General features: G+C 35.1%; 9 protein-coding genes, 1 non-coding gene and 2 pseudogenes across 12 annotated transcripts; 9 read left to right on the top strand and 3 right to left on the bottom strand.

The window, feature by feature from the left end:
• Positions 1-14418: 14418 nt before the first annotated feature.
• On the top strand, positions 14419-18568 carry LOC143618021 (uncharacterized). The gene is made up of 3 exons (XM_077090373.1): positions 14419-15233; positions 16361-16528; positions 16778-18568. Exons 1-3 carry the CDS (start codon positions 14682-14684, stop codon positions 18458-18460), a joined length of 2403 nt encoding a protein of 800 aa, XP_076946488.1. The 5' UTR covers positions 14419-14681; the 3' UTR covers positions 18461-18568.
• A 19377-nt stretch (positions 18569-37945) lies between these two features.
• Positions 37946-42621, top strand: LOC143618015 (uncharacterized). The gene is made up of 11 exons (XM_077090370.1): positions 37946-38076; positions 38312-38396; positions 39335-39528; positions 39642-39724; positions 39825-39870; positions 40385-40441; positions 40512-40566; positions 40644-40744; positions 40836-40899; positions 41162-41295; positions 42235-42621. The coding sequence occupies exons 1-11, from the start codon at positions 37996-37998 to the stop codon at positions 42403-42405; spliced, it is 1071 nt and encodes a 356-aa protein (XP_076946485.1). The 5' UTR covers positions 37946-37995; the 3' UTR covers positions 42406-42621.
• Positions 42622-43978: 1357 nt separating this feature from the next.
• Positions 43979-44052, top strand: TRNAD-AUC (transfer RNA aspartic acid (anticodon AUC)). The gene has a single exon. It is a non-coding gene; the product is annotated as a tRNA-Asp (tRNA).
• Positions 44053-47916: 3864 nt separating this feature from the next.
• On the top strand, positions 47917-49670 carry LOC143617999 (glycine-rich RNA-binding protein 4, mitochondrial-like). 2 transcript variants are annotated; one of them, XM_077090368.1, is made up of 5 exons: positions 47917-47955; positions 48254-48391; positions 48949-49017; positions 49284-49390; positions 49472-49670. In XM_077090368.1, exons 2-5 carry the CDS (start codon positions 48298-48300, stop codon positions 49517-49519), a joined length of 318 nt encoding a protein of 105 aa, XP_076946483.1. In that variant the 5' UTR covers positions 47917-47955; positions 48254-48297; the 3' UTR covers positions 49520-49670. The 2 variants fall into 2 exon arrangements, with proteins under 2 accessions (XP_076946483.1, XP_076946478.1); XM_077090363.1 differs by lacking the exon at positions 47917-47955 and having other exon boundaries at positions 48199-48391.
• A 1560-nt stretch (positions 49671-51230) lies between these two features.
• On the bottom strand, positions 51231-51663 carry LOC143617987 (histone H2B-like). The gene has a single exon (XM_077090357.1). It carries the CDS (start codon positions 51661-51663, stop codon positions 51253-51255), a length of 411 nt encoding a protein of 136 aa, XP_076946472.1. The 3' UTR covers positions 51231-51252.
• An 11354-nt stretch (positions 51664-63017) lies between these two features.
• Positions 63018-63576, top strand: LOC143617977 (histone H2B-like). The gene has a single exon (XM_077090353.1). The coding sequence runs from the start codon at positions 63018-63020 to the stop codon at positions 63426-63428; it is 411 nt and encodes a 136-aa protein (XP_076946468.1). The 3' UTR covers positions 63429-63576.
• Positions 63577-65826: 2250 nt separating this feature from the next.
• LOC143617967 (small ribosomal subunit protein uS8-like) lies at positions 65827-68083 on the top strand. Its single transcript, XM_077090345.1, has 4 exons — positions 65827-65853; positions 66453-66603; positions 66680-66840; positions 67882-68083. Exons 2-4 carry the CDS (start codon positions 66471-66473, stop codon positions 67978-67980), a joined length of 393 nt encoding a protein of 130 aa, XP_076946460.1. The 5' UTR covers positions 65827-65853; positions 66453-66470; the 3' UTR covers positions 67981-68083.
• Positions 68084-70955: 2872 nt separating this feature from the next.
• LOC143617958 (methyl-CpG-binding domain-containing protein 7-like) lies at positions 70956-76961 on the top strand. The gene is made up of 8 exons (XM_077090342.1): positions 70956-71088; positions 71288-71371; positions 72098-72301; positions 72934-73113; positions 74091-74255; positions 74332-74540; positions 75319-75383; positions 76731-76961. Exons 1-6 carry the CDS (start codon positions 70972-70974, stop codon positions 74533-74535), a joined length of 954 nt encoding a protein of 317 aa, XP_076946457.1. The 5' UTR covers positions 70956-70971; the 3' UTR covers positions 74536-74540; positions 75319-75383; positions 76731-76961.
• An 8669-nt stretch (positions 76962-85630) lies between these two features.
• Positions 85631-87162, bottom strand: LOC143617950 (protein SOSEKI 5-like; annotated as a pseudogene). The gene is made up of 3 exons (XR_013150925.1): positions 86917-87162; positions 86666-86735; positions 85631-86307 (listed from the first exon to the last, which is right to left on the bottom strand). The product of XR_013150925.1 is annotated as a protein SOSEKI 5-like (transcript).
• A 20755-nt stretch (positions 87163-107917) lies between these two features.
• LOC143617939 (F-box/FBD/LRR-repeat protein At1g13570-like) lies at positions 107918-109568 on the top strand (annotated as a pseudogene).
• A 5560-nt stretch (positions 109569-115128) lies between these two features.
• On the top strand, positions 115129-118066 carry LOC143617927 (transcription factor MYB59-like). Its single transcript, XM_077090323.1, has 3 exons — positions 115129-115453; positions 115872-116001; positions 117384-118066. Exons 1-3 carry the CDS (start codon positions 115324-115326, stop codon positions 117907-117909), a joined length of 786 nt encoding a protein of 261 aa, XP_076946438.1. The 5' UTR covers positions 115129-115323; the 3' UTR covers positions 117910-118066.
• Positions 118067-131932: 13866 nt separating this feature from the next.
• Positions 131933-133364, bottom strand: LOC143618660 (uncharacterized). Its single transcript, XM_077090775.1, has 3 exons — positions 133014-133364; positions 132207-132383; positions 131933-132124 (listed from the first exon to the last, which is right to left on the bottom strand). The coding sequence occupies exons 1-3, from the start codon at positions 133362-133364 to the stop codon at positions 131933-131935; spliced, it is 720 nt and encodes a 239-aa protein (XP_076946890.1).
• Positions 133365-144179: the final 10815 nt, after the last annotated feature.

Below are 144179 nucleotides of genomic sequence, written 5' to 3'. Positions count from 1 at the left end.
ATGTGAATATGACCAACATATACGGCGATCGTTGCAATCTAAAACCTATAATGGTTTCATGTTGTTTGAGATATTTTGTTGCTTTAAAAAAGTGAATTTTTTTTATATTTAAGATAATGTTTTTTATGTTTTAAAGCACTTTTTTTTTCAATTTTTGTGGATTAGCCTTGCCCCAGTGACCAGGAACATGATGGATGAACCGGATGTCCCGGGTTCGAATCCTGATTCTGACCGGATTTTACCAGAGCATTAAAACATGTCGTGCCTTCGGGCGGGGTGAGTCAACTGGGTTTTACCGGGAACGCCAAGCCAAACTCGGATGCCAGCGTGGATCCCGATCATGTCAACATAGTTGGCCTGAGTGTGGTGGCGGGGCGCGACATGTTTGCGCAGTGAGATAGCTTAACTGTGAAAGTCACTGTTCGAAAAAAAAACATTGTTTTAAACACTTAGTACCCGGTATTTTGCTTACTCAATTTCAGAATAGTTCTCACATGATCCTAATCATATATATGAACGTTAAACACAAATATTAATCTATATTACTTTATAATATATTTATTTAAACTTTGTTTATTGTTTATTTAAGTATGTGTATGACTTGTATCAATATTTTTTTAAACACTATTCTTCTTAAAAATATAAATCCATGTATCAAATTAATATTATTATTAAATGATTTATTAATCGTGTGTTACTAGTAAAAAAAAGTTAAATAAATTTTACACATTATATATAAGGAAAGTTTTTAATGATTTATGTCGACTTTCTAGATTTGAACTAAAGATGAAGTCAATCTTCTTATATTCAACGAATAGAGTAATTACAAATGTTGTATATGAAGAAATTTTTAGAGATTACTGAAAATTTATCATCTAATTTTCTTTTTCTTTTTTATTTTACAAAAAAGTTAATTTTTTCAACGCTGTAATACGTATTCATATTCATTCATCTAATTCTAATACCAAATTAATATAAGTATTTCACATTATTTTGTTCTTTTGTTAATATAGTTTACCCATCCCATGTATACACGGGTATTTAACCTAGTTACTATATATATAGACATAATTGGCTTGTTGAGACTTCTCATGTCTTATTAAGACATTTTCGTGTCTCATTAAGACATGTATTATTGGTGATGCGTAGACATAAAGTGACCCATATATTATGTCTGGTTAAGACTTATTAAGAAGTATTATGACTCTTTTAAAATATGTAATTACCCAATATGGCTCATTTGGTCCACCATGCATGCAGTGCCGGCTCAACGTCCTTGGGGGCCTACAACTAACTGAAATGTTGAGGCTTTTTTTTTCCTTTTCTTTATGCGTATAGCGCTAGAGAGTATACAACAATTGTAGAATGTGAAATGATATGCCGTGATAATGGATATGAAGCAATTATCCTTAGCTTGTGGCTCATTATTGAGTTACTAATTCTATAAGAACTCCATTTCAAAATCTCATAATACATAACTCATATTTAAGCTGGAGGCCCTATAAATCTGGAGGCCTAAAGCCATTGCCTCATTTAGCTTACCCACGAGGCGAACATGCATGCATGGACAATTATGGTCATGTATTGATTAGTTATGGGCATTAGAAGTTACGCATTGGACGGAGGTGATCCTTGTGATTGCTAAAACTTATTACAACGTCCTAAGATGGCCAACTATTACTTGCAATGGATCATAACAGGCACAAATGAATTGTTTTTGGTTGTAATGGTCACGACGGGTATAGCACGATATGCTTTGGTTTTAACATACCATTTTCTTTATTGTAATGGTTTATCATGTTTATACATGATCACATTTGGGTATAGTCCTTTATATTGAGTTTATATTTTGGTTGGAGCGTATTATATATGATCATATCTAAGTTGTAACGAGTCATGTTGTGGAGTCTATGCTCATACAGAGTAATTGTAGCTTGCAATTACTTATAGCTGGCATGAGTAGATTAACTTCATAATTTGTAATTCTATATACAACATTTGAATGAGGAACAATGGAGCTAGAATTAAAAAATTATTTAGAAAGAATTGAGAAATAACAAGAAAGAGAAGTACTCGCCACAATAAAGAAACAAAAGATTATAGGAAAGAAGCCACTCAATGAACGAATTAAATCTACTAGCTGTATAACATATTCGAAGAAATTTAATGAATTGAGAAATTGTTTTCTTCGTACTTTTGGACAAGGGTTATTATGGCATCCATCAAACTTTTGATCTAAAGATTTAAGTATTATGGTTTCTTTCATATTCTTCTTTTTATCAATGCATTAAATTAACACAATATCAAAATTGATTCAAAACCAGGATTTAAGCGCAACGTCTCAATTTACGAATGTAAAAAATGATATGATGCAGATAAAGTGTTAGAACAAAACTGAATCGGAGATGAAGATGACAAGTTAAAAAGAGATGAGACCAGGAATGAAACGAAATGGGCGTTAAAGGAAAAATGTGTGCCATTGTGGAATAGGTAGACAACATAGCAAGAGGGCCATCTAAGCCTAGAAGAATGAATGTCTAAACATGTCAAGTTGTTTAAACATATTTATTTTAATTTGTATTTCATGTTAAGATCGTCATCGAACTGACTTTATATGACATTTTTAGTTTTGTTTGTATCTAATATCGGGACCGTTAAATTTATTTAGCTTTGTTTTATGCTTTTAGTTTCATTTTTGAAGTTTATTTAGATAACTTTTTGAGATATTTTTAATATTATTTGATTAGAAAATATGATCAGCCAATTTATAATATGGTGGTTAAAAAATATATTGAGTTTATTGAAGAGGAAAAATAATAGTAGTAGTTCTAAGTTTGGTGAAGAAAAAAAAACAAGAAATGAGTTCTAAAATGTTATTTAAAGACAAAAGAACAAGAAATTAAAAAACCTATTTTAAGTCGCCGTTCTAACAAAAATATTATCATCTATTTTGACAAATAATTTATCCTTCAAACTCTCCATGAATAACTCCTACTTTTTGATTCATTGCAAAACTTTTAGGTTCCCACTAATATATAAATCTTAGTGGATAGATTGGAGTTATCAAATCTTAACCCTGTCTAATTCATTGGTCGTTTGGATCGTCCTTTTAAAGTATAGTTATCTTCATGAACATGAAAAATATCTAAGATATAATTAATACCACAGTTAAAAATACCAAACTTAAAATGGAATGACTTTCACGTACTACTTTAATGACGCTATGAGCAATGATATATCACAAAGAGAAAAACTAAAGTTAAAAAATGGGCGAAGATGGAACATGAAAAAGCATTTTAATATTATATTTAGATAAATATGAACCACTAGTTTTTTAAACAATAGTTAAATAAAAAATAGCACAGAGAATGATTCGTCCTACAAACTATATAGAAGTATTTCAAGCAAAGCTACCTAGCTGCTAGGTAGCTTTGCTTGAAATACTTCTATATAGCAGGAACCTTTTCTCTGAAAATCGGTCACTTATTATTTAAAGTAATTTTTTTTATATAATTACTAAACAATGTAACGCACGTATAGGATTTCTTTAGTTTTTAAAAACTATCAAACTATCTTCTTCACATGTTTTGAAATTTAACTGTTCGATCACTACACATGTATATACGTAATGTGATTTGTTCCTTTTTTTTTTAATTTAAGAAGAGAAGAATAAATATTGTATTTCTCTAATTTTCTTTTATTTTCAAAAAATCTTTAAACTGAAAATGAAAGTTTATTTTGTTTAGTATTTTGCTTATGCCTCTTCCCATTTATTCTATCGTGTAAAGGATGGATGCATTTTGGTACTTGATATGAGTGTATCAATATGGCTTGTGTACATAGGTTATTTTTCTAGTAATTTGACACGTCAGATTAGAACATAAGATGATAAAAATAGGTACGCTAGAATTTATTTTATAAATATTGATGATACACTTATGGAATCGTATATTTATTTTATTAGGATTACTGTTGAGTTATACACTATAAAAAGAAATATCCTAATGTAAGTTATTTATATGGCGAACAACTGATTATAAATCAATAAATGATTTCTCTTCATAACGTACAATTTTAAAGAAACCGACACACAAATTTTCTAAATTAATTCTTATTCTTTTCAATATCACATATGTTATGTTGCATATTTTCTTTACAAAATTTGACGACGTGAATAATAAAGTATTCATTTACCGTATATTTCGTATGTAAAACAACAATGCCAAGCTGTGAAAACACATTTTGTAATTTTTTTATTTTAAGAGTTTTACAAGTTTAAAAAAAAATAAATTTAAATACAAATTTCAAAAAAGACATATTAATAAATTTTTGATTTTAAAATTTTATAAATTTTTATTTGTATAATACAACACTTAATACATTTACTTTATAAGTAATAAAAACTTTTTGAAAGGATAAAACGAGTTTTTTCCCAAACTAGTGTTGGTGGAAAAAATATTTACCAAATAGATGTCATCTAGTAAATATTTACCAATATAGTGTTTTGACAAGCTTTTTGTTTCTTACTCCTAATTTTATTGGATAAACCTAAAATGGGCCATGACATTTCTTTCTTATCTTTTTATTTTAAAACAATAATGCTAATTAAACACTAAAATAATTAAATTATTTTATACAATTGTTTATTTTTATAAAAATATATTATTTAAAAGGTGCGATGAATAGATTAATTGAATGTTAACAAATAATTATGAAAAACAATGACTAGTTATATAATATTTAGAGTTTTATTAACTAAAATTTCGTATTCAACCTTGAACATTACTACTCAAAATGGCATATTTGTTTTAATTATATTTATAAGTACATACAAAAGCTTGAAATGCTTTTTAGAAATCATCTTGAAATATAATAATGTATTTGAGTTTAAATATATAAGAAACACTTAAGAATGTATAAGTGTTTTAATTTCTTTTATATTCTTCAACCTAAGTAAAAGCAAGATTTTTTTTTCCTTATAAATTAAAAGCGTTTCTCAAAAATATCAATTTGAAATCGAATTTTCTTTTTGAGAGTTTTTTTAACTGAAAATAGGTTTTCGATCTACTAAATAAAATCTTATTTTATTTCAAAAAATTGTTTTCTCTGAACACAGAAAAAAAATACGATTTTCTCTTTTAAGAAAAAAACATTTGTGAAGAAACACTAGGCGACCCGGTACAGATTATAGATAATCTGGGGGTTAAGTAATGTTTCCCACGGATGAGGTCTAGCTGAGAAGGCTGTTCTTCAGGAGACCTGCAAAACAAACACCGTAAGCTTGTCACTGAGAAGGGGGGGGGTTCCTCCTTGTGACCACCCTCCGGCGTGAGAATCAGACTAGGTTGCTCTGAATATAAGTGTATATTAAGAGATTGCTAGATAACTGGATAGCAGATGATCTTACCATTCCGAGATGTTGGAGTATTTATAGCCGAAGGTAGGTTTCCAAGCAGGTACAGCCGGCTGAATAGTATTCCTGTTCTACCAACAGTGGACTATGCACAGGCCATACTGGTTGGTGGGTAGGTTACGGCCAACAGTGACAAAGTCGGCTGCACTATTCCACCAACTGTAGATTATGCACGTCCCACCTACTGTGGATTGTACGCAGGCCATGCTGGTTGGTGAAAAGGTTACGGCCAATAGTAACACTATTCCACCAACTGTAGGCTGCGCATGTCCCACAGTAAGGGTTGGTGAGTAGGCAGCGGCTAATAGTGACAAACAGTACTAGAGGGTGCTCCTCCTCGCACTGTTGTCGGTGAGCTGTCACCCTGTGATTGGCTCATGGGTTGTTCTGGTCAGATTGTCTGTCCTATCCATACCTTGGTAAGTATAGTACAAAAGATCTTTCAGAATCATACAGACTGGCTCATTTAGGCGGGATTGTTCCTGCCTTGCTCATTCCTTCATGTGACTACTGAAGTATCTATTGTCTTGTGCGTGTAGCCCTGCTGTCTGCGGGTAGCCTTCCCTGATGGCTTGTATCCGCAACTGCGGGAACAGGCGGGGTACTTCACCATTGGGAGGCTTTCCCTGCGTGTACAGCTTGCGTACTGCGCGTAAGGTTCTATGAGCATGGTGGGTCCTGCGGGAGCAGATGGTCTTTGCGCCGACGTCCCTGTTCAAGGTGAGTCTTGCGGGACCAACTGGGCTCTGCTGGGACCTACCTCTTCAATTTGTCTTATATTTAAACATTTTGAAGCCATTCTTTAACCAGCTAAAGGTTTTATAAATAGACATAAGAAAACTATTAAATATTTTTAATGGTAAAAATGGTTTCCATCGAGAACAAAATTTAACATAAACTTTTTATTTATGAAATATTTTTTGAAATAGATACAAAAACTATTGAAACAGTTCCTTTCAATTGTCTTTTCTTTTAAAAAAAATAATTACTTTTTTGCTTTATGTTTTAAAAAACCTTTTAGCTGTTTTGAATATAATATTTTTTAAAACATTGAAAAAATCTTTACAGAATGTATTAATTTTTTTTATTTACCTTTCTCTAGAAAACATTTGTTAAAATCAAAGTAACTTTTTTTTCTAGTGAGATTAGGAGTGAGAAACAAAAAGTTTGTCAAAACACTATATTGGTAAATATTTTCTAGATGACACCTATTTGGTAAATATTTTTTACATCAACACCAGTTTGGGAAAAAACTCGATAAAACTATCTTTTTTTTTGAACGACCAAACAAGTAACGCCGGGTACTCCGTACGCGCCGCCCATTGGCTCAAGGTTGCACGAGCCGGCCACTAGTCCGGACGGACGGAGCCCCTAGCGGTCCACCTATTGAGGGAATCACCGGATAAAACCCGACCCCCACGCCCGTCAAATGGCACGACAGCGAGGAGCAGGTAAAACCGGGTGAGATCATGACTCGAACCCTGGCAAGCCAAGGTCATCCCTCATATCTCTCATATAAGTTGGTGGTAGTGAGGTTTGATCCCTCTACCTCTCACTTGTAAAGTAAGTACTCTACCATTGAGCCACAACCAACTTATCAATAAAACTATCTTTTGCATATTTGATTAGCATTCATTATTTATTAATGTATATTTAATTCATTATATTAAGTACATATAATAATGCTCACTTAATAATAATATTTATTATTATATAAATAATAACAATACTCAAATATAATCCGTGTTTTTTAACAAATCGGGTTAGATTTAAGTGTTATGAACCCACTATGAAACGCATACCACCCTTTAAATCATGTGCCAAATAGTTAAGAAAATAGAATAAACTGTCATTTTTGTTCATGTAATTTGTCTAAATCTATGTTTTAGTCCAATAGCTTCAAATTTACGATTTTCGTCATTATGGTTTTATTTCACTTGCAACTAAACCCGAACTCATTAACCTCGTTAAGTCTGTTCGTTAAACCCATCAGCGTGCCCCTCACATGAGGTGCGATTTTGTCCTTTTTCTCTATAAATAAACCACAGTCATAATTCGCAAGCCCCATCACGTGAGAGGCTGGGATGTATTTGGGGGAAAAAAAGACAAACTGCCCCTCACGTGAATGGCACGCTGATTGGTTTAATGACAAGAATTAATGGGGTTAATGAATTCGGGTTCAGTTGCAGTTGATATGAAACCATATGAACGAAAATCGTAAATCTAAAACTATTGAATTAAAATCGTAGATTTAGACAAATCATGGATGAAAACTGCACTTCACACAAAAAAAAAAATATTATGAGACAGGTAACAAATTTGTCGGTGGTTCTGCTTCTTTTAATTTGATGACAAATAAACTTTTCATGTTATTAAATGGTAAATTAATTTGTTTTAAATATTGAACTTATGCTTTCGTTTTAGACTCAACATTGAACTTAATGTTTAGTGTTTCGAATCTTTTACTGCTTTTAAGTGAATAAACAATTAAAGAATCATTCTCCCCTTTACTTAGTAAAGCAGAAAAAATATATGATTTGCGCTTTGAAATATTTCAAAAGATTATTGATTTTTACAAGATTTAAATATTTAACCTTTTAGTTTAGAAATCTTATATTTTATATAAAAAAAAGATCTAAAATCTATCATGTCATGTGCTTGATATCAGGATGGACGTATATATGTAGTGTTTACATTAGGTTGTTTAAAATCAAAAATCCAGAGTTTCTGATACCAGGACATTTCAGATAGTAGATTTTACTATTTGAATATGGATTCGAAATTTCAAATATCTATTTGGATAGTGAAATGGATATCCAAAATCCTAAATTAAGAAATTAATCTTTCCCAAAGTTCACCTTCAATGTTCCAACAAAAATGCTAGTATGTTAGCCAAATTATTCAATTGACCACAACCCAAAATCTATCTTAGAACAAATGTTACTTAAATCGATTGTTCCTTCAAATTTGAGAGCCTGGAATGACCCAACAAATTAGTTGGGAGGGCCGGCGAGGGTCGATAAGCACCGCATATTAGGGTTTCAAACATCCAATCAAGCACCACATATATGGATGAAGTCGATCCTAGATGGTAGATATGAATGAAGTTGAAGTCAACGATTAGAACGTGAAGCAGCTGCGTGAAATATGAATACATGAATAGCCTTGTTACGGGTTTTTATATAAATATTTAAGTTTAATAAATAATTAAACAATAACTAAATTTAATATTTCGGATAGTTCAGATAATCTGAATATCTAAAAACAATGATTGAGCTTGGAGTCCTTGGACGATCCATTTTGGTGTTATGACCAGTTAGTGATTGTTGAATTATACATTATTTGTATAAGTTTAATTCACCAACTAATATTGTTTATTTCTGGTTTGTTCAAAAAATTTTGAGGCAATTTAGTGATCTAACTTAAAATGTGAGGTAGTGTGTTCTTCACAAAAATGATAAGCATTGTAGTTTTTAAAATTTTTTTGTTTAGTGTTTTGTGTTATAGGATACTCGAAACCCGATTAACCTAATCCGAAAAAACCCGAACCCGAATTACCCAAACCTTAAAAACCCGTGAGAGATTCGGGTTGGGTTTCGGGTCAAAATTTAAAACTTTGAAACCCGAAGAACCCGACCCGGAAAACCGGAAACCCGAAAACGAACCCAAAGAACACCCATAACTGCCAGTGCATCATGACATCATCCTGGTAAGTATTGTTATTAACAATCATTATCCTTTCACCTTTGATTTGGTCTTGCAGGTAACGGTCAACAGTTAATGTCTAGCTGAATACTTGGTCAAAGATTGAAGATTATGGACGTTGGAGGAAGTTACGACACGTTTATGATAAAGATATGCAAACCGCAACCGATCCAGGATCCTATCTAGAGCAACTAATGCTCATTATTGCTAGCAATTATCAGTTATCCATCCTGTAACTATATATAGACGTTGTTTTGATCGTATAGGAATCATGCTCACACCCGTATAAACTCTTGTGTACTCATAGCAGCAATCAAACACTTCCAACACTTGTAATCACCACTTACTTATTATTTTGAGGCAGCGAGATAGTGAACCCCTCTCAAGGTTTTTTGTCGGAGATCCTTTAAAGATCAAGGGTTTTTCCTCGCTAAATCGATGTGTCACTCGTACCTTTTACTTATTTTTTTGATTACATATTCAAACATCCTACCTCACATACAATGTTTGGTTACTTGATTATCCTTTTGAAATTTTTGACCAAAACACATTCAAACCCTAATATTTTCTTATACCTCATCGATTATCAATTAATGCAATGGAAATCTTTTGAGTTTAATGTTCTTCTGTCATTTACTATTTTAGTAACTTACTATTATAGTTGATTCCGTCGATATATAGTTAGGGGTCTACATAATTTCGGTTGTGTGTGTGTTTGTTCATGTCCGATATTGTCTGAATCACAAAACTATGGTCCTGATAAGTGGTATCAGAGCTGGTTTCGCTCACTGAAGACCAATTGAGCTACTAAAAGAGTATTATGACACTAGATCTATGAAATTTGAGCTGAAATGATTGACGATGGAAGTTGATGACGTTAGCTAAGCATTGTTCCATTGGTTGATGACATCACTCACTATTTTTGTTTATTATCTTCAGATCTGCAATTGTTGAAGGTTGAAAAGTATTCTTATACTAGATCCACCCTAGTTTTTATCATTATTTTATCTATATCTTGGTTTGAATCCATTTTAAAGCTTTATTTGGCTCAAATACGACTGATTTAGTCAGATCTACAAGTTTTGAACAGTTTTCAGGACCGTAGATTGTTTAGTAAGATTTTTAAGTACAAGTCGAGAACTGATTATAAACGAGAGCTAGAGTATAATATTGAGTACAGTGAGTGTGTAGATTGTGTTCTATTTGTTTACATCAACCTCTTATAAATAGGGAAATACAACTAATATCCCGAAAATAAACCTATTTACAAGGTATTCACTTGAGCTACAGCCATATGACTGTTGTATACTCCTTCTTTTGATCTTCACGTGTTAATTGACAAGTTTGTCGACTTCTAAGCATGGCAGAGTCTTCTAGACTTTTGGTTATGTAACCTGCAAGTTAACATAAGTATTTAGTGCTAGGGCTAAGTTAATACATGTGTGGTTGATCTCAGACGATTCGTTTAGGTGTTATGAACCATTAGTGATTGTTGAATTATACATTATTTCTAAAATGGTAAAAAGAATAGGGGTCGTGAAACTCATCTCAATCCTTGTACATGTATAATGAATGTGGCAAGATATGAGCTCGTTATCGTATAAGTTCAAACGTCAAGAATATCCTAACCAAGTAACTTAACATAAGTGTTTGGTGCTAGGGTTAAGTTAATACATGTGTGATTGAGCTCAGACGATCCGTTTAGGTGTTATGACCCATTATTGATTGATGAATTATACATTATTTGTATAAGTTGAATTCACCCGTTAATATTGTTCATTTTGTTCTAACTTTGTCATCTTATTTATTCTCTCGTACACGTGTGTGTACATATATTATGTAACTAAATTACCGTTAGTATCTATAATAGCTTAGTCGATATTAAATATGAGTTACGACTTACGACTAACACCCAGTTTTCAACTAGAAATGTTACAAATATAATAGTAATATTAGTCACATTCATTGACAAAGCCTCATACTGGTCCTATAATTTGTTAAAAAAAACAACTTTGTCCTTTTTATTCTCATTTAACATCAACAAAACATATACTCATAGTTATAGTTTTTGAGCATTCGTTTGTTGACAATTTGTTCGTAACAATTTTTTATTTATTCAAGTGAGTCTCTGATTAATATTAATACTATATGTCACATTTTAATCACGATAATAAAATTAACAATAAAAACGATAAAATTTACATGTGTTGTCACTTAAATGTATGATGATGATATTTAATATTTATCGTCGTGTATGCTTAAGGCTGAGGGGTGTGGGGGGCTCTAATGGGGGCGTGAGTGGGGGCTCCAGCCAATAATATTATGACGTGTGGCAGAGAGAGAAACTGGATAAGGGGGTGTTGGAGCCCCCGGTGGAGCCCCTGGCCCTGGTGTGGAGGGGCTCCAGCAGGGGCTCCAGCGGATTTTTTTTTTATTTTTTTATAAATATATTCAAAAAACGTATTATTAAAAAAACTCATAAATTATTTAAAAAAACACACATTAATGAAAAAACACATTAATATCTAAAAATAAAATAAAAATAAAAGTACTAAAAAAAACATTATTCTTATTCTTCGGCTTGGTCTTCTTCGATCAACCTCTTTCGGATACGTTCCTTTTGCTTTTCCATTAGCATTTGATCGACCGGATTTAGGTTACTGAAGTCTCTAGTAAGGAAGTCCAAATCTCTCATTCGACTTTTTTCCTTTTTGTCATTAGAGACCACCTCCATGGTTTTGTTGAATTTATTGAGGGATTCAACAAGATTGGCGATGTTTACGGCTTCCCCCTCAGCCGGTTTTTTCCCCTTGGCGTCCCGCCCAATGGCCGCCTCCTCGGCGGTGAAGACGTTTCCTCCCCCGCAATGTTTAGGTCGAATCCAACGCGGCAATCCGACCCGATTGAAGTGCTATACGCTCCGGACGAACTTGTTTTAGTCCGTTTTGGCCGTACTTCCGCATCAACGTCCGGCGCCACCAGCTCAACCCACTTGGAACACCTTTTCAACATCTCCCACAACTTTACATCGTCCCACGTCTTCACCGTCCCATACCTCCGCAAACACTCCTGCTTCCACTATTCGACAGTGAAATTGTAAACCGCCAAATCATCACTGCCACTTGGTCTCATACGACCGCTGTTCCTGTTGAAAAGATTAGTAAACAAGCCGACAAATTTTCTGATTTCGGACCACCGACCCGAAATCATATCGGGGTTCCGCTCTGTACTCCCAACGAGCGTATAGAACGTCTCCCTAACCTTTGTCCAAAAAATCTTGCTCTTTTGGTAGTCGGCTGCAAAATGAATAAATAAATTTGTAAGTCATTTAACTTTTTTATTTAACTTTTTTATTAAAAATCATTTTTAAAAACGTTAAAACAATTACCGCAACGCCGATCCTTAGAAATGACTATCCAAGCCCGACACAAGGCTTCCTTCTCATCCGATGACCACGGAGTGGTTTTCCGTTTCGTCCTCGGAGTCGAAGCCGGTCCCGACCCGTCCGTTGCAACTTGTTTTTTCCGGTGGGCGCGTCTTCTTTGTCCCGTAGCTTCACCGTGTGATTCTTGTGTCTCCGGAACAACAAAGTTAGGAGACGGTTGTATGTTGGATGGTTGAAAGCCGGATGATTGTTGCGGCTCTGAATAAAACATCGGTTGGTGCGGTGACGACCATAAATCGTCATCAATATAATCTGAATTTAGGTTTGGGTACCAATTTCCAGCCATGTTTTTAAAAAAAAGTTTAGAAGATGGGTTGATTTTGGGTTTTTTTTTGAAGTTGTGGTAATTGTTTTATGTGAAATGGGTTATATATAGAAAGAAAATTTTTTTTTATTATTAAATAAGAGCCCAGAGGCTCATTTTAAACTATACTCATAGTTATAGTTTTTGAGCATTCGTTTGTTGACAATTTGTTCGTAACAATTTTTTATTTATTCAAGTGAGTCTCTGATTGATATTAATACTATATGTCACATTTTAATCACGATAATAAAATTAACAATAAAAACGATAGAATTTACATGTGTTGTCACTTAAATGTATGATGATGATATTTAATATTTATCGTCGTGTATGCTTAATAAATTGTTAAATAATACAAATAATATTGACGAGGTCTGCAATGTTGACACTAATAATTATTATTATATTAAGGTCTCGTATATAAATATAAGAATTTTATCAACTAACTGTTAATGTTCGTTCGTTAATTACTCAGTCATCGTAAATCATTATTATTAACATATAAGTACATCGTTGGTCGGGTCGAATCATTAAAGCTCGGTTCGCTTGTAACGTACGTGTTTAGTTTATTTTAAAGGAATAAATAAATATTTATTGAATAATTTAAGTGTGTTGTTGGGAAAATAATGATTTAAATTTTTATCAACCTTAATGTTTGATAATGGCTTAGTTAAGACATTGTGACATAAAATAGTTTTAGTTCAACATTGATAACTATATGTCGCACACATGTCCCTTAACATTTGATTAAACCCATTAGTCACAATTAAAACAACACAAGACTTAAACAAGACTACTAACATCCAAAATCAAGATTATCATGTTCATGTCTACTAAGGGCGCTAGAAAGAACTGGATTTAGAATCTGAACACTCCAATAGAAATTGGAATTGGAATTGAAATCTACTTCCATTCTTGATATGCTCGTTTGACAAATTAATTGTAATCTATCACCACAAATGAATTGTGTGTTGATCAATTAAATGATTATTTGATATGTGCTTACTTGTTTATTTGTTTAATTCTAGCATTCAAAGAGGTCCATCATTTATTCTGGCATACTCATTGATTTTGTCACAGTAGCCATACCCGGATTCGCAAGGCAATGGTCAACTGACACCACTTACTTGTTTATTGTTTAGTTGTTGATACTCACAATATTGGTTTACTTATTATTATTGTTGTATATTATATCTATTGCATTAAAAATCTGATGATTACTTACTCAACATGTGTTGTTGACAAACTTATTTTTGTTATGTTAATTTGCATACGCACTGCACGACTTGATAAGTTGTATGAGTACGACTGTCAATAACATCAACCCAACGCAACGCGCCGAAAATCTTCCTACTTGGATATAAGAAGTAAATACCATAATTAGACGGATTATACAAGTGAACTAAAAAAGGGAGCTAAGAGCCGAACCAAGTCGAGCCAACTCTAGCTTGCGATAGGATCATTTACAAACCAAACCATGTTTGATTTCAAAGGAGCTTTTTCAAAAATGTCTTAAAACAAGTTTCGAGTAACCACAATTTACACCACCAATTTACAAAATCATAGTAAATATTGTAATATGGTGAACCGAAACTAACATTTTTCTTTTATTGTTTTACATATTAAACAAATACTTTAAGTTGCATTGTGTAATAATCCAATACTTTCATATTAAATTCTAATCCACTATTTCCACTTGATAGGGTCCACCATTAATTAATCGTCATGTATAAATTCGTGGATGCAATCTCTCGCAATCACATTTCTCATTCATTTCTTACACTAATCCTCATTAACTCAACCCACTAATCACAATGCTAACCTCTATGCTTAAACTTAATCCCCAATCCCGGTCCTTATGGCTCTCATGCCTAGCCGCCTCATTCCGGACCGCCACCGCGTGCGCCATCGTGGCCGCGGCCACCCTCTTTGACCCCTCGTCCCTCCGTCGCCAAGTCGCCTTCCCCGCCTTCTCTTACGTCACGGTTATTTTAATAATAACCGGGGCGTCACTAGGTGACACACTTCGCGGGTGCTGGGACGCGATTTGTGCCACCTTGTTAACGGTTATTCCCGCGATACTTGGGCTTTGGGCGATAGGGACGGGGCAGCTGACGACGGCGCTAACGTCAGTTGTGGTGGGTATAGCGGCGTTCGTGGTGATGTTGCCGGACCATAAGACTCATTTGGTGTCCAAGAGAATTGCGTTGGGGCAGATTGTGATTATCTACGTGGTGGCGTATGATATGGGTGGTGAAACTGATCCGGTCATGCATCCGGTGCACGTGGCGGCGAGCACCGGAGTTGGGGTTTTGGCTTGTGTCATCGCCTTGTTGCTTCCATATCCTGGTCTCGCTACATGTCAGGTAACGGCTGAATATATGATGTGTGTATATATATAACAAGCTCTTAAACTAAAATGGCTATTATTATACTCGCTATAAAACATTTTCAAGGATACAAGTATTTATTTGTGAGTATGGTGTTTTTTACATGAACATGCATGTATTATGTATATGAAACACCTTCAAGCTAATTTAAATTTATATATATATATATTTTCAATAACTTACACATGTGTTGGTGATATAATCAAACCATGTTATAATAAGGACAAATCAGAATAATTTATTTATATATATGTTTAATTAGAAAGATTTTTTAAATTAAAACTAACAACCTCAAGATTTGTTTAGTTTTACGTGTTTTTATAATATTTTATAACCCCTCTTAATTTGAAAACTTGTGAAAATCATTTTTAAACACCGATTCTTTTTTACTTTTTATATATATTATTAATCATTTAATCTTTAAAAAAATAATAAAAAGAAGTATATATATATGTAGATTGTGAAGGTACAAATATGTAGATTGCGAGCTACATGTATGTACTTTCATCAGCTACTGATATTTTTTTATTTCTTTTTATTTTTAGTAAAAAATTAATATATAATATATAAAATAAATGTAAAAGTAAATTTCTAATAAATTAGTGTTTAAAAGTGATTTTTCATAAGTTTTTAAGTATTCTAGCGCATCTATTTGAAATATATGTATATATTAAACACAATTAATACTCTTAACAATATTGATTTAAGTTTAAAGGGTTTATGATTTATATCGGTACAACCGTACAAATGTGGGTGCATGTGTACTTTGCTTATTTTCAAGCTAGACTCATTTCTTGACTTCCACTTCCAACAAAATATAGTGGTGTCATGCATATGCATAGAGTTTGAATAATTGAAAAATTATTTATATTTACGAAAATACCCCAATGGGAAATATTATTATCCAGCGACTTAAGCATGTTGCTTGATAACAGTATAAAATAACAAAAACAGTCAATACACCATATACATCCATATATCATAAATATCATATACGTGTATCCATACCATATATACATGTATCATATACATGCATATGCATGCAGCTTTATAGTTTAATAATTTAATTAATAACATCATGTTATTTTTTTTAATTTATTTAGGTGAAAAAGAAATGCAAGCTTTATGCAGATAATGCTTCAGAGATGGTTAAACTGTGTGTAAAGGCATTTTGTGAGAAAGATGACACAAGTGCACAAGCATTTGTTTCACAAGCCCAGTCACTAACCACTAAAGGACGCAAACTCCTAAACGCCATCAAGTCTAAGAAAGTAAGTTCCATTTCCATTTTCTATATATGAATATTTTTTATATTTTTTAAAACCAAGTAGGCATTATGTCCAAAATAAGTTAGATCTATTAGTACGTGTTACTGATGTCTTTTCTATTTACTTTGCCTATTAACTGGATTCCGTCAGTAAACGCCGACGGATTCAGTCATCGGTGATACTCGTTTGTGTAGCAGCGAAAAGTTATTAAAAAAAACTAGTTCTTATGAAAATATTTAATTTCATGTGCAGGAAAGCATGAAATGGGAGACAATTCCAATAAATTTCTTGAAGCTGTACTGCATGACCACAGCCGAAAAGTTGCAAGAAACAGAGATGCCAATACAAGGAATGCTAACAGCTTTGCATAATATTAAATCATTTCCACCACAAATTCTTGATCAAGATCTAAAAGATCACTTAAATACGCTTCAAGAAAGTATAACCCAAACCTTTGATCAGTTAAAGTCTTGCATGCCTTTTGATTTAGCAACTTTTCCTGAATCAAATCTTGAAAATCTAATGCTTTCCCAGCTCCATTCTTTCCCTCAAACCCACAAAGATTTGCCCTCCTTTTTCTTCTTATTTTGTTCCAAATTACTTCACAAAAAAATGACAAACAATTCACTAGCAAGCCCACCCTCAACAAGCGATATTCAACCAAATAAAAAGAATCAAAAAGAGGGTCTTTTCGAATGGATTAGCGCCTTTGTGATGCACAGAAGGTTCACCCTAGCATTGAAATGTTCATTATCAGTAGGTTTTGCTGTTCTATTTGGACTAATATACAGTAAACAAAATGGGATATGGTCTGGACTGCCTGTAGCAATAAGTTTCGCAGCCTCAAGAGAAGCTACATTTAGGGTATCAAATCTCAAAGCTCAAGGAACTGTGTTAGGAACTGTATATGGAGTATTGGGCTGCTTTGTTCTTGAAAAATATGTTAAAGTAAGGTTCTTGATTCTTCTTCCATGGTTCACATTCTGCAGCCTAATCAGGCGAAGCCGTATGTATGGTCCAGCTGGCGGGGTGTCAGCCGTAATTGGGGCTGTGCTAATTCTTGGTAGGGAGCATTTTGGGTCACCGACAGAATTCGCTATCATCAGAATTGTCGAAGCGTTCATTGGATTATCGTGCTCAATCGTTGTTGAGCTCATGTTTCGACCCACAAGGGCTTCTACTCTAGCCAAGATCCAACTTTCCAAGAGCCTCCAAGTTTTGCATGAGTGCATATGGATGGTGAGCCATTGCAGTCAAAAAGAGTGTCTTGGAGGTGGTCTAAAGAAGCTTAAAGCTAATGTGAATGAGCTAAGAAAGTTCATTGAGGAGGCTGAAATGGAACCCAACTTTTGGTTTTTGCCCTTTAATGGTGTTTGTTACAATAAGTTATTAAAGACTTTGTCAAACATGGAGGGTCTTTTAGTCTTTTTGAACCATGCAAATGCCTCTTTACAACTTGAAAACTTGAGTTTGGATAAACTTGAAGGTGAGGTTGAGCTTTTTAAAGAAATGATTCAACCTTCAATAAAGTGTTTTGAAAGGGTTGTTTTGGTCAAATCACTAAACAAACTTGAGAAGGAACTTCAAAAGAGTAATGCTTGTGACACATCTAGTGATCTTGAGTTAGGGAAGTTACCAATTAGCCAATATAAGTTAAATATGCATGGACCAAATGGTGAAGACAAGATAGACAATATCATAGATTCATATCTAAAAACATCATATGAACTTGTTTTTGGTGAGGGGTGTGAGAAGGAGAACGGCCATGAGGTGGTATTGAGTTCAAGTGCTTTTGCCTTTTGCTTGAGAAGTTTAGTAAGGGAAACTAGGGAGATTGAGAAGGGAGTTATGGAACTTTTGCAATGGGAGAATCCTTTAAGTCATGTAAATTTGTATGAAATTTCTTGTAAGATAGATGCTTTATGCAATATTTGATTTGAAATTGTTTGGAAAATAAATGAAAATAATGGATTAATTGTTTCCTATATATACGTTTTTCATTTCATATTCTTACTCTTCTTGGTGTGCATAGTCGTAAATATATGAATTGCATGTCTATATACATATTATTAAATATAATTACCAATTAATATATTATATGATTACTAATCATAATTAATCGCCCTGAACCCGATGAGTCTCGAAAGTTTGGTTTACACATGCATTTAGTTATTAAACTTCAAATTAAACATAAACATAACGGAAGTCTGACAAAATCTAACAAAACTAAAACTTGCCTGAGAACATAACATGTGGTGGCAGTTGTGTCGGATTGTCAGCTTGAAGTTAATAAATGTAAAACGGCTCATATATTTATTCGTATCAAATACATCAACTCTAACGCAACAAATTCAAATCGAGTAGTCCAAACATGACTTATGTAGAACATTTAGCTAAACAAGCTAAATAGGTTGTTCACTTATAAATTGGTTGACGATTGTATTACATATTACTTCGTAAAGGACTAAAGGGTTAACAATTTGCAAATGAGTTAGACGTATTTTAAACATGTTTTTGGTTGAACTCATTAAATATTTATTTTTCATTTGTTATTCTAGTTTTAAGCGGCTTGCTCAAAATGTTTTGTTTTGATACAACCTGAATAAGACCTGTTTAATTAAATAGGTTACTCAAGAGAAGATAACCAAAAGTGCGACTATATACATTTCGTGTTTCGAGTCATGTTAATTAGTAACTGTATTATGTACATAAGACAGTGTAGGGCTTATTGTTAAATGTAAATTGAGTCAACATGATTGAGAAGTAGATGCAATTTATTTTATAAACAATCTAAAAAACTACTAATTGTGATTTAAAGATAGATCCTAATTAAGGGTGCATCAAATGCCAAAGTCGACTATATTATAGATTAATGTCCATAGCATTTGCTGGTTTGATTGTACATTTGTACTTGCTAATTTTTGTACTTAATTAATTGTGTTAATACTATACTGCAGTTGAAGTACTAAACATAATTAGCTTGTTTTACCAACCGAAGAGACATTGTTTTAAATATGTTAGGTGTTAACTAATTAGTTGTTTTGTCTGAGTTCGTAACGAACCTACTAACCAAATTTGTAACGAACCTAACCGATAACAATATAATCTGCGTCACTTATTATTTACTGCAACGTGACGGGTTGTTACCTAGTTATGATCCATTTACCGATTTATGTAACTTTAGTAAAATGGTTATTCCAGTTTTCGTACATATTATTTTCCCTGAATTTGAATGTATGTTGTGTTATATATTTTAAATTTAACTAATTTTCATCTTCAAAATCAATATAACTTTATGTTTTTTTTGTTAACATTTCTAAATATCAATTTAAACAACATTAGTCTCTCATGTTACTAATATATATATTCATTCTTCACAAATACAAGCCACCCCCTCCTACCACCCCAACCTTCCGGCCACGGCCGCGTTGCATCCGGAAACCTAAATCTCCACACATCAACCTCCAACTTATCCAACCACAATTCCACCTCTCCATTACCATTACCATTTCCCTCCCTAACAACAACTTTCGTCACACCCGGGTAAATATTCACCGCATGAGCCCTCACCGCGCCCCTAAACCCATTATTTGCAATATTAGCAGTGAATCTAAAACAGTCAGACCTATCTTCAATGATAACATCCGCGTGTGATCGAAGAGGAAGCTCGAGAACTTGGCCAAAAACATGTGGTAGCCTCCGAAGCTTTGTTTGTGGATTTTTGGGCATCATGCATGCAAGTGAATTAGATATTGCAATTAATAATGTAATGATGAACTGAGAGAGGGTTGATCGGTTGAGGTGATTGTAGGGATTGGAAGAATAACTGAATAGATTTTGAGGAATCAATATCTTGAAAACGTTGGGTTGAATGCAGAAGGAGAAGAGAACCATTGATATTGATCACTCGAAGTTGGTCTCTACAAGATTCTTTCAAACCCTACACCTATATCATGTAGCAGCTTCTATCGATTATGACCATACAAATTAGTTTAAGTATTTTCATTTAAGTTGTAAATTGTAGGAAAAACTGTTGATCTCAATAGTGATGGATGGGCGGGTTGCGAGTTGACGTGTTGAATTATTCGACCTGAACACGTCTCATATTTTGTTGTACGTGTGCACATACTTGAAATCTTGTGATCGGAGCATGGCTCTTTTAAAAAATTTATCTGATCAACATATCAAACGGGCTAATGGATAGTAATCAAGTTGTTAACGTGCTGTAAAAATATGGGTTAAATGGTTAATAAAGAGGTTAACAGATCGATATATTTAATTAAACGGGTTAAATGTGTGAACCTGAGCATGGCTCATTTATTGACAGCTTAAGATCTAACTGTTTTTGTGTGTGTGTTTCAAGTAATCGAAATTTACCATCAATTATTAAAAAATATATTTATATGTAGAATAAGAAAATTAATTGTCATAAGTTCATAACAACAATAGGAAGACTAAATCTAGTTTATTATTTTCCATCAACTGGTTAAACCAACATGGGTTAAAGATACAGTTAATCGAGTTACAATATAAAAGTTTAATTAAACAAAAAATTAGTGATGAAAAAGAAAAATAGATAACTACTAGGTTGCTTGGGTTGGGTTGGGTCAAACCAAAAGCTATTTTTTGGGCTGTTGTGCCCTTGTGCTTGTTTGCTGTTTCGGTTTCACATGCTGCGCTGGGTCAGTGGGTGGATTCTTTTCTTTTTAGCCTAAATCAAATAGTGATATACTCGGAACAATTAATAAAGCAACAACCAATAGATATTAATCTATTTATTTATATTTATATACATACAATTTCAGGAAGAGTTTGGCATTTAGGTATTGTACATTGTGCTCTTCATGTTGTATTTATAACCAGGCTTTACAATGTTATAAAGTTAGTTTTGTTTGTTGTTTTGTTTCCGTCAACTTGGTTGTGATACACGTGTTTGGGTCGAATGACACTTGTTTTCTGTATCTTTATAGATGGTTCGCTTGTTTGATTCGCTTGTTTGAATCGCTTGTTTGTTTGATTCTTGTGCTCAAACCAAGTTTTACTCCGTTATATATATTCGATAGTTAATAAACTTGGACACCTTATTAGTTTTTATATTAAAGTTCATAAATATTTAAAACCTTAATTAGATTTTAAGTTTTGATAAAAGGAACAAATAATATTTTATGTTTGTATGTGAACCCAAAATCATTATACAATTATACAATATAATTAAACATTCCACCAGCATGAGTGTTTGATTATAATTGATACTTCTATCAAGCAACCCACACACTAAGATCCGAACGACGTGAGCTTGGAGTAGCGGGTTGGCTCTAATCACCAAACTACGTGTAGTTAGACATCAGATAGAGTGGATGTCCAAATGTGTGACGTCTAGTACTGATACAAACCGTTTAGATATAAAAAATCATTGCACCATAACTGTTAAATGATCATAAGCTAGAATTGAATCAACAATATACTTTAGTGTTTGAATTAGTTTCTAAATATTTGAATTCACATTTTTATAATGAATTTGCTTTCGTTAATTTTAAGATTAAATCAACTCCCCCCCCCCCCCCTTTAAATTAAGCGTAAATGCATTAAGACAGTTTTGGTATAATAAAGTTAATATGTATCCCTGACGACACGAACATTGTTTACATTCACGTCATCATTTATGTGACAAGTAGGTTTATTTTATTTGTTGGATTCGACATCCATCAAGATTTCCCATGAGGTCACTCATCCTAGTACTACTATCACCTGGGCGTGATTAACTATGGAGTTTTCATATATTCTACAACCAATTAAGCTAAAACATGTTGATGATTTAGGAGGCATGGCATTCATCTCATGTCAATGGCCGATGTGAGATTTTCCTAGAATGTTACAATGGGTCATGTTAATCTTCTTTGTATCGTTACACCCCCCCACCCCACCCCCCACCCCACAAGACTCATCGTCCTCGATAAGGTTTGTCTCACAATCCCGTATGGATGAAGAGTAGCTCTTATATCATTTGTAGCATCCGGCCCCTTATACCCTCAATATTGTCGATGGATTGCCCAACCAAGAATCACAACTTTATTTTTTGTTATTGTCACACCCCGACCAAAGGCGGAACATGCCGGGGCGTAACGTATTGATTGGACAGTAGCTCGAAAGACACTAATTAAAGTGACAATAATTATTTAATTCATTAATATCAAAACAAGTAAACAAATTCAATAAACAGAACAACAATTACATCGTGTCTTGTATTTTGAATAATATCCTAAGGTAAAAACTAAATTCTTCGATCTTGAAAATGTAAATTACTTGTACCTGTAGCATGTATAAAAATAGAGTTTGTCAACACGAATGTTGGTGAGAATACATAAGTTTTAGTTGAGATACATATATAGATAAAAACCACAATTCATATGTAAATGATGAGTATTACTATTTCTATGAAAATGTAAACAACTAAATAGATGTGGACCCGTTCTTATTGATACGAAATCAATGTACTTGGGTAATGTATGATCATACTAGATGAGGATAGATGAGGATGAGATACCAACCACCAAACATAAAATAAACAATTAAGCACATAGAGCATTATCATAGAGCATGCAATAGTCACACATAAACATATATCGAATTGTGTTTTGAATAAATGCGGAAATAAAAATGTGTAATGTAAATATGGTATACATGCCACCCCCAAAACGTAAAAGAGGAAAAAAGGGGATATGTAAACTCACCGTATAGCGTAGGGTAAACGAGGACGAGATAATAAAAGAAAAGGCTAGGATGGAAAATGATCAAGCTCCTCGAGGTTCACCGACAAATATTCCTAGTTAATATTAACATCATTAATTAAGATTAAAGAAATAATAACAAGACGTATGACGGATATGGGATTTGATAGGGTTTTTTAGTCTTAGTGTCAAATTTATTATGGTTGTTGTGATTATTATCATTTACGTCATTATCATTATAATTATTATTATTCTTATTCTTATTATTAGTATTGTTGTTGTTGTTGATTTTAATAGATAAAATAAATATTATATACAATAAGATATTGACGCAAAGATACGAGATAATTTAGTTTGGGCGTTAATAGAATAACAATACGTCTCATTTAAGCGATTAATAAAAAGAAAAGAAATTATTGTTATTATCTTTGTTATATCTACGACATATATATACATATATATGTATATTACAAAACGAAACATTAAATCCGGAGTTCGTTTTATGAAGGAAATGCGTATTTAAGTATATATGCATGTATTAATATCAAAATCTTTGATTAAAAGTAAATAGAAATAATAATAACAATTAAAAATATCAAAAACGGGCCTGGGGGATTCGAACCCGCGCCCCAGGTCGGTTTGGATTTCAGAGTAACATGCACTGGCCTGATGGCCAACGCCTAACTTGTTTACAAAACTGAAGCGCGTTATATATAACAGATTTAATCAGTTCATCATCTTCCCCACCAAGCCCTAAGATCCCAAATTGATTATGGGTTTATGTTTGTTAAAATTGAAATAGGGTTTATGTTATTAGATTGAAAACGAATCGAAAGCATGTAATAATTACCTAAAACAATAGATGATTGAGGGTGATCGGCCAATTAGGGTTACGGCTCAAAGTTTGATATCAACTCCGAACTTAACGAACAGTTATGATGAAAATATGTTAGGGTTATGGTTCGCGAGGTCGAGGTGAGTGTGTGTGTACGATTAATTGGAAAATAACCGAGTTTATATAGGGTATTGAGGATTTGTTAGCCGCGGTTCGTTTTTTGGTAAATTGGTTGTCAATAGTTAATCGTTTACCATGATTAAAGTGTCGGTAGACGCGTTTTAGGTTGATAGATAATTTGGTAAGATCATTTTGGATTAATTATGGCCGAAAATTGAGATCCAAGAAAAGGGGGGGGGGTATGGCGTCGGTGGAAGAGAAAGAGGAGGGAAAAGTTTATTTTTTTTTTGTTAATTTGCAATTAGGTCGTTTATCTTTAGTTGGGGGTACAAGAGTTAATCGAAGTTGGCTAAGGGTTGTTTTTGTACAACCTTACACCTATAATCAAATAAATAAATAAAATTAAACGAGTCGGGTTTTCGGGTCTGAAAATTGACGAGTGTTACAGTTATACATGTAGAGACTTCCTAGGAGGTCACCATTCCGGTAATACTCCCATATGAGCACACTTAGCAATGGAGTTTTCCTGTGATCTACAACCAAGTGACCAACTAAGCCCAAAATGTGTTGATGATTTAAGAGGTATGTCATTTTTATGAACAATAAATCTCTCATGTCCATAACTGATTTAGAATTGCTTAAGGTGTTACAACGGGTCATGTTAATCATCGTTACAAAAATATTTTTCTTTTAAGTTCTTTTCAAACGAAGCTAATTGACCCCGGTGGGCGTCTTTTCCTTTTTATTTTATTTTTATCAAGCACTCACATGGATGCAATCTTCATGATTTTTTTTTGTTGTATAATCTCACATTTAGCATGTTGATTACTATAGCATATGAACATAATTTTCATTAGCATTGGTTGCATCATTCTCACCTAACCCTTATAAGTGCTATATATCAAACTATTAAAGATGTGACCATAAATGAGTTGGATGTAAATGTGTTCCATTATCAAGTTAGTTTTTATTGATTTAATGGCTAATAGGTTATAGGTAAAGATGTGACCAAAAATCTTTAATGATTCATACTATTACATGAATTAATTATTTGAAATAAGGATTAAAAAAAAACCTTGTTTTTTTATATAGAAGTTACTATTTTCAAGAACTCAAGGTTTTTTTTGCAAAATAGAAATTTGATTTCATATAGCTTATAAGCTACAACAGGCTAATTATCATGTATTTTATTTAGCAACTCTTCAGTTAATGAAAAAAAAAACATCAATCTCAACCGATATAAAATAGTTAAAACTTTGTCTAGAAAATTATAAAATATTATTATTAATAGTAAAAATCAAAATAATAGTCCAACTTTGTCAATAATAGAATGTTACTAATATTAATGTTTACAAAATCTAGTATAGAAATTATGCTCTTCAAGAGAAAATTAAGCTATAATTTAACAATGACAAGCACACGTATTTCTATAAAATACAACAATACTCATCGCAAACTAAAACAAAACAAAATACGGTTAGAAGTCTATTACAAGAGGCATCCTTGTGATAAGGTGTCCTCCTTTGTAATAGAGGCTAAAAATTCAAATTAACCCTGCAAAGTGCAACAAGTACAAGTGGTTTATAAAAGAATATTAGAAGTCGTTAAAAATGTAACTTTCAGTTTATAAATAGTAAAGAACATGTTAAAATTCGTAAAATTAACTCAAAAAGTTAATGAATCTAGGTATACTATTTAATATCTACGTCCCTTAAATTATATATTTTCTGCCACGTCATATCTGCGCGAGGCCACGACCACCACAGCCATCATTATCATCTACCATTGTGATCGGGGATGTCGGTGTTAAAACCGAACAAGTTTTAATATTTGAGGAGGGGGTGATTTTAGGTTGATCAGATGTGGCCGTTGGATTAACACTTGAGCTTAATTAAGATAGGTTTATAAGTTTTGCTAAACATTAAATGAGTTGTATGTAAATGTGTTTTCTTTTCTTAGTTTAATGGCTATTAGGCAAAGATATGAACATTACGTAGATGCGTGACTAAAGAGAAAATCTTTAATGACTTCATGCTATTAAAGGAAATTAAGTACTAGACATGAGGATTTATGTGTCATGCATGACTAAAAAAACTTTATTAAAGGAAATTAAGTATTAGACATGAGGATTTTTGTCGTAATAGAACGTCTCATGTATAAAGCTTTTGTGTTCGAGAATTAAAATTTCTTTGATTATGGTATAACAAAGTTATGATAAAGGACTTCAAGTTATTGTAAATACTTCTAAGCTATAATTTGGTTGTTATCATGTATTTGGTTTGTCATCTATCTCACTTGATATAATTTAAAAGTTTTATTTGAAAAAGTAAAAAGAATATTTGGTGCGGGTGAGCCAAGAAACAAAATCGATAGTCACGAACAAACACGAAGAACACAAGTAATTTTTCAATAATTAAAACATGTATTCATGATAATTTTCATGTCTGTAAATAGTTAAAACTAGTGATTTACTCGCGCGTTGCGCGGTAAAATCGGCCGGTAAAAGTCGGGTGTCGTAAAGGGGAGTCGACGCAAATTTAGTCAATATTAGCTACGTTCGTTACGGTATTGAAACTAAAACAAATTGAAAATAACAAATAAATATAAAAATTGAGGTATGCCAATGGGGTAGCGTCGGTTGGTCCAGGACGACAACAGCGAGTCAACGCGAATCTAGTCAATAATTGCTACATTCGTTATGATATTGGAACTAAAACAAAATGAAAACAACAAATAAAGATAGAGGTGAGCCACTAGGGTGGCGTCAGTTAGGCCCATACGCTGAGATAATGACTCAACAACACTTGTATAACATATTATAATTTTTTTGTTAACAAATTTAAAACAATGTTTATTCGGTCGGTAAATCCGGTCGTTATACAAAAACATAAATAACACAATTAAAAAAAATTTAACAGTCTTTTGCTGCTTTGAGGAGTTGAACCTACGCCCAAAACCGGCACAAACGGTCGGTAAACCCGGTCGTTACACAAAAAACATAAATAACACAATTAAAAAATTGTAACAATCTTTTGCTGCTTTAAAGATTCGAACTTGCGCCCAAAACCGGCACAAACATCTTCCCATGCCAACATAACCACCCAGCCAACTACAATACTTGTATCTTCTTTCAAAACCATTAATACTTATATAAAAACAGAAAGTAACCATTTTATGACACCAACTTTCTCTTTTACTCTATATAGATAATTTTGAGATAAACCTAAATAGAATATATAATTCAAAAACAAGAGACAAACAAGAAAAAAGAAAGAAAGAAAGAGAATAAATAAAGAGATTATCATAGGCTCCTGCATCACTATTACTATAACATCAAGATTGTTACTTTTCTATAATCATAAATAAATTGGAACTAAAACAAAAAATAAAGATAGAGGTGAGCCACTAGGGTGGCGTCAGTCAGGCCCATACACTGAGATAATGACTCAACAACACTCGTATAACATATTATAATTTTTTTGTTAACAAATTTAAAACAATGTTTATTCGGTCGGTAAATCCGGTCGTTATACAAAAACATAAATAACACAATTAAAAAAAATTTAACAGTCTTTTGCTGCTTTGAGGAGTTGAACCTGCGCCCAAAACCGGCACAAACGGTCGGTAAACCCAGTCGTTACACAAAAACATAAATAACACAATTAAAAAATTGTAACAATCTTTTGCTGCTTTAAAGATCCGAACTTGCGCCCAAAACCGGCACAAACATCTTCCCATGCCAACATAACCACCCAGCCAACTACAATACTTGTATCTTCTTTCAAAACCATTAATACTTATATAAAAACAGAAAGTAACCATTTTGTGACACCAACTTTTTCTTTTACTCTATATAGATAATTTTGAGATAAACCTAAATAGAATATATAATTCAAAAACAAGAGACAAACAAGAAAAAAGAAAGAAAGAAAGAGAATAAATAAAGAGATTATCATAGGCTCCTGCATCAGTATTACTATAACATCAAGATTGTTACTCTTCTATAATCATAAATAAATTGGAACTAAAACAAAAAATAAAGATAGAGGTGAGCCACTAGGGTGGCGTCAGTCAGGCCCATACGCTGAGATAATGACTCAACAACACTCGTATAACATATTATAATTTTTTTGTTAACAAATTTAAAACAATGTTTATTCGGTCGGTAAATCCGGTCGTTATACAAAAACATAAATAACACAATTAAAAAAAATTTAACAGTCTTTTGCTGCTTTGAGGAGTTGAACCTGCGCCCAAAACCGGCACAAACGGTCGGTAAACCCAGTCGTTACACAAAAACATAAATAACACAATTAAAAAATTGTAACAATCTTTTGCTGCTTTAAAGATCCGAACTTGCGCCCAAAACCGGCACAAGCATCTTCCCATGCCAACATAACCACCCAGCCAACTACAATACTTGTATCTTCTTTCAAAACCATTAATACTTATATAAAAACAGAAAGTAACCATTTTGTGACACCAACTTTCTCTTTTACTCTATATAGATAATTTTGAGATAAACCTAAATAGAATATATAATTCAAAAACAAGAGACAAACAAGAAAAAAGAAAGAAAGAAAGAGAATAAATAAAGAGATTATCATAGGCTCCTGCATCAGTATTACTATAACATCAAGATTGTTACTCTTCTATAATCATAAATAAATGATCTGATCATAACAAATTCAAACTACTTAAACTTGAAATTTTGTCAAGGATTCGATAAAAGAGAAACCAATTTGTCAAGTATTCGGTACGATGAATAACTTGTGAATTTGTCATGTAGTCGATACAAGAATTCAATAAAAGAAAACACACAATGTAAATAATAATTTCTAATGTATTGACTGCAAGAATTGTTCACTGTTGGATCCATATTTTGTGGTTTGTACTTAGTTCTATGCTTGATGGGCTGGGCTACGGGTTATCTATGTAAACCGAGAACACACTTGTGTTCTCGGTGGGCTTTGGGCTTTGATTAGGCTAGTGTTTTGGTTTCCCTATAAATAGATATTATTGTATAGGGTTTAGTGGTTGGTTCACATTAAGAGAGTTGGTGAGCAGAAACTTGAGGGTTGTTCATTCTCATTATTATCAAGTATTGTAAGTGTTTAAGCACCTGACGTATTCAAAATATACGTGTGTTTTGAAGCAATTCCGTGTTAGTTTACTTGTTACTATTCGTGTTCTTGAATCACCGAGGATTGGTATTCCGCACCAATACTCGTCTGGTTGATATCATATTGTAGTGATCCAGATTCGGGACTTACAATTGGTATCAGAGCCTTGGACGAATTCAGGCTCGTTATTGTGATATCAACAGATTCAAGAATAGTGTTCTTGGTGATTTGATTATTTTTACGGTGATTAAAGTGACCGGAGAAGAAACAGTAAGGTTTTGGGAAGGAGTTGATTTTAGTTTGGAAATAAATCAAAATCCCTTAATTCTCGAGAGTTTGTTACTGAATTTGTTTGAATTTTGGGGATTTCGGTCAAAGATACCAAATAGCTGGTCAAATAGTCATTGTTTTCGGCCATTTTTAAAGGATCTCGGCCAAAATTATAGTTCTCAGTCAATCATAAAGGGTATTCGGTTAGAAACTGAGTTCTCGGTCAAAATATCAGGTTCTCGGTCAAACTCTTGACTTCTCGGTCAAGGTCTTGAGTTCTCGGTCAAAAGGAAGGGTTCTCGGTCAACCATTGTTCTCGGTCAAGAGGAGTTCTCGATCAAGGAGTTAAAAAAAAGTATTTTGGCGGGAAAAAATTTTTTGAACGAAATTTTTCCAGATTACTCCTTATTAGTAAAAATCCATCATTGAAAATTTTGGCGAAAACATTTTTTTTCGGGAGATTTTCGGTGAAATTTTGACGGGAAATTCGGTTTTTCCTAGACACTTCTCTTGACTGGGACATTCTTCTTGAGAATTTTGGCGATCATATTTTTTTCGAGCAGTTTTGGCGGGAGAATCAGTTTAATCTGATTAATTACTCAATGGATTATTCACAACTCGTTTTTAAACCATGTTCTTTAAATTGTGGTGAGAAAATAGAAATATATAAACTTTATAATGACAGTCTAAGTAGAGATATGGAAAGAATAAAATCAGAGAGTTTCAAACTTAAGAAAAATGAAAAGGGATTTTTAGACAAAATTGAATCTCTTAACAAGGACATTAAGAAACTTAAGTCTGATTTTAGCATAAAGAGCTGTCACCATCTAGATGCAAAACAAGAAATTGCTGAGTTAACTGCAAAACTGGAAGCCTCCAAGTTAGAGATCTTGAATATAACTAGTAAGTTTGAAAAGGCTGAACTTGATTTTAAAAAATTCGATGGTTCCAGTAAAGTAGTTAACTCGATGATTGAAAACCAATTGTGGTGGAAGGAAAATGAAGGTGAGGGAATAGGATACAGTCAAGTTCCCCCACCCTACAACCACAATTATGTCCCTACCCTTGTCACCAAAGATCAGGAGGAAAAGATAAAGGACATGAAGTATGGTGAACATGTTCAATCTGAAACTATTGGATCAGGATCCCTAGAGGAAATCAAGCATGTTTTTAAATGTGTGAACAATTTTGATGCTTCTACTTCATGTGCAGATATAGTAAATGATGTTGCTTCTGATAGTAAAGGGGTTCAGACTAGTGAAAATGAATCTCATTCTAACGTGTCATCAAACTCAGATGACACCACAACTCAAAATTGTACTAATAATAATACACAGAGTTGTAACATCCCGAAATTTCTAAAAATAATATTTAATATATTATTTATTTATGATGGAAAAATTTACTTGAGTTAGTAGAGAATTAATAAAATAATAAGGATGGAAGGATAAGTAGGCTAATTAGATGGAGTTAATTATGGACCAAAAAGGAAAGATGAGTCTTAGGTCCATGGGCTTAAGGGAGTATAAATACCCCTTAAAACCCTAATCCTTTCCATTTTCATACATCTCTACACCATAGCCTCCACTATCAAAACACACACTTAACTCAATTCTCGTCTTTGAGAAAACCACCCACAATGACACAAAGATTCCCGGAGATCTAGCCGTCGAATCAGTCCCAAATTTTAACTGAGTATTCACGGTACATAAATGAATATTCCCACCGATTAGATCTTCGATCAGAGGTCGGGAAGTATGGTTTTTATCAGCAAAACCGTAGCAGCTCAAAACATGAAGATTCCGGCCACTGTTCAGATTTCCGGCGACTGTGGCGGCGGTTTCCAGCGAAGGTGAGCTGATGGGTTTGTAGATCAGGACGAGACGGTTCTGTGTCCGCTTAAATCACTCAAATCGGAGTTCGTTTGATATGGTTTTGAGCATCTTGAGTGATTTCAAACAAAAACCTCAAATGTACGTTTTTGTTAAAAAGGTTTACTTTTCATGAACGGATTTACATGAAAATTGGTAGGATGATAGATCGGGTCTAGACATCGTAAAGTTGCAAACTTGAAGATTAAAATGGACTTAACGAACTCATGGTTATGAACGACTCGTCTAAAATAAACCTTAGATCTAGTTTTGAACGTTTTAAGCCTAAAGGTCCAAACTTTATGGTTCCCGGGTTAAGACTTATCCGGAAATGGATGTGGGAACGTTTACGAGAATGGTTAGCATCATATCAAGGTTTGAATGTTGTTAAAACCAAACCCGTAGCTGCTGCACGTTAAGTTCGCTTGCTGAATAAGTTCGCCTACTGGTTAAGTTCGCCTGCTGGTTAAGTTCGCCACATATAAGTTCGCCTGATAACAAGTTCGCTTATATATACAAGTTCGCTTATATCTAAGTTCGCTTATATACAAGTTCACTTATATCTAAGTTCGCTTATATCTAAGTTCGCTTATATTGAGACCCGGATATCTGGCGACTTGTAAATGTTTACATATACGTGTATACACTTGATGGTATGCATCGTAAGGACCTAAGGAGATAAAACACATGAATGTTAAAATAAAGGAAAAACCGTAATAATACAAAGTAGAAGTAAGCTAATACTAGGTCGCTAGATTAGACCAGACGAGCATTGATATGTGTAACTTATATACAGTTAGCCGAGCTCCATTAAAGAAGGGATCAACAATTAACGGAGAAAGAAACAGAGCCCAGGTGAGTTTCTAGCCCCGTTTCCTTGTTATGTTTTCGGGGCTGTGTGCATACTCGATGTGAAGTGTGAATACACTTACCTTAAGTGGTAAGTGTATGCTATAGATGTTATACAAGTAGCTATTATATAATGCTTGTCGGTGCGTGAACGATCTTCGGATATTGCACGTATCGTCAAGGGTAGTGACTGTCAAGTGGTTAATAGTGTTTATGATTGCTATGATGTGACTTGCTTATTGTGTAAATAATGTGCTGATAGGAAGTGGGTTATAGACAAGTAGAAGTAGAGAGTGATAGAAGTGGATAGGGGTCTAGTAAGGTTGTAAGTGGCATGACGATAGTACGTGGTAGGGTAAGCCTATGCGTGACTTCGTTATTAAAGTGGCAAAGTGGCATAACGTTATTCGTTATTAAAGTGGCATAACGATATTCATTATTAAAGTGACATAAAGTGGCATAAGTGGCTAAGCTGTAGGGGTAATTAAGAGGCTAAGCTGTAGGGGTAATTAAGTGGTTAAGAAGTAGCAGGTTAGACAGTGGATTATGTATCTTCGGATACGTATATGATGTATGTAGTGGTTGTATGATAAGTTGCTTGATTAACTAGAACTCACTCAGCGTAGCTGACTTTTAGTATGCACGCAGGTGAGCAAACTAAAGAGCCGGCATGAGGATGGCACATGGCATGGATTGAACGGCTGGCATCTGAAGATGGAAGAAACGATGTTTTAAATATGATATTTTATGTTATGGTTTTAAAGAAAAGATTAAATGTTTTGTAATAAGCGTTTAAGTTTTATATTCCGCGAAAGTTTTAATTAACTCTTATTTGTAAGAACTGTGTTTATGAGTAAATTCGACGCTAAAGTAGGGCACCGGGATCGGGGCCTTACAAGAGTTGTGGCTACAAATGGAAGGCACGTAAGAAATCAACACAACAAGGACAGTCTCGTCCTCATAGATCCTCCGGATCTCCATGTGTTGATAAATCAATGGGTGCCATTTATGTTAAGAGACAAACATGTTACCACTGTGGCACGCCAGGACATATAGCCAGAAATTGTGTTCATCGTCTATATGTTCCATACTACAAGCAAAATCAGAAGACTGTGCCAAGGGGCAAGAAGAATAGAAAAACCTTTCATAAGAAGGAATTCCAACAAGAGGCAAGTGTTTCCGTTGACATTAGAAGAAGGATGAAAGCGTGTTTTGTCTGCGGGAACGACGGGCATTTGGCAAAGGAGTGTCACTACCGTGCTGTTAATAGACAAGCTCTTCAGGTGAAAGGTAACAAGTTTCAACCGAATCCAGTGGTTAAACAAAATGCTTATTTTAGAAAACCACGTGTATCTGTACAACGGGTCACTGATACTCAAGGATTCAAAGTTAATATGACAAGTTTACACTCAAATGATTTAGAAACTGTTAAAAGAAAATTAAATTTTCAGAAATCAAAGAGTGTTGAGAGTTCTAAGAATTATAATTCGAATTGCTCCACTCCAAAGTCTGTTCTTTCAAATTTCACTAAACCAAGACAGACTTGGAAACTTAAAACTCAGCAAATAGATTCTGTAATGACAAATGATTCTGTTAAAGATGGGAAGGATATGAGTTGGCAAGAGGTCACATATGTTGATGCTCAAGGGAACCCCAAGACATTTATGACTTGGGTTCATATGTCCAACTGATCCCGCTATGCGTGTAGGAACAACCACAAAATCATTGTTATTATATGGGTTGTTCCAGGCACATGACAGGGCAAATATCCATTGTTTTTAAATCTTTAAACCATGAAATGGATTATTTGTTGCCTGGACGGGATGATTTTAGGGTGATAGAACGTTTTTAATCTGCTCTCTAAGTGTGTGGGAACAAATCAGGGAATACATTGCATATTAAAATGTTTGTTCCAGACATTCAACTCGCAAGGATGCAAAATCTCAAAACAAGCTTATTCCTAGGGGGAGATTCTCACAAATGAAAAATAATGTCTTGAAGATAAAAGGTAACCGTATCACTTTGGTATGAAAGATTGATCAGTCAAAAAGATTTTAAAATTTTAAATTTTTATAAAAAAAATATGTTCACGTTTAGTTTTTCAAGTATAGTGTATTTTGTTTCCCAAAAATGAGAAAATGACTTGAACGTGCATGAGAAATGATAATACATCAGTTGGCTGACTATCACACTTCATAAAAGTTTTTATTAAATACCTCGTTTCGACGATTGAGTCTTTTTGAGGTTAAATTTGTACATAAATGTTTTTGCACAAATTCAAGGGGGGGAAATTTAAAAATTTTCAAAAAGAGTGTGTGTGTGTGTTTAATAAAAATTAAAAAATGTCTTTCAAACTTCACACTCGCTTAAAATTATGTCGGATGCTCAAGTTTAAAGAACATATACTTGTATATGTTTGGTCCGATGATCTACTTGTAGATTCACAGGATAGCCATTCACCTAAAGACTGAAAGCATCTGGGGCGATTGTGATGTGTTTTTGTGTTTTGAATTCTTTCACTTAAAATTATGTCGGTAATTCCAAGTTGAAGGGACACGTATTTTCATATGTGTTTTGGTCATGTTAACCACTAGTGGTCATACGGGATAGCCATTTATCTGAAAACTGATGAGTGACCGGGGTGACTGAGTTCTTAACATGTGTGTCTTCTGTAACTTTCTGGGAAATGATATTACTATTCAGTTAACAGCTTTTCAAAAGCTTCAAAACATTTTCAAATAAAAATTGATCCAACCTTTGAAAAGTGATAGATAAATTGTTTTTGTGTGCCTAACGGGTGAAGTTATTAAGCTTAAAAGGCTCTAGAACAGTCATTGATATTGTATGGTAGCTTTCCATGATGCGTAAAAGTTGAAGTGATATAAACTAAATTTGCTAAACTTAATGTGGAGAGTCATTTTGAAGACATGTGCATGTCTCCAGATACATCTCTCCGAATGATAGGCAAAAAAGCAATTACCCAGTCATACACGAGTCCGTTAGTGTCTTGATCACAAAAAATATTGTGCTATTATGTATTATGTTTATTATTATAACAATAAAGGAAAAAGATGAAAAAAAAGGAAAAGATGAAAAAAAAGGATAAAAAAAAGGATGAAAAAAAACTAATTATGAGTATGTATATAATTTGTGTTGTTAAAAACTTGGTATTTCAAAAGCTTAAAGGGTCAAACTAGAACTACAGAGATGGGGGCACACAAGTAAGTCCTGTCATGTCTCGAATGAAAGGCTTGTCAGTTTACTGGCACTAAGTCCAACGTTCAACCTTAAAGCTTAAATTTGCTTTTATATAAAAATCTTTTGATCAAGCACTAGGGGGTAGGAGTCAAATTGGGGTGATCTTGAGAAAGCCAAATACGCTTTGAGAAGAGATAGGAGGCACCACAGGTCCATGAGTGATGTCCATCTAAGCTTTATGCCGAACTGAACCCTAATCATATCACTGATGCAATGAAAATCATGCTAAATATGTTATACCTGCTATCAACCTGTCTTTTTATGTCATAATAACGCTGAACATGAATCTTTGTGACAGCCGCTTAAACGATATGATTCCATGTTCGGATCTTTTCATAAAAGGCGGCATTTTTTGCTTCAAAAACTGAAATTTGATCCCAATTTTTGCTAAATTACAAGAAGACCGGATGATTAAATTTGTTTTATTTGTTGTTTTTGTTTTTTTTTATTTCATTTATTTTAATTTTTACTTCTTGATTACTCTTGTCAAAACAAATGTGTTAAGAAATCGTTTTAAAATTTGTTTTCAGCTAATGGAATATGATTTCGGTTATTGTGTTATAGTTGGTTTAGCTGGTATGATCTCATTTCAAGTCTTTTCAAGAAAATTAAAAAAAACAGAAAAATAAAAATTACAAAAATATGTTTGTCTTATTTCGTTTTATTTAAATTGTTTTCAAAAAAAATTTTGGTTGATATTTCTATCAAAGTTGATTGTTCCTTCAAGACTGATTTCTTGCAACAGAAGCATATGAAGTATCTGAGATTCAAATAGGATGATGCTATCAAAAAGGGGGAAATGGTAGAATATTGGAAGCAGATGCTGAAGTTGCTGATCATGTTCAAGGGGAGATGGTAGAGTATTGGATGCAGATGCTGAAGTTGCTGATCATTGAAGTTGCTGATTATGTTCTAGTAAAGATTCTGAAGATATTGAAAGCATCAGTCTAAGGGCAAGATTGTTGGGTCATAATTTGGTTAGACTGACGCATATCAAAAGTTCACGACATGATCAATACTAAAGTGATGTAAACGAAGACGAGTTGAAGAATTGCATTGGTGTAATACCGAAATTCTTATGGATTTTGATTAGGCTAGTCTGAAGTGAAATAAACAAGAACGAAGCTACAAACCAAGGAGGAGATTGTTGGGTCCATATTTTGTGGTTTGTACTTAGTTTTATGCTTGTTGGGCTGGGCTACGGGTTATCTATGTAAACCGAGAACACACTTGTGTTCTCGGTGGGCTTTGGGCTTTGATTGGGCTAGTGTTTTGGTTTACCTATAAATAGATATTATTGTATAGGGTTTAGTGGTTGGTTCACATTAAGAGAGTTGGTGAGCAGAAACTTGAGGGTTGTTCATTCTCATTATTATCAAGTATTGTAAGTGTTTAAGCACCCGACGTATTCAATATATACGTGTGTTTTGAAGCAATTCCGTGTTAGTTTACTTGTTACTATTCGTGTTCTTGAATCACCGAGGATTGGTATTCCGCACCAATACTCGTCTGGTTGATATCATATTGTAGTGATCCAGATTCGGGACTTACATTCACGCAAAAAAATCAATACATTGAAAGAAGCGTGAAAACAATTATACGAAACACTATTTATAAACCCTATCAATACACCTGAAATACACTAGGCAAGCACAAAAATTAACAGCCATTTGTTTCATCTATACCTTCCATTCTTCATATGTAATATTGAAATTTCTGTATCTCCTTACGTTCTTTATCCGGATCTTCTACCTTTTTCATCCAAACCTTTTGATCTTAGTTAAAAGTATCACATCTCGAACATTCACTTTATCTTGATTAACCAAACATCTATATCCAACATTAATCATTCAATCAATGTAAACATCCGAATCAACATTTATATCATCCAAACATGTCTCCATCATAAGGTAGAATACATCTTACACAAATAAAATTAGGTGCAATATATGTTATTATACCTTATATGCTATGCACACTAGTCTATCTCAAAAACACTTTCTATATATAAACCACATAAACCAAGTTAAAATCCAAGTTCATTCATACAATTAAAACACAAAAGGTTATAATAAAAATCAATCGATGTACACCATTTAAACTCCACGCCCCCTAATAATAATATTATTATTATTATCAACCCACCAAATCCTATATATATTAATCGTCAACGGTGTCGCTTTTCCGCCACACCACATCCCCACGACGCCACCTCCACAACCACCACCACCGTCGTCGTCGACCGTGGGTGTCGGTGTTAAAACCAACCAAATTTTCCTTATTTTCCATCTGGGTCAGGTATATATATTTATATATAAGCAATTATTAATTACTCAATTGATAATTGGACCTATAAAGGGATAACATTTGATATTGATTTTATAAAGGTTTTGGAATCAAATGATCGATCGGAAGAATGCCGTCGTTTGCCGTAACTCCCAGAAGCTCTGCTTATTTCTCTGCTCTCACGCAAGAGATCGACAAAAAGCTTCAAAAGGTTTCTCTAATTTCTGTCTCAATTTCAATTTTTTATCATCATTTCGTTAAGTAATTATGTATTGCTTGATGGGTTTCTGTAATTCTTTAATTTCATGTTCATTTCCGTTGTAATTTGAATTGTTGATGATGATTTCGTTGCTTAATTGAGTATTGCTTGATGGGTTTGTGTAATTCTTTAATATCATGTTGAATTTGGTTGATGGATTCATGTGAATTGGGTGTTTTTGTTTCAGGCGATTGCTTCACCGAATCAGAGACGCGATTTATTGCAGGCGTTGTTTGCTGATATTGCTTTGGAAGTTGATGATCGAGCTAGAGGTAATAATATAATTTAATAACTTATAGAAGAACACTGCATGAAAATTTGTAAGAAAACTGAGTATTGATTATTGAAACATCATATACAAAATACAAAAAAGAAGCTTTATGAACTCCTCGGAACCTTCCAGGCTCTATTTTGAATTTAGCCATTCATAAGCAATGATCTATGGTGTTGAAAATTGACTAGAATGGTAAAAATTTGAATCAGTTGCAGGGTATGACATCGTTAGTGTTATAAATAGATATGCTATTAAACGTACCGATCCTGTTAAATACTTGAACTACACGTGTATTACTGCTAGAATCATATTTTTATTGGATAAGACTAAAAATGATATGGTGGTTATCATTTTGTGTAGAACAGTGGCCTTACATGGAAAGCGTTATTATAATTTGTAACGTATTCATATCAAATGCATTCCAAACATAAATTGATGTTAATGTGGATCTACAATAAAAACAGATATATGATGTTTGGACAACTCCTAATCTTATGATTAGAATTAGTCATGTGGCTGATCCATGTGGCTTCACTGGCTTACATTGTTTTTCGAAATTACATGTTTAGTCAATAGGTTTCACGTTCCATGGGTCAGATGGCCGTTATCTTTTTTCTGTTATATTTTTAAAAATGACTAAAATACCCTCATGGTATCGAACAGTGGCCTTACATGGAATGCAAGATTAGAATCTATAGCATATTCGTACCGAATATATTTCAAATATTAATCGATGTGAATGTGGCTTTGCAATAACCGCTACCTTGTGAGATTCCTATATGTGACCACATTTAACAGCCTTATTTATCAATTGACTTTAAATTATATATTTATTTGTTAAATGCTTGTTATCGATCATCCAAAAGTGGTAAATAGTATCAATTATATTATCCTGATAAATGCTTGACTAAGATTCCTGCAATGGTTTTGGAACAGACATAATTCTTGGGAGAGAAGATGCAGCTTCTGCCTCAATAGTTGAAGTAAAGATTCCCATATGCTTTTATGATGTTCTTGCTGATCATTTTTCCTTGGAACCCGAACACGGGAAACCGATTCTTGTTTTGATTGTTCAACTCTGGAGTCAACCGTTTGCTTCTCATATTTTTGCGCTTCTTTTTCACAAATGGGTATGTGATCTTTGCTAAATGACCTTGTATGTGTTTTCTTGATTTATTCAACAATTCATAGGAGTTATAAATTTTAAAAAGCTTGATTAATCTTGAGTACCTCTGTCTCGCAGTTATTTGAAGTGGAACTTGATAACGCAGACGTCCTCCTTCGTTACTCATCGGCTCTTGTGCAAGGTGCTACAAACGTCTTCTGGTATGCGCTTCGCATCAAATCTTGTTTGGTTTATTTATTGTGTCTTGTTGAATACATCTGCTTATGTTTAATTTTTATACATTTTAAATTTTATTTGTAGGATTGATATTCAAACAAACACGACACACTTCCAGAGTCTTTTTTTGGTGAGAGGACCTCTAGTTTGTACTATTGTCATAGGTGTCGGTTTGGGCAGTGTTGCGCTCAAACCAAAATTCAGTTTTGAGCTTCAGAAAACAATTCGGTTTCAGTTTTTTGGTTTTTCGGTATGAGCTTGGTTTCGGTTTTACTGTTTGGGCTTAAACTTTTTGAGCCAAAAAAAGTTGGCCCGAAATAATGAAATTGGACCTAAATCTTTTTGTTAGTTACTGTAATAACTAACTGACTATTATACATTTGGGCTAATATATATTAAATTTAAATTCTTATTAAATTTAATTAAAATTCAAGTAAAATTTGAAAAATACATAAATTCGGTTCGGTTCACTTTTTTTTTTATTATTCTAGTTACATACAAAATTGAAACCGAACCAAAAGGTTGGTTTTTAAGAAAAAAGAAAACACATCGTTGGTTTTTGTATGTGTTTGGTTTTTTCGGTATTGATTATTTCATGGCTCAACAAGATCTCTTGAGTGACACATTCTTATGATTGTTTGTAGTATCTTCTTGATGATGTGGCATTGGCGCCTAATAGGTTGAAGAAAATCCCTTTGCAGGTAAATAACTGAGCCTACATCTTTTAATATTGACAATTGACAAATATGAGTTTATTGTTGTGATTTACAGACACAAAGAGATTTATTTCTTCTTCATTCAAGATTCATATTCCTTTATAGTCAAGGTACTAGTTTATTTCAATACATGGTGCAATTAAATTATGCATCAAATTGTATTGTTTATTCGTTTGTCCTTTTACAGTTGACAAGATTGAAAGCTTCTTAAAGAACTTTCCGGAGTTCCCAAATGCTTTCTTAGTCGGTGGTCCCGCAGATATGTTTGTTATCGAACTAACTGATCAGGTAAAATCCAAGAAACTACCCTTTTTTATTAACTTATGTTGCTTAATGCGGTGAAAAAAATAATATGTATCAAATATTGCTCATTGGCCAGCTACAAAAACTGAAAGTGGAACCAGTGCTGTTACATTATCTCTCCCACATTAAAGTTCTCCAAGGTAAGTAACCTTTGTTTTCTGGTGTTTCCGTAGCTTTGTGTATGTAGATAGCAACTTCAAACCGCCTGATTTCAAATGGGTTCAGTCGGGTTGTGTTTTATCTCATATGGGTTAAACAAAAATTTAGCTATTTTGGTGATCATGAGTAATGTATTAATTTTATATAAAAGTTGGGAAAATGGCAATAAGTATTTACGGGTCAATCCTGGTCAACTCTTTTTGACCGCTTATGATATAAAGATGATGATGGTTGACTTTTTAGGTTTGGAACTGAGGATGACTACAAGCACTAGACTTAAAACATGCTTGTACAGCTTCACGTCTCCTGGTGGTCCGATGTATCCAACGAGAGCTGTTCGTCATGCAGCCTGGAATGCTCTGGATTTTCTTTTCCCTGTGAGTATTTTATCTCAACTTTTTTATTTATTATAAAATATTATTAATTTTGTTAGGCACCAAGTTATTTTCTTATGTTGGGGCTAGGGGTGGCAATTTCAACCCATGTGCTAATGAACGGGTCGATTTTGGTTATTCTATAATGTATAGGTAATATAAAAGTAGTTAAAATGGGAACAGGCCAAGTTTTGCCATTATCTGGTTATAAATTTAGATTATTATTATTGTAAGTGTAAATTACACAGATGGACTGTAAAAACCGATCTGTAACCAGAAAAACCAAACCGAAATAACCGAGCCCAAACTAAACGACGGTTTGGGTTTATGTTTTCATAAAAACCAAAATTTTTGGTTCAGTTCCGGTTTTGCGTGTAATCAAAACTGAACAGGACCGAATTTATGGATTTTCATTTTTTATTTTGAAATTTAAGTAATTTATAAGAATTTAATAAATAGTGTAATCTAAATGTGTAATAATAAATTAATTATTAGTTAACAAAAAAGATTTAGGCCCAAAATTTTAGGTCATTATTTTGGGCCAATTATTTTTTTGTCCAAAAATTTCAAGCCCAAATATATAAACCAAAAGGACCGAACCGTTTACAAAAACTCGACAACCGAGTATTCGGCATTTGGTTCGGACCTATCCATGCACACCCCTAATTTTGGTCTCTTGGATGCATGTTTGTTTAAAATTTCTGTTAAGATCATTAAAAATACCTTTTTACCCTTTTCATTAAAAAAAGTAAAAATTTCAAAGAAAAAATCCTTTGATCAAAACCCTTTCTTCTTCTTCTCTCTCCAGTAATAATATAGGTTGTGTAATCATATTGAACACATATATTGTATACAAAAATAGTAATGAATATTATCTGTTATACTTCTTTTTGATAATCGTAGACGGTTTGTAACGACATAATTATTATGCATTTTGGTCAGGTGGGGCGATACCCTCGACACATCATCAGTCTCTTTTTCCGGTTAATGTATCCATGGTACTGGCCGTCTTCATGTTGGAACTTTGTCTTGTCATGTATACAAGCAATACTGTTTTCAATCTTGAGTCGCATCTTTCCTAGCCGAATGTCAAGGAACCCGAAACAGTCTTAGCTGTGGTTAACAGGTTCTGCACCCTCTGTAAAGCTGATAGCAAATTACTCTTTGTGGCTCAATATAACCGGCAAACATGTATTTTGGTTCATGTGAGCTGATGTTGGGTGGTTGTATTTTGAGAAGGGTTTATGTACATGCTTAAATTCGAATCTTATGTTCTGTTTTGTTTTGTGTGTTCTAGAAGTTTGCATGGTTTTAAGAATGCACCAATGTGGTCAAAATGTATAAGTTGAATCATATATACTTATATGTTTTTTTTTTTATTTTTATATGATATTCTGTCATGTTCATTATATGAAAGTGACATTTTTTAATAGGCGTATACCTCTGTATGTGTATAGCATCATGCCTGGTGCCTTATACTGGTGTATAACATACCATACAAGGCTCAATACGCCAGTGTAACGTGCCATACAGCTGTAACAGCCATGCAGGGCATTTATATGAGCGTATAGTGTAACATGCAATGCGTTGTATGAGCGTATACCGTAACATACATTGCCCTATATGCCTATGGGCCTATACCAACAAATCGTGCACCCTATATGGTTGTATAACATCAAATCAATCGGGGTTGATTAGTAATGCAGGTGTTGTGCGTATAGCCTCTTGTTTTTGTAATTAGAGTTATGATAACACTAGAATCATGACAAGATTTAGATGTCTGTTGGACATTATATATTTACTTGTCTTTTTTTTTATAGTATAAAGGTTAAAACTTATGTTAACGTTGATATAAAATCCGATTTTGTGCAGCGAATAGACGTTCATCACATGTAGGATTATCCGTCCATGCATTAAATGTTACATAGTATTTCATTCTTGACTATGGAATCCCAAAATCTTGATATGATCGGATCCTTCTAAACTCGGTGAATCAAACAAAGCGTTGACCTTTTGAAACCCGAAACGAAAGATCAAATGGGCTAACTGACTAAATTTTAAAGCGTTGTCGATATCAACACTTTGAAATCAAAATCTTTAACGACTTAATTTAATGATCTTTAACACAAAAGGAAACTGATAAAAATGATCTTAAAAATGATTTTGATCTTAACAATGTCCAGATTATAACGTAACATGGTTTGAAACTGAAAAAATAATCATAGACCTTGTAACATTGTTCAACTGATGTTTAAAGATGATGTCACAAGCAAGTTCATAACACATGATTGTTGTGTACTCAGACGGTTGGCCAAAGCAATTGACTTTGTGACGACATGATAAAAAGAGAATTGAAGCCAAATAATACTCTGGCTGCTGAAGTTCAATTTGGCCCTATGTTTATATATGTAAGAATGTTTGATTCATATTTGTTGGTGTTATTTCCTACTTGTTTTGGTTATCTACCATTGATGACTTATAAGTGTTCTTTTGCATATTATATGCACATATAGTTTAGTTAACAACTTGTTATACTTATTTAAATGCTTTGATTACTTTTGTGTTTGTAATAGGCATGTACGGATTTGAAAGAGACTGATAACTAAAAGTGATAAGATAATGCAAGTAATGCATTTGATATTGTTCCTGTTCATAAGAATATTTTATATTGTTGGATAAATAAAATGGTTTCGTGGTGTAGTTGGTTATCACGTCAGTCTATCACACTGAAGGTCTCCGGTTCGAACCCGGGCCAAGCCATATTTTTTTTCTTTTTTTTTATTGTTTTTTAAAACCGCTGTTTAAACTAACTATTAAATAATCAGCTCATCATCATTCGATTTGCTTTATAACGCACGTTCTTCACTGAGTTTTAAAAACCTTTCTTTTCATGGTTCATTACTATCTAGCTTTTAGTTTTTAAGACTAAAAACGAGCTATTTGGATTGTTTCTTTATTTGATTATACCATCTTTTGAAAGCTTGAAATTCTAAAGAAACAACAACTTCATGTTTATCAATGGATGTAAATGTGTCCAAAGAAAACATAAGAATATTTGCTTTGAAATCACATAATTCCAACATATCATTATATGAAGTAAACATATTGTACACCAGGTGTTGGTTAAAGCTAAACCCATCACTAAAAATATTCGGCCAACCATTGTACATACCCAATTTAACACTTAAAACAAAGTTTTTTTAAAAACCAAATCTACCGATAATATACTCCAATCAAAAGAAAAAAAGAATCTCAATATTAATAATGCAACTTTTAAAAGTATTAAAATGTATAAAAAGTAATTTTTGTTTAAAAAATAATGAAAGTAGATAAAAGTTAACAAATGGGGTTTTTTCTCACATTAACTCTACTAGACCGGAATATAGGTAGTCATGTCTCATCTCATTTGATGTCATCTGATTTTTACTTGATTCTCTTTTAATTATTTATTGTGTTATGATCAAATACAAACGGTTCTTTTTGTAAAAAATATAGGGTGTCAATAGTGTCGGGTTGGTGGATTAACGGGTTGATGGGTTTCGGGTTGGTGGGTTAACGTGTTAAGATTCTTCAACCCTAACCCAACTCATATTTTTATTCGTGTTGGGTCATGTCAACCCATTTAAATTCGTGTCGTGTTCGGGTTGTGTTTCAAGTCAACCCATTTTACATGCATATGAGTAATATCCATTTAGTAATAAATTAAACAATATATTACTTTTATTTATATAAAACTTGTTAATAATTTATGATAAATCTAATTGTTTCTGTGTATCTCTCTCATTCTCAATTAACAAACTTAGTCTCACATGTTTAGCTCAGGATAAGAACAACGAATGAGATAACCAGAGAACATACAGTTATAACTAATAAAATAAAATTATTAGAAGTAAAAAAGTAGTGTAAAAAGAATTTAGTTTTACTTTTAAAAGTTAATTGATATATAAAAAATTAATAAACTAAGCATTTAACCATAAAATTTAAAACATCTTATCTTTAAGATAAAACTATTAACTTCTCTAAAATTGTTAAGCGGGTTAACAGGTCAACACATTTTTTAACGGGTCGGGTTCGGGTTGACCTGTTTAAGAAAATGGGTCGTTTCAACCAACCCAAAGCCTATATTTTTGTGCCAGATTTGTGTTGAGTTTCATGTCATTTTTGGAATTCACACCCTTAATAAAACGTATAGATAAACAGAGTAATTATATTATATACTAGTTGGGTGCCCGCGCGATGCTGCGGCGTCAGCAATTTGCAACGCTATACTCGTTTATGTTGATTTATCAATCATCTCGTGATATTTTGTATAATACTTTTGTTAGTTTTGTTATTCGTGCAATATGATACAACAGTTCATAATATTATTTGTTTTTATTAGTTATTAAAGTTTTTAAGTTAATAGCATGAATGTGCTATGTCTATTTCATAAGCATTACATGGCTGTCATATAAAAAAGTTTTAAATGGTCCACCACTCCTGCATTATATATAGTCTAGCTATGTAAATTTACAAATATCTAAAAAAAATTGTCCTATTTGAAAAATCAAAGATCATCGAGCGCAAAGATTTCAAATTAAATAAGTCATTCCTACTTTGATTGAGTGGTAAAGTGTTTAATATGTGTAATATAAGGTAAATGATTCAAACCCTATATAATGCAATATTTTCAAACAAATTAAAATATCAACTTAAATAAAGATGAAATTATTATGGTAATTGTAGTTTTGGTGGTAAAGGAATGACATATTTGTATTGGGATAACACATTTATTATAAGCATTTTTTGTGATTTAAGTATTTAATAAAATTTTAATTTTTCCTCCTTCATCATTCAACTATTTTCTCTCTTTATTTATACAATAACCTATTAACATTACAACATAATCTATAACAAATCATAGATAGTTTGGGCTCATAGTAGTCAACTAATTTATAATGAATTTGCGGTTCAACACGAAAAAAAATTACAATGAATTTAAAACTAAAAAAAAATACTTATAACTTCAATTTGGCTATGATACAATTCGAGCTAGCTAAAATGGATTTGATATGCTACCTTTTTAAAACAGATTTAAGTGAGACACTTCACTCTTTTATATTATATGACTTAATACAGTAACTCTACATGAAATGCACATTACGTTATGGCTACTTACTTCACCAATGTTTATTCTTTCCCTTGTGACCATTACATAAGAGAATAAGATGTAGTTTAACGTAAAGTTATGTAACATGTGATTTTATAGTGGTCATACATTACGCTATGCCATTTTATAAAATTTTAATAATTTTGTTCAAAGTTAGCACGTGAACTTATCTCTGTTAAAAGTTGTTATATGACTTTTACGTGTTAAGTTTTCAACGTTGTTTTTAGATGTTCTTTTCACTCATTTTGTCATCATAACTTCCCATTTTATGTTTGTTAAAGATCAGCATACAAAGTAAAACTTAATATAAGTGGCATGCTTTTTAACATCTTTTTAAGTAACCATAATAAAGTGGCACGTTATATATTTTGAGCTCGATTTTCTTAATATCTCTAAGTTTGAGCTTAACTTTTTTATGTTCGAACTTGAGTTAAGACTCGTCTAAGACAAACTTGAGCCATGTTCGAGTTCAGTTCAGTTCCTTGATAGAAGCTTAACATGTTACAATAGTTACAAACTTATATAAGATTAATGTTAATATTTCTTGATATAATCTAATGAAAATTGGTTTCAATTGATGTTAAAACATATTATAAGTTCATGGGATGTATAGTAATTACGAAAAAAAAGATTTTATGTTATTAATTTTGATCATGCAATAATAAAGTCAATAATTTGTTTCAAGCTTATGTTATAATAATTGCATTAAATGTCATGTTAAAAATGAAATATTAACAAAATCAATTTACATTTATTATGTGATTTATTTATTATAAGGGTTAATGACATATAATTATTAAGTTAAGGCACTAAATTTTGTAATTTGAAATTTTGGTAAAATTGGAAGGACTGGTTTTGTAATTGTATATTTGAGGTAAAGTAAAAGGAGAACATGGGTTGTACGTGTAACATGTTATAGGTTCATTATTGCATCATTTGCTTGTACACTAATGCTCTATTAACTTGTACATTATAGATTACACATAGGTATTGAAACTTTTTTATATCAAAACGTAGACAAAAATAAACGCATCACAACGGTAAATTCGGTTTTTTTCTATATATAATATATTTGAAGATATAAAAGAAATAAAAATTATAAATAAACTTGTCAAATAAATGGTTAAAGATAAAAGGTTTTATACTACAAAATTAACATAATTTGATTGAAGTAAAAGGACCATATTTGTAACTATATTTGAATGGAATAATGTTAACCGTTCATGAAGTTACAAAAGACCACATTACCCCTAAAACTTCATAATCTTATGCATTGTATGTTGTACAATTACCAACAAATCTTATACCTCTTAAAATTTAAGAGGTCCTTGACACCTCCATTCCATTATATATAGTAGAGATTTAATTTAATTGAGAACAAAGAGAGAAGAAAGTGGGCCGTGTTGGGTAAACAAGTGTCGGGTCGGGTCGGGGACTGTAAAGAAAAGAGGAAGAAGAAGAAAGGGGATTTACTTAGTGCTTGTAAATTGGAGCAACAGAGAATTGCATCGATGGTAAGATCACTCCTTCACGAATAGTATTATCATTAGCCTTTGCACTTTCAAAGCTACTTCCCTTAATTATTAATTCATCTAAAATCAAATTGGAGTATAAGATTATCAAACTAGATAGATTGTATTTATTATCAAACAGGTTGTACCATCATACTGAACAATTTACTTCACAATGTTATTATTATTATTATTATTTTATATATTTGTTGTTTCAAACGTCTTTGTGATAAAAAAGATGTTGGATTTGTAACTGCAAAAACAAAAATCAACTTGACTAATACTAACTTGAGTTTATTAGGTTTCTTTGCTCTTTGTTTTGAATTGAAAACAAACAGGCGAATAATGTTGGCTGTGAATGGTGTTTATCGGTTTTATTCGCCGCCTTTATTCAGGTGGATGACGTGGCGCCAATCTTCCAGCAAACTGTTTGTTGGAGGTACCTCATCCCTCTCTCTAATATTGTGATTATCTTGGTATTAAAAAGCACGCCTCGCGCCTCATGCACATTTGGGTAAAATTTTGGTTAAAGTTAAGTTTGTAGGAAGCTGATTAATAAAAACAGCCAAACAAATGAAGAAGTTATGAACGGTTTGCTTAATAAAAATGTTTAGTAAACCGTTTGATGGGAAGTTGGTTTATGTCCGTTTAACTAATAAATTAACGAACATGGACAATCTATTTTGTTCATTTAGTTCAACGAATAAAAACGAGCACATGCCTTGCTCGTTCATTTATGTTTGTGGACGTTCGTTTGCGTTTGTTCATTTTCGTTCGTTTTTATATTCACTTAATTTTTAGACCCGTTATAATTTCGTCTGGTTTATGAAGTCAAAATATTGCCCATTATAGTTTAGTCAAGTATTATTATTTTTTTAAGGCTCGGTAGATTGATTTTTAGTTTACAAGCCTATTCGGGATTGTTAGATTTATTCTTGAACATCATCTAGCTTGTTGTCATTTCTTATATTCATGATAGTGTATGTATGTTCACAGGGCTTTCTTATGATACAAATGAACCCGTGCTGAAAGAGGCGTTTGAGCAGCATGGAGAAATTATTGAAGGTATGTTGTATTTTTAACGTGTTAAACACTTCAAAAAAAATAATTAAAAAGGGAATGGGTCAAAGTGTTTAAAGTTTCCAACAGTGTGTTTTCAATGCAGATAATCTTTTTATTCAAAAAATTAGAACTTTTATTAAAGTCGTATTAGTTTCATGCTAATTGTTTAACAAAATTAAAAATTTGTTTGGAGAAAGTGTGTTGGCCCACCACCCAAATCGCTCATTTTTAAATAAACGAGTTGCATAATAATGTGAGCATGTTTGCAGTAAAAGTTATATGTGATCACAAGAGTGGCAAATCAAAAGGGTATGGGTTTGTGCATTTTGTTTCTGAGGATTCAGCCAGCAAAGCCTTAGCAGAAATGGATGATCAGGTAAAATTGGGTTTATCATTTATATAAAATACATTTTCTTGCTATTGTTATAATAATTATGTTGTTATGTCTTCTTTTTAGGTACTTGATGGTAGAAATATACGGATCGAGTATGCACACAAGAAATGACCACAAGAAATAAATGCATCTTAGAAGCCAGTTCTTTTTTTTGTAATTTTCAATAGTGTAGTTTCTTATGTCAGGCTCTGTTTAGTTATTTTGATTTTTGTTTCTTTGGGTATGTTTATTTACCTGCCACTTTTAGTGGGTATGTTTACTTTTGGCGGATGTTTTAGAAACTGTATAAAAACATACACTGGGCAAGAAAATGATGTATTTGGGTTGTTTTGTGTAATGTGTCATGTAAACAACATTTTGCTTATAGTTTCAAACATATATATGTTTGGATATGCTGAAGTTTAACCAAATACATGTTTAAAAGAGAGTTGGTTTGAAACCACATAGTATTACAATTTTGTGGCATCAACATAATTCTCTGTCAATATTCTGGCCCATTGTATAATATGCAATTTATCAGTGGCTAGTTATAACTTTTAATAAAGAGACATGGTAAAAAAAATCTAAGTTCGATCGAGAAACGATAAACACTAAAAATTTTACAAGGTATGTATGTAAGAGCTGCAAATTCATATATGAACTGAACACGAACACAACAAGAAAGAATGTAGGTTTTTAGTTAGTTAACACAACCATATTTATAAAACAGATCAATCCAAACACGAAACATTTAATATATGGGTTACATTTTAAACTGGAAGAACCAAAAACCTTTAACACTCCCTCCCAATACCAACAGCTCTCATTCCCATCCTCGAACACATTACGTACAACTTGATTCACGGCAGCCCCTTAGCACATCAGCAATCTGTGACTCAGTATCAGCATACACCAGATCAACCTCTCCTTATAAGTTTAAACACCTTCTCACGAACGAAATGAAAATGAGCCTCCACGTGTTTCGTTCAACCGTGAAAGGTTTAGCAAGATGGATTGCCAACCAGTTATCGCATAACAATTTTACCTTGTAGTCAATAACATGTTTTAAATCTTCCATCAACCTCACCAGCCACACAGGTTCTTGAGTTGAAACAGCCGAAGCTCAGTACTCAACCTCAAGTGTTGATGACACAATTGGTTGCCTCTTGCTACACCATGACACTGCGCTATTTCCAATCATAAACTCATACCCCGTAGGTGATCTTCATGTACTTGGACCTCCTGTGTAGTCAGCATTTCAACGTTTCAGCTCAACTTCACTCTCTTAGTTAAAACTCTACTCCACACCCAACCGTTCCCTTTATATAACTTCGTATTCAACGAACTTTAAACAGGCGCTGTGGCCTATTCAAGATTTGCATATACCTGCTTATAACAGTGAGAACACCAACTGTGAACACAGAGCAGTGTCAAGTTACATGAAGGACAAATTACCAATGTTTTTTACGCACTCAGTCTTGTTCACAAGCTCTCTTCCTTCGTCTTGATACAAGTTATTCACAACATTACGATTTAGTTATTGTAAGATACTTATACACATCAGATAGTCCTGCCTAACACTAGGATATACCAATTTAAAACTAGAAATTAGTGAACATATGATATATAAACCAGTTTTTAGATAGGTTTCAGATAATGGAAAACCTAATTTTCAACTTTTAACAATCTAACATCATGAAATCCAAACCACAGCAAAGTATACCAGTTTAAAAAACAGATAAAAACAAAAACATTAATTTCATAAGGCTTCCATTGAACAAACTGGATCAACAACATCCAAATTTACAGTATCATAACATCATCAAACCAAACAAGTAACAACCCTGTTCCTTCAACACAATTTTTTAAGAACTGGTAAACTTGGTGACGGCCTTGGTGCCTTCAGAGACAGCGTGCTTGGCCAACTCACCGGGCAGGACAAGCCTGACGGCGGTCTGGATCTCCCTGGAGGTAATGGTGGGCTTCTTGTTATACCTGGCGAGCCTGGAACTCTCCTGGGCAAGCTTCTCAAAGATATCATTGATGAAGCTGTTCATGATCCCCATGGCCTTGCTGGAGATACCGATGTCCGGGTGCACCTGCTTCAGCACCTTGAAGATGTAGATCTTGTACGTCTCCACGCTCTTCTTCGACCGCTTCTTCTTCTTATCAACGGCTCCAGCACCGGCTTCCTTGGGTAGTTTCTTACCGGCCTTTGGCTTCTTCTCGGCCGCTGGCTTCTTCTCGGCGGGCTTCTTTTCGGCCTTTGGTGCCATTGGGAATTCTAGGGTTTGGGATTTGGGGGAAATTATTGAATTGGATGGAATGGGGATACGGAAAGTGGTTATATATGGGATTGTGGTGTCTCTTGATTGGTGTTTTGGTTGATATGCGGATCGGTGACGTGTCGTGATAATGGACGGCTATGATGAATTTAGCCATCTCTTTGTTTGAAGATTGATGCCGAAGGCGTTTGAAGTATTTTCATTTTTGGGTTTTCCCACCAATACATAAATCTCAATTTGAAGCCCTTTTTTTTTCTTTTTGAGGTGTGATGTAAAGAACTAAAGAAGTATGTATTAAAGTAGATTTTTTTATTTATTATTTTTAACTAATCTGATATAGTTTTTTAAATATATTTTTAGTTAACCTTTTATTCTTTTTACTTCTTTCTATAAACTCGTTATAGGTTTTTTTTAGTTTTTAATTAATTAAAAAAGAGAATTTTTATTATTATTTTCTACTTACAATTAGAGGTGTTATTCAGGTTGTACATTTAGGTTTCAGTTCCTCAAGTTGGGTTCCTTGGCTTTGAGAGATATATTTCTACTACTTATACACGAGTCTAATATCCCGCATGTTCTTAGAGTTCAAGTTTTATGAATATAAGATAATCGGGTTTCAAGTATTTAATCTAATAAATTAAAAATATACATGTATACCAAAAGTCAAGAAAAATATATCATCTTCAAATGTTAATATACATAATCAAATAACAACCACATAATCCAATATCATAATCCTTAAACAAGTGAAAATAAAAACACCAATAATAAAAAAATGATCGATTGAATTAAATAGATAGCCACATGTTTTGAGTAATCGATGAGATCAAATTAGATTGTAGTAATAATCGATTTGATGGGAGTTGGAATGTTGGATTCAAAGTAGAATACTACCAATGATATAATAACATTTGTTACGATCAACTAGGTCAAATGGGGTTATTCGAGTTTACCCGAAACTTATTAAAATGTAATTGGTGGTCGACTCGAATTAGTATGGGTAGGGTTCAGGTTTGTTACGTTTAAGCTCGAATTTCATAACTATGGGATACTTTCGGGTTCGAGTTAATAGTTATTCGGGTGGTGAATATTTTGTTAGTGTCAATACTTTCGGTCAAAAAAGAGTTTCCTTTTTTTTTTAATTAATTTGCTTCATATTATGGTAGTAAGTAGTAACATATCACAAAACTTAGAAAATAATAAATTTCTTAATAAGAGTGAAGATGATAAAAGATCTTACCATTTAGATCAAAGGGACATGGCCTAGAGGTGTACAAATCAGATATTAGAAAAACCCGGGTTCAGATATAGAACCGAGTTCGGATATTAGCAATACCCGGGTCGGCTCCGGGTATTGCCTCTAAGAACCGTGTCCTATGTATCGGGTTCGGGTCGGGTATAGAACCGGGTATTTGAATACCATATTTCTAGGTATTGAAAAAAGCATATGTTCGGGTTTTTTTTCGGGTATAGATTGGAATTTTTAAGGGGTTACACTTTTTAGGGGTATATTTCGGGTATTTTTCAGTTATTTTCAGGTACCATTCGGGTATTTGAAAAACCCGGTTTGGGTTTTCGGGTATTACCGGGTACAAATCGGGTCCGGTTCGGGTACAGGTTTTGGTAATAAATTGCATACCCTATCCGTACCCTACGGGTAGGGTTAGGTACGGGTTCGGGGTACTAAAAACCCAGGTATAAAAAAACGGTTCCGAGTTTTGTTTTCGGGTTCGGTTCCAGGTTCAGGTTTTTTGTGCACCTCTACATGGACCTACCACTGTTAATATATGTATAAAATTTTATCTTTATAAGATTGTGGATTTAAGTCTCGTGATTACAAATAAATCTGTAATTAAGAGTAGAATAGAGATGCTTATCACAATGTCGTTCGTCACAATTGAAGTAAATTGAAAAAAATAAACGAACTTTTCTATGAGTTGTAAAAAATGTAAATTGAAGGAAAAGTAACTATTAGTTCGTCATAATGTTGTTCGAGATATTGGAAATACACAGATGCTTATCAGGTTGTAAACGAGTCAGCTCATCCAAATTAGGCACGAGCTCAGCTCGTCTACAAACATAGTGATCACTTTTTTCACAACATTCCAACAAATGATGAACCTCTCACTAACTAATCACTAAAACAACACTCGATGAACTCGCAATATTACAAGAATGAATAAAAGATCTTTTTGAGCTTGTTCCTTTTTTTATCTCTCTTCTAAATGATACATGATACATGAAGGAATCAAGAAAGATAGGTTATAGATATGTATGTTAAACGAGACGATATTTAAGGGCGGTTCGGTAAATCTCATGGGGTGGCTTGGAGGAGATTTAAATAATAATTCGTTTATTATATATTAATAAGTTAGTGTTATTTAATTAAGTTAGTCTTATCCTAAATCATATTTGAGTTGGATTCAAATTGTGTATTTGAGTTCGAGTAGGACTAGGCCAAATAATATCTATATAAGCCTTTGGTATTTTGATGTATTATTAAGTTTTTTAGTTCGTCTTTTCTTAATAATAAAAAGTTTGAAGTTTGTTTGTCAATAGGTGGCTCTGCATTCTCCTGTTGGTTCCTTTGTTTGTTATTGTAAGTCAAATAATAAACAAGAGTCTTGGTGGGGTTGAAGCAAATTATTGTGAGGTCAAGGAAATTGCTTGAAACCAAAAGCAATATGTTTACTTTCTGTTCGTACAGCAAAGGGTATTAAAAGTGTAATATTGGTCCTCTGTTTCTTTTCTTTTTATTTGACTAAAGCAACAGTAAGCAAACTTGGCTTTCTCGTTCTACAAATTAATCAAGATTAGTTCTTGAGTACATCAGCTTGTTGTCGGCTCCACTTAGATTCAACAATGTATGTGTATTTGTTAGAACAAAAAAAGGGTAAAGGTAAGTGTTGAACAAGACATCCTTTTATAGGCCAAAACACAAACCAAGAGGAGTGCAAAGTGCCATCCCGACAGTTGATACCCAACGAATGTGAACACCCAATTCACATTTCCTTGTGTTTTGAGCGTTACGTGAGTCTTGTTCAATTTTGAAGCTCTGTTTCCAAACATGTTGAACCATGTGTTGCAAGTTAGGGTAAACTTTATTTGACCCTTTCATTTATCATAAGATGTTCACCAAAATGTGGTTGTTACTTTTGTTTTTACAAAAGTAATCAAGATGTTTTTAACTTAAGTTTTGTCTTATACCTCGTTTAAGTGTTGAGTTTTTAACATCCTTTTTGTTTAACCTTTTACTTATCATAGGAGTTTTCACCAAAATAGATTTGTTACTTTTGTTTTTACAAAAGTAATCAAGATGTTTTCCACTGAAGTTTTGTTTACACAAAAGGATATTTCATTATTACTGAACAAAAGAATCCAATTACAACAGAGAGGCAGACAACAAGCTGTGTCGTCATTCCCCTTTTGACTGACAAAACTGATCCTATAGAAAACAAAGTTATAGTTCTTTAGCGTTGATAAGATACTATACACGACCCGCTGAACTCTTTTTAGAAACGTAACAGCTTCTGGGGCAAGGGACCCAAATGTATTAAAAGCAAAAGGAATGAAGACGTGTTAATTCTCAACACATGTTTTCTCGTGCTTAACAATTTTTCCAGATTCCGTCTTCAATACGACATGCCTAGCAACAAACCTGGTGTACTTAGGCCCGATAGGGGGGGGTAATCTTGTAAGGTCTACACAAGCGTGCTTCTCCTGCCCTTCCAAATACAAGAATGTCCGCATGCCGGAGAGTAGACCTCCATTGTAAAATTGTGTGGAATACTTAATAAAAGAGGTGTTGGGGTTTTTAACATGCCTTTAACAATCATTTTAAGCAACATAAGCAACTTATAGCATGTGTAGTTTTAAAGGTTTAAATTTTTAAAACAAAAACCCAAAGCCAAGTTTCTTGAAATAAAACACCCATGGTTTGGTTTAAAATAATAACCTTTGAAAATTAGAGGGTGAAGAAGGATGATCAAAGCTTCAACGAGAATATGTAAGTTAGGATTATAACTACTTGAAGGATAAACTCAAATTACCAATAGTTAGTAATTTTGAGAATGTTCTTCCTTTTCAAACGCACGGCTTATAAAGGCCTCTCATAAACTGGCTGTGAACTTCAAGTTCCCGGATTCAAGTGTATGAGAGCATGTAGGAATTAAAATGGCTTCAAGAGCAACTTCAAACTATAAGGAATTTTCAAGATTTCTTGATCTATTTTGCAACCTTGCTCTTCCTATTTCTCTTGTTCATGCATTATGTCTTTGAGCCTTTTAAGATCCAAGCTTCAAGTGTTTTTCAAGTAATAAAAGTCTATTCTCTTTTATACACACACAATAGCTAGGATATAGACTTTTTCATGCATCTGGTACCATTTCCATGTCAAAAGTAAGAAATGTAATCCACTTTATTCTACTTTTGTAAATCGGGGTTTACCCATGCATAGAAACCGATTGCTTTTCTTGTTTGAGATCACATGGGTGTTTAGGGAAACATGAACGGATGAACCATTAGACATTAGATGTAAATGGCAATCTTCATAAAATAACCCTGAAAGCATTCAAGAATCCTCTAGTTGTTTAATATCTTTGAACCTCTATGGTAAAATTAATAGAGATGTGTGTGTTTGTATGCGCATCACGAAGCTTTAAGGATCCAAACCATCCTATCAAAGTCTATAAGCATGATGAAGCTCTTTATGGATTGCACCAAGCACCAAGAACCTTGTATGACACTCTCTCAACATATCTATTGGAATACAACTTCAAGAGAAAAGATATTGCTAAGATCGACCTTATTCGTCAAGAGGGTAAAGAAGATATCTTGTTAAAAAATTTACATAGATGACATCATTTTTGGATGCACTCGGGAAAATCTTTATAATGACTGAGAAGTTAATGCATCAAAAGTATGAAACGAGCTCTTAGAGAGGGATTAACTTCTTTGTCATTTTCAAAGGTCGCATATCTCTATACGAGTGTTACCATCACGCTCGGTGCCCTATAAGGTCGTATGGTGTACCGTACAATGCAATGATGCATACATATACATAATATACACACAATAACGTAGGTGGTGTGCGTATAGCTTTGATCTTTTTCCCTTTGTCATTAGAATCAAGATAAAACTAGAATCGTGACAAAATTTAGATATTCGCAGGAAATTGTTTATATAGTGTCAAAAATGATAAACAGAAAAGAGTAACTACTGATCTTTATTATATGTAACCAACAAAAACACGCCAATCCAGTGAAAGATTACAAGATCTTGATTACTTACAAAATCATCAACACAAAGATTTTAATTCCGGACGTTTAAAGATCTAACAAGCTATGATCTCGAACAACTCGAACAGAAATCAAACCCTAGATCTATCTGCTCATCTAACAACTTGAAAGTGAGAATACAAAATACGTCTGGTAAAAATAAATCCCGTTTTTAAGTCTTTATATAAACTTGGACAGCAACACTTCAAGCCCAACTGCTTCAGCCCACTTTGGCTCATTAGCTTCCAGCCACTTAAAACAAAGCCCACATGTATCCAGCCCAATATTATCCAGATTTTACCTCACAAATAAAACATTGAATTGATATTAAAAACGAGTATAAATTTTATTCTTTCAACACCCACCCACAATTCAATGGCTAAATACATCAAACAAACACAACTTATTACACAGTTCTGTATGTTGACTAATTAGCAGACCCTTGGTAAATACATCAGCAATTTGGTTTTTCAGATTTAACTGAAATAGTTTTTATTGTACCTTTTGAAATTTTATCTCTTAAGAAAAATAAATCTAATTCAAAATGTTTTGTTCTCTCATGGAAAACAGGGTTGGCTGCAATAGATATTGCAGCCATATTATCGCAGAACAGATTAACAGAAACACTAACCTTGATTTGAAGTTCGGACAACAAGTTGATTAACCACATTATCTCGGATGTTGCAGCACACATTGCACGGTATTCTGATTCAGCAGAAGACCTGGAAATGGTTAACTGCTTTTTGCTTTTCCATGCTACTAAACACTTTCCCAAAATTACACAATAACCGGTGACAGATTTTCTTGTCTCCAGGCATTTAGCCCAATCAGAGTCCGAATATGCCTTTAAATCCAGAGTATCACTTTTACCAAACAAGATGCCCTTTCCAGGAGCACCCTTCAAGTACCGTAACACTCTCAATGCAATTTGTAAGTGTGTATTAGTGGGCTTATGCATATATTGACTCAGATAGTGAACAGAATATGCAATATCTGGCCTAGTATGTGACAGATAAATCAATTTCCCCACAAGTTTTTGATAACCAGATATATTGGTTAAAGCAACATTGTCCTTTTTACATATATTGGTTATCACAAAGTGCTGTTCTAGAGGACAACTAACTGGTCTGCACCCTGTCATTCCATACTCAGCTAGAAGATCTAAACAATACTTTCTTTGTGACAAACAAATTCCTTTGTCAATTTTAAGAACTTCAATGCCAAGAAAGTATTTAAGATCACCAAGATCCTTTATCAAAAATTTAGTTTTAAGAAATTCTTTAATTTTAATTATTTCTTTGTTACAACTACCCGTTATAACAATGTCATCAACATAAACAAGTAACACAATAAACACAGAATTACTTGTTTTTACAAACATGGAATAATCACATTGACTTTGAACAAAACCTAACTCAATGAGCACATTTACTAGTTTTTCGTTCCACATCCTAGGCGCTTGTTTCAAGCCATACAAAGATTTTCTTAGTTTGCACACTTTAGTTTCTTCTTTAGAGAAATATCCATCAGGCAAAGACATATAAACATCTTCATGTAAGTCACCATACAAAAAGCATTATTAATATCTAATTGAAAATTGACCAATTATTTTTAACAGCTATTGATAGCACACATCTAACAGTCACCATTTTGACCACAGGAGAAAAAGTTTCAAAGAAATCAACTCCTTCTTTTTTATTAAAACCCTTAGCCACTAGCCTAGCTTTAAATCGTTCTACTTCCCCATTTGACTTATATTTAATTTTGAAAATCCATTTACACCCAATAGTTTTCCTTTTAGGTGGCAACTCAACTAAATCCCATGTATGATTTCTATATAGAGCCTCTATTTCATTATTCATAGCTGCGACCCAATTTGGATCAGTTGCAGCTTCTAAATAACTTTTAGGTTCGGATTTTTTGTCTAATAAGGAAGTAAAACACAAATTTGTCATAGACAAATTAGAATAATTGACTACTTTTTCAAGACCATACTTGACCTTGCCTTCTACAATGAAATCATTTAAAGTTTTAGGAAAACTAATATTTCTAGTAGATCTCCTTAACACAACCGGTGTAATGTGTTCAATTTCAGCCTCTATTCCCTCAGAAGCATGATCATTATTATTATTTGACACAACATTACCCCCTTCCTACATCCCCAACCCTGCTAGAATCTGATTCTACACTACTGGGCTGCTGATCAACATTACCTGCCCTACCCTCAGTGGTAATAGAATCATTTCTAGACTGCTGAGACCGATGGGTAGAGGTTTCATGTCTGTTTGGATCAGCTATAAACTCATCATTGGGAAGGTCTTGGTCATTTGAACGTTCGGTTTCAGTTTGATCAAACAAGTCAAAAAAATTTAAGTTGTTGACATCAGAGTTAATTGTGTCAACATCTTTCAAAACATTATTATTAACAAACAGGAAAATAGACTCATAAAACTTTACATCCTTAGAAAAAATTATTTGTTTTGAGTCTAAACTCCATAATTTGTAACCCTTTTTATGAATAGAATATCCAAGAAAAACACATTTTTCAGCAAGACTTAAAAATTTATTTGTGTTATTTAATACAGTACTAAAACATAGACAACCAAACATTCTTAAATGACTCAAGACCGGCTTAAACCCATACACCAACTCATACGGAGACCTACCATTTAGCTCAGAGGATGGAGTCCTGTTAATCAAATACGCAGCAGTTAACACACATTCTGACCAAAATCTAAGAGGAATCCCTCCTTGAAAAAGCAAAGCCCTAGCTACATTTAACAAGTGTCTATGTTTCCTTTCAACAATCCCTTTTTGTTGAGGAGTATAGACACATGTTGTTTGATGAATAATGCCTTTTTCAAGGCAATACAAGTTCATTTGATTATTTATAAACTCAGTTCCATTATCACTTCTTAAAGCTTTTACATTTTTATTAAACTGAGTTTTAACCATATTTATAAGATTCTTGATATTATCAAAAACCTCATCTTTATGTCTTATAAGATAGACCCACACTGCCCTTGAATAATCATCTACAATAGTGAGAAAATATCTATATACCCCTCTCTACTTGGAACCCTACAAGGGCCCCATACATCAAGGTGTATTAACTCTCCTAGCTCCTTGGAGTGATGATCACTCAAGGGAAAAGGTTCCTTGTGCTGCTTTGCCTTATGACAAACATCACAAGGAACAAGTGAGTCTATGGTTTAATCTTCCGCCGCTGCAAACACTACCGGTCAGATCATTCCAGTGTTCTAAGGTGACATATACAAACACTAACTGGTGAAGTAGATGGAACATGGAACTATCGAGAAGCTAGAAGCAAAAATGCTAAGGCCACCCATATACAATAAGGTGTTCACAACATTCTCTTATTCCGAATTGATGTTACGACCAAAGACACTTAGGATATTCTACATGTGGAATTTCAAGGTGATTCACATATACAATTAGTTAAGACTACAATGCCTTTGAAGGGCCTTTGAAAACATGTTGATAAAGGATGATGAGTTGGTTGGTGATTACTTATATCGCATTATGAATAATGTGGGATAACAAAGATCCTAAGGCGAAGTATTTACAGACCAACAGTTGACACATAAGGTGCTTAGGAGTTTATCTCTTAAGATCGACTATGTCATTCCGTTTATTAAAGTTGTATTTGATTTATCTCTTGTATCACCTGTGAAGCTTTGCAGGGACTCCTCAGTCTCAAGAGTAAAGAATGAACAACATGGCTTCACCTTATAAAGAAACTGTTGACCATACTAATGAACATGTTGACACTTCATGTATACCAATCACAAAACAATTCACCACATGGGCGAGGATGCGGTGGTCGCACTTCCTTTAGGGATAGGGGAAATGGTTGAGGATGTGGAACCTTAGATAAAAGCAAAGTACATGAGTGCTTTACATGCAAACAATATGGACACCTTAAAAAAGACTATTGGTATAATGATGAAGTGCACACTAACGCGGCAAAAATGTAGAAAATGGTGGCATGCCCAGTAGAAAAGAAAAAATGGTGAACGAGAGGAACATGACAACAAAGAAGAACGTCTACTGTGAGGTGCTACTTGTGAGGCTATTTGTTAAAGAGGATGCTTAAGGATCTTGGGCTACGGGGCCATGGGTTTGTGGTGGGTCATGCGATAAACAAGGCAGAGGCGGGTAAAGTAGCTAAGCACGAGAAAGCTTGCCTTGAGAATCAGCACGTGTTCATACCGTTTGCTTTTGACACCTTTGGCGCTCTTGGCCCTGACGCGGTTCGGTTCCTTAAGCGGGTTCAGCAGGTGGTCAGCAGTAACTCCGCCCATGCTAAAGGGAACGCTGTATTTAGTAGGGTAGGGTTTGCTATTCAGAAGGGGGTAGCGGCGCAGCTTGTTGCCCGTCTATCTGTCGTTAGTCTGTAATTGTCCCGATGTAAACATCATCTATTAATAATTAACCAATGAACATTGACCAAACAAGAAGAACCAACTATGATTCGATGGGACAATAAGTCAACAATTAATTTGTCCAAAAATCCTATACTACACAGTCGATCCAAGCACATTGAGGTGAAGTTCATTTCATTAGAGGAATGTTTAATCAATGGCAAGTCAGTCTTGAGTTTTGCAGTACCAATAACGAGCTAGCTGATATTTTGATGCAATTTCAACAGAAAATTTTGGTTATTTCAAGCAAAAGTTAGGAGTCATGAAATTTGAATCAATGGGGGATACTGAAGACCTATTCAAACTTATATGTAACGACTCTTTTTATGCATGCACAAGGTTGTTTTATTTTGAATAATAGCCAACGGATTGTTTGTTATGACCACCAATGTTTTCATAACCAGATCGGACGTCGAACCGGAGAGGCTACCTGGTCACCGGTTCAACCGGTCGGACCGGCCGAACAATTTCAGGAAAAAAATGACGGGAAAGGCCGAAAAAAAGTTTATAGAAAAAAAAAATATTTTTTTTCATAGAAAACCGGTTCAACCGGTCTGATCGGTTGAACCTGTTCAAACCGGCCGGTTCACTGAATCCGAGCAAATTGCACATAACCGAACCGGTCACCGAATCCCGGTCGAACCGGTCCGGTCCAGTCTCAACAACATTGGTTATGACTACCCCGTCTTTACTGTTGCTCTATCCGAGTTCCCTTTTTTTCTATTTAAATTACCAGTTTGATTCAATCGTATGCATTCAACATTCAATAATTTAAAAAAACCTAAGAAGTTTCCTTGATCAATTGTCTATTTGTTTACCTTGACTCTTTGATGTTTAAGTTCTCACACCAATATATACGATGCTTGTTCATTTAAACGTGCTTTAAGTTAGTAGATGCTCACAACATACCGACTCACTATATGATCCGGGTATAAATAAATTAACACCGTATACATTTTTAGTTGACATATTATTACTAAAAAGAATTATTTACCCCCAATCAGCTATTTTTTCATAATAAAATCTATCTATACTCTCTAATAAAAGACTACAAGTTTTGCCACTTGTCACTCCTACATTAAACCTCATCCATTTTTACAAATTTATAATAGTAAAATAATAGTTATCATTCTTAAAATTCATGTTTCAAAATTTGTTAATTTAATACATACTTCATATTTATTTTCAAACATTTGATATTTATAATTATCTTAAACTTTAAAATTGTTTTAAAAACTATTGTACAATGACTGTATTATTAGTGTTTAACGGATTTATTGTTTATTATATACTAATTATATTTATTAAATATCGTATTTTCAAGAATTAAACTCGTGTAATACACGGGCCTCAAACCAGTAAAATTATAAAAAATAATAATACTAAATAATCAACAGCGGGAAAACCCAAAAATGAAAATACTTCAAACGCCTTCGGCATCAATCTTCAAACAAAGAGATGGCTAAATTCATCATAGCCGTCCATTATCACGACACGTCACCGATCCGCATATCAACCAAAACACCAATCAAAAGACACCACAATCCCATATATAACCACTTTCCGTATCCCCATTCCATCCAATTCAATAATTTCCCCCAAATCCCAAACCCTAGAATTCCCAATGGCACCAAAGGCCGAGAAGAAGCCCGCCGAGAAGAAGCCAGCGGCCGAGAAGAAGCCAAAGGCCGGTAAGAAACTACCCAAGGAAGCCGGTGCTGGAGCCGTTGATAAGAAGAAGAAGCGGTCGAAGAAGAGCGTGGAGACGTACAAGATCTACATCTTCAAGGTGCTGAAGCAGGTGCACCCGGGCATCGGTATCTCCAGCAAGGCCATGGGGATCATGAACAGCTTCATCAATGATATCTTTGAGAAGCTTGCCCAGGAGAGTTCCAGGCTCGCCAGGTATAACAAGAAGCCCACCATTACCTCCAGGGAGATCCAGACCGCCGTCAGGCTTGTCCTGCCCGGTGAGTTGGCCAAGCACGCTGTCTCTGAAGGCACCAAGGCCGTCACCAAGTTTACCAGTTCTTAAAAAATTGTGTTGAAGGAATAGGGTTGTTACTTGTTTGGTAAATCTGGATTTTGTTGATTCTCTTTGTTTAGTGATATGAAACTTAATGAAATATGGTTGTTAAAATTTCACTTTGTTTTTATTGAACTGTTTCTATTTGATGTGTTTAGATTATAAAATTTTCAGTTTTTTTATAGATGGATTAGTTAATTATTAGTTCGTAACTTAATGAGAAAATTTGTGATACTAATTATATTTTTGTGAATATTTCTTGTTTTTCTACGTCTAAAGGTTTATTCGTATAATTCCACAAACGTATTACTTGATTAAGCTTTAATACATTTGATATAACCTGACCTAAACGAGACTGCAACCCTATAGGACTAACGAATGGACATTGAAGTTCCAATCCCGCGAGTGTCTTAAGAACCAGCAATCATTAATGATTTCGTTGTTATAATCCCTACCAAATGAATCTGATGTTTGTAAATTTCTATTGAATCACCATCTTCACCATGGCTGACTTGCATGCAGCTTTGCTGGTACTACATAACATTTGGTAAATTTAAACCAATGAATTCGTCATATTGGATAATCGATTGCATTTTTGTAACTTGAATGTAGATGTATTGGTCGATGCTGTCATCAGTATTATTTTAGGGCAATGTATTTTTCACACTGTCACAGTAAATGGTGTACCTGTGCCAAACTTTCGCCCCCTTTTTTTTTTTTTTGCAAAAGTCAGTTACCTTTGGTCCTAGACTGAGGGCTGACCCGAACCAAAAAAATACCTAAAATAAGAACGAAGGACATTCTGCCGACCCGAAATCTGCTCACTCCTAAGTACATTATCCAACCATATGTGTTGACAGTATAAGCAAAATGTTGTTTACAAAGAGTTGTTCGGCTTTCAGTCTTTAGCCAAGACTAACACTCGCCTTCACAAAGAGACATATATCACAATTAAACTATTCACTTTGAATTTGTGCAAGTAGTTGGTTATAAAGCTTAAATCAAGCTTCAAGATCAGTGTACTAATCAAAATCTTGTTATATAATCAAAACATGTATAAAATGGTTTTGAAATTCAAGTCAACGGCATGTGGAACTTACGATATGAACTATGTCTTCAAAATGTTTTACCTTTACCCTTCAAACATCTTAAAAGAGTTTTAAGCCAAAAACAAAGTAGAATGCATCATCAGTGCTTTTGATAAAATTCGCTTGGGAGAAAAATGTGGTTCTTAAAGATTAGGGATGCCTCGGGGTTGTTTGCTTTAGATCATTAAATATCACTTTTATAACTAAATTGAGATGACGCTTAAAATGCAATGCAAATCATTTATGGGTTAAAGTCTTTGATTCAGTTACTTTAGAGGGTGTTTGGGATTCCTTATTTTGCCTCCTTATAACTTTTCATTAAGTTAATAAGTTACAAAAGTGTAACTTATGGAACTTTTTCTCTCACAATATAAGCAATCCCAAACACCCCCTTAAGGCATTGTAATTCGAAAGCAAGCCTAACAAGTCCTTTGGGGAATATTGTTAACCTTGAAGTGGGGATTAATGGTGTTTTGATGGATTTTAATAGGAAGATTTTAAGGGAATGTGGGCCGTGACTTGTATATTTTATTTTGGTTAAACACTTGGGTTGACGACCATTTACTCCGTGATTCATAAATTTTTTCAATTTACAGTCTTTTGAGACGTCTATAATTGTTTAACGGTATGTTAAGTTTGATAACACAATTTATTGGAGCTGGACGTGTTGTATCGAAATATAAGGATTGGGGTATTGGTGGGCGATAAGTTGGGGCAAGTTTACATTGTATAACTTTAAAAAAGAATTGGAAAGAAATGTTGGCTCTTTGATTCGCATACTATCCGTAGGGTTAGTTGGATTCCAATAATGGTTAATTGCTTTGTTTTGAGGGCTATTTGCAATAGTATTGCTACTAGGGAAGCCATAATCAAAAGCGGTATTGTAGACGTTGTGCTTTCTTTCTTTGTGCTTTATGTGGCATTGAGCAAGAGACCGCCGACCATTGTTTAGACTAAACTTTTTGTGCGGCGCAATTTTCCACTCTTGTTAAGTGTTGTCCATTAAATAAGTTTTGGAGTTGCCTTTGGATGTATAAGCCTCAAAGTCAAAAAAAGATGGTTATTTAGGTCATTTTGTGGACTTCCGTGTAACATAATTAAAATTTCTGAGCTGATAAGATTTTTAACTACAAACCATCCTCTGTTTATAAAACTGTGTAAAACATTTGAATAATATTTCAACTAATATTAGATTTTTAAAATAATAACACTGTAGGGTGAGTTTTTAACACCAAGAATAGATAAGGGAGTCGTTTAGTAAGTTGTGAACATTCTATAAAACCCGAAACCCTAACTTCATTTTAAGCCTCTGCATCCCAGTAGTCGCCGCAGCCGTTTGCTTCCAGGTAAAACCTGATTTCCTTTAATCATTAGTACAAACAGCTGCAGCTAACAGATCATATCTCTTGTATTCATCTTTAACTGCTTAGGGTTTATGATTTTTGAAACAAATTGAGTTGCTTTATCGTTGCTTTGCTTTGTTGAGGTTATATATTTGTGAGTAATGTTTTATGGAATCATTAATAGATAGACATAGCATTCGGGCCTAATATGTAAACACGCCTCGGCTTGTTTACAGTTTTAGCTTTGCCAGCTCTAATTTTCTAGTATTTTGTATTTTCTACACTAATTAATTCTTAATAAACGCAAAAAAATAATATTTTTAACATACAATGCATAGTTTGTTAGTTACATGTATGTTAAAAACTTAATTTTTATTTTAATAATTTAGTGTTTTAGTTTATGTTTTTATTGGGTTTTTGCTTATGATTTTTATTATAATTTAGTGTTTCATTTACAAACAAGCTGTTTGCGAGCCATGTTGCTCTGTCTACATTGTTTATGTTGATCTAATAACAAGTAACCACTAGAAACAATGTTTTGAAGAGCTTGCACTGTTATTAATATCATGACGTTATTAACTTTTAGGGTTTATTTTTTGCAGCATTTTGATTTAGTGAGGATGGTGAGAGTGAGCGTTTTGAACGATGCACTTAAGAGCATGTACAATGCTGAAAAGAGGGGGAAAAGACAGGTCATGATTAGGCCTTCATCAAAAGTGATCATCAAGTTTCTTATGGTCATGCAAAAACACGGTTCGTATTTTGTCTAACTTTTTGTTTATTTTTAAATAAAATTTACGAATCGTATAACTTATTCTCGATTATGCAGGTTATATTGGTGAGTTCGAGTTTGTTGATGACCATAGATCAGGCAAGATTGTTGTTGAACTGAACGGGCGTTTGAACAAATGTGGAGTCATTAGTCCTCGGTTTGATGTTGGTGTTAAGGAAATTGAGCCTTGGACTGCAAGACTTCTTCCTTCAAGACAGGTTAGACTTTAAAATCTGAAATCCGAATTGTATTTGTAATTAGAAAAATATGAACCAAATTGTGAAATTGATTTTTGGTTCAGTTCCTTACTGGATAACCAAACTGAATAAATTGGTTTAATCGATTTGTAGCGTTTTTGGGTTAGTTTAGTTGATCCAAGAGATGTATTTTAAATTTTTGAGTTTTTGTAGTTTATAAACATATCATGTGAAAGTTAACAAGTGTTTTTAGGGCTGTGCATTAAACCGAAATAAAACAGATGGTTTGGTTTTATGTTTCCGAAACAAATTTATGGTACTTTTTCAGCCCAAAAAAGTTAAGTTCAAACAGTAAAACCGAAAAGAACAAAACCTAACCGTTTTAAAAACTCAGAGACTGAATTTTCAGTTTTGTAAGTAATTATAAAGTTTTTATGCAGTAAATTATCATTTTTGGCAGCTTTTAGCCCCATTTGATCTGTTTTGGCATATTTTGGTTTCGCATGTTTGTCGTACTAAAGTCAAACTAATGTCAGTAAATTTTTATTGAACAATGATTATCTTTATTTTACTTATATGCAATGTTGCAAAAGTCACTAGGCGGCCGACCCCCTTGGAGGGAGTACTCGCAGAGTACTCGGACATGATAAATATAAAGAAAATTAGATTTTGGGTAATATATATTTCAAATATCATAAGTTTACAAATATTTTTTATAACAAAATAAATGAATATCAATATAAATAAGAGAAATACATTTTTAAACACTAAATTATTCTAAAAAATGTTAATCATTAATTAAAAATAATGATATTTGTTCTTTAATATTAAAGAAATACAAATTATGTTGTATTTTTTAAGTCAAAATAGACCCAAGTTAACCAACTAGATGTGATTCAGGCTAATGTTGACCACCTTTGACCAATTTTTAGTAACTAGGCGGAGTTACTTTAACTCCCCTCGGCACCATCCCTTGTAGCGAGTACTCGGAGAGTACTCGGCTTTGTAGACCTACTTTTACAACATTGCTTATATGTAAATATTATTTGATAAAACTTGCAGTTTGGATACATTGTCTTGACAACATCAGCTGGGATCATGGACCATGAAGAAGCTAGGAGGAAGAATGTTGGTGGGAAAGTTCTTGGTTTCTTTTACTAAATCTTCAGATTCTGATGATTTAATAATGCTGTTTTAGGATAGGATTTGAAGGGATTAATGTTATGTTTTTGAGTTTTGATTTTGTTTTGTTAAGATTAAGATCATGTTTATGGTTTGATTTATATTTGAAGTTGTCATGTTGAAAGATATTTGTCATATCATAGGTTTTATCATTTTGGATTAATATTCTCGGTTGAGTATTTGTCACCTTTTAATGTTTTAGTAATTTCAGTTTTATGCGTTAAGATGTTTTTTGTAGTTCTTGTTAAGCTTGTCAGTCGGCCAATAGACATTTTACTGCAACACCTTTCTGTACTCTAGAGTCTAGACATTCATTGGCGATAAGGTCTGTATGAACCTGGTTGGAGAAAAGCTGTTGTAAATAATTTGTAAATGCTATCGTCGTCACTTGTGTCGTCATAATTGTTACGTATCAAAATAGAATGATTGAAGATTAAGAGAAGAAGAACACAATAGAAGAAGAAGAATACTCAAATCATCGATATCTTGTATTACCCTTGATCGTTCCTTAAGTACAGAATGTTAACAACTAGATGACTAAACAGATGCACAAGTACCCCTATACTATACAACAATTACATTTGACCCCCTACACTATTTATATTGTAACAATAATCAAAGCAGTTTTCTTTTGCAATAGCCATGGGTCTGGATGTTGCTTCTGCGATGGTCTTTGCTATTGGCGTACGGTGATTCATAGGTTGTGACCGATAACATGTGAGATGGAATTTGAGTTGTCACCTACAAAGACACTGATTGGTATTACTCTAGGACATTATTTAACTTATTACATACATAGCTTAAGTAGAGCGTGCATCATCTTACCAATGCGTATCAAGCGTCTTACAAATAATGTCTTGTGTTTTAGTAAATTTCAGAAAAAACTAAGTGTCTAATATTTTTATATAACTAATAATCACACTGAAACTGTGACCGAAAGCAATACAGCATGGTATTTTATTTCTTTAAATTATAATTGACAAACATGGCCAAGAGACCATGCAAAAGAAACAAAAGGCTTTGCTAACCCGATTATATAAAAATTGACAAATATTTACGATCTTTGAAAACGGATTTACAACAAACAATCCCTCGTGTTTTGAAATAAATAAAAATAAAAATTCAATTTGGCATATGAAGCCTTATTGATCTACATTTGGAACCATTTTTTTCAACATTTCATGCATTGAGAATCATGCATCTTTATATGGTCACATATGTGTTTTTATGTGATCCAAATGTAGCATTTGCCCGTTGATATGTTCCTCATAAAGACCATTGTTAGGCACACTATGAAGTATATTGAGAGAGGCATGTAGCCGATATAGGATTTGTTGTTAGTGACTACTATTTTATGTCCATCGTGATTAACGTTGAACTCCCAAGTAGCTCCTCCTGATGCATAAAATGAGTTAGTTGAATAATTTATTAATTAGTTAAAGTCAGTCTTTAACCCCTCATGAGAGCATGATATTCTATGATTTTCTTTTGAAATGGTGTATATTATAGAAAAAAAAAAGGATAATGGGAATGTAAAAAAATTGATTCTAGTTAATCCGTGTTTGGTAATAGCGGATTATGAGGAAAGAAAAAAGGGATCCGCCATTGGTAATGTTGGATCAATCAGCCCTAATCCGCTATTGACAATGGCGGATTAGGAGAACAACTAATTTAACCCCGTTATGTCCAGTTAACCAAACAAACGAAAAAACTAACCACACTAACAAAACTACTAACCTAGTTATGTTTTCTACCAACTTAATATTTCCCAACTAACCAATTTAATATGAAGCTTGCATGCAAATCTGCTCACATTGCCAGATTCGTATGATAGCTGCCAAAGTATGATAAAAACAAACATGTATTATTAAAGCTGTTTCAGATTCGTATCACATGTATTATTAAAGCCTGACTTTATCACATGAATTATTGTTCAAAGCTGCCATGACAGTGTTCCTTCAAGACCTGTGAACCAGGAAAAAGATGAACCACATGAGTTATAGGGTTACGAAGGAAGAAGATGAACCAATGGCGGATCTATAATTTCCTCCTAATCCGCTATTACCAAACATGAATTAAAGAGAAGCCTTTTTTTTTTACTTTCCCATTGTCCTTTTTTTTTCTATAATATACACCATATCGAAAAAATTAAATTTCGTTATTCTATGTGTTGTTGCACTGATCAAATTAAGACCGCCAAACTTCATAAACAATATTCTAGTTTTAGAGGAGATAAGAATAATGAAAAAATGGCAACACATTAAATAATATGAAATGCATCATCAATATCAAAATTCAATGCTTATAATACTTTAGCCATCAAAGCAAGACAATGTTTGTGTTGATAAAAAAATTATATATATAGTCCGATGATAATATTATTCATACAAACATAAAATTAAATAGGTTATTTAAGGTAAACAAACAATAAATTAATAATAATACATGTGATATGCTGAATCTCCCTCTCAATTTTTAAAGATATCTAAAAAGAAAAGATAATACATATAAGACTATAAACTTTCTCGTTTATAATTTTATATTATGTGTAGGTTAATTTTTGTTTTTTTATATAACATGTTTAAATGAAGTAAAGTAAAAAAAAGAACTCAAAAAACAAATTAAGAAGTTGGCTTTATAAGCTACAAACTTATTTGAGTGTTTTATAAGTCGAGCTCAAGCTCAACTCAACTTTTTAGCTTGTTTAACTTTAAGCTCGAGCCTTACTAACACCAAGTCACTAAAATGTCTTTGATACAGTTATGTAAACATTTGATAAATAATAAAATGTCTTTGATAATTAATTAAAAATCTTGATAATTAATTAAAAATCTAAAAATGGATTAGAATAAATAATCCCCAAATAAACCCTAAATACTAAATAAGGAAAGAATCGTTGAAACAAAACCCCAATTGGTTTCATAAATCCAATGAGTCGCCACCACCACCACCACGGTGTACACCTGCCACATGGAGGAGCCGATTGACGATTACGCCGGCAACCGCCAGCTTGCTCTCGTCGACGCCGTAACCCCTATTGATGATACCTATTCAATCACTCCCTTAGCCGCAGATCACTCTAATCCGGTATACATATATCTATACACGCCCTAATTGTTCAATGCATGTCACTAGTTTAGCTTATTCTTTTAAATTATTGATACCTAGTTTAATATTTTACTGGTGCATGTTTATTTGATCTGGATTATCATTGTAATGATATTGTTTTTATAATTATGGTTAACAGAGTCACTATTATTTATGCTAATGCCATTGATTGTTGAAGGTGTTTCCAAATAATAAGTTTACACTGCCTAATGGTTGGAAAGTGAAGAAGGTACCTCGGAAGTTTAGTCGCTCTATTGACAAGGTAATATTTTCGATTGCATGTAAACGAATGAAAGGACATGAACGAGGGGATGCTGATGTTCGTTCGTTTAACTTTAACCTAACAAACGATTGAACATGAATAGATAAACAACGAACGTGGTTGTTTTTTTGTTCGTGTTCGTTCGTTAAGAAAATGTGTGTGGTTGGGCGTGTTTATGTTCGTTTGTTGGTGGTATAAACGAATGGTTCACGAGCGTAAACGAACAAACGTAGTTGAACTTAGATGAACGGACAACGGGGCATGTATGTGTTCGTTCGTTTATCTGGAACTGAAAAAACATTCAAACATGAACAACTTAACAAATGTTTTTTTTTTGTTCATGTTCGTTTACGAACCTTTCACGAACACGAATGGGCTTTTTTGTGTTCGTTCGTTTAACTGTAACTGAACATAACCGAGCGAACATAAATTAGAAGTAAACATGAACCAAAAATGGTAACGGACCTAAACATTTTGAATGAATATATAAACGGACAAACGTAAACTAACAAACATAAATGAAAGTAAACGGACGAGCATAAACGAGCATAAAAGAATGAATGAGGCATGTGTTCATGTTCTTTCGTTTAACTAAATGTACAAAAACATTTTTTCATGTTCGTTCGTTTATCAAATAAACGAACTTGCCATCGGACAGTTCATGAACGGTTCCTTGAACGTTCGGTTCGTTAACATTAACATTATTATTATTATGCACTTTTGCAGTATTACATAGAACCAGAAACTGGACAACAGTTCAGATCTCTTAAAGAGGTTGAGAGATACGTTATCGATGGAGTTACACCTCCAACAAAGCGGGTCAAGAGGTTAAAATATTATGATGATGAAAAAGTTGAGAATCACACTGCTGAAGCGGTTAGACAAACTAGAACCAGGGGCAAAAGGGTAAAATACCATCGTGATGGAAAGGTACACCACAGATTCTCAAAACTTGTGTACATGTGTTATTTAAGAAAATTGATTTGTCATATAATAAGTATATTCTTGTAACCATGTTTTAAACGCTAATTATTCAAAAAGTTGACTCTTTGGTCAATAATTGCTTTGAGTCAACCCAATCTGACTTTATCCGTTTCGACCTGTTTTAACACGAACCCCTTTGACCGACCGATAGGCTTCTAAACGAACTCAAAAGGAACTACTAAACTAACGATGGTTTTTTTGTTTGTTAAGCAAATGAACATGTTTGTGTTCATATATGTTCGGTTGTTTATCAATATCAACAACGGTTCACGAAATTAAACGAACGAACCTAGCTGAGCTAAAACCAGTTTAAAGTAATGTGAAGCACAATATGTTGGTCCTAAAAAGCTATTAAAACTAGACTAAGTTGTCGTGGGCCAAATAATTTTAAATGAATATATCAACAAACGTAAACTAACGAACATAAATGAACATAAACTAACAACCATAAATGAATGTAAACGAATGAATATAAACGAGCAAAAGTAAACGAACGAGACATGTGTTCATGTTCTTTGTTTAAACTAAATGAACAACTTTTTGTTCTCGTTTGTTCGTTTATTAAATTATTGATGCAGGTGTTACAATTGGAAGATAATAAAGATGACCAATATGAGTTGGCTATTGTGTCAACCCCACCCCTACCCCTACCCCTACCCCCACCCCCACCCCCACGCCCACCCCCATCCCCCTTCAAACTCCCGGATGGTTGGATTGTGGAGGAAGTGCCACGTAGAAACGGTGGCTCTGCCGACAAGGTACCATTCATTTTTTTTTTGGTTGTTTTAAAATTATGGTGTTTTGTCTTGTTAAGCTTTTTGTTCAATATAGTTAATGTACTTAAATAAATTTGCTTATGCATAACAAGTTGGATATAAATCTTATTATTCGTTGTGTGCATGCATTTTCTTTATAAACTTACATATGTATTTTGAGTAGGGGTGTGAACGAGCCGAGCCCGTGTAAGATTGAGCTTTTTTCTTTTAACTTATGAGAGCTCGAGCTCATTTAACTTATTACAGCTCAAGCTCGGCTCTTTTCGCTCACGAGAACTTGAGCCTGGCTCGTTTAACTTACAAGAGCTCGAACTCGACTGATTTTGAAATCTATTTTCTGATGACGAGCTTGGGTCGTGAGTAGTACTTCAAGTTCAATCCTGGCTCATTTAACTTACGAGAGCTCGAGTTTGGCTTGTTTGACTTATGGGAGCTCGAGCCCCGCACGTTTAACTTACGAGAGATTGAGCCCGTCTTGTTTAATTTACAAGAGCTTAAGTCAGGCTTGTTAAACTTACATGAGCTTTAGCCCGACTTGTTTAACTTATGGGAACGCGTGCTCGAGCTCGGCTCATTTCGGGATCTATTTCTAAAGTCGAGCTTCGCTCTTTTATTATTTTTTAATTAGTTTATATATTTTAACTATAACTTTTATATATTATGGTATATACCATTTAGTTACATTTATCGTAGTTTATATATAATAAATATTATTATAAATTTATAATTATATGTATCATATATATTAATTGAAAGTTATATAAATATTAGGCTCGTTTAGACTTGGGCTTGTTTATTAAACAAGCTTATTATTAGGTTCAAGCTCATATAAGCTCGGCTCGATTTGAGCCGATCTCGAGTAGCTCACGAGCAGCTTGGCTCGTTAACGCGTTTACAACTGAGTTTAGTTTACTAATTTCAAATTCCAAATCGCTGGAATTTTGACCACACTTATGCAGTATTATTACGAGCAAGGAACGGGACAAAGGTTTAGATCTCTGTTAGCGGTCGAGAGATATGTAACACAAATGGAAGAAAACTTACCCTTATCAGCTGTTCTAGAAGAAATTAAGGAAAAGAATTTGCCTCTTTCAAAGGCCTTCAAATTAAGCAGTCCTATTAAGGTTTGACTTTTTGACTGGTCAACTTATGTTTGCCTGAACTTATGATCACTTTCTGTCTGGGTTTTATTTTTGTTAGAGTTGTGGTTTGTATAATTCATGGAAGAAAAGTACAATGTCAAAAAAAGAGAAGACTAGTCTTCCAAGTAAAGTCAATTGGGTTATTGGCGAAGATGATGCATGGAATGCTTACTTAGACCAAACATTGGTTCCGGATTCTGTGAAACAACAATGGGGAAACACGTTTTTTATGTCTATCAACAATGCTGCAGGTTCTGGGTAACATAGGTATAAAAATATTGTCTGTACACATGTTAATGTTGACCTGTTTACTTATGAATTTGTATTTGTTAACCAAATCATTTCGTTTAAAACTTTAAATAGCTAATTTTATTGTAGAAGTAATATAGTTTTTTGCAATTAGGGGTGTACGATGTTGGTTTTGGGCTCAAAGTGAACTAAAAACCGTGATTCTGTTTTTGGGTTTTTGAAAACCGTTTGGTTTCGGTTTTCAGTTTTTCCCATTTAGGCTTAAATATTTTGGGTGGAAAATAAAGGCTTAAAATAATGAATTTGGGCATGACACTTTGGGCCCAAAGTGTTTTCTTATATAATGATTAATTGACTATTACATATTTATCTTTTGGGCTACATTTTTAATTATTTTATAAATTGCTTAACATTGAAAAATAAAAATTATAATTCATAAATTCAATATCAAAAAGTCGTTCTTTTGGGTTTTTATGTATGCGGTTCGCCTTTTGTTGGTTTCGTACATGCAAAGCCGAAACCAAACCGGAATTTCAGTTTTTGAAAATACTGAAAAATAACCTTTGGTTTTGGGTTAGGCTTGGTTAATTTGGTTACAGGTTAGTTAATTTGGTTGCATGCACACCCCTAGGCTTGTAATCATAATGACACCAACTCTTTCACATTTTTTTGAGGATAAAGGTGTTTCGGGTCAACCCAACATGACCGGACCAGACTGACTTATTCAAATGTGATTTCTGATGATTTAATAGAAAGACCGTCTTCAAATGTTGATTATTTCTTTCTTGTATTTCAGGTTTTACTTCTGAAGCTGAATGATTACCATTTATGATCTTTTTCAAATGGATTATTATGATGCTGGTATGTTTTCTAGTCGGTTACTGTGGAGATCAAATGTGATTTTTGTCTTGGCGTTATTGTTATTTGTTTAATTATCATGACATAATATAATATGAAGGAAAAAACAACTACTTTGATTTCTCTTAACTATGAGTAGGGTTGTGCAGGATCGGTTTTCGGCTCAAACCGAACCAAAAACACGATTTTTTGGTTTTCAGAATGGGTTCTGTTCGGTTATGTTTTTGTGTTTTGTCATCTGGGCTTAAAAAATTTTGGGTCGAAAAATTATTGTCCAAAAAAATGAACGTGTCAAGTTTTTGTTAATTAGTAATTAATTGATTATTACAAATTTGGATCTAAAATTTTCCTTACAAATGACTTAAGTTAGGTTTTTCAGGTTTTTTGGTACATAGCAAATCCGAAACTGTACGAAAAAGCGGTTTTATAAAAAACATAAAACCAAACCGTTGTTTTTTTATTTAGTTCAGTTACGTTGGTTATTTTGGTTTTATGCACACCCTTGTTAATGAGAGAGTGCTTATTTCAGAACTTGAATGACATGTTTTGGATGTGGCAAGTTTGACTCACTTACCAAGAAGTGAATCATATTGAACAGGTCTAACAGTCAAATTTATAAAATCTTACGTGGAAAATGAGACAAGTTATTTATTAAGTTTATCATATCGAACCAGTCAAGGGTTTGGGACTTGCCGAATGCGTATTACTGTATTTGGATGCTTGCAAGATCCTTGACCAATTTTTCATAACAAAAGATTGATATTTAATATTATAAAGTTTGTAAATGTTATGTCATAAAGCAACTATTCATACATCATCATCATCATCATCGTACTCAGTATATCCCACCAATAGCAAAGCTATGGTAGGGTCTGAGGAGGGTAAGATGTAGACAGCCTTACCTCTACCCCATAAGGATAGAGAGGCTGCTTCCGGTGAGACCCCCGGCTCGATAGTAGTTTTGCATCAAGCCTTGGACATAAGGCACATAGCACTCAATCATCGGGACACCGGCTGATCGGTGCATGTACCCTTGTCTTTCGGCTATCAACGCCACTACATGATGCCTGATTAACCGTCCGTCACTTTTAACGTTATTTTCACGAGATTAGTAAAATAACGTCAAAATTAGTGCAATTTCACTTTTGCCCACCCGAGGGTTCACACATATATACATCATATGTGCGCGCCGCAAGCATGGCTTCAACTATTCATACAAATATATGTTTTTACTGATGAATTAAGTATAATTATTATGTGTGAAGTGATGCATCCAGATGACCTGCTCTTAATTGGGTCAAATGAAGCACCCAATTGATGTAATATTTTGTGTGTTGATTTGTAAACTAGGTTTGGATCTGCGGCCACACTTATTGTGAGTTTAGGTGGAGATGACGACGACGATGATGAATGTGTACTTTGTTGAGTGATGTTATTAGTAGTGTAGTGTTTAATTAATTATGCAATATTTATGATCTTTATTTGTACCAGTTTGGTTTGTGGAGTGGGTTTTAGATGCCAAGGGCATAGATTATTGATCATGACTAATGAGTGAGCCGAAGTCTTTCTATTTTATTATTTCATTTCTTTGTACATTAGCTTTTTTGACTCTTCAGATTCATATGGTTAACATGAAAGGGTAAACATAGGGGCGTTTCTGGTTCGGTTCAGTTGGTTTTGATTGAATTTATTATGTATTGAACGGGTAACAAGCAAACAGACCCAATTATATCCTACTCATAGAGTCGGAGAGAGTGAGAAGAAGGCACACATTTTCTCTAGCCTAGAACAGACTGAATCGGCAACTATGGCTTGAAAACAAAACCTAAACCAGCTTGGTTAGTTTGATTGGTTGGTTCGGTTGGTTGGGTGTGTTCTTTTTCCTTTTAGAGATCATTTGTCTTAAGAAGCATTTTCTTTCTATTTGCTGGTAAAAACTACTCTAAAACACGTGACCTGATCGGAAGAGACATTGAGATGGGGCCGGTATTGGTTTTATCCGGGTACTGTTAGCCTGCTATTTGGTGGGAGGAAGCATTAGGCGGTTGACGTGGCTCAACGTGTCCAGGAAATGGATGAAATATTGTCCTATTGTTGTTTGTTGGGTGATGCACCTTTTGAAATCATTGTGAGAGAGGGAGAGTTAAGACTGGTTGTGGTCATGGTCACACCGCCATCAAAATACAGCGCATCACTACCATTAACAGACTCACCAGGTAAGTTTTGTTACATTGCTCGATGTAATAATTGGACAATCGGGTCGGGCTGTGATAACATTTTACTCTGGTTGTGTTTGATTGTTATATGTTTGGACGATCTATTTGTATCCCATATGATTTTGGTCCATTTGGTTCTCTTAAAGTTAACTAGATGAAACCTTTTGAGGGCGTGGCACTATGTTCCTAAATCAGATGTTTCTCGGTTGAGTTCGGCTTTCGTTGATTCTCTCTCTTTAATTTTCTAAAGGCAACATGCTTGGTAAAAATTAAGTTTTATGACTTTATATCATTCCATTGTTTAATATGGTATTGATGGGTCCAATAAGTTTATCTGTCACGCTTGTCATAATTACAAAAGAATGTTAACATACTTATATGAATCCATAGCCCTAGACAAAGAGTTGGGTATTTCAGGTATTTTGAGTTGAATTTTTAGAGAGTCGTATGCAAACTTTTAGATTAAAAATTTTTCAATGGTTCCCAGAAACTATAATAGGGTAAAACTCTTAATAGGATCAATAACGCAGTATGATTTCGTGAGAGATATGAACCAGTAGAGACGACCAAAAGAAATGAACGCAATGTTTATCAGAGGAGCCGTTAGGGTTTGAAAAACTGTCTTATTCAGTTATATATTGAAAAATAAATTAAATTAACACTACCTCCAGTTATATTTCAAAAACCACAGTCAAGGGATCTGCCCTTTGGACCCTTCTAGGGGGCGCCGCCCCTTGGGCTATGCTAAGTTGCTAACTGGGGGTCAGCCCCTGGAACCCAGTTCGTTAGAGGCTTTGTCGCTAACATCATAACAAACTAAAACAAACGTGCACTTTGTACATATGTAACTTGCTTAATGTTTATTATGATTGCGTGTTGATCTGTTAAATTTAATTACATTAAAATATCTAACATGAGCTGCATATTTTACACCAATATGATTAAAAATATAATCTAAGATTAAAGTTCTTTTTTATATTAGATTAAACTTAGTATTTAATAAGTTATTATAAGAAAATCTTAAAAAAAGGAATAAATAATAGTTTTTTTATATCTATTTTTTTAATGGCGGATATTTGGCCACATAGTTAGGGTTCATTATAAAAATCTGTGAGTTGGTGTATAAAATATATATTTTTTTAATTTTTTATTAGTTTTGTTTTGTTTTTATACAAATCATTTTAATGTTTAATCAATTGTGGTATCTTGGTCTGTTGGTTGTTGCTAATTTTGTTAAAGCTTAGAAATTAGAAAACAAGTATGCAATTCGAGGCACATCTCTAAAGCAAAATAATAGTTGTTAAATGAAACATTTTTTTTAGATGAACTAGAAATTAATCAAATTATACAAAAAAGAATGATTACTTGATTAACAAGCTAATGGAAGATCATTTCAAATAAATGAAACCTACATTGATAAATCAAAGTGTCACACAAGTATATGATAGAATTGAATAAAAATTGCAAAATTACATCATATGATGCTCTTTATATACAATTATGTATACAATCAGTTGATTTACAAAGCAAGTGTGATACAATCTGAATTATTTTGCACATAGTTTGTGAAACGTTTTCGAAGCTGAAAACAAACATATTGATATCAGCTATTGATCCAACAAGTTATTTGAGTAACTGCTTCAACTTTATAGCAGTGACCGGCATGTATAGAGTGATCCAAAGTGGTTTCTGTGCATGTTCTTCATCCACAACTGTATGCGTATAGATTGATCATGTTACGAAGCACACATCAAATGAAAATAAATACACGAACAAGAAGTAAACAACTTACAGATTCAATTGTGAATTTGTAATTAATATTTAAAACCCAATCTTCACCAATATGGCAAGATTTGAAATAGTACTGAATACAAATCAGATTAATTAAACGCGAGAGTGATAGATGCTGACAACTCATTGCATTTTCTTACAGCGTGACACTAAGGTCCAGTTCGGATAGTAGATCCCGAAGGTTAATCAGAGCGCCTTTGAAGCCTGTAGCCGAACTCCAATTTGAATGATTGTCCATTAATATAATACCCATATGCATTACTCCACTTTTATGGGCTAATATTCGGATGCATCTAGCATCAACTCTAGCAAGACAAGAGTTATATGAACTTGCATTCGGGTTAGCTTGCAAAACCCAAAAGACGATGATGAACAAAGATACATAAAAAATGAGTTTTCTTTAAAGACTTTGTTGGCCATGGATTAATTTCTATCAACAAGTTTCTTCATACAACTTGCATGTGGAGGAGGGATTAGATTCTAGAGCTATGAATGGCGGTTGAACACAGTGGATATTCAAATTAACAGGGCCGTCTCTGAGAATTCAAATACCTCGACCGAGCAAAAATAAAAAGACCCATATGCCTTAACGAAAATTTTTTATTCGCTAACGTACATGGATAAAACTTTTATCGGCCGGTTTATTATAAGTAGAAACCATTCTGAGCATGTACTCATCTTATAAACTATTGCAAATAACCTTATTTTTTAACCCCTAAAAACATATATATGTAATATGTATAAAAAAGTTTGTGCCCCCAAACCTTATGTGCCCCGGCCGATGGTGCGGCTCGCACACCCTCCGAGCCTCCCCTGCAAATTAAACGATGAAAGACGCTAAAAATGAACAAAAAAAATATCAAGAAACTTAATTTTGTATAAAGAGAGTGAAAATGAGGCAAATAAACTTTTGCAATGATAGAATTACAACTAGAGAGCAAAATATTAAACACTTGTGTTAAAGTCGGAGGATGAAGTTAATGGTATTTATATAAGTTGATATTATTGACGTTAGCCAACGACTATTTTTTTCAAAATTCAAAAAAACATACATTGTTGTTTCAAAGAAGTATTCATTAAAATATAGGTAAAGTTAAAATACAAAGGGAGACAAAAATGAGAAGTGTGAAAAAGATTTGTGACCACACAAAATACCTCTTAAAAATAAATTGAAAAAAAGATAATAAAAATATCATAACTCAAAATATAAATAAAAAAAGAAAAAAATTAAGAAAATAAAATGTTTCCGACATCATTCCCGCTAAAAATTTTTTAAAAAAATACAAAAAAAAAATAAAAAAATTGACGAAAAGACACAATGCCGAGATCAAATACACAATGGCGAAAATGAATAAAAGACACAATTATAACTAAAAAAAGACACAATAGATTTCAAATATAACACAATGCCGAACAAAATATAACACAATGTTGAGTATATAACACAATATAAGGAAAAAAGACATAATGTCAAGGAAAAAATACACAATCAACATGAAAATAAACACAAAACACAATGATAAACAAAAAAAACACAACTTTTTCACTTACCATTGTGTGTGTTTTTTTAATGAGAACGAGAAACACGATAAAAATATTTTTGTATTTATACTTTTTTCATTTTTTTATTAAATTTGTAGTTATGATTTTTTTATTAATTTTTTGAGGGGTTTTTTGTGTGGCTAGAAATCCTTCTAATCTTTCTCATTTTTGTTTCCCTTTATAGAATAACTTGACTCTAAAAATATAACGAGTTAAGTCGGGGGGATGAAATTAATAACATTCAGTTGATATCATTACGTTTGTCTAAAGGCTAAATTTTCAAATTCAAAAAAGTATACGTTATTGTTGAAAAAAGAGATTAATAAATATAAGATGAGTAAAGTTAAATGATTAAATTAATTGACATATAAATAAGTTGGTATTATTAAGTTAACGTAACGACTAAATTTTAAAATTCAAAAAAGTATACGTGCGCTATAAAAGAATGATTATTTATAACATGATTGTTAAAAGTCGGATATTGAAGTTATTGGCATTTAAATAAGGAGTCAGGCTAAACGTACCCCGTTGTTGCTTGTCATGCCTTCCCTGGAAAAACCAACTTTCATATTACTCATTGAAATCATATAATTACTAAATTAGCAAAAAATTAAGGATATCATATTTTTTTTTACAAGTTGCGTTTTTTTTTTGATTTCGGGTTTAGGGTTTCGGGTTTAGGGCTTATTATAAAAAGATAAAGAGGTAAAATAAGAATATTATAAATATATATACTATTAAAATTAAAAAAAAGATATTATAAATATTTACAATATTAATACTAAAAAATAAATTAATAGTAATACTTGATAATTTTTAATTTAATATATGTAGCGGAGATTATTAAGTTGAAAAAAACTTGTAGGGACTAATATGTATATAAATAATGTTAAAAGGTAATAGTAATTGATCTAATAAGTTCAGCAGGGGTGTATATTTAATAAAAATGGTTTAAAATGACGTACGTTTTGCAGCACCCTTAAATAAGTTGATACCGTTACATTAATCTAACGACTAAATTTTTTAAAATTCAAAAATTATATATTGATATTTCAAATATGGGCTAATAAGGATACTCCGGTGTGTAGTGGTGGTAAACACAATTACTAGTTAAGTTTAAAAAGACAATACAATTGTTGCAATACGTTGAATATAAAATAATGTTTTTAAAAAGGAGAAATATACTTCATTACACGAGATTCAAAAATCAAAAATGATAAAATAGCCCGCCGTTGTATGTTTATAGTAGGATGGTGGGTTCATACTCAATCATCATACCATAAATACGTAAAAAGTTTATAGTAGGATGGTGGTGCATAGAATATAAATTACTTCTTACAGCATGTAGAGTGAATTTCGTCAAACTTTCCTATAAAGTGCTGATGTGATGTTGTTTATTTGTTGTTAAAAGTATCATTTTAAACTTAGACCATGAGTAGTTATAACTTTCAACCCTTAGACATTATACGTCACGTGGCGTCCAGTCAGAGTTATGATTTTTTACAAAAACAGGGTGTAGTCATAACTCTCCACCTCCAGACGTTATGCGTCAGGTGGCGCCCAGTCACTTTCACACTTTTTGTTTTTTTTTGTTTTTAATTTTTTAATAAGAATAATCAAATAACAACAATATTTTATTAAATAAATATTACATTAAAATAAAAAAAAAACTACTCGTCTTCGTTGTCGCCCTCTTCGTCCTCGTCGCCGTCGCCCTCTTCGTCTTCATCGTCTTCGCCATCGCCGTCGTCGTCTTCATCCTCGTTTTCATTGTTGCCCTGGTTTTGATCATCGTTTTCACCAGGCAAATGCCGATACATTCAAAGATGTTGGACTAAATCCTCCTTTAGTGCGTTATATCTCTCTTGACCGCACGGAATCCGAGTTTTCGATTATTTGCTCCATACTTGCCGGAGTCCGTTGTGGATACGTGTCTGGTATGAAAGTTGGACATATTGCTCTTCCCTCGTCCTCGATGATCATGTTATGCATTATGATACACGCATACATAGCACATTTCATTCTTTCTAAAGACCATAGACGACAATGATTTTTAACAAAATGTCATCGTTGTTGAAGAACACCAAAACACCTCTCGATATCCTTTCTCGCAGACTCTTGCACTTTCTTAAAATACTGTCTTTTATCATCCATCGGGTCTCTGAATGTTTTAACGATTATCGCGTACTCTGGATATATTCCATCGCCCAGATAGTACCCATGATGGTAGAAGTTATCGTTAGCCCAAAACGAAGCGACGGGAACGGTTCCAGATATGTAACTCTCCATCACCTTTGGTTACGACCAAATCCAAATGTTGTATGAAGCAATCGCTTGAATGCTGACCGTTGGTCCCTTTTGGTCACCTCGTGTGAATTGACCTCGCCATGCACTTGGTACCAGATATGTAACTCTCCATCACCTTTGGTTACGACCAAATCCAAATGTCGTATGAAGCAATCGCTTGAATGCTGACCGTTGGTCCCTTTTGGTCACCTCGTGTGAATTGACCTCGCCATGCACTTGGACAATTAGCCCATTCCGAATGCATGCAATCTACACTTCCTATCATGTCGGGGAAACCATGCACCTTTGTATGTGCCTCGTAAAGACGTTGTAGATCGTTACAGTTGGGCTCTCTCAGATAATGTGGTCCATATAGTTTCAATATTCCTATATTTTACACAACTTTTATAAAATAAATGATTAAAGTAAACAAGTGATAAAATTATTTAAAAAAAACAAAGCGTACCGTAACAAAAATACTCCAAGGTGTCCCGAGTTGTTTTATCGACCATCTTTAAATACTCGTCGTTGATATCGACCGTGTTTCCGTAGGCGAGCACGCGTACGGCTGCGTAACCTTCTGAATAGCTGTGAATCCTAGCGTCCCTCGACCATCCGGCTTTTGCTTAAAGTAATCAAGTTCACGCTCTAAATCATTGGTGATGCGCATAAATAAATTTTTAGACATCCGAAAACGACGCCTAAAGGTTTTCGGGTTCTTTTATCTCGGCGAGTCGCAGAAGTAATCCGCCATCAACCGGTTGTTGGCTACGGTACGATCTCGTTCGATATATGCTCTTTTTGAAACGAGGGGGGGGGGGGGGGTGGAGAGCTAATCGCACTCGTAACGGAACTCATATAAGTTGTCGCGAGCATAACCGCACTCGTAACCGCCTGTTCCTCCCCTCATCGTCGGCTTGTTGGTCGGGCCCGAAAAACCGTTTATATATAGATGGAGGATCCATGTATATAGTGAATTTTGTGTGAGGAAATATAAAGTTGAAAGAGATTTTTTAAAAGTTTGATGAGTTTTGATTGGGGTTGAGTTGGTTATATATAGGAAATATAGAGTTGAAAATAATTTTTTTTATTACCCACTCCAGCGGTAACTAACGGCTATTATTTTGAAATTGGAGCCATTTAATCGCGTCATATATACAACGATAAAAAAAAAAGCCAAAACGTCGGGGAGGGGGGGGGGAGTGTGCCCCCCGACGTTATAGGCTATAACGCCTACATAACTTCCTCATTACGTACGGTCTTATTTAAGCAATTATTATTTTCCCTTTAACATTATTGACATACATGTTAGTTTATTAAACATTTCTTTTACCAATTACTATTCTCCACTTAATATATCAAAAATAAATCTATAAGTTGTTATTGTTAATTTATTTTTATTTTTATTTTTATTATCATTAATATTGTAAATAGGTTTTTTTTGTTCTTAATAGTATCAATAATATGGTATTAGTCACACACACAATATAATAACGAATTGACACTAATAATTGTAAGTATTATTATGTTCAAGAATCATAAACACAAAAAGAAAAAACAAGAGAGACAAAAAATAAATAAAAATCAAACTTTATAGTTTTTGATTTGATATTTTAAAGGGAAATCATAAGGTGAAAAAATGCTAGAGGGGGTAATATGTTAAATAAAATTGTTAAAGGAATTGAAAGTATATGGGAAAAAGCATGACTAATAAAAGATGAGGTACGCTTACCCTAGCTAAACGCTACAAAAGTTGCTATGCAACTAAACGCTACAACAGGACTAATAAAAGTATATGGGAAAAAATGCTAGAGGGGGTAATTTATCTAGTTGCTATGCAACTAAACGCTACAACAGGACAATTTGAAGCTTTCATCAATCTTTCCTATGGTTGACTAAACAATTTGGAGATTTGGCAAAACCATGGTAAAATCAGTTAGAGGATAAAATTTGAGGAAGCGTATGTAGAAGTATGTATATGTCCCGACTGTTCATGTTTTCAAAACAGCTAAAATGATAATATTAAGAACTAATAATAAGGGGGTGAATATGTTATTTTTAAAATTCATTTTTCTTTAAACAGATCTTGGAAACATTACGGGATTTGTGAAGATATAAAAAGAATAATAATAAGGGAAGGGATGCCACAAAATATACATTGGTTTGATAAGATAAAAAAATAAATACACTTTACGTTCACTTGTTGATCTTCAATCGAGAGTTTATTAAAAAATTTCTTTCGTAAGCTGGTGGAAATACATCTTACCAAGAAGAAGACAACACCTCTTCAAACCTCATTCTTTCAACTAGCATTTATCCATACAACTTCTCAACATTAGGGTAGTGATCATCGTTATATCACTCACTAATTGAGACATTGAGTAGTTATTAGTTATTACACCTTCATCTTCTCTTTCTTAATTTCAACTAAACTCCCACTAAAATACTCTTTATCCTCTGTTCAAAACGACACCATTTCATCCTTCTTCACCGGTCCACGTGGCAGCAACCTTGACTTGTAATGTGAAATCAGCGAAAAACCCGGGTTCTCGCCCGGCCCACAATCACGAAACGAGCCGCACGTGATCAGCTGCTTCAGCACGGACGATGCCTTCACTTTATTACCATCCGTCGGATTAACTTTCGACTTACAATTATCCTCTGCTTCCGGCCGTAGGATTAGCTTACCGTGAGCATTCATCAACGACTCCAGTGTCTCCGGACTCGAATCATCCGACGGCGGCGGTGAAATCTCCTCTCTACTAAGCTCCGAACTTTCATTTTCCTCTTCCTCTTTTATCATTTCTCTACGAAACCGACGTCGTTTGTCGTCGGTTTGCGTAGAAGCGTCCGCAGCGGAGGACACGCCCGTGTAGACTTTATATTCGTGTGCGCTCCATGACTGGTTCCTTCTATGCCTCACCGCCGGAAACCCGCCGCCGCCGGATTTTTTAAACTCCGGCGCCGAAGAATTATGTGTTTCCCCGACGACAACGATCTCTGATCCTTTGAGCACGTACTCTTGCCCGTGCACCGGGTAAATGTAATCATTCTCTGACAAATCTTGCCATACGAATCCGTTCTTATAACTCCTGTGTCACATAAAACTAATAGACATAAGATATGATGGTGTATGGAAACAATTAGTTATAAGAGATACTATCTCTATGACACTGGAGTTATAAGAACGGATTAGCCGTATCTTATGTCTATTAGTTTGACAAATCTTGACATACGAATCCGTTCTTATAATTCCTGTGTCATAGAAACTAATAGACATAAGATACGGTTATGTATAACAACTATTAGTTATAAGAGATGTTATCTTTGTGACACCGGAGTAATAAAACGGATTAGCCGTATCTTATGTCTATTAAAAACTGAATCAATGGAAGTTAAAAATTTAAAAATTTCCGGTGACTTAACACTTATTGATTGAATTGAACTAACCGTTTAGAAGACCATGAGTATGATGCAGCCATTCCTTTTCCACGTAGAGAATTGAGGCGTTCGATTACATCTACAAATTAATCGAATAACATTTTCATCAAATTAAACAAAAAATTTGTTCATAATAACATTTTTTTTTAACATTAATACTAAACAACAGGATACAATTACAACAAAGGGATAGGTAAGCGGCTGAGCCGCCATCTCTTTTAGAATGGTAAAACTGATCCTACAATTATTGCACTAATTACCTCGAAGATAAAGGCCGTCGGATGAGGAGAGAGGAACCTCGATGAAGTGAGGATGCGCGAGGTTACCGTTGCGGGAGAGGTAGTAAACAACGGCGACTTTACGCGGTTTGTTGTTGCTTGGAGGTGGTTCGGTCCAGACTTTGGTGTGTGTTCGGGGCTGCGTTCGGCGGTTCTATGGTCTTTGGACTTGTAAGACATTTGGTGGAGGTCCACGGTGGTCCGTTGTGGCCTTGAAATTGTCTTCATTGGACTTGTTGTTTCTATGGTTTTGGGGAATGATAGGCGTGTTTATAATTATATGTGGACCCCTATTTTGGACAGGGGTTTAAAACTTGGTACGGATAGGTTGGCACATGATTGTGTTTTTTAATACTTATTTATCGAAATGTGAGGAAAATTAAATTTGTATGCATAATATGCTTTTAAATGTTCAAAAACCTATTTCAACTTCAATCCTATATATAATTTATACTTCTTAATTTCCATCTCATCACCGATCTCTTATACATAATATTTAAATAAAAAAAATTCTTTTATACTTTGGGCCTATTTTATTGCTTAAACCGAGACAAATTTATGCACTTGACAAGGGTGTCTCATCTAAGACGGATAAGCTACAATGGTAAGAGCTTTAAGATGGAATCTTCAAAGACTCACCGAAGATAGTCTTATATAAACATATATTTTGCAAGAATAAATGTCTCATGTGTATCTTAAAAAGCCCCCTTTAGAAGTAAATTGCTCTTTAAAGAGGCAATTAGAGTGTGACAATATAGTCACTCATACGAAATGATATTTCTTAACAAAAACAAGTGTTCGTCCCTGATCATGAGCATCTTAACGACATCAACTTTCTCAATTTCACACAAACACATCTAATGTAAATGTTTTATTGGTGGAGAATGTCAACTTTTTGGACAATTTTAATTTAATCAGTGTTCCCTTTAGTAATTTGGTTAGTTAACTTGTTATTTACATATTCAACTATATATATGTAAACACATTTATTAGAAAAGGTGTATCTTTTATGCTAAATAATGAAATAGGATGTCAAATCTGGTGACAAGAACGCACATGGCGGTGGTTGCCCATACACAAGTGTGAACATTGAAAGAAGCAAGGCAGTCAAATGGAGTTGACTCAAATGATCTACCGGCCTCCAACTAATAGTCTAATACTGAAGAGATAGGTCCCAGCAGAGCCCAGTTGGACCCGTAAGACTAACCTCAAAGAGGGACGTCTGCGCAGAAACCAACTGGATCCGCAGGACCCACCATGCTCAGAGACGTGACGTCCTTACGCGCAGTACGCAAGCTGTTCCCGCAGGAAAAGCCTCCCAATGGTGAAGTACCCCGCCTGTTCCCGCAGCTGCGGATACAAGCCATCAGGGAAGGCTACCTGCGCAGCAAGGCTACACGCACAAGGCACTTAACTCTTAAATAATTCAGTAGTCACCTGAAGGAGTGAGCAAGCCGGGAACACTCCCGCACAAAGCCGGGAACACTCCCGCACAAATGAGCCAGTCCGTACGATACTGGAGGATCTTTTGTACTGTACCTGACGAGTTATGGACAAAAGATCTTACCAAAGATACGACAGCTCACTGACAACAGTATGACGAGCAGCACGCTCTTGTACCGTATGTCACTATCAGCCGCTGCCTACTCACCAACCTGTCGGAGGACGTGCATAGCCTGCAGTTGGTGGAACAGGAATAGTACACAGCCGGCCTGGTCATTATCAGCCGCTGCCTACCCACCAACCACCAGCATGGCACGTGCGTAGCCCACAGTTGGCAGAACAGGAATACTATTCAGCCGGTTGTACCTGCTTGGAAACCTACCTTCGGCTATAAATACTCCAACACCTTGGAATGGTATGGACACATTACATTACCTTATCACATATTATCTTTTCTAGCAATCTCTTAATATACACTTATATTCAAGAGCAATCTAGTCTGATTCTCACGCCGGAGGGTGGTCACAAGGAGGTACCCCCCCTTCTCAGTGACGAGCTCACGGTGTCTGTTTTGCAGGTCATCAGAAGAACCATCTTTGCCGGACCTAACCCCTCGTGGGAAACATCTATTTAACCCCCAGATTATCCGTAATCTGCCCGGGAACGATTAGTGTTTCTTCCTTGGCACCATCCGTGCATAAAAGCTAGAACTAATTCTCAGTTTTTTCAAAACCTCCGAAAAGATGGTTAACGTTACTCAGGTCCCCAGGCCAGGGAGTAACCAAGAAACCCCGGTAACCACAACCCCAGCTACTGGGGGGGAACACCGGCGAATACACACATTTTACGAACACTACCCCGGTTACCCGAGCGGGGGCAAGTGCAGTAAACAATCCTCCCCTGGGATTCATTGATACCCAGGTGGAAAGACAACAGACGAGGCCCCCCCGCCAAACACTTGAACAAGTTAAAGCGTGGGCGGAAAAACGTCAAAGGGAATTCCAAGCTGAGTTGGATGAACGCTTACGTTCACTCCAACAGGCTGACGAACTCGGAAGCACTCGACAACAGCTCAACATGAGCAATGAGTGCGAGTACTTGGACGATGATTCGGAGGAATCCGACACCGACGTAAACCCTCGCCATAAGGCGAAAGGGAAGCGTAAAGACACGGACTTCCAATCGAGAAGGAATTTGGGAGAAACTTTCAAACCAAAAAACGCGGGTAGAAACCCACGTGACTTCTCCAAAGCTTTTAGACCAACTGTTGCAAATGCGGGAACGTCCAAGTTTGCAAGGGACATTGCGGAAGCAATCGCCCCGAAGAGTGCCAAGCAGATGCCCAACATCGGCACTTATGATGGTATATCCGACCCAGACGATCATTTGAACAGATTCATAGCGGGGGCAACCGTCAGCAATTGGACGGAACCCACGTGGTGTTATATGTTCCAGATGACGCTAGTTGGAGCGGCTAGAGCGTGGTTTGACCGTCTACCGGTCCACCACATCTATGATTGGGCAGACTTCCAACAGAAGTTTAGCCAACACTTCAGCCAACAAAGAAAGTATACCGAAGAGCAATGGACAATCCTCAATTGCATTCGAGAGGAAGATGAATCTTTGCTAGACTTCATCACTCGCTTCAACTCAAAGAAGCTAAGTCTGGGTAATATTAGCGAAGATCTTGTTCGCGTTGCTTTCATCCAGGGCACAAAAGACCCAGAGCTCATCCGCACCTTAACGGGTAAAGATGGCATGCCATCCACATGGGATGCCATCATGACAGCAGCTAAACGCTTCGACGGAAAAGCAACTGGGTAGAGATCTTCCCCAGAGCACAAACCTCTACACCCAGAAAACAAGAGAAAACAATGTCCTTACCGCCCGACTAAACAAAAAGAGGAAGCTAGGCATTTGGCAGTCAAGGGTAAACTTTGACACCTCATCCGGCTCGAACCCTCGGTTAGGCGGAAAGGATAACATGCCGTCGTCAAACCGGAACTCCAGATGGACGCCACTCACCAAAAGCGTCACCGAGATATTCGACACCGAGAGACTCCCATGGCCAAAGGCTCCAATAATCCGAGAGCGTCACAACGCTGATCAGAGCAAATTCTGTGACTTCCACAGGACAAGAGGCCACAACACCGAGGAATGCGTAGACTTGAAGGACATCGTCGAAGCATTTGTCAGAGATGGGACGCTCACGCACCTCGTGGCGTAATGAACGCTGAGCAGGCTAATGCGTGTAGAACCCCAGTTGGGGAAAACACGAATAAAACTGCAGCTTCAATGTCGGAGACTACATATTGCGTAAACAACGAGATTCCGAACCAAGTGCATATCGGCTCGAAAGGCTCGATGACACTCCCAAGAACATGGAAATGAGCTCAATTACACAGTCTGCATGTAGATCAATTCCAAACTTGTAAAAGAAAAGGCCCAGAGCCACTTCTAATGGAAATGATTCTCCTTATCACATTGACGCTGATAATCTTACATTTATACTTATGAACTTTCCACACTGATATGCCGATCTTCACCGCATACATAAGTGGGGAAGTAAGTCGTTGCGTGTGGAAGGCGGCAAAACCCGCATAAACACAAAAAACGGCCAACCTTCACGCAGGTCAGTTATAGGTAAAGTTGGGTCATCCCACTAAATGAAAGTGCCGGTCCTACCCGCACAAATCATGATAGAGGAAACCGAACTAACCTATTGACAACCGCGCGTCGAACGGTTAATTTATTCAAAACACTGATATGCCGGTCTTCACCGCATACATAAATGGGGAAGTAAGTCGTTGCGTGTGGAAGGCGGCAAAACCAGCATAAACACAAAAAACGGCCAACCTTCACGCAGGTCAGTTATAGGTAAAGTTGGGTCATCCCACTAAATGAAAGTGCCGGTCCTACCCGCACAAATCATGATAGAGGAAACCGAACTAACCTATTGACAACCGCGCGTCGAACGGTTAATTTATTCAAAACACTGATATGCCGGTATTCACCGCATAAATAAGTGTGAAAAGAAGTCATTGCGTGTGGAAGGCGGCAAAACCCGCATAAACACAAAAAACGGCAAGAATTTCTAAGGAAAAGATGAGGAAAACCTTCACGCAGGTCAGTCATATGTAAAGTTTGGTCATCCTACTAAATGTAAGTGACGGTCTTACCCGCACAATCATGATAGAGGAAACTGAACATTAACCTATTGACAACCGCGCGTCGAAAGGTTAACTTATTCAGAACACTTAGAAAATCTCTAAAGGAAAAAATTAGGAAAACCTCCACGCAGGTCAGATATAGGTAAAGTTTAGCCATCCTGCTAAGTGAAAGTGACGGTCTTACCCGCACAATCACGAAAGAGGAAGCAAAACTTTAACCTATTATCTGCCACGTTGAAAGGTTAACTTATCCAAAGTACTTAAGAAATTGCTAAGTTAAACTAAAGTATGCACAAGCGAATCATATATTGTTTATGCGGCAAAACAAGTGCCAAATTAAACTATAATATGCATGAGCAAGTCGTATAACGTTTATAAAGCAAGAGTGACGGTCCCACCCGCACAAAGGATTTACATTCCATAAAAATTCAAGTATTACAAGAATGACTGGGTATCTACCCGCCTACAAGAGTGTAAATCTATACAAAAACATAAACCTATCCTAACAGTGGAAAGGGATCTAAAGGTTCAAGCTTCAGGACCACTTCCTCCAAACCCACTTGTACCCGCACCATCACTTGGCTGTGGCGGTTCAAGGAAGGTCTTGAGAAGGGTTAACCCATCATCAGCAGCAGTAACTTCGTTCACATTCTCCACCACTGGATGCGGGAAGGCAGCATACTGGTTCACTGCTTGGTCATAAGCAGCTTCAGTATCCACATCATATAAAGGGAAGTTGGAAGGCGGGATGCCCTTCTCAACGAACCCTAGACCAAGCAGGAAGCCAGCCTTTTCCCCATCCTCATGAGAAGCGTTGAGGGCTGCGCTCATGGCATCGTCATATGATGTGTCCGTGAAGACCCGATGCACAACCTACAAAACAAAAATACAAGTATCAAAACCTTTTCTAAGTATAAAGAAAAGTGTGAAGACATTATGAAGCTAAGCTTACCTGCGACAACGCTTCTCGTAGAAGCCATTCCTTGGTAACCAGAGCCTCCTGGAGGGCAGCTTGAGCTTGGTTACGGGCGCGTTCGGCTTCACTTTTGTTAAGGTTGGCAAGCAACACTTCCTTAGCAGCAGCCTCTTCAACGCCCTTTAGCTTACGCTCAGTATGGTCAAGCATGCCCCTCTGGTCCAAGATTTCTTGAAGCTTCTTGGCATCTTCCATGGCCAAGGCGTCATGAGCCTGCTGGAGCCTCTCTAATTTGGCTTTGAGCTCCTCATTCTCGGTGCGTAGAGGCTCAGCAACAACTTCAGCCCTGGTGGCCCTCTCAGTTGCGTTCCGAGCGGTTTCCTTAGCCAACCGAAGCTGTTCGTTAACAGCTTGGGCAGCCTTGGAACGGGCCTCGAGACGGGCCTGAACTTCAACCTCAAGGGCCTTGAAGGCCTTCTCCTTCTCCGCAGCAACGGCGGAGAGCCTCCTGTTCTCCTCCTGGACAGCCCGCGCCTGAGCTACTTCTTGGATACGAGCTGCTTTTAACTTGTCATTTTCACGACAAAGCAGCTCGACGCGCGGCTGCATCCAGGCAAGGAGAATTCGAAGCTCGTTTGTCAGCCTACCCTCCTGGTAGCTTGACATAGCGTCTCCCAGTGCACCATTGGGGGCGGCGTGGCGCGCCCACTCGACGCAGTCCACAGCCGTCCGAAGGGTGGTTCCCCGGCGGATATTCCACCGCGGAACAAACACCTCATTCGAATCCGACACTGCAAAAACAAAAAGCAGTTAGGAAAAGATGATAAAAAAAAAAACATAACAGGCCAAAATAACCCTACGCACCTGTAGGGTCGACGACAGGCCTGTAGCCGCCAAACCCATCACCCGAACCTAACGGATATCCATCCAAGAGGTCAGACAGATGTGAAGGAGGCAGAGATTGGTTAGACGCCCCAACCCCAAACATACCTGCTGAACCGGCCGGGGGCGAGGTGGTCGCCGGTGCCGGAGGCGCGGTTGAAGCCGCCGTCGTAGGAACCAACAGAGGTGAACTCACAACCGTGGTCGCCGCTGCGGAAGAGCCCGCAGAAAAACTCACCGCCGGCTCAGTGAAGGAATCAGTGAATATGGCACTGACAGCAGCCGAAGACGACGTCACAGTTGGAACAGTTGCCTCAACCGAGTGAGCAACTGAACCAACACGTGAAGCAGGCACAGCCGCCTGGGTCATCGCCTCGGGTAGGTTGACCAAACCTACCGTCATGGGTCCAGAAGTGCTCCTCCCCGCTCCACCCTGGAATGCGGTTGCATCCACGCCTGCATGAAGACAACATATTTAAATATAATGGCAGAAAGATATGAAGTTAAAGTTAAAGTTTACACTTACGAGTCCTCTTGAGCTTGAAGGTGCGAATAGGCGGGGACGAACCCGATGGAGCCGGCCTCTTCACGCTGGTCACCGTCGTTGTACTAGGCTGCCCGAAGGTGACAGTTGTCTCAACCTCCGGAACAGTGGTCTCATCACCACCAGGGTTCCCCGCCACATCCTCACTCTCGGTCTCCGACTCTGACCGATTCCCCTGATCGGCAGTGGAGGCAACCTTCGCCTTGCCCTTCCCGCCGGCAGCCTTCTTCTTCCTCGCCAAGAAAGGACCATCTGCGGATTCCTCATCAGAAGATGACAAAATTAGAGGAATTCCCGCAGAGGTTTGAGCATTGACAGGGCGAGGGTCAAAAAGTTCTTTACCTGGCCGCCTGGCGCTCAGGATCTCGTGGCCTGGCGGGTAGACCTCCACGAACCGATCCGCCGTTTGCTCAAATATGGGCAACTCGTTCTCATCAAGAGCACGGGTACCCATCCGAGCGGGACCACCAGCTTCCCGCGGATGCAGGAGCGACTGTAGGTCGTTTCCCTCTGAAAACAAAAGAAAAACAGTTAGAAGAAAACTTTAAGTCAGCAAAGAAGACGGAGCATACCGTAAGGGATAGAGTTCAAACCGTATTCGAGGACGATGGGGATCTGTGGCGCCTCCGCCCCAGCATCTTTCCACACCCGGCTCATCCCGAGCATCACCATCCCGGACTCCGCAAAGCGGTAAACCGGAGACTGGACCCGGGAAATCTTGGAGAACCATTCCGCCTCCTCGTAGTTGAAGGCGTGAAGGTTCGGGAGAGCTCTCCCGTTCTTGAACGTCATCGCTATGGGGACAACGCGAGCGGAGATATAGAAGAACTCCCGCTTCCAAGATCGAAGACTGCGCTCGGTAGCGCAGATCTTCCAACCCTTGATCCGATTGACCAAGGTATACCACCCTGGATGCACCTCCAGGAATAGAAGGTCATCAGGCGGTCAACATGGGGCTCCACACCCAGAATGAGACACACCCACTCGAAATGGCGGATCTTGGCGATCGCCATTGGGTGTACCTCAGTCAGATGCACACCGTGTCTCTCCAGAACACGGTATACAAACTTCGTCAACGGGAACCTGAGATTCCCATAGACGAAGAATGCATCGTACACCCCTATCTTGCCCTTGGGGGCATCGTACACCGTCTGATGAGGTGCAGGAAACTCAGGCTCGAAAGGCTCGAGCATGAACTTCCTGACGACGTACTGATAGAGGTCGACCGGAAGAGCACACTGGCACTCGCCAGAAGTACTCTTGTCATCCTTGTCCGACGTGGACGACGGATTCTCGAGGTATACCTCGGACTCCTCGACAGTAACCTCAGGATCATGAGAAGACATGTTTGGGATGTAAACAAGAACGATTTCAGGACAATGCTCGACAGAAAAGTTAAGAGTATTCGCCGGAAATCGTTTAGAAGAAGAAGAGAGGTGAAACTGTGAGTTGAGATGCAACCTCTCCTCCCTTTATATACTCATCGCAATGAATGCGATGAATTTAATGCGGAAGAGAGAGGAAAACGCAGGTCCAATGAAACTATGACACGTGGAAAAAGCAAGCTGGTAACAACTGTTGACAGGACGCGTGCCGTAAACTTCGCGGCCACAAGCCCGAAAACTCGCGCCCACGCGCCTGAAAAAGCGTCTGGAATGACCATATACTGTCACGTCGCCATAACTTCCTGCACGTCCTGACACTGTCAGAAGAAACCGTCGGATGACGTTTCAACAGTTTGGACTGTTCTTATCCTTTCACCAACTCTTCGAATTTCAAAAAGATTCAAAAAGATTCAAAAGTAAGTGGGACTATACCCCTTACCTTGGCAACCAAGTAACTATAAGACAGGTGCGAGTACAGTGTTAAGGCAAAACCCTTCACATACTTAGCACCTGCAGGGAATTGAAGCCAAGAATACCTCGGCGACCAAGTAACTATAAGACGGGTGCGGGTACAGTGTCAAGGCAAAACCCTTCACATACTTAGCACTCGCAGGGAATTGAAGCCAGGAATACCTTGGAAGTAAAGTAACTATATGACGAGTGCGGGTACAGTGTCAAGGCGAAACCCTTCACATACCTAGCACTCCGCAGGGAATTGAAACCAAGAAGGATTTTCTGGGCCATGCTTGCGGAAACGGGAATAACATCCCCGCATAGCGGGAACGTCGAGAACTAGATTGTTTGAAGCTCCAAGATGGAATTGGTTGTTTTAACATAATTGATCACTATGTTCAAAACTACCAAAACCTCATGGAGAATCTATACAAGTGGAACTCAACGCTCCTGACTTGCGAGGATGTTACAGACCTACCCGCATCATACCCAAAGATCAAGCAGAAAAGTCGGGAATTTCTGCACGTGACATTAGGACTTCCGCGGGAAGAATCCCCATGGAAAACCTTAAAACTAAACCCTTTTCGAAACCCTTTGCTTAAGTCCAAAAGTTCACCTCACTTATTAACAATTCATGAGAAGAACATTGGACTGGGGGGACTTGAAGAGGTAGGTCCCAGCAGAGCCCAGTTGGACCTGTAAGACTCACCTCAAAGAGGGACGTCTGCGCAGAAACCAACTGGATCCGCAGGACCCACCATGCTCAGAGACGTGACGTCCTTACGCGCAGTACGCAAGCTGTTCCCGCAGGAAAAGCCTCCCAATGGTGAAGTACCCCGCCTGTTCCCGCAGCTGCGGATACAAGCCATCAGGGAAGGCTACCTGCGCAGCAAGGCTACACGCACAAGGCACTTAACTCTTAAATAATTCAGTAGTCACCTGAAGGAGTGAGCAAGCCGGGAACACTCCCGCACAAAGCCGGGAACACTCCCGCACAAAGCCGGGAACACTCCCGCACAAATGAGCCAGTCCGTACGATACTGGAGGATCTTTTGTACTGTACCTGACGAGGTATGGACAAAAGATCTGACCAAAGATACGACAGCTCACTGACAACAGTATGACGAGCAGCACGCTCTTGTACCGTATGTCACTATCAGCCGCTGCCTACTCACCAACCTGTCGGAGGACGTGCATAGCCTGCAGTTGGTGGAACAGGAATAGTACACAGCCGGCCTGGTCATTATCAGCCGCTGCCTACCCACCAACCACCAGCATGGCACGTGCGTAGCCCACAGTTGGCAGAACATGAATACTATTCAGCCGGCTGTACCTGCTTGGAAATATACCTTCGGCTATAAATACTCCAACACCTTGGAATGGTATGGACACATTACATTATCTTATCACATCTTATCTTTTCTAGCAATCTCTTAATATACACTTATATTCAAGAGCAATCTAGTCTGATTCTCACGCCGGAGGGTGGTCACAAGGAGGTACCCCCCCTTCTCAGTGACGAGCTCACGGTGTCTGTTTTGCAGGTCATCAGAAGAACCATCTTTGCCGGACCTAACCCCTCGTGGGAAACATCTATTTAACCCCCAGATTATCCGTAATCTGCCCGGGGACGATTAGTGTTTCTTCAAATACCATGACTTTGGACGGTGGATAAATTTGAACTTGAAACGACGACGTTTACATCTTTTTGCGATATTTTTTTTGGTTCTTTTTTTTCTTTGGTAGAAGAAAAAAAAAGAAAATTCGGAATGTAGTTTTGTGATCTAGCTGCCTCCAACCAATGGGGTGGTTGTTAAAATATATCTCCACACATACATGGTGTGTTCAAATATGAAAATTATTAAAATTCAAAACTTTTTTTTTAAATATATTTCATATCTTAATAAACCTTAAACAATTACTAATTTATGATAAATATATATATTAACTGCATAGAATATTTTTTGTGTATTTAAGAAAACTAGAGACTTATTTTATTACAAATTTACAATCAATGTTTATGTATTTGACGTGACGTAACTATTATTGCAAAATAATGTTCGTGAAGTCAAAAGCAAGTGGAGTAAAGTTTTCGTTAAAAAAGAAAAGTAAAGTTAGACAAAAAGGAAAGTACGTTTGTTCCAAAATGTTCAAAACATTTCTCACACTTTGATGAAAATTGTGGTTATGTGAGGTCAACAACCTTATCACAAACAACTAAGGCTGAGGGGTGTGGGACTTCAACAGGGGCGCTAGAGCTTCTCTGCTCGTGCCCCATGCGCTAACACCACATCACCGGGGCGCTAACGGGGGCGTTAACGGAAAAAAAAGAGAGGCGTGAGCTGGTTAGCGGCTGAAGAGAGAGAGAATCTTGCATTGGGTTTATAAAAGAGCCGTTGGGCTCTTAAATATTAAAAAAAAAATATTTTTCTATATAATTATACTCCATTTCATCCATTTTTATACCAAAACTTCAAACCTTCACCCAAAATCAATTCATCTTCTCAACTTTTTTTTTTTAAAAAATGGCTGGAAATTGGTTCCCAAACCTTGATTCAGATTATCTTGACGACGATTTATGGTCGTCACCGCACCAACCGACGTTTTATTCGGAGCCGCAAGAATCATCCGGCTTTCAACCATCCAACACACAACCGTCTCCTAACTTTGTTGTTCCGGAGACACAAGAATCACACGGTGAAGCTACGAGACCAAAAAGACGCGTCCACCGGAAAAAACAAGTTGCAACGGACGGGTCAGGACCGGCTTCGACTCCGAGGACGAAACGGAAAGCCACTCCATGGTCATCGGATGAGAAGGAAGCCTTGTGTCGGGCTAGGATAGTCATTTCTGAGGATTGGCGTTGCGGTAATTGTTTTGACGTTTTTAAAAATGATTTTTAATAAAAAAGTTAAATAAAAAAGTTAAATGGAAATCTAATTTATTTATTCATTTTGCAGCCGACTACCAAAAGAGCAAGATTTTTTGGACAAAGGTTAGGGAGACGTTCTACATGCTCGTTGGGAGTACAGAGCGGAACGCCGATATGATTTCGGGTCGGTGGTCCGAAATCAGAAAATTTGTCGGCTTGTTTGCTAATCTTTTCAACAGGAACAGCGGTCGTATGAGACCAAGTGGCAGTGATGATTTGGCGATTTACAATTTCATGGTCGAAGAGTGGAAGCAGGAGTGTTTGCGGAGGTATGGGATGGTGAAGACGTGGGACGATTTAAAGTTGTGGGAGAGGTTGAAAAGGTGTTCCAAGTGGGTTGAGCTGGTGGCGCCGGACTTTGATGCGGAAGTAGGGCCGAAACGGACTAAAACTAGTTCGTCTGGAGCGTATAGCACTTCAACCGGGTCGGATTGCCGCGTTGGATTCGACCTAAACATTGCGGAGGAGGAAACGTCTTCACCGCCGAGGAGGCAGCCATTGGGAAGGGACGCCAAGGGGAAAAAACCGGCTGAGGGGGAAGCCGTAAACATCGCCAATCTTGTTGAATCCCTCAATAAATTCAACAAAACCATGGAGGTGGTCTCTTATGACAAAAAGGAAAAAAGTCGAATGAGAGATTTAGACTTTCTTACTTTAGACTTCAGTAACCTAAATCCGGTCGATCAAATGCTAATGGAAAAGCAAAAGGAATGTATCCGAAAGAGGTTGATCGAAGAAGACCAAGCCGAAGAATAAGAAGATTGTTTTTTTAGTACTTTAATTTTTATTTTATTTTTAGATATTAATGTGTGTTTTTTTTAATAATTTATGAGTTTTTTTAATAATACGTTGTTTGAATATATTTATAAAAAAATAAAAAAAAAATTCGCTGGAGCCCCTGCTGGAGCCCCTCCACACCAGGGCCAGGGGCTCCAACGGGGGCTCCAACACCCCCTTATCCAGTTTCTCTCTCTGCCACACGTCATAATATTATTGGTTGGAGCCCCCATTAAAAGCCCTATTAAAGCCCCCCACACCCCTCAGCCTAAATGTATTTATTTATTATTCATGTGGTTGAAGTACGCATATATTTATTTATCATAACTATTGTTGACCCAGTAGTCAACAAGTCTTCTATGACGTTCACATCTCATTAGATTTACGAAATCAGTTTGTACACAAGTTTGGTGTTTAGGTGTAACCGTGTAAATTTGTCAATTTGATTATTATACACTTAACTAATTTTTCTTATAAGTATTTCACATAGTGGGTATTATTATATACTTGATTAATTTTTCTTAAGTTTTTTGTAAAAACGCCACGTTGAAGAAAGTTGCGACTAGTGGAAGTTGGTGAAGGGCTAATTTTTTTAGCATTCTAAATAATTTTCTGAATGTTCCAACTAATTTTAATTAATTTTATTTTTGAGTTTCACCTATTTCACATTACACGTATATTTTACTTTCTACTCATCTCATTATTTAAAAATTCTCTTATGCAATATCTTCAAAATGTTCCCATAGGGGCAATCATATAACCTATATTACTGAACCCCTCGACAAAAATGGTCAAAACCAACCCCATCTAAACATTCCATTTCATTGAGTTGTGACTTTTAAGCAATTTTTTTGGGGGGCGGGTCAGTGAGTTGAGAGGAGAGAAGGAGAATCTCAATTCCATTAACAAGTTTACCAACCGTACAGTCAAACACATTAGATTTTCCAAACATTCCATTTCATCTATAGTTCTAAATCCTATTCAAATTCCAATTTCAGTTGATTTAAAAAAAACAACATGAAATCAAACTTTACCATACCCCATATTTGGGCATAGTTAACTAGCGAATGTCCATATCAAGGTTCGTCTTTCCAGGCAATAAAAAAAGACCAATGACTGTCCAACGAGTCAGCAACTCCTAACCGCCAACGTTTGCGACTCTATCACCGCACCTACAAAATGCCAAAATGGAAAAAAGAAAGATATCACATAATATTGTTCACCCCCAGTTTTTCTGGTTAAAAAAGGAAAATCACATAATCCCTGTTCAAGAACCAACAAAATCTGATAAAGGTTGACTGGATATTGTCAAAACAAGTCGGTCTATAACAAAATGGATTTTGAGTGTTTGACCAGGCCAAGCCCACATAACCTCTTCACCTCTTCTTGTGGGCTGCTTCCCTTTAATCTAAAGAAACAATTAATTCAGATTTCAACCCATTTTTCTGAAAACGAACACTTGCAAAAAATAATATAAATATATGTTATGCACGAGAGAGAATAGTATAGAGAAACTCTTATTCTTTGATGTGTGTCAACTATTACAAGGACATGTATATATATTAGACTAACTAAAAGGAAACAATAATAACATAATGATGAGTAATGGTGTAATAATTGCATGTCATAAGGGCTCATTTATAACATTCACCTTCAGACATATTACTATTCTTTATACACTATTAACAACATACTTCAAGATGATGCTAAATCGGTACATCTAGATCAGCTTTACTAACTTATTAAAAATCTTGCTAAAAAAACTCAGTGGTAAAAAATTTAGTCAAGGAAAAAAGAGTGCACTATGTATAATGTTCTCCCTCAAACCAATACGCGTATTTCAGTATGCAGAGCTTGATCTTCTATTATGAGTGTTTGATTTGATCTTTGATGTAGTCTTCTCTTATTCGAACTATGTAGGTTGTATTGTCTTCAAGGAGTCGTCTAATCCTTCTTTAGCATTTGTGAGGTGCATGATTCTTGTATTTGTTTGATATTTGACCTTAGATGCAACCATTCTTGATCGATACCATATATTATTGAACGTTCATTGTGATTTGATAATGTTGTGGCTTTCTTGATGGTAGACTATGATGTGTCGTTGTATGTGAACACGTAAATTAACTGTGATCATATACTAAGTTGACACACACACACACACCCATTATAAGAATACCCAAATAGATGGGACTTATAATTATTATTTTAATGGAGATATAAGTCTCGTGTTCTACAAATATATATATATATATATATATATATATATTAGAATACATGTTTTTATTCCGTTTCAGTGTCTACGTGTTGAGTTTGAACTCGCATTCTGATTGCACATATACAAAGCATGCAATATCAAATTAGATATATTAGTTCATCGTCCGTGTTTAAGCATGGTACTTCTAGACCAAGTACTTTTTACCCTTTCTATGGGACAATGAAGAACATTGTGTTTGTTTAGCAATTGTATAATCACGAGTGTGCATAAGGAATAAACTTGACACATATTAAAATATGCTAACATCTAATGTATAGTTTCAATGATAGAAAAATATACTCGAACTCCAGGTCGAGGTATAATTTCGTTATGTTATGTCAATGTCTTTTAAAATCTATCACTAGAAGTTCGATGGTTCCTCTCAATGATATTTAAATCATCACTGTAAACTGTGATTAAAGTGAATTTTTAGAGTAATAATTTTGATATATAAATTTATACCTCTCTTTTAACAATATATAATGAGTCGATTGTATCATATACGACCCGATTCTTAAGATTTATATTGGAACATCTCGAGGTAATGATTTTAGTGCTTCAGGAATTTTAATCCTTGAAGGATTTATATGTGAGTGTAATTACAAGTGTCCCGTACGATTAAGCGATGGCGACATTCATAAGTTTTATTTCACATCTTGCAACCTAGGCCTATGTCGCATCTTGCAACCTAGGCCTATCTCGCATCTTGCAACCTAGGCTTATCTCTTGCAACTTAGGCTTCACTTGTTTTAATCCGGCCGAACCGAACCACTTGATTATCTCGAATTTTGCAACTATACTACTTACCATAAGCGATTTAACGCCCTACCGATTTTTATGGTAGTCTGACATCAGTTACATAGCTTTTCTAACTAAAAGTACTTGGCTATAACCCGACTTAAGTCCATGTTTTATGTCCAAGCCTATAACCCGACTTATTATTATTTAATATTTAAAATAAATAAGTCCATTTAATAACAATAAACCTTATTATTATTTACAAATTCTTGGATGTTACAGAACGTGGTTTTTTCTGATCTGACATTATGTTCACGGCTGTAACTGGAGAATATTATAAGAAATGATTCGTAACGAACTCTATTACTTGCGAGAAATCGAGAAAATCACTTTTAAATTAACTTCAACTTTTATTTATTTATATATTACTATTATTCTTTGTCCAAACTTATAAAAAAGTTAAATTAAAATTTGTAGTAAAGCAAGATTTCATACGTGTAAATATGTAATCCATTATATTTCATATATTATTTACTACTTATATCACGAGGAGCGTTTATAATACTCTGGATTATGTTGTAGATAAATATGCTATATGTTTGAATTTTGTTTTAATCATTATTACATTTTCAATAGGGTGTTCCTTAGATTGTATGTATGAATTAAATAACACAAAATACTTTTCTATTATATCCACTCATTTTTTGATGATGTGAGCTGATGGATCATTTTGACACCACGATTTGTTTGGTGCCGATTTCTACATCACCATTGAATCAAAGAGATTATTATAAATGTTTTGTGGCTTTATTTATTTTTCTCCTTTTATCAGTTTATGCCTATCATTGTCAAGTCGGTACTAATTAAATGAAGGAAAGTAAAAATGTTGAAATATATTTTCTATCTTATCTTATCAACTCATTATTGTTTTCCATATTTCTTTTCGATTATGGTATGCATGTATTGATTGCGTGTACACAAAATACATGTAAGTGGTGTTCTAGTCATGCTAATGAAATCTTACCATATTTAGGATATGAGATTACATATTACAGAAAAATCAATCCATTCGGACATTTCCTTGAACCTTTTTTTGTTTTGGGATCTAAGTACTTATAACAACCTTTTCATATTACATTAGATGTATTTTTAGAACCTTTTATATTTGACATTAATTTTTCATATTTTACAATTTGCAACTATAACTAAATAAGACCATGTGTAGTGACTAGTGAGCCCCCCCCTCTTTTCCAACCACCAAACATCCAGAACACTGCCCCATGGCGTTTTGGGTTAATTTTGGCTTGAAGAGTTTCCTACAAAACGCCAGATGGGGAGAGTTTGGCCAATCAAGATTTTTGACTTCAAATTTATAGTTTTATTTATATAAAAAAGTAATAATTGTATAATCATCGAAGACCAGTTATTGGGCATTTTACTACTACACCACTTTTTTGAAAAATGCCTCATTGCTGATTGAGATGACACGAGTCAAAAAAACGCCCAAAAAGTGAAAAGTTTATACATGGTCTAAGCAACTAAGGAAGTAGATAAACGTACAAATTATTGTCGTCAATGACTTACATGTTTTCACATTAACAAAATAATAAAAAAAATGATAAAAGTGAGAAAAACTTGAAATCAAACCGAATGGAAACAACATGCGGGTGGTTGTGTTTGTTTTTGGTTGATTATAAAAGTCTATAGTTCAGAAAAAAAAACTAAACGAAAACAAAAATCCGATGGTTTTGTTTTTTGTTTTCGTACAATGTCCGGTTTAGATTTTGCATATAATTGAAATTGAAAAAACCAAAATGGATCGAACTTACTGATTTAAAAAAGTCTCTACATCTTTAATTTTGCCAAAGCCTTAACACTTATGGGCAATGACCTCTTGTGTATTGATTCATTACTATTGAAAATCTTATCTTACTAGTTACTATATACTATTAAAAGAAGGCTTATTAGTTTACATGACATTCAACTAGGTTTTTCATATAAGATGCCAGGTAGATGTTATGTTATATATTTTCTATTAAATCCGGTTTACTATCTAATATTTTATTTTAGAAATAAATTATTGCATTACATGGACCCATTTTCTAATTCAAAACCCGCAACCCGTTTCAAATAGCCAAACCAATTAACAACAGTCTCTTGGTTATTTAAAAATACCTTACAAATGTTTCACATGTGTAACAAATATAATGAAAAGATTCAATACACTAATCATTAACGGCTTAACGTGCAGTAACGTACGCAAATCCCGTTTTTCACGAACCGATCTATGAAATCACATCCCAACATCTCGGAATCGTCAATACATATTCAATTTATAATTGGTTAACAAAAAAAAAAACAGTTTTGGATTGTTAATCGATCAATTTTTTTTACTTTTTTCATGAATACCGTTTTTTGAGCGTTTTAGGTTTTTGGTTGAGCGTTTAAGTTTTTGTGAACGTTTTCTGAGAGTTATAGCTTTTTACCTTTGTGCGTCTCGCGTACCTCTCGTACGTTAAGACATTAGCGTATAGTATCTATACCCAACAAATATATATTACAGTAAATTATCTATTCTTATAAATGTGTTATTCACAATTTATTAAATGTATAACATACACATATATATTATATCTTCTTTAATTTCATCGGTGTATAGCACGAATAACTAACCTAATTCAGAGAACAAACAGCTTTATAGCCAAAATTCCTCCTCTCGTGGTAAAAGAGGGGGGGGGGGGAGGGGTGCAACAACTTCCAATCCTATTTGAAAATTTAACCTCATGTACCTGTTAACCCGTTAACCTTTATCGTCTAAATAGTAAAATTGTTACAAACTAAACGTTATTGAAAGAATGAAATACTAGGATAGAGCCCGTGTGATACACGGGTGGTTAAAAGATATAACAAAAAATATTAAATTTAATAATATATGTAATAATGATAAAAAAAAACTTTCTATTCATAGATCTCTAAAAACCTCTTTAAAACGTTGGATAATGACCTATGTGATTAGGAGAAATATTAAGATCATTATTTTTAAACATATTCAAATGTTAACTTATAACATACTAATATGATACTTAACGCAATTTTGTGTGTGTGTGTGTGTGTATATATGTATGGGTGGGTTAGGGTACAATAATGGCTTATCGTACATTACGTACCCGATCTTCCAGAGCATTAGATTAAAAACACGCGGTGGTGGTTTTGTAAATAACCCAACAATAGTTCGCGATCAAATTCATCGATTAAAAATCGACTCTGATCCAAATTCGGAACTCATCGCTCCATCTCATTCAATTTCTAAACTTTAATCATAGCTTAAAGTATGAAATCTCTAAAGTAAAAAACAAATCAAAATCGAATGTCGTTGAAGATCAAGAAATCTTCAAAATTGATAAAAATGATGATTTAACCAATCGAATTAATGTGTAAAAGTATTTAGATTCATCAATCAATTATTAAATTGCAGAATAATGCACTCAATCGAGCTCTGATTAGGGTTTAGAATATTACGTATAAACGTTCTGAACAAAACTGAAGACCTTTAAACGTTCTGAAAAAAAATGAACATCTTGAAACGTTCTGGCAAAAAATTAACATCTTTAAACGTTCTAATGTGTTCAAAAATTAGAATTTCTGGGTGTTCAAAAAAGTTTAGAAATTTAAAACTTCTAAACTAACAAAAAAGTTCAGAACAAAAAGTTTAAATGTTCAAGCCAAATTCCTACTCTTAAACATTCAAATGTTAAACCTATAAACGTTTAAGCTTAAGGTTAAAAGTTTAAACGTTCAGGCAAAAAAGGCAAAAAAAAAAATTAAACGTTCAACTTATATGTTCAGACCTTTAAACGAACACCTTTAAACGTTCAGAAGTTCATATCTAAAAATTAAACACCCGTAACATGAAATTGAACACGGAAATCACTTTATATAATCTCGTAATCATCAAACAATTATCAATCGACCGTTAATTAGATCATCGATTCCATCATATGAACAAATATGGAATGTCTGCAACAGGGTTTTTGTAAATGACGTATTTCAATTCAAATCAATTGAAGTGTGTGTCTGCAAATGATGCTGATGAAGATGGTTGAATCGATCCAACGGTAAATTAGGATGGAAACGATTTGAAATAATTTACAAATTTGCAACCGTGTGTTTTTTGAAATCTAGGGTTGAGGGTGTCGCGTACGTAATGTACGAAAAAAGATTATTGTATTTTATTCTTAATCCATATATATATATATATATATATATATATTATTCATTCATCTAGAATATTTCTATAACTTATTTACTAGGATTTCCAAATATAAAATAATTGATAGGCTTGATAAAATAAAAAACTGCTCATGTGACATTTACGTTGCATCCTATGTGAAATGTTATAGAATGATGTCATGTAAAAAAGTCATCTTATTTTAATAGTATAGTTAGATTATATTTTATATAAATTTATAGGGTGTTTTTAAGAAATTCAGATAAAATAAACCTAATATATACATAAATTTAAAAAAAACCCAGTTACCCTTGTTTCAGTGTGCCTATTTTCTAACCTAAATTGGCCGCTGCCAATTACGTGTTCGACGATTGTCTACGTTGCTTATTTTGGGATTTTAGGGCTTACAACGTTCGGTCTTCCATATTCTTCCTTCAGGTTAATATGATTTTTAATCATTTGAATTGTTGATAACTGTTATTTTCAATTTCAAAATTCATAAAAGTGCTCGGTAAAGGTCTTTTGCCTGCTTAAATTGTGGATGTACAATTTTAAAAAAATATTTTTTAATCCAACACGTTTTGACCCGTACCCATTTTTGACCCAAACCAAATCAATCCTTTTTGTATTTGACCCATTCTGACCCAATCCTTGCTGTTTGCTTTGCTAGTCCTAATATGTATATGTTTAAGGGATTTAGAACTCAACTTGCTCCAATAACATGTACCTTTTTGGGAAAGTTAATGTAAATGTAATTAGTGGCGAAGCTTGGACGATAACGCGGGGGCCAGACGCAATACACTAAGAAATTTTCATAAATGGGTGGCACCCCGGGTCACCATTATTCTTCACCACTGCCCACTGATATGTAATAAACATGTTTTTTGGATCTCCAACTAAAACAAGACTCAAAACATGCACTTTGGCCCTGCATGTCCAAATACAAAAGCAGCAAATAAAGTATTTCAAGTAGCATCTTGAATGGTTAAACAACTTGCATTAGTCATTACATTACTAAAGGTGATTGCATAGTAGAATATGTAGATGACAAAGGCGAGGAGTTCATAATACCTCGCCTTCAAGCCGGTCTAGGATATAAAATAAAATAAAAAAGGCAAAAAGAAGCAAGTTTAAATGCTTAATCATGTGTAGATGTAATTAGGACTTATTATGTTGTATTTGGTAAATTTTATATTTGTAAACAGTAAACGAAGTTCATCAAAGATCCATTTTCACAGTTTGCAGTAGTATATTCCAACAAAAACAGCCTGAGATGAAAGCTAAACGTTTATCTAAAGCTCAAGGATTGGATATAATCTCCGCACTTCCTCAAGCAATAATAGAATTCATCCTATGTCTTTTACCAGTAAAAGAAGCAGCAAGGACAAGTATCCTCTCACGGGACTGGAGGTACAAGTGGACCACAATTCCTAAACTTGAGTTTTTTTAATCTGAAAAGAAGCAAGTGTTTGATTTCTATGAAACATTTGCAAGGAGAAACATGGACTTGAGGTGTAAACTTTTTTATGATATACATCAAGTTTTGTTACTACGTCAGGTTCCAATACATGAGTTCGCCCTTACAATGGATGCACCTCATACATGTTTTGAAATTGATCAAATACTCCATTTGTTGAGGAACCACACCGTCAAGAAATTAACACTTGACTTTTATGCGGGCAGTGTCTATGGTTTGCCCTTATCTTTCTTCTCGTTGCATCATTTAACGGACTTATGTCATGAAAATTGTGATATCAACCATAAACCAATATTCAATGGATTTGGTAGCCTTACAAACTTGTCACTGACATATGTAATGATCTCTAAAGAAGCTCTTCTACATCTATTATCTAATTGTCCATCACTTAAGACCTTGTGTCTGGTAAGTTCATATTTGTATATTCATTCTCATGGGCTTTTAAAACTTAACAGAATATTCTAAGTTTCTGCAGCTAATATCTGAAGAAGGTTTTCAAGATCGTATATATCCCAGCATTATGGAGCTATTCAAATGTTTACCAGTGATTGAAGATCTCACCACTTGGGGTTATATCATTCCGGTAATGCTTATCCACATTATATATAATTTAAAGAAAAATAAAATAAAATTTTGGTTGTTAATCGTTGTTTTGGTTTGTGGTTAAAGCCGATAGTTGAAGCCTCGCTTCCACAAGAGTTTCCAACCTCACTAGTCCGCCTCAAAAACTTTTGTATTGATGATTTATGTTTTGTTGATGGTTATGGATTGCCTTTTCTTGCTGTTTTGATTAAATGCTCGCCGAACTTGGAGAAACTTAAGGTGCAGGCAAATAGTATTAAAGTCTTATCTTTTATTTATATTAACTATGGCAGTTTATTGACACAAGAATCTTGCTGTAGATAATTGGTTAAAGCCGATAGTTGAAGCCTCGCTTCCACAAGAGTTTCCAACCTCACTAGTCCGCCTCAAAAACTTTTGTATTGATGATTTATGTTTTGTTGATGGTTATGGATTGCCTTTTCTTGCTGTTTTGATTAAATGCTCGCCGAACTTGGAGAAACTTAAGGTGCAGGCAAATAGTATTAAAGTCTTATCTTTTATTTATATTAAATATGGCAGTTTATTGACACAAGAATCTTGCTGTAGATAATTGGAAACCATGTACATCATGATGACATAGTGCCCGATAACATGGAAGAATATTCAGATATTTGGTTAGAGCGTTTGAATGAATTGGAGTTTGATAATTTGAATAACTATGAGCCTGAGTTGGAGTTTGTGAAATTTATCTTGACAAGGTCACCCAATCTAAAGAAGGTGACATTGGCAAAAGATTATATGCTTGGAGAGACTCAAAAGTTGGATATGTTAAAAGTTCTCTTAAACGCTCCACGCGCATCACCAGTAGAAATTGTTGTAAGTTAAGAATTATCGGTTAAGAGATTTTTGTTATGTTTGGGTCTAAGTTTCTATGAACAAACTATTTCAAGAGATTTTTGTTATGTTTGGGTCTAAGTTTCTATGAACAAACTATTTCGTGTCTAAAATAGAGACATGAGAGGGCCACACTACATTTGATTTTAGAGCATATTCTAGTAGGCATTTATCTCCTTATCTTAATTGAAGTTAGTGCTCCTTGCTTACGTAATTCATCTTTGTGCTTGTCAATTCAACAAAAGTATTCAAATATAAATTAAATACATTTTGTCGTTTATTAATAGAAAAAAACTTCATGCTCCATTTTTCCAAACGATCTCTCATTTTGAGTTAATTACTTTCATGATATACCCTCGTTTTATCTAATTTAATTTAAATTTATCTTGCAATTATATATTGAGAGTTTAGGGAAAAAGTTAACGTACAAATCTAATTAACGTGCTAATTGTGAGAATTAAGTTGATGCAATTATATATGCAATTATTAAGGGGTCGGAGTCAATTCGAGGGATAGCCTACCTTTCCCGCCAAATCAAATAATCATTAGGGGGTCATAAAGTAATCATTTAACGTGCTAATTTTTCAAATCGAGTCGAATTTTTTTTGGCGAGACATATTAAAAAATTTTAAATTGACTCCGTTTACACTTGGTTTTTAAACATAACATAGCCTTAACATAAACTTTTAAATGCATGCAGTGTTTAGCTAGATTGGATAGCATACCTTTGCGCTCCAAGCTAGCTAAGTGACATAATTTACTTGCAATCAACATGATATGCATATTAAAAGTCAGCTACGCTGAGTACGTTCTAATATGTAAGTCATTTCAATTTAGTCATAACAATTGTATCGTAATGTACGTATCAGACCCACTTAGGCAAGTCTTAAAGTCTGTAAATACATAAAGGAAAAGGAAATGGAAAGAGTTCCATATACTTCTAATATATGATCAAATAATCAATATTATGTATACCATGTAGCATTGTAGCATACACAAGCAGACTTTTGTATGCATTAAGCATGATGAGCAGATAACAAGTTAACAACACAACCATGGTGAACCCTTGAGTTGTAGTTAAAAGCATTATGGTATGGAATAGGAGCTCACTCTAAGGTTTTATGGTAAGTTGGTAGCTCTAGATTCCATACTAATGAGGATGATTTCGATCACAGATGACATACATGTTCACATTCAATTGTGGAGAAATTACATGGAAGTGTTCGAAGGAGAGTATAATTGCGCAATCGACCACAAAAATAGGAATAAAATTGCAGCATAAGATGTAACAAAAGTGGAAGAATACTTTGAATGAGTTTCAATAATTTGGAAAGAGTTCGAAGAGTTCCCTAGAGAGTTCCACTATATACGGGAACTCTTGAAATTTGAAGACGTTATCAATAAAGAAAATATCCACACATATCTAAAACTAGCACACCCGTACACCAAGCCTATACCTTATGTGTGGCATAAGGTTCATGCTAGACCAATAATACTTAACATAGATTGACATTGGATAGTATCTCAAACACTTGCTTAGGTGATTCAATCATCTCGACTATAGATCTTGTCGTGGTCTTTGTCTCTTTAACCAGTGATCCGTTCATGGTCTGGTCATGGACCGACTATAATGGTACAATTGTCCATTTTCCTTACAATGTCATTCTATTCGGCAGGCCCTGGCAACTTGGGGTGATGGAAGCGGATGCGTTGATCTTATCCAATCGCTCCTTAACCAACCGATGGATATGGGCTCAAGTGCCGGTGAGGCCTCCTTTGGAGGTGATCATTCGAGGGAGGGCCTCAATGCTAAACAGTGTATTCGAAAGGTTGCTGACGGGGACTACACGACCGCGGTTAAAGTTTTGTGTTCTTCGGGTGTTGCTCCTCTTGGTGAAGCTACTATGAAAGCACTGCTTGATAAGCATCCCATCTTGCCCCCGCCCGCTATGCCTGGGGCCTTACTCTCGGATGCCCCTTTGGTTTTCGACGTTGAAAGTGTTTTAGGGTGTATTAAATCCTTTCCTAAAGGGACTTCTTGTGGGAGAGACGGGCTTAGGGCCCAACATATTTTGGATGCCCTATGTGGGAAAGGATCCGTGATTGCCGTGGGGTTGCTTAAAGCTATCACTAAGGTAGTTAACTTGTGGTTAGGGGGGAGATGCTCTGTTTCTTTGGAGGAGTTTGTGGCTTCTGCCTCCCTAACACCACTGCTTAAGCCCGACAATGGGATTAGGCCTATTGCCGTTGGTGCGATATGGAGAAGGCTTGTATCCAAGGTTGCTATGAGGAGTGTTGGAAAAGAGATGGCAAAGTACCTTGGTGACTTACAATTCGGGGTGGGGATCCCGAGTGGAGCGGAAGCGGTGCTTCATAGCGCGAATAGATTTCTTAACATGTTCCACTATGATGGGTCGTTGGCTTTGCTTACTGTAGATTTTTCTAATGCCTTCAACTTGGAGGAAAGGACCACACTCCTGCAGGAGGTTCGTGCCAGATGCCCATCTATTTCCCCATGGGTTAATTTTCTTTACGGGCAACCGGCTAGGCTATATGCGGGGAATGATTATATCCAGTCAACTACCGGGGTTCAACAAGGCGATCCTTTAGGACCCCTTCTCTTTGCATTAGCCTTACACCCACTCATTCATCGGGTACGGGATGGTTGTAAGTTACTTTTCCACGCGTGGTACTTAGATGATGGCACGATTATAGGAGACGCCATTGAAGTGGCTAAAGCCTTAGATATTATTAGATCCGAGGGGCCAAGTTTGGGGCTTGAGCTTAATATTAAAAAGACCGAAGTATTTTGGCCGTCGTGCAATGGGGTAAATGCAAAAGTAGGTTTATTTCCTATTAGGATTGGGAGACCGGAGTTAGGGGTAAAACTCCTTGGAAGAGCGGTTAGCCGGGACGCTGAGTTTATCAGTAGTTTGGCCATTACTAGAGCTTCAAAATCAGTGGAACTAATGAGATGTCTTTCTCGCCTGCGTGACCCTCTATGTGAGCTTATCTTGCTTCGTTCATGTATGGGGGTGGCTAAGTTGTTGTTTGGACTCCGAACATGTCAGCCTATGTTTGTTAAGGAAGCTGTCTCTGTTTTTGACAAAGGGCTTCGAGCGGCGATTGAGGATATTGTGGTATGTGGGGGTCCATTTTTTGATAATTTTCAATGGAGACTGGCCTCTCTCTCTATCAATTTTGGTGGTTTAGGGTTATATTCGGCTGAGGATGTTTCCACCTATACTTTCGTAGCCTCGAGAACACAATCTTGGAAGTTATAGGACCACATTTTGCGTGATTGTAGTGTTGATGGGTTAGATTCCGATTTTGGGTGTGCGATGGATTGTTTGCACAACTCTATTCCTGATCTTGATCTTGGCGGATTTTCGCTAATAAGGACACCCCCCCAAAGCCCAAAATGCTTTGGCGAGTGCCCTTTATAGTAAAACCGTACAAAATTTTGGGAGAAAAGTTTGGCCTATCCTCTCGGCAGAGAGCGGTATTAGAATGTCTTCAGGCTCCTCATGCTGAAGACTTTTTGACTGTCACCCCCATCGAAGGGTTAGGCCAGCACATGTCAGCAGTGGAGTACCGAGCCATTCTTAAGTATCGTTTAATGATCTCAATGTTCCCAGTTGATGAGCCATGTCCGGTCTGCCGTAAAGTTTGTTTAGATATTTGGGGAACATGCGATTCACTGCAAAGAACTCCCGGGGTTTAAATATAGACATGATTTGGTCAGGGATGTCCTTTGTGATGTGTTAAAACGGGCGGGAATCTCGGCAAAAAAAAGAGGCTCCTGTGAATTTCTTGTCGGATCCGCTTGAAGGAAGGTCCACTCTCCGACCAGCGGACATTCTTTTGTTTGGATGGGTGGGGGGAAGCATGTTTGTGTGGACCTTACTGGAGTGTCCCCTCTCGTCGGGCTTAGGGACACCGGGTTTGTTGCTAGGCAAGCGGTGCTAAAGGCAGAAGCATGAAAAATTACTAAGCACGATAAGGCGTGTGCTGAAAATCAACATGCCTTCATCGCTTTTGCTATTGATACATTTGGGTCTCTCGCCCCCGATGCTGCTTCGTTTTTAAAAAGAGTTCAGCGGGTCGTGCATAGTAACTCAGCGACACCGAAGAACAATAACTATGTTTTCAGTAGGATCGGGTTTGCTATTCAAAAGAGGGTGGCGGCGCAGCTTGTTGTCCGCTTACATGCCTCTCTGTTATAACTGGATCCTTTTTCTTATTATTAAAGTTATTAGTGAAAAGAAAAAAAAATAGTAGTTAACTTGTACTTCTCAATTTATCATTTTATAAGATGCGTGTTTACATACAAACTATTTAATTATATACCCATCATTATCATCACAAATCATTTTATGGTGTTGATACATAAGAATTTTCTATAAACTTTTTCTCTATTTTTATTTCACAAATATTACTTTTCCAAATCTTCAAAATTCAAGCATTCTGATCTTTTAATCTACGTGGAAGGATAATCCTTCTCAGCAGTGACCAAGTTGCCAATTGGCGTGAATTTTTTATATTAATGAAATCAAATATAATTTTTTCTTTGTAAGTGTACTATATATCCATAACAAAAACTTGTATTTATGAACAATACGTGACTGGCCCGATAACATGCTATAGAAATTAAGGAAAACCAACAAATTAAGTGTTCAACATTATCCTGGCATCTTCGGTTGGTTCATTTAAAGGACTTCTAGTCTTTAGCTTATAAAGTTTCGAATTAGTATGGTGGTTTAAAAATTAGCCAAGTACTTCTAGTGATTTTCATAAGTTTTGTACGTCGAGGCATACAGTTCAGTATCTCTGTGATTGAACAAGTTTGCTTTCTTAGCAAATCAAACTTCATAGAGTTTGGTGATCAAAAACTAGTAAGCAACAACTTAAGTATTGTAAAAAAAAAACTGTGAAGTTTGGCTGACACCCAAACGAACTTGCATTGCCACACTAGAAAACTCCTAAAATTATAGTTAGAAATTGTTGTTAATTCAGGACCGTATTTACAAGTGTGAATATTGAATGACTTAAGTTGACAAACTGATTTAGTTTCCTAATTGTAATAGGATTACTACGGTAATGTCTTTGTCACCAAGTTTGGGTTAGATCTATAGACATGAGGCTTGAGTGGAGGCTTTGAATGGGTGATCAATTCATAGAGTTTATTGTAACAAGTTTTTGAGTAAGTTTTCTCTTACAATAATAAAGTGTTTATCGATCCCGTGCTAGAAATAATTGCATGAATTTATATTTATAAATCACTTGCTAATTAATAAATTGTGAGTTGTTAATATATATATATAGATCCTGCTCCGCGACCAAACTGAACTGTGCACATAGACTAGTAGTGATTCGTAGGAGCATGATGAAAATTACATCCACTTATCATACCATTTGCTAAAAAACGAGGGATCGATTAAATCAAACATGCACCACCCACCCGGCTATCCATAGACCATAAATAAATAAGCATTATAAATGGGGTGACGTCACAAAAGTAGTGACCATGTAGGGTTCCCTTATCAGAAGACCACACCACCAACAGGTGTGCGGTCTGGATTGAGTCTTGAGTCATACTCAAAACCCTATCTCAAGGCTTAACCCTCCACTCACTATAATTGGATGATAAGGACAATGGTATAAATAACAACCTTAGTTTCCATCTGACTCAATTCAATTCACTTGCAACACAAGATTAATTCTAGCTAGACACACAAAAAGAAGACAGAAACATGGGGCAAGAAGATGTTGACATGGTGAATATGAGGAAAGGTCCGTGGACCGAGCAAGAAGATGTTCAGTTGGTTTCTGTCGTCAACATTTGTGGTGATCGAAGATGGGATTTTATAGCTAAGGTTTCAGGTTTGAAGGTGGCGGGAGATACAAAATGAAAAAAATGTAGGTAGTAATAATTGGTTATGTTAGGCTTAAGATTTTATTATAAGACCGAGTGTAGTGAAAAAAGTGAGGAGTTATTATAAGACTGAGTGTAGTGAAAAAAGTGAGGAGGCGCCAGAGCACCAGGTGACTTCAACATGGGGTGTTAAACACCGCGAAGAAGGGGCGACGAGGGGTGGCACGATGAGGAAGTGAAATACTGCTCTTGATGCGACGTTGACATGGGTGGTGGCGCCTCGATGTTAATCCACTACACTTGGTCTAAATATGTTTTTATAAACCAAATCTAACCTTTTAATCTCTTTTGTCCAACTTAACCTAACCCAAGTAAATATCTTTGGGGATTACTTTTTTTTTTTGTCTTGAAATTTCAATTGTTTAGGTTTAAAAAGAAGCGAAAAGAGTTGCAGGTTAAGATGGGTAAACTACCTACACCCTGGTTTGAAAAGAGGCAAGATGACTCCTCAAGAAGAATGTCGAATCCTTGAGCTTCACACTAAATGGGGAAATAGGTTTGACTTTCTTTCTCACTTTATTATTTTTATTATATGCTCTATTTATATATATACTTTATTTGTTAGGAGAATTTGAGAAATCTATGATTAAAGTTTGAAATAGTTGATCATGATGATGTTAGTGTATGATATTGATTAAAAACAACAGTATGCAAAGTTAGTATTTATTCCATATTCTCTTTTATTGCTTTTTAATTAACTTTATGAACTTATGAAGTGTTAGTTCAAATTATTCTAGGGGCATAAAGTGCTAATTTGAGGCATCAATCAAACTTTTAGTTTCGGGCCTTAGTCATAAAAGAGTTAAAACAGAAGTTTAACTTTACTATTAATTTTTTATGATAGAGATATTTATTAAACGTTATTAGTTATTTTATTTTAAGAAATTTTAAGCTATCATTTCGGGTTGTTTTTAATGAAGAATTTCTTTTAAATCTTATTTTTTATGAGACTTGAACCCAAGACCTTTTAAATCTTTCCAACCCAAGTTGTTTAAAGGTGTTTAAGCTATCATTCGGGTCGACATTAAGAAAAAAGACGTTTACTTCAAATAAATTTATAAAAAAAAATCACTCCCTCTAAATAATACTATATTACTGATTAAATATAATAACCTGGTTTCCAATATTGGTTAGTCAGTATTCAAGTGGGTTAAGTCCCCACACACTCATCACCTTGTAGTTAACAAATAGCTTTATCTTATCACTTGTTTAAAAAATAGACTTAATGTCTTAATGAATCATGTGTAATGTGTTGCAAATCTCCAAAACTATACAACATGAAAATATCCCGTGTTTGAATTGTCATATCTAACATATTTATCAAATGGATCATGTTTTGGTTATTATAACGTTTAATTAAACATGATCGTTTATTGATCAACATGCATGTTTAATTAAATATGTGTAATGTGTTGCCAATCTCCAAAACTATACAACATGAAAATATCCTGTGTTTGAATTGTCATATCTAACATATTTATCAAATGGATCATGTTTTGGTTATTATAACGTTTAATTAAACATGATCGTTTATTGATCAACATGCATGTTTAATTAAATATTTTCACCCACAAATGATCCATGTGACCCATTTTTTACTACCCATCAATTCGATTAACACACTTACAACTTAATTACTACATATCCCCAACCCTTTAATCCATTTGGCGTGTTTAGTTAAATGCATTAGATGACCCGGGTATAGTGTTCGATTACATATTTTTAAGTGTATTCGGGTTAAGGTTGATGGCTTTACACGAATAATTAATAAATACATGTTGTGGATAACTTAACCAGCCTACTCGCCACGATTTACACCCTGTCGGTGTGATTTGTTGGCTTCCATTTTGTGTACATGATTATTATATTAATGTGCAGATGGTCTAAAATTGCTCAGAAACTTCCTGGGCGAACTGATAACGAGATTAAAAATTATTGGAGGACCCATATGAGGAAAAAGGCACAAGAAAAGAAAAGGGCTTTATCTTCATCTTCATCTAATTTGTCGGATTCCTCAGCCTACTCTTCAGTTACTAGCAATCCTACTGTTGATTCTATGCCGATGAGTGAAACCAAAGAAAGAAGCTTTTATGACACTGGAGGGTTAGAAATGGTGATGATGAAAAATTGCAAAAGCAATCACTATAATACCAAGAGTACCGCTACTAGTGTGAACAACGCGATCGAAGGACAAGACGGGTATGAGTCAATGGATGAGATATGGAAGGATATAGCTTTACTAGATGATGATCATCATGGTAAAAGAAGTGCTTTTGGTACATACAGTGAAATAGCATCTTTTTCTATATGGGATTACTCTCTCAACACGTTGTGGATGATTGATGGCCAAGAGGAGATCATAGGAAGTAATATGAATTTTGCAGATAACAAACACGCAGTTTAGCACAAGGTTAACCAGCTAACTTAGTTATTTATGTTACATATTTGGTGTCTATAGACACGATAAATTAATAGATTACGTATCATGCCATATTACTGAAGTAATACAAGAAACGAATCAAAAATGATGTGAATTATGTATTCTCTATCACGCTATGTATGTATGTATGTATGTATGTATGTTTTCCCATGTGAGAGAAGGATACTAGTAATTATTAATTTAGACATATTTAATTATTTTTTGTATTCTATCATGAAGATATATAATATATGTTAATAGAAGTATGGATTACTAGCTTCGTACTATGCCATTGGGACTTCTTTACATAAATCAAATGGAAGTTCACTATACAATGGTCAAATGGGTTCTGGGTTCAAAAGATGTTATACAATGGATTTCTCAAGAAAGTAGAAGACTATTTCATATTAAATTGATCGACATATATCTAACAAATTTAACAAAAAACAATCGACAAAACAAGATTTGTATTCAAAGATTCAATACAAACCGTAAAACACAATCCAGTTGTTCTTGTAACTATAACAACTCACCGTTTTTTACTTCCTCACGTGAGTCACTTCCCATACTCGGACTATTAACTAAAAAAAACACTTGGGCCATGGTTTACAACCAGCCCATAACATTGTTTGACCCATATAATGCATTAATAATGTTTTTGACCCAAAAGCTACTAAACTTTAAAGCCCAAACTAATGGATTATAACGAAAAGTGGTGGATTAAGTTTTAAAACCCAATAATCCCCCTCAAGCCATTTGTTTTAGCCATCCAAAACCATAACTATCATTCTTCTTGACATTCATTTTCGTCATCAAGGAGAAAATACCTTCATAAGCATCTTCAATGACCATTTCTCCATTATCTTCTTCGCTAAATTTATTTAAATCAATTTCTTCATTAGTTTCAAAGGGATCTTCAAGATCTTCGCTTTTATCTTGGTCTTCATTAGGAACTAGGTCTTCATTTATCTTTTCATCATTATTCACCACATCATTGGACCACATCTCGGTGATAATTCTTTATTGCAGTTACATTTCTCTTTTTTCATCCTCTTCGTTTAAAAAAGTCTCATGGACCGAGTATGGCTTATTGTAAAAATGTCTTTTCTGACTCAGTCGTTACATGGGCCTCGTGGCCTCTATATGATAACTTCAAGTAATCATTAGGCATTAGCATTTCTTCAAGTTATCGTCTTTTGATATCGTAAGTCACGTTTAGTTCTTACAATTGTGTTTGTTTAATTTGGTTTATTTTGTTAGTAGTTTATTTACTCTATTTTTCTTTTGGCTTACATCTAAGGGACAAGATAAATATTATATTTATCTTATAGTTTGCTTATTCCTAGTTCTTAGGAATTAGAGTTCGATTAAAGTATTGGTATAAATAACGGGTCATGGAGTCTTTGTTTGGCATGATTTAATTGTATTAATAAAAAATATCAAGTTTGGTGTGCAGATTATGTACAAAGTTTGTATCAACACAACCCTACAAACTCATCGGTTCGATGTATATAAACAAGGGTGACCGTTCAACGAACAAGATGCTTCTTCAATTTCTTAATCAATCGGCTTGACGAAAATTAATCAACCTCACAGTACTTGTGTACTACTTTGACATATATACACAATTACTACAGTTTGTAGGTAGAACACAAATGTTAGCAAAAATTGTGATTATTGAATATTGATAGAATTTCTTTTTTTGTGAAATGTAGACATATATTAACCAGGATACAAAAATAATCTCTATAGCCTAGAAAAGTTTGAATTTTGCAGTATATGAGAACGAACAGCTTGATAAAAAACCGATCTTTCTTCAATAACATCATCTCGAATATGATTTTCTTCAAGACTCTCACATGTAGAGATTGAAACTTCAAGATCTACAATATCTGATCTACAAAGAGGGCAACTTGAATGTGATTGAAACCATGTATCGATGCAATGTACATGAAACACATGAGAGCATTTAGGTATGGTTTTCACCCACTCATTGTCTTCATATTCACCCAAACAAATTGCGCATTCAGTACTTGAAATTGTTCAAGTTGTCTGATTTTATTTTTTGATGTTGTCCTTTTTTTTCACCCACTCATTGTCTTCATAAAAACATTGATTTCGAGATGACTGCTTGTAATTTTGTTGAAGGTAGGATACGATGACGAAAAGTAAGTGAAAACCAATGCAAACATTGTTGTGGTGATAGTTTTAAGGTATCAAACAATCTGTTTGAATTTATTCATTTGTTCTCATCTTGTTTGCCATGGAATATAAAATTTTCTTATCTAAATAATTAGAATCTATTTTATATGTTAGTTATGGGTTATTAAATATCTAATATCATTTAGTGTATTAAATATTTATCGTATATTAAATATTGAATGTCATATAGTGCGCGCATATAATGTATATATGTGTGAACCCTTGGATGGACAAAACTGAAATTGCACTAATTTTAACGTTATTTAACTAATCTCGTGAAAATAACGTTAAAAGTGGCGGAAGTTTAATCAGGCATCATGTGGTCGCGTTGATAGCATAAAGACAAATGTACATGCACCAATCGACAGTGTCCCGATGGTTGAGTGTTATGTGCCTTATGTCCAAGGCTTGATGCAAAACTACTATCGAGCTGGGTGTTTCACCGGAAACAACCTCTCTGATTCTAAAGGGTAGTAAGGTTGTCTACATCTTACCCTCCTCAGATCCTATCATAGCTTTGATATTGGTGGGATATACTAAGTACGATGATGATGATGATGATGACTGTAATTTTTATTTCATAGAAAATTTAGACATGGGTGTATAAAGTAGTTCAATTCGGTTATGGTGTTCCAAGGTCAATTATAATGTCTCGAAGATTAAATGTTTTAATTATAAGATTGGTTATATTGTTCCAAGCTCAGTTATAAACAACTACAACATCTATACTCTAATAAAAGCCTATAAATTTTGTCACTTGTCACTTTTACATTAAAACTCACCTTTTGTAACAAATTTATATTAATAAACTAATAGTTATCATTCTTAAAATTTATGCTTCAAAATTTGTTAATTTAATATTTACTTCATATTTTTTTTCAAACATTTGATATTTATAATTATCTTTTACTTTAAAATTGTTTTAAAAACTATTGTACAACGCCTGTGCTAATAATGTTTAACAGGTTTATTGTTTCTTGTATACTGATTATTTATTAAATATTATATTATTAAGAACTAACTGTGTAGTACACGGGCCTCAAACTAGTGAAATTATATATTCAAATCTAGAAATGGAGGTATAAAAGATGGAAATAGATGTACAAAATTAGGAAAGAAACATATATACAAGGTTCGGTTACGGTTACAAAGACAAAATAATCGTAACCATAATCGGATGGTTTGTTAACCGTATTCACTTAACCATAAACGATCAGTTTTGTCAGCTATGGTTAATTTCGGTTAACAGTTTGGTTTTCAATTGTAGTTCAGTTTTTGCTCACCCCTAGTTGACACATTCCACGTTGAGAGACTAAACTCATAGTTTGAAATGCTTGATCTCATAATTTGAAGTTGTTCAAGTTGTCTGATTTTATTTTTTGATGTTGTCCTTTTTTTTGGTCATACTACATTTCCTTCCATTGCTTCTTATAATCAATCTAAATCAATTTCTTCAATTGTGATTTACAATGAAAATGAGAGGTGCATAAATATACAAAAAAGAGAGAAATATGTGGAGACAAATCTTCCACATTTACAACAATATAAGTTACATAATAATTACATTTGAATGGGTAATATTGACTAGAGGTATTTTAGGCTGAGAATTTGTAATTGATTGATACCCCCCGTCAATGCAAGGATGGAGATGACCCGAGGCGAAGCATTGAACGAAACTTGTCTAACAAGGGTTGTGGGAGACTTTTTGTGAAAATATCCGCAACTTGTTAATCGGTGGAGATGAATTTAGTGTCGAGCCACCCGGAAGTAACCAATTCACGAACAAAGTTGTAACATCCCGATTTTTCCGTTCAGATAATAATAAAATATGATAGGATAAGTAGGCTTTTAGATGGAATTAATTATGGACCAAAAGGGAAATATGGGCCTTAGGTCCATGGGCTTAAGGGATTATAAATACCTCTTAAACCCTAATCCTTTCCATTTTTATCCAAAATCTACACCATAGCCTACACCTTGATAAACACACACCATCCTAAAACCCGAGCCGAAATCCGAAGGTGAAAACCGGAGTTTGTTGGTGCTAGATCGTCGTGAAGAACCAAAACAACATCAAGGCTTACCCGTGTTCGTAAACCGACTCGTTTAAGGTACGTTTATAACTAAAAATCGTTCCTTTAGATCTGGATTCATTTAGGTAGTCTTAGATCTGTATATATATGATAAAAACGAGCCTAACAAAGCAAACCTCACTGAAATCCATTACAGTTTGATAGGTTAATTGATAACCTAAAAGAACCCGTAACCTATATGCCTAATCGCACCCCTTAAACATTGATGTTTGGCCGATTTGATGGTTAGGGTTTGTAGGCGCTGTAATTCCGAATCCACTGATACCTAAATCGTGATATTTGGTTAAGAAACGAGGGTTTAATTGCAGATCTGATGAATGTTGACTATTTTGTGTTCTTGGCAATTTTGACTTTGACCCTAAGTCAAAGTCTGGATAAGAACATGGATGATTCGTTAAAATGGTGCAATTCGTTATGCCCAGGTAGCGAATCAGCTCGCCCAGTTCGTTACATCAAAATTAGGCTAACGAACTAGGAGCGAACCAGGTAACGAATCAGGTGATTCGTTACTCACCAATTCGCCAAGTTCCAATAACGAATTAGATGGTGTTCAGGTAACGAATTGGAATAGCGAATCAGGTCATGATCAGACAACGAATCAGATTGACAAACCAGGCTAACGAATCAGCTAATCAGACCATGAATGATAACGAATTAGACTGTAGTCTGATAACGAATTAGGCTTAATTCGTTATAGAGAACAAGATGGAGAATTAGAAAATAATTTAAAATCCTAATGGAAAATGTGTTAAGACGGTTAATGTAACGAATCAGCTCGACCCCAGCCAGGGGCTCTGCCCCTTGGACCCTGCTAGGGGTTGCCGCCCCTAGACCCCGCTGCCAGGGGTGCTGCCCCCGGACCCCCGTTCGTTGTGGGTAATAAATTAACTAGAAACGCGATATGAAAAGTGATAGTTATCAATACGCATAATTGTTATACAGCTAGCCGTGCACAGTTAAGGAAGGGTAACCATTAACGGAAGAAGTAACCGAGTTCAGGTGAGTTTCTGGCCCCATTCCTTGTTATGTTTTTCGGGGCTGTGTGCATACTCGATGTGATTAGTTAATACACTTACCTTAAGTGGTAAGTGTATGGTATATATGATATGTGATAGATATGAATGATTGTTTGTCGGTACGCGAACGATCTTCGGATATTGCGCGTACTACCAGGTTAATAATAAAGATATGAATATTGCATGTAGTGTAAGGATGATTGCTTGTCGATACGTGAACGATCTTCGGATATTGCATGTATTGCCAAGAATAGTGATGATCGTCTCCTTATATAGATATTAAATGATAACTTATATATAGAGTTCCCTCTACGGATAATATATAGAGTGTTCCTTTGATGGAAAGCATATTGTTCCTTTGATGGAAATCATAGTGTTCCTTTGATGGAAAGCCTAGTGTACCTTTAATGGAAAGTCTAGTGTTCCTTTAATGGAAAACATAGTGTTCCTTTAATGGAAAGCATAGTGTTCCTTCTATGGAAGTATATAGGATGTTCCTTCTATGGAGAATATATATAGAGTGTCCTTCTATGGAGAATATAAATAGTAGGGTAATAGTAATAGTTCTTTAAATAGATATTATGTGACGTCCTCTTATGGATATTTATACAAGGTTAAGATACGCATGTATGTAAGATATGTGTATGTATTGTATGTCGCCTGATTAACTAGAACTCACTCAGCGTAGCTGACTTTTAGTATGCACGCAGGTGAATATGATTACAGAGCTGGCATGAGGTTGGCACATGGCATGGATTGAATGGCTGGCATCTGAAGATGGAAGATAGATGATGATTTAAATAAGATGCTGAATATTATGTTTTAACGAAAAGATCAAATGTTTTGTATCAAATGATTAAAGTTAACATTTCCGCGAAAGTTTTAATAAACTCTGATTTGTAGAATTGTGTTTATGAGTAAATCCAACGCTAAAGTAGGGCTACCGGGTTCGGGGCCTTACAAAAGTGATAATCGATATCAATGTGTTTTGCTCGTTTGTGTGAGATAGGATTTTGGCTTAGAAACAAAGCACTCTTGTTATCGCATAATAAGGTTGGGCGAGTTTGAGGCAAGGCATGAAGCTCACGTAGTAGATGTGTCAACCAAATTATTTCTGCAACGGTGTTAGCCATCGCCCTGTATTCGGATTCACAGCTTGAGCGAGAAACGGTGGGTTGTTTCTTTGCACTCCAAGAGACTAAGTTTCCTCCCAAGAAAATGCAGTATCCATAGGTGGATCTTCAAGTGTCTAGACATCGTGCCCAATCTGCATCAGAAAACCTAGCAAAACAGTGTTAGGTGGTCGATCAAAAGTTAAACCATAAGATAATGTGCCTTTGACATATCGAAGAATTCTTTTGACTAATTGAAAATGAGTGGTGGTGGGTTGTTGAAGAAATTGACTAGCTTGATTAACGGCGTATGAGAGGTCGGGACGAGTGATTGTGAGATATTGGAGAGCGCCTACGAGAGAGCGGTAGAGGGTAGGATCATGAAATGGTTGTCCTTGGGTGGTTAAAACATCTTTTGATGTTAGAGGAGTGGAAATGGGTTTTGAGTCAAGAAGACCTGCACATGATAAAATGTCATAAGCATATTTGCTTTGGTTTAGAAAGAGGCCGGAAGAACTATGAGTAACTTCAAAGCCGAGGAAAAAAATTAGTAGGCCGAGATCTTTTATTTTGAACTCCTTGTGTAGACGAGATGTAAACATGTTAATGAAGTTTTCGTTGTTTCCCGTTACAACGATGTCGTCTACATAGACAAGGAGATAAATTAAAGTTCCGTGATTATTTTAAATAAACAAGGATGGATCGGCTCTACTATTTTGGAAACCAAGAGCAATGAGAAAGGTGCTTAGACGTTGAAACCAAGCTCGTGGTGCTTGCTTTAGACCGTATAAAGCACGATTTAGTTTGCACACATGAGTTGGTTGTTTGGGGTCTTCAAACCCCGGAGGTTGTTCCATGAAAACTGTTTCATTGAGATGACCATTTAAGAAAGCATTGTTGACGTCAAGTTGTTTTAATTTCCACTGATTAATGGTTGCGAGACTTAGAACAACTCGAATGGTGGAGGATTTTACAACCAGACTAAATGTGTGTGAGAAATCGAGACCCGGTATTTGAGAGAATCCTTGGGCTACAAGTCTCGCTTTGTAGCGATCGATGGATCCATCGGATTTGTATTTGATTCGATAGATCCATTTGGAACCAATGATGTTGGTGTTGGTTGGACGTGGAACGAGAGTCCAAGTGTGGTTACCATGTAAGGCATCAAGTTCATTATGCATGGCTTTAACCCATTTAGGGTCTTTGAGAGCAGTTTTGATTCCTTTGGGAACATGGCTAGAGAAAAGAGCATAATGAGAATGATTTGCAAGATTTACAAAATGCTTGGGGTTTAAAAATTCCACTTTTGGACCGAGTTTTCATGGAGTGTGTGTTTGTGGGTTGGTTTTCGGATTGAGAAGAGGATGAGGATTGGGTTTCGTTTTGGGCCGAAGGTGATGTATCGGTTGATTGAGATGGTTGGGCCGAGGGATGGTATTGGTTTGATGTTGAGGTAGGTGATGAAGGTGTTGTTTGGGTGGATGTGGATTGTTGAGCAGTTGGTGAATTAGAGGGAACATATGAAGATTGGGTGGATGAAGGTGTTTGATTTGTGAGTGGATGGTTGTCGGATGGGTTTGGGGTTGGGGTTGGGGTTGGAACAAATAATGGTGTGGGTAATAGAGGGTTGTTGGGTTTTATGGGGTTAGGGTTGTTAGATTGGGGTGTAGTGTGGGTTGTAGATGGGTAAGAATGGGAGGGTGTAGTGGGTGTAGGTAATTGCTCTTCAAAATTTGTAATCGGAAAAGAGGAGATATTTGTAGATGTAGAGGATGTTTGGAAAGGAAAAATGTCTTCGTCAAATTTGGCGTGTCGAGTAGTATAGATACGACCTGTGGTTGGATCTAGACATCTAAACCCCTTGTAGCGAGGACTATAGCCAATGAAGATACATGGAGTACTTCGAGGAAGAAGTTTGTTTTTGACATAGTCTCTAAGCTATGGATAAACTCGACATCCAAAAATACGAAGATCGGAGTATGAGGGATGTTGTTTAAACAATATTTCAAAAGGTGAACAATTGTTTAACAGTTTTGTTGGAAGTCCATTGTTTATATATGTGGCCGTTGTAAAAGCATCGAACCAAAGAATTGGTGGTGTATGGGCATTAAACATTATGGCCAAACCGGTTTCGGTGATGTGACGATGTTTTCGTTCTGCCCTTCCGTTTTGTTCCGGAGTGTGGGGCATGAAACTCGATGATGAATGCCATTTTGTTGAAAACACATTTGAACTTGGTGATTTGTGAATTCGGTTCCTCCATCGCTTTGAAAAACCTTAACATTTGAAGAAAAATGATTTTGAACAAATGTTAAGAAAGTTTTAAGAATGTTAGGAAATTCCGATTTTTCTTTTAAAGGATAAAACCAAGTAAAGCGTGAATAATCATCTATGAAAATGACATAATACCGGTATCCATCGGTGGATGTGACCGGTGCGGGTCCCCAAAGATCACAATGAATGAGGTCCAAAACATGGTTTGCACGTTTATGGTTTTCAAGAAAAGGTAAATGTTTCGCTTTTGCCATTTCACACGAATTACATAATCCTGGTTTAGGTAACAACGATGTAACAAAAACATGACCACTTTTATTTAAAGTTGAAATAGTGTCAAAGGAAACATGTCCAAGACGACTATGCCATTTATTGAAAGAAGCACGAAGATGCGAAGCAGAAAGAGCGGCAACGAGAGACTTGTGACTGTGAGTGAGAACATAAAAGCCATTTTCACACGTGCCTTTAGCTAGAACTTCCGCTGTTTTTCGGTCCTGAATTTGAAAATAATTGTTAGAAAACAATACATCAACGGGAGAATCATTAGTTAATCTACTAATAGACAGTAGATTTTTGGTGAGGTTTGGCACGACTAAAACATTTTTTAAAGGAAGATTGTTTCGAATATGAGTGTTACCAATAAGGGTAACAGGTAAGGATTCCCCGTTCCCAAAAGTAACTCGTGTGTTACCGTTTTGAGGTTTAGAATTAAGTAAACCAAGATTCGTAGGAATCATGTGAGTGGTATCACCTGAGTCAGCAGTCCAATCTGGGGTATCGGTAGCAACATTGCATTGGGCAAGGAAAGCTTCGGCTAGATTGGCATCAAGAGGTGCCGCCTTTTTCGCATAAGAGGCGAGTTGTGGGCAAGTTGTCGCATAGTGACCATCATGGCGACACAGTTGGCAATGGGATGTTCTTTTTGTGTGTGTGGTACCACGATCACGGTATGAGGTTGTGTTACGACCGCGGCCCCGTGACGTGGTAGGCCGATTTGTGAAAGGTTTTGGTTGATTAGCATAGAATGCGGCTTGGGGTGTGGAGGTGCCATGAATTTTTTGAATAAACATTTCTTGATTTTCAGCATTTGCGAGAAGATCCCGAAATGCCGGGGCAGGGCGGATAGTTCTTTGGGATGTAGAAAAGTTTTCGAAGGTTGCACCGAGCCACAAAGAAAGTAGTGTCGTTTGTCTTCGTCGCTTACCGGGTGTCCGATAGCGGCGAGTTGGTCGGTTAACGCCTTGAACTTGCGACCAATTCAGGAACGGAGGAGGTGCCTTTTTGAATGTTGCGAAGAGAGTCTTGAAGGTTGTGAACACGTTCAATTGAAGAGTGACTGTAGGCATCGGCAAGTGCCTTCCAAACTTGAAGAGCCGTGGTGTGACCGATAGTTTCGGCCATGGCTTCTTCAGAAAGTGTCGAATTGAGCAGCAAGAGAACCTTTTGGTCTGCTGATTTCCAGGCTATGTAGGCTGGATTTTGAGTTGTTTGGTCATTTGTGGTGATGGTTTGGGAAGGTGGTGGGTTAGAACTGTCGGTGTGGCTTAGGAGATTGAGATAAGCGAGCACTGGGGTAACTTGCTTCTCCCATGGTAGGTAGTTAGTGGAATTGAGTTTTATGTTTATGAGGTGACTGAGAGAGTGAAGGGGAATGGCACTGAGATCGTTGGTGGTGAACATGGTGAAGGAATCGGAACAGGGGATTGAAAGGAGTTGCGATGGAAAAGAACAGAAGAATGAAGGATCGATTTATATGATGGCTGATACCATATAATCAATCTAAATCAATTTCTTCAATTGTGATTTACAATGAAAATGAGAGGTGCATAAATATACAAAAAAGAGAGAAATATGTGGAGAGAAATCTTCCACATTTACAACAATATAAGTTACATAATAATTACATTTGAATGGGTAATATTGACTAGAGGTATTTTAGGCTGAGAATTTGTAATTGATTGATACTTCTCGATTTCCATTGTACGCGACCCATTTCTTGCCAACATGTTGGTGTTTTGTGCCTCTGTCGCTTCCGGTTTTTCTTGAAAGAGAGCAACCAACAAGCATCAACAAATTATTAGTATTTGTTAACGATTATGTAGCCACATTCACTTTAGTTTCATAAACAGATGAAAGTTGCGTCGTCCTCACATCACAAATTGGGTGTGTTTTGCTCTTCTTACCAAAGCTTCCTGTCTATTGAGAAGAAGAAGATGAAGCCATACAAAAGTTTTGTGAAATTAGGGGTTTATGTTGAAAACGTTAGTGGGCTTTAGTATAGCCTGATTTGGGTCTGTTTGTAAAAACAAATGGGCCTTTTATGAGATAAATAGCCCAATTGACTCTCATAATATTTAGAAAGATTTTGTTGATTTAGGCCATGACTCAAACAACCTTGAAGATGAGAAAATTGATAAGATAAGTGAGCAGAAAGGAAGCAAAAAATCTGCTACTGATGATGATAAGAGGAAGGATATTGAATGAATGAAAGAAATGGTGCAGCTAACAGGTCTGTAGATTTAGAAGCGTGTGTGAAAGTCAAAAATCGAGCATTTGTTGATGAAAAGTCAGAACCGAATGAAAGGTTGAGAAGAATTGCCAGAATGGAAGGTCCAACAGGGTCTCATAAAGAAGAAATGAATAGCCCATCTGCAAGTTTTGATGAGCAAAGAAAGAAAAGAAAAGTGAGAAAGAAGAACGTGGAGAATGAAGTGGTATGTGAGATCAATGTGGATGGTATGAATGATGAATGTGAAGAACTTGTTAAACAGGTTTGTTACAAACAACTGAAAAGAAAGGGTAAAGATGAACCAATGATTAAAATTTAAGAGCTGAGAGTGATACGAGAAATTCAAGACCTTGGTGGTACAAATTCAAGATTAAAGGGGTGAATGAAGGATTAATCTTGAATTATTAGTAAAGTTAAAGGTTTATTTTGTTAAGTTATAATTTAGTTATTTGAATTGTAGTAGGTTTAGGAAAAGTATGTTTTGGAGAGCAAGTTTAGTGAGTCTATAAATAGGGTTTGGTTTATTAGTTTTATTGGTGAGAGTCAAGAGAGAGTTAAGAGAGAGTCAAGAAGTCTCATCTCCATGTACGTTTGATAAGTTCGTGAAGTTCGTTTGATTATATGAAAAGAGTCGAGGGTTGTCACCTCAATATCTCATGTTTGTTTGCTTGATAAGTTCGTTTGATAGATTGTTTGATCCGTCTGGGCCAACATCGTTAATCGTAACTGACCAATTAATTGCATCAATGTATCAATTAATATGTTTTCCTTTTGAGTTGTTTGAGTCCACGTTTCAATTGATATGCTTGCTTTCTGAAGTGATCGTATCTCTGTTACAATTGACAGGTTTGTTTTTTTTTGAAGAAAGGGTATATTTTGGTCTCACTTTGTTATTTTGGTGAGGAAAATGTATATTTTGGTCTCGTTCGATTCATTTACCACTCTACTAATAGCATGCGGTCAAGTCTTGGTAGTAAACGTATATCACCATAATCCATGCATGTGTTATGTGTGAAGGCATATTGAAGTATTACTTAGTTAAACAAATACAAAAGTGACAAAAAAGAATCCTAGTTTATTTCCGAATTTCAGTGGGCGATCCACCGCCGTCCGACAAGAAACAACAAGCCATGTGTTTAGGAGAAAGTAAGCGGCAAAGGTAATTAACCTGCTCTTCCCCACTTGTAGGGGCCGCCACTTGTGGTCAGGGACACCCACGTCCCTAGGTTTTGATTCTCCTACTAAAGTTTGTGTTTTGACTATACATATATAAAATCTTAATTTTGGTCTTAATATATATTATATAAGTGAGGCTCATGATTCAGTAACATGGTCACAGACCAAATAATTAACGTAAATATTATGTGGAAATCACTTTTTGTTTTTGTTAATAATATATTGTAATACGGCTACTATGCACTTTCAAAGATCTTTACTAAAAAAAGATAAATTACAATATTATTGGATCGATGTACTCCTCCACATCTGTTATAAAATGGCACCGTAAATTAGTTAAGAATAAATTACAATATATATTACAGATACATAAAAGCAACACATACGATCGGTATATGTGTTACAAATAAGCTAGTCGTGAGAACAATGATCAAACAGAATATTCCATCTTTGCTTTCCGTATCAACAAATGTGTCTTCAGGTTCCTCTTCCTCTCATCACCAACATCATTCATTTTGATGTCCTTGCCTATTGCAGATAGGGGTGGGGTTTTTTTTCCGTTAACATAATCGGCATACTTTTACATAATCTCCAGTTCTTGATAAACATCAAGTTCTTGACTAACACATTGAAGGCTAGAGCAATTGAAGACAAGCAATTGAACGTATTGTAGATCGAGTACAAGACTCAAGAAGTAATTGGAAACATGATTTGATCATTCTTCCTTATCTACTGTTTACTTATCATGTTGTTCTCCTATGCTCTAAACTAGTAATTACCATATTCGAATCTTCATCACCACCTTGATGCAAAATCTCCTATGCTTCACGGATTATGTTTTATTTTTGTAAATTATGTTAAGATTGAAGATGATTATGTGCTTTATTTTTGGCATCATACTTTTTATTAAATTTTTATTATTAATTCGTCGGAAACCAAAATAACTGATTAACCCGACCCGATAAATCCTGAACCGGCCAATAAAATCGATAAGAGATTTAGGTTGGGTTTTAATTAATATGGTTTTAAAATTATGAAACCCGAATAACCCAACTAGAAAACGCCAAAACCCAAAAAACACCTCTGCTTGTATACATACATCTAACGATATCGGAACCGACCACCCAAATGGCTTCATGGGCCAAATGTATCACTAGGTGTTCCAATGAGTCCAAGAAACCGATCAGTGTGAATATTTATAATAAATTAAAATGGTTTGAACAATATTGTTTGTTAATTTACATATCTTCTATGTTGAATTGTTTTGAACAGATCACACGAAAGAAAGTCACAACACTGTTATTGAATCTATCCCATATCAAAGATAAGCCTTTATCGAGCATAAGGCAATAAGAAGTAACTTTAGTATAAACATATTTCAATCATGAGTCTTAAAGCTATAAGCCTATAACACTATATTATACAAGGTTTACATATCCATGCATGTATTTGAAGCATTTGTTTATCACCACAAAACAAGCAAAAAAGAAATCGGCATTCAAACATCTAACTAAACTAACAGTATAATGATTAATGATCTCGAAAGATAAATAAGAATGGGAGCTCCTACTACATGGAAAGCAAGCACGAGGGTTTGTGGATTTCGGTTTAAGGACATAAGAATATTCAAGGACTGAGAATTGGTGGGAATGAATCAAGAAAGCTGTTCATCCAGCTCTCATCATTGTCGTCATCATTCCCTTCTTCTCCACCTCCTTGACTCACGCATTGATGTTCCATTATTTGGATTTCATCATTTCTAGCAAATCTACCTCGTATACGTGGTCTACTATCTGCCAATGTTTTCCGACATACATACTATACAAAGAAAAGATATGTTTGTTATGCCTAAGAAACGGGAAACAAAAAAAAAATCGATTTAGCGTAAGCGTATTCTAACCTTGATTGTCTTGGTGAAATTACGCTGTGTTTTCTTGCTTCGGTACCTTTCTATTCTTTCTTTTTTCTCATCAGGTGAATATCGGCAAACTTTGTTCATGCTTTCGATTATACTGTTACTTTCACTTGATAACGGACTTTCTGATTGATGAAGGTGACCAGGCACCAAATTTGTTCCCTGTAACAATATATGACTAGGATTAATTATGTTGAAATCTGAGAATTTAAAAATTATAAACACATAGATTATGCGCATATAACAATAAATATTAAAACTTCAATAAATTTGGTAACTTCATGTTTTGTTTTTGTGACTCGTGATTGAGACAAATCATATGTCGTCGGGTTATAATTCTATACAAGACTATTGGGTGCTCTTTTAACATAGGAAAGTGATATAAACTGTTCTCAATATATAAGAGAAGCTTTTACCTATGATTGATTTCATTTTATTCTTGGAAATGGCAGGCTTACACAAAACTATATTGATAATTCACGGATCATGTTAACATTTAAATTTATAAAAACAAAAAAAATTCATATACGAAAAGAGACATCAAGAACACATGTATTTTTGAAATTCGACGATAACAAAATAATTCTATTGTGTTCAAGTTAAATTTTAGCCGGACTTAAAACCAGACTACAAAACTTGTACATTGTGTGCAATTGAACTGACTGGCTATCACTATTTCAAATTATTTTGAATTTTTGTGCTTTCTTTTCAAAACCAATTCAAGGAGATATTTAAAAGACCACTAAGTTTTTGACTCGGATAAACGAAATACGTAAATAAAAAATAGAGAACCTGTAAATCTCCTGCACTGAAAACCTTTCTGATCATTGTAATGGAACTGCTATCTTCCGAGTCCAATATCTCACTAGGGGAAGAAACATGTTTCTTTAAAAAGCCATTGTTATATAACTGAGTAGCAATCGAGTTACTACTTACACTCCTATGAATCTCCTTCTCCTTCGTTCGCCTCGCAGTATAACTCGGTGAGTCATACCCTCCACTACATGTCGATTCCAACTTGTATGCGGGAATGATCAGAGGGGGTCGTGCGTGTTGCGGAAGCAACGATGGCACCGGTGGCGACATGTCAAGAAAGTCGGGTGAGAAGGTATAGGTGTCGTTGTTGTGAGAGTGTCCGTACATTGCGTGTGATTAAGCTGATGTGATTAAGTTGATGTTGTAAAACATATGTCACACATTTATATAAGGTCGAGGTGACGTCGAACATCACGTCATTGAAATATGGCTTGACTCTTTATGGTATAATCTTTTAAACTAACAAATTCTGATAGTCACTTTTCTTAAGAACTTTCAGTTGCATTTGCCATATAAAATACACACAAATATATGTTTACCTATGTATGTGTATGTATAGGAAAATTTAACTTATTAAGATCTAAATTTAAGGGTGATTTTATTTGGATACTTAACGGTTTTACTTCAACACCCTACTCACGGATTATACGTGGCTTATAGATATTTATACGCCATGTATAGACAACAACCTTAAAATGTCAATTTGTGCATGTCAGATTTTCTTTAAATGTCAAGCTATACGCTGAATATAGATCCTCATACGCCACCTATACGTAACACATGGATTATTATTGTGGGAAAAACATTGCAAGATTATGAGTTGTGAAGGCCTATACGAGGAGTATATGTCTATACATACTTACATAGTATATGAATTTGCATTTTTGAAAATTTAAACTTTTCTAGGCCTATACAAGTAGGACATATTTTCTTTAAATATTACAAAAATTATAAAATATCTATCATAAAAATAATAGTACAAACACTTTAATAAAAAGATTTTATAAAATATTTAACGGTTTAACTTTGTGAAATAAAAGAAAGTGAAGTGTAATTAATTTGTAAGCAAACAATACAAATATAAATAATCAAAATTGTGTGTGTACATAGCTTCGGTTTGTACGTACAAAACAAAAAAATGCAACTGATTGTGAAAAAGAAAAAAAAAACAAAATAAATAAAATAAAATAAAATGACAACAACCTTGCCTATGCCTGGCCAACACCTTGATTAGCCTCACCAACACCAGATTTGCCTAGCCAAGACCCGGATGTACCTGGCCAGAATCCAGACATTGTCTTGGCACCGGTATTGCTGGAGGCTTGATACCAGCAGAGCATGGCCTCATAAACTCGTGGTCAACCAACCACATCAATATGTCCTCAAGCCAATCAACCCTACGAATCTAATGTCGTGCCTCCTGAGCAAGCCTGTTAAGCAACTAGCGTGTCTCACGAGGCAGCCTCACACATCGATCGGTAAACATGTCAAGGATGTTGAGGCGGCTGTGGGGTGTACGGAGGTGGTTGTTGCCCGACATCTATCGTTTTTCTAGTATTTTATTGAACTCATTATTTGAAAAAATAAAATGTTCAAATAGTCGTCCCTACGTAGAACATACTCTCTTTCATACGGTGTGCGGTCCAATGACTATATGTCCCCAAATCTTCTTTTATGAGACTAAAATATATATTCTTATGTAATACCCCTCGACAACTTGCACGGAGGCATAGAACCTACGAGGCCCATCCCCAGTTCCCCACGCCCTAACTCTTTCCTCTCTTTTATACATCATATAAATATAAATAATTAGTGACTGCTTTATCTATTAAAAAATACATTTAATTACGTGTATAATTTATAGTAGTTTCATAGTTATCATACCACGTTCATTAGGTTGTGGATTTTGTATTGAAAGATTCTATAGACACAGTGGGAGGTGTTGAAAATTTATTATATTTAAGCTAGCATGTGAAGTGCTAAATAACTACAACATTTTAAGTAGCTTAGAGATGATTATTTAGATCTCATGATTGATTTTTTTTTCTTTTTTTCATGATTGATTAGTAGTGGCTGGGGGTGATGTTGTAACCCCTCATTAAACTTCTAAATTTTTAATGGCCATTTACACTTGGTAAAAGAAAAACATAATCTTATCTTTTTAACGTTACCCTTATTTTGGAAACTCGTTAAATTATATTAAAAGTAAATATTAATGCTTATAAAGTAGTGATACACTGATACATTTTTTTTTGTTTAGAAGCGCAATCTTGGTACAAATTTTGTTTTAAGGCCCTCCAATGCCGAATCATGAATAATCTCCATAAGGTACAGGACCATTACCTCATCGAATCCACACATATGTACATATGTTTCACTGTACAGTGCACAGGAAAAGAACAGCTACGTGCAATGTAATCATGTACTTTGTGACTTTATCAACTAGTCCCACAAATTATGTACAAGAGATACCACAACGTTTCGTTTTCTGGTTGGTTAATAACTAGGAAAACACCGAGCAACCAATCAAGTAACGAAACATATATGCAAATATTATTATAACACTTCTAGCACAACGAAGCTTGGTGATTTGTGGCATGTTAGTAATGTGGTTGTGGATGGCACCATTGCAATAATGTTGCTATAATTTTCTTTTACATATTTACGTGTTTCTGTTGTATAATGTCTTGAGTTTGACAAGTGGATTAATTAAGTGTTTCTAATTAACAACGAAAATGCGAAACTTCATCACAAAATTTTGTTTGTGCTTCTAAGTAAAATGATTGGTTTATGTTCTCTAATTTGTAAAATAATATATTTATTTATATTTATACATGACTTATATACCTAATAAATGATTGGTTTGTATTCTCCTGTTGAGAACTTTGGCATTGTGTATGTACGTAAAATGGTAACTTGATTTAACGAATGTCTATTTCAGTCTGTACATTTTAATTTTTATTTTACGCAAAGTACCAACATATTATCTTTTTGTAACTTTTGTACCATATCACAGTTGGTGATCAATTTGATTGTAACTTCTCTTAGCTGGTAAAAGTGAAAGAACTTTGTACAATTGTCCTGAATGGAATGAAAGTTAATTTTGATCAACTACAATCCAGTAGAGCTTGCACGTGCCCATGAGGATTTGGATCACTGTCCAAGTCACCTACCGAATTTGGCCCATCTCACTGACCTTTTAACATTCTAGTTAGTAGCCCATTAAATACCTTTCGTGATTCTATAATACCGAATTATGTATAAAATAACTAATGACCTTTGGTGCCACAATGAACTTATTGGCTGTGGCTGGTTCACTTGGCGATATGGATGAGCAAATAGTACGAGTAAATGGTACCGATACTAGTATTGCACCGGTTATTTTCAGTACGCATTGTTAAACTTTGACTCTTTTATTAAGAATACGACAAACGAAAAAAACTTAATAATAACTAACACATCGAACCAATGGTATATATAAACCCACGGTTCCTAATACTAACTAAAATACAGAATTTGAATCCAAAATAAATAGGTTTAAGTAAAATAAGACAAACTTATCTTATAATAATAAACTAATTATTAAATTAAATATTCTCCGAGATATTAGGAACATTCAATCTGATTTGGTGGTGGCCACGTATAACACATGCACACTTTTAGAGAGAAAGTTATCACCTAGTTTCACAATCCGGCCCTTTGACCTAATGAATGGTTGTTGGTTATGCCGGTAGTTAAAATAGTTATGCCTCTCTAGAGTGAAACATAAATGGAGTTATCAAAATGAAACTTCCAAGAGACTTTGTAAGAATAACCCAAATCTCAACTAAAATAAAGACCATGACCTTCAAATTGACGTATCAAAATAGAATAGAACGAATTCTATTATGTTTTACTTTTCTAAAATAAATCTAATAAAAAATAAGTGAAAAGAGAAAAATTGCTTAATGTGAAGATGCATTCTAATGACATGACCGAAAAATATGTAAACAAATTGACAGATATCTGACTATCGAATACTAATGAGACACATGATAAAAACATTCTTTTAAGCCGTTGGAAAAGGAGTATTTCTTTAGTACAATAGTGAAACTTCATTCTGATTGACCGGCCAAAAGAAAAAATGACACAACCCAAATTATGATGTCTTAGATGTTATAGTATATTGTGGTTGTTTGTTTTTGCATTTCTATCATACTGTGTATGTTTTCTCTAGTTGTGCTTCCTTGACATGTCACATCTCTAATTTGTTAATATTATCATTCATCATATTCTCTTTCCTGTCATGCCATATGTTTTTAAGGTCGGGCTTGTCATGTAATTTTCTTATTATTTTTATTAATACACTTTACCTTGACCAATTTCCTAAAAGAAAGTTCAAATTATTTTATCGATTATAATTTAGAAAAGTTAAAATTATTTTGCTCTGGTGGTGGAGTAATAAGGGAGACTTAGTGTTTCATGTGACCTATGTGTGACCCCCGTCTCCATCATTTGGTTTTAGCAGCATCAGGTGATAAGGAGAGATTATGCGAGTAGGTAGCGTTAATTAGTTGGATCCTTGAACTGAACGGTTTTACATCACCTCACTTAGGGCGAGTGTTCACGGGCGTTGCCTTAGGTGAAGGTTTTCCACGGTTCAAAAGAAGAGTGTATTCTGATATATATGGTGAATTCAGCCAATAGCTCATTTGAAAGATTCGTTACCAAAAAAATATAATAAAAAATACATAAACGGCTGGAAGACGTTACAATGTCTTTTAGAATTCATTTAAAATTTATTATCAAGAATTCATTTTCTATAATTTTTCATGCCTAGTTTCGATATTATGGTGTATCGATACGGTGCTTCCTTAGAGACATGTCACATCCCAAGTTTGCTAATATTTTCCACGCCTAATTTCCTTTCCCTAGGGCCATGTTATGAGGCGGTTGTTTGTCGTGTAAATTTCTTACTCTTTCTATAAATATATTTTATCGAGTACTGTACGTTTGTCTAGAAAATTAAAATGGTTAAAATTTATTTTGTTGATTTAATTTTAAAAATTAAACACGGGCTGGAAGGCTATAATTTCTTTTGGCAGGCATTTATAGTTGATCAGAATTGATTCTTAAATTCATATGATCGATAATAAAGGTTTTTTGCACTTTGTATGTGAGTTCTGATATTATTGGTGTACGCTGAATTTTCAATTTTGCATGCATTGCAATTTGACTTCTCTTTTGCTGACAAAACATAACTCACTAGTAAATTTATTCTGACTTCTTCCCGAGACATGTCTATGCGAATCATAAAGTACTGATCATCGACCATCTGAAACCTTACCATTATGTACAGATACTAATTGTCTACTGCCATAAAAAAAAGGAAATTAAACATTTCAATTCCATCACTAGTTGTTAATTATAAGGAAAAAAAGGAAGTTAAATAGTATTATTAATAAAATTGTTTGTGCATCCTAATGTTAATTAAAATCACACAATACAAGCCCTACATATTGTTGGATATTTTAGTGTTATTGGATTAACTTGTTGATCGAGGAAATAACGTTATAGATTAAACGAGTTAGGTGACGCAGAAGTGCGGGCTTGTTTAACAATAATGTTATTTAGACTTTGTTATTTGGTTTTATACTTGGGCTTGAGTATAATGATAAGTGGGCTTATGATTAATTTTTTGGGCTCATGTGAGATATGGGAATTGATTTATATATGTCGATGATTTCATTCTCTGGATAATAACATATCATCTCATCGAACATTCAAAGAACAGAGAAGACGGTTACTTCTCTCTGGTTCTTCATCATCACATATAATCATCAAAATCCAATTCAATGTACATAAAATCTCTGTCTTATCCGATAAATCATTGCGTGTAACCCGCAAATAGGTTTATCTGAAAGTGATTCACGATTCAGAGATTAATCCAGGCAATTGTTCAAGAAAGTAAGATTGAAATCATAATTACAGGTTTGCTTCATTGATCGAATTCATCCTCCAGGTACGCAAAAATACAACAAGTACGAGTTCTATATTAGACGTCTAATTCCTAAACATGAGGAGTTTTCAAGTTATATCAAGTATTAACCGGGCTGTGTAAGTGTAAGCAAGTCAAGTCGCTTAATTGTGAACCACACAAGATTCGCTAACAAAATTAAAGTTCAGGTACTTGAGACGAGATCTGCCCTAAAACTTAAGCTCATCTAGTTAACAACTCTGGGTTTCACTTACCTCCGAGTTTCACTTATCGATCTCGGGTAGCACACAAACTTAAATAAACTTATGTTATAATATAAATTTTGAAAAGAAACAAACATATAAATAAAAATCTAGTTATATGGTTGGACCAAAAGGATGAGATAAGAGTAAACTTAACTATATCCCACATGCAAAATTTGATTCAAATTACTAATTAGTATCATGATATATGTGTAAAAGTCATATTTATAAATATAAATAAATATATAAATTAATCAGTAATAAACGAGTTGAATTTGAGTTCAAAACACTATTAATGAGTCAAAACCGTTTAATTAGAAATATATCTCCACACGAGCAAAAAAAGATAAATTTTGTGGAAAAGAATATCAGAAATTATGAGGGAACATAAGAACAAATTTCGAATTAACCAAACACAGAATGACAGAAGCTTTTTGCAATCCCACTGCATGTGCTAAGTAAGTGAAAAAGACATTTCAATTCCATCACTAAATGCTAGCTTCTATGGCAATTCAGATCTTTCATGTTTCTTTATTTAGTACTACTCCTGCCATGCAAACGTCTAGTGACATAACAGAAACCCACAAGTAACAACGTAACAATATTAGACTATGTGTAGTCATAAAACTCCACTATCAGGGGTTATGCGTCACGTGGCGCCCAGTCAGAGTTATGGTTTTATACAAAAACAGGCTGTAGTCATAACTCTCCACATCCAGGGGTTATGCGCCACGTGGCGCCCAGTCACTTTTACACTTTTTTTTTAATTTTTAATAAGAATAATCAAATAACAATAATATTTTATTAAATAAATATTACAAGAAAATAATAAAAAACTATTCGTCTTTTTGTCGTCGTCGTCGTCTTCGCCCTCTTCGTCGTCTTCGCTCTCTTCCTCGTCGTCGTCGTCGTCTTCGCCCTCTTCGTCGTCTTCGCTCTCTTCGCCATCGTCGTCGTTGTCTTCATCATCGTCTTCATTGTTGCCCTCGTTTTGATCATCGTTTTCACCAGGCAGAGGCCGATACATCCAAAGATGTTGGACCAAATCCTCCTTTAGTGCGTTATCTCTCTTGACCGCACGGAATCCGAGTTTTCGAGTCGTTGCTCCATACTTGCCGGAGTCCGTGGTGGATCCGGGTCCGGTATGAAAGTTGGACATATCTCCCGTTTTGATCATCCTATATTTTACAAAATTTTTATAAAATAAATGATCACAGTAAACAAGTGATAAACTATTTAAAAAAAACAAAACGTACCGTAACAAAAATACTCCAAGGTGTCCCGAGTTGTTTTTTCGGTCATCTTTAAATACTCGTCGTTGATGTCGGTCGTGTTTCCGTAAGCGAGCACGCGCACGGCTGACGTAACCTTCTGAATAGCCGTGAATCATAGCGTCCCTCTAGCGTCAGGCTTTTGCTTAAAGTAATCAAACTCACGCTCCAAATCATTGGTGATGTGCATAAATAAATTTTTAGACATCCGAAAACGACGCCTAAAGGTCTTTGGGTTCTTGTATCTCGGCGTGTCACAGAAGTAATCCACCATCAACCGGTTGTTGGCTTCGGCACGATCTCGTTCGATATATGCTCTTGTTGAAACGGGGGGTGGAGAGCTAATCGCACCCGTAACGGAACTCATATACTGTGTCGCGAGCATAATCGCACTCGTAACCGCCTGTTCCTCCTCCACGTCCTGGGCTTCTTGGTCGGGCCCGAAAAACTGTTTATATATAGATGGAGGATCCATATATAGTGAATTTGGTGTAAAGGAATTATAGAGTTGTAGAGTTGAAAGAGAATTTTTATAAATTTGATAAGTTTTGATTGGGAATTAGTTGGTTTAATATATAAAGAAATTAATTTTTTTTTTATTTAATCACCAACGGTAACATTCAACGGTCCATTTTTTGATTTTTGTGCCATCACCCGCGTTTTGTACATAACGTAGCAAAAAAAAAAAATCTTATAACGCAGGGGGGGCGGTGTACCCCCGCGTTTTGGTCCTAAACGCTACACAAAACTCACCCACTATGGGTGGTCTAATATAATAATTATTCAATGTCAAGGTACGTACAAAGTAACTAATTTATTACACGATGATTCACTTCTCACTAAAACAACGACCTTACAGCACTACTAGTTAAATAAAAATTATTTAAATGGTCTTCTTGAAAACCAGACCCTAATGAAAAGGTTCAGTCTTGACCATTTTACTTAGGTTGACTAGGTGTTGTCGGGAAGAGTTGTAGGGTTTTGGGTTGTATTCTTATGCAACATGGACTTGTACTCTCCATCGTCGTTATTATCATGAGTGAACAATCACACATGACCTTGCTGGAGGTTTGATCGACATTTCCTTCTCCGAACATGTTTCTACAGCTTGACTTATGTTGAACTACACCAGCTCCACCCTATACGCATGCCATACCGAATTAGTGAATTACGGTTTTTTTTATAATAACAAGATATATAAAAAAAAATTAATGAAAAAGGGTCAGATTTTAGAATAAATTTTGAACCCTTTAATAAAAATTTTATAACCTAGTGATATCAAGATGTTAAATAATGTCCCTCACTGTGGTGTAGGCTCAAGCTAGTGCCATTATATATGGGAAAATGGTGTATATTTTGTTGGTGAGTAAGTTTACAGTTGAAAAAGATATCAACGTTGACCTTGATAGAAATATAACTTAACTATAATAATCTACTTAATTAAATTGTATTAACAAGATTATAGTATAAAGCTATGCACAAAGTAAATGAATCAAGAATTTAGTTATACGAAATATTCCCATGCATAGTAAACAATTTGTAATCCTCCCCGTCTGAATTGGCCGATGCAACAACTAAAACGAATTTGTCTTAGGTAAAAATATGTTGTGAGGTGATTTGAAAGAACTCCATTTAATAGTAACTTTTTAGATTTTTTTCATATATATTATATATATGTAAGTTATATTTACGTAAATAAAAGAAAATACAAAGATCGACTTCGGGCGCATATAAGTGCAACAAATTAGTAAACTTTCATTACACCTATGCAAATTGCACTATTGACACGTATGTGTAAGCATTCGTTACATTTATTTTTATAGTCGATTCATGTAAAAAAATTTAAATTTTCGTAAGTGAATACTGCATATAATACATATGAAAAAAATTTAAAACTATTGTTAAATGGATTTTTGTTCGAGTTCTACAACTAAGTATCCAAATTTCAAATACATCCAAAACCCTAACTAACTAACTAGCTAGCTAGGTTTATCATGTTTTGTATGTGTCTTCTTGTTAAGGCTACAAATTAAACTTCAAACATGAGATCAAAAGATATAACTTTTAAGCTATTTTGAACAAGCTTCAACCAATTAAACATAATTTATTTTAATTGTCAACTAATTATACAAACCAAGAGGGTAATTACCTGAACAGCAAAGGGATAATTATTATGATGATAAGATGAGTTATTATAAGGAGGGTAAAGGCATTGGTGTTGATGCATTGCCAATAGTTTCCTTTGCATCTTTTGTCGGTCTCTTGCTTTATGATTTTGAAACCAATAAAACACATTTTTTCCTTGAATTCGGCCGTAAACAGAAAGCCTTGCTGTAACTTGTTGTATTTGTGTCGCGGTCGGTGTTTTCAGACCTCCTCTATACATTCCTTCTAACAACATCACCTGCTCTGGTGTCTGACACCACCTGCTCCCACCAACGCTGTTTGCTGACACCGGTGCCACCGTCTTCATGGCCAACTTGCCCTCTAGTTAAAAGGGTTAATTTGATGGTAAAAGGTTGTGGAATGAAGGTGTATTTAAAGAGGGAATGGGTTGTTTGATTGTGCAATCGTTACCCTCATTTTGCAAGTACTTTTTTAATATAAAAATATACACGGGGTATAAAAGCAAGGTGAATTATGGATGGGATCGGTGCAGCCGTGGAGACAAGTATTTTTGGTAATTATTACGGAGTATTATCTTTTTTTTTGTTCAAATAGAATGATTGGAAGTTGGAACCAATAATTAGAGAATCAGACCAGTTAACCCACCACACTACTGGTCGAGCAGAAATAAAGAGAACCACAATATATCAATATAGAATAAAAACATATATTACATGAACTTTATATTGTATATTGTGAAGTTGATTCTAACATCCCAAATTTTAGTTTAATATTTGGATAAGTACGTTGTGTGAAGTAGAGATGAATAAAGTATCCGTAAATATGTATGTATATGTGTGTTTTGTTATATGTTACTTCTTCCATCTCATTAAAAGTGTCTACATTTTCTTTTTTATTTATCTCATTACAATAGTTTACTTTCAAAATTTATTAGTCAATCTATAAGTTTACCCTTAAACACACAACTAACATTAATAAAAAAATATTGATAAACCTAATTTTCAAGAGCATTATTGTCATTCGGTAAGTAAATAAAATAATAATTTAATCTACCTTAAACTTTGTGTTTTTCAAACTAAGACTCTTTTACCGGGACGAATGAATATAGATATTAGAAAGGTTATAACTTTCGTGTAGAAATATAGATATTAGAAAGGTAGAGGTTGAACTTGTTAAGTGGGTTTAAAACAAATACCAAGTGGTGAAACCGTGAAAGCGTTCTAGTAACACAGGTATATTATATATGTTCATTCTTAAAAGAGGGAGGTGTGTGTGTGCACGCGCGTTGATCGATTTCAAGGATACTGAAGCAAGGCCGGAGTTGTGATTTAGCGAAGAAACCCTCAAACTAAAGTCAATAATATGTGTCAGCGACTTGAAGATCATTTCATTTTGGTGCAAAAGGAAAAGAGGTAACATTGACTTGGTTCTTCATACTCATAGATTGATGAGACCATGATATAGCTAGGAAGACTATATTTTAAAATGAATTAGAAATGACTCTTATGGTTATATTATGCTAAAA

The sequence above is a fragment of the Bidens hawaiensis genome, unplaced genomic scaffold (genome assembly GCF_021521415.1).
Source record: "Bidens hawaiensis isolate Kalapana, Puna unplaced genomic scaffold, B.hawaiensis_p1.1 tig00002338_1, whole genome shotgun sequence".
In the NCBI taxonomy this organism is placed as follows: Eukaryota; Viridiplantae; Streptophyta; class Magnoliopsida; order Asterales; family Asteraceae; genus Bidens; species Bidens hawaiensis.
This window is presented reverse-complemented; position numbering and strand designations above follow the sequence as displayed.

What these genes read in the sequence shown, in the direction of transcription:
- LOC143617927 (XM_077090323.1), top strand. Translation starts at nt 115,324, where the DNA reads ATGGGGCAAGAAGATGTTGACATGGTGAATATGAGGAAAGGTCCGTGG. An exon ending in TTTTATAGCTAAGGTTTCAG is followed by an intron (nt 115,454 to 115,871) that starts GTTTGAAGGTGG and finishes TCAATTGTTTAG; the next exon opens with GTTTAAAAAGAAGCGAAAAG. An exon ending in CACACTAAATGGGGAAATAG is followed by an intron (nt 116,002 to 117,383) that starts GTTTGACTTTCT and finishes ATTAATGTGCAG; the next exon opens with ATGGTCTAAAATTGCTCAGA.
- LOC143617999 (XM_077090368.1), top strand. Translation starts at nt 48,298, where the DNA reads ATGTTGGCTGTGAATGGTGTTTATCGGTTTTATTCGCCGCCTTTATTC. An exon ending in GCATGGAGAAATTATTGAAG is followed by an intron (nt 49,018 to 49,283) that starts GTATGTTGTATT and finishes GCATGTTTGCAG; the next exon opens with TAAAAGTTATATGTGATCAC. An exon ending in TAGCAGAAATGGATGATCAG is followed by an intron (nt 49,391 to 49,471) that starts GTAAAATTGGGT and finishes TCTTCTTTTTAG; the next exon opens with GTACTTGATGGTAGAAATAT.
- LOC143617967 (XM_077090345.1), top strand. Translation starts at nt 66,471, where the DNA reads ATGGTGAGAGTGAGCGTTTTGAACGATGCACTTAAGAGCATGTACAAT. An exon ending in TATGGTCATGCAAAAACACG is followed by an intron (nt 66,604 to 66,679) that starts GTTCGTATTTTG and finishes TCGATTATGCAG; the next exon opens with GTTATATTGGTGAGTTCGAG. An exon ending in GACTTCTTCCTTCAAGACAG is followed by an intron (nt 66,841 to 67,881) that starts GTTAGACTTTAA and finishes TAAAACTTGCAG; the next exon opens with TTTGGATACATTGTCTTGAC.
- LOC143618021 (XM_077090373.1), top strand. Translation starts at nt 14,682, where the DNA reads ATGCTAACCTCTATGCTTAAACTTAATCCCCAATCCCGGTCCTTATGG. An exon ending in CTGGTCTCGCTACATGTCAG is followed by an intron (nt 15,234 to 16,360) that starts GTAACGGCTGAA and finishes TAATTTATTTAG; the next exon opens with GTGAAAAAGAAATGCAAGCT. An exon ending in ACGCCATCAAGTCTAAGAAA is followed by an intron (nt 16,529 to 16,777) that starts GTAAGTTCCATT and finishes TTTCATGTGCAG; the next exon opens with GAAAGCATGAAATGGGAGAC.
- LOC143617977 (XM_077090353.1), top strand. Translation starts at nt 63,018, where the DNA reads ATGGCACCAAAGGCCGAGAAGAAGCCCGCCGAGAAGAAGCCAGCGGCC.
- LOC143617987 (XM_077090357.1), bottom strand. Translation starts at nt 51,663, where the DNA reads ATGGCACCAAAGGCCGAAAAGAAGCCCGCCGAGAAGAAGCCAGCGGCC.
- LOC143617958 (XM_077090342.1), top strand. Translation starts at nt 70,972, where the DNA reads ATGGAGGAGCCGATTGACGATTACGCCGGCAACCGCCAGCTTGCTCTC. An exon ending in CCGCAGATCACTCTAATCCG is followed by an intron (nt 71,089 to 71,287) that starts GTATACATATAT and finishes TGATTGTTGAAG; the next exon opens with GTGTTTCCAAATAATAAGTT. An exon ending in AATACCATCGTGATGGAAAG is followed by an intron (nt 72,302 to 72,933) that starts GTACACCACAGA and finishes TTATTGATGCAG; the next exon opens with GTGTTACAATTGGAAGATAA.
- LOC143618660 (XM_077090775.1), bottom strand. Translation starts at nt 133,364, where the DNA reads ATGTACGGACACTCTCACAACAACGACACCTATACCTTCTCACCCGAC. An exon ending in TCAGTGCAGGAGATTTACAG is followed by an intron (nt 132,384 to 133,013) that starts GTTCTCTATTTT and finishes ATATTGTTACAG; the next exon opens with GGAACAAATTTGGTGCCTGG. An exon ending in ATTTCACCAAGACAATCAAG is followed by an intron (nt 132,125 to 132,206) that starts GTTAGAATACGC and finishes TTCTTTGTATAG; the next exon opens with TATGTATGTCGGAAAACATT.
- LOC143618015 (XM_077090370.1), top strand. Translation starts at nt 37,996, where the DNA reads ATGCCGTCGTTTGCCGTAACTCCCAGAAGCTCTGCTTATTTCTCTGCT. An exon ending in TCGACAAAAAGCTTCAAAAG is followed by an intron (nt 38,077 to 38,311) that starts GTTTCTCTAATT and finishes TTTTTGTTTCAG; the next exon opens with GCGATTGCTTCACCGAATCA. An exon ending in CGCTTCTTTTTCACAAATGG is followed by an intron (nt 39,529 to 39,641) that starts GTATGTGATCTT and finishes TCTGTCTCGCAG; the next exon opens with TTATTTGAAGTGGAACTTGA.